General features: G+C 41.8%; 2 protein-coding genes across 12 annotated transcripts; one reads left to right on the forward strand and one right to left on the reverse strand.

Annotated features, from left to right (window-relative positions):
- The first annotated feature begins 21,885 nt into the window (after positions 1–21,885).
- On the forward strand, positions 21,886–111,026 carry B4GALT6 (beta-1,4-galactosyltransferase 6). 11 transcript variants are annotated; one of them, XR_012380057.1, is made up of 11 exons: positions 21,886–22,236; positions 44,076–44,192; positions 50,286–50,399; positions 68,121–68,245; positions 74,409–74,525; positions 80,235–80,422; positions 83,926–84,048; positions 84,329–84,430; positions 91,308–91,458; positions 105,763–108,315; positions 109,742–111,026. XR_012380057.1 is itself a non-coding variant. In XM_025886397.2 (9 exons), exons 1-9 carry the CDS (start codon positions 22,122–22,124, stop codon positions 85,078–85,080), a joined length of 1,149 nt encoding a protein of 382 aa, XP_025742182.1. In that variant the 5' UTR covers positions 21,899–22,121; the 3' UTR covers positions 85,081–88,421. The 11 variants fall into 11 exon arrangements, 2 of the variants coding, with proteins under 2 accessions (XP_025742182.1, XP_073754468.1); XR_012380056.1 differs by having other exon boundaries at positions 105,763–107,265; positions 108,141–111,026; XR_012380058.1 differs by having other exon boundaries at positions 105,763–107,265; positions 108,204–111,026.
- TTR (transthyretin) lies at positions 110,761–117,583 on the reverse strand. Its single transcript, XM_025886399.2, has 4 exons — positions 117,448–117,583; positions 116,211–116,341; positions 114,048–114,183; positions 110,761–111,025 (listed from the first exon to the last, which is right to left on the reverse strand). The coding sequence occupies exons 1-4, from the start codon at positions 117,514–117,516 to the stop codon at positions 110,918–110,920; spliced, it is 444 nt and encodes a 147-aa protein (XP_025742184.1). The 5' UTR covers positions 117,517–117,583; the 3' UTR covers positions 110,761–110,917.
- Positions 117,584–144,179: the final 26,596 nt, after the last annotated feature.

Genomic DNA, 144,179 nt, shown 5'->3' on the forward strand with positions numbered 1-144,179 from the left:
CTCCTTTCTTGTCATAGTTTCCTTTAACTTTATTTTTTTCAAAACTCCAATATTTTACTATTTTTCCTTCCATGGAGTAAGTGGGAAAGTCAGAGGCTGGGGTGAAATGAAGAAGAAAGGGTGGAAAGAATAAAGGGAGAGAGAGAAAAATAAGATTATTTCTTTCTTTCAAATTATTTTTTATTTCTTAAAAAAATTATTTTTCTTAAAAACTTTATTTGAGAGAGAGCAGAGCTAGAGAGAGAGAGAAAGCATGGGCTGGGGGAGGGGCAGAGGGAGAAGCAGACTCCCCGCTGAGCAGGGCGTCTGACACAAGGCTCCATCCCAGGACCCTGGGATCATGACCTGAGCCAAAGGCAGATGCTTAACCGACTGAGCCACCCAAGTGCCCCAGATTATTTCTTCCTAACTTTCTATTTCTTTTGTTTTCAGGTGTCAATACTTTTACAATGTTTTGCACACACAAAAAAACAGAACTAAATGTACATCAATAAGAAAATTGTTAACTAAGTGGTTCTCAAAATTTGGTCTGTATCAGAATCTCCTCTGAACCCTCTTAAAAATACAGATGTTTGAGACATTGGAGAGGGTATGTGCTATGGTGAGCGCTGTGAATAGTGTAAGACTGATGAATCATAGATCTGTACCTCTGAAACAAATAATACATTATATGTTAAAAAAAAAAAGAAGATAGTAGGAAGGGAAAAATGAAGGGGGAGAAATCGGAGGAGGAGACAAACCATGAGAGACTATGGACTCTGAGAAACAAACTGAGGGTTTTACAGGGCAGGGGGGTAGGGGGATGGGTTAGCCCGGTGATGGGTATTAAGGAGGGCATGTACTGAATGGAGCACTGAATGTTATATGCAAACAATGAATCATGGAACACTACATCAAAAACTAATGATGTAATGTATGGTGATTAACATAATATAATAAAATTAAATTAAGAAAAATATGGTAAGCATCTGTCTTTGGCTCAGGTCATGATCCTGGAGTCCTGGGATCGAGTCCTGCATCAGGCTCCCTGCTCCTTGGGAGCCTGCTTCTCGATCTGCCTCTCTCTCTCTCTCTGTCTCTCATGAATGAATGAATGAAATCTTAAAAAAATATATATATATGTTTGAGTCCCATGCTGGGCCTTCTGAATCTAAATATGTATAAGCTGGACATTGGCAGCAGGATAATTACTATACTTCACAAGAGTGTAAGTAATGTAAACTGAAATGGGCTAATTAATGCTCTAAACTACTTCCTGATGAACCTATGTGAAGGAATACTATATAGCTATCAAAAAGCATAGTAAGGTAGAGCAATATGAATTGACATTGATAAATGTCCATAATCTGTTGAGTGAAAGGTCAGGTTAAAGCATGATCAGGTTTAAGATGATCTCATTTATTTTTTAACATATATCATATATACAATGTAACATATAGCATATGTACTATGTAGCATACTTTGTTATGTGTATGCATGTAAGTATAATATCCAAAAGAACAGTGAGCAGCATCCTAAGTTGTGTTAGAGACTTCCACTTCCACTCAATATATTTCTGTTTTCAAATTTCTATAATGAGTCTATTATGAACTATGCATAATTGGGGGGAAATATTAAAATAAGAAACTGCCTAGGAGCTCCTGTCCTTAAATGACAATGACAGGGAAGCTTCTGAGGAGGCTTAACTTAATTAACACCATTTAAATAATTTACCACTGTGAAAAATGTTTTATTCATTCCTTTCCCGAGCTTACTCTTTTCAAACATTCTAAATTACAGGCAGAACATGTTTAACTTAGCTTGTAAATTAAACCTCTTCATCTAGAACAGGGAAGAATACAAAATTCTATGCCTACCTTTTTCATTGTGGTAAAAGCTGTAACTCTTAGTGAGGCCAGCTGATCAACATCTATGAATGAGAAAGAAAGAAAACGATCATCTTTCAAGCCAGATACCTTGTTTAGGTTACAGGTGCTAGTGAAATACATTGCTACGTTCTAACACTAGTGTCTTGGAACATGAGTGAATATTTTATTAAAGAGGGAAAAATAGGTTCTGGTTTTCTAAGCGGCATTAAATATAAAAAAAAGAAATATAAAAATCTATCAATTAACTATTTCTCACAGACAAGGGTGTGGTTAATCGATTTGAGTCCCTTAGTAAAAAGTTCAGAAAAAGTTGACTTTCATATTTTTATTTGCAAGGAAAACAGTTTCCTAGACACTATGCTGTGCAGCCACTCTTAGGAAGAGAGAAAAAATATAGACAAGCAGTGCCTGTTTATGTTTCTTTGCAGTTTCCTTCTTCCTTTGATCCATCTCCCTTGTATAGACCAGGGCACATGAAGAAATGTCCGCTCAAGACAGATGTTTGTTGATAAGCAATTCGTACAATTTAGGTATATCAACATGGCTAGTGTTTTAGAGTTCTCACGGAATACTCAGTAACCTTCTCTTCGCAAATTCTCCGAGTCACCTTTATGATGCTGCTGTTGTTTCTCATTCGGTCTGTTTACGTACTTTCAGCTTAGGGATACTAAGCCAAAAACAGGCTTGAGCATATTGTTACTGGTTATTAATATCAACATTTCTAGAAGACATTAATGTCAGTCATAGGAATAAGGAAGTATATGGAGATTCTCTTGAAGTTGCATAAGGTTCTTGATAGTAAATGTGTTGTGTATAAGATCTATACATCAATATTGTACATATATTATAATACATGTACGGATGTGTATATATACACAACTAATACATTTATATGCACATATGTATGTATTTCCTCTGAACAGTGTTATGTTTTTCTATGAAGTCGGAGGAATTAGGATATGAAACTTAATGAAACCTAATATTTATTGAGCATTTACTATGTTCTAGACTTGTCTGATTTAACCATCATGACTACCTGTCTAAATATAATTTTCGGGGTGCCTGGGTGGAGCAGCTGGTTGAGTGATCGACTCTTGGTTTCAGCTCAGGTCATGATCTCAGGGTCATGAGATTGAACCCTGTGTTGGCCTCTCTGCTCAGCCCAGCATCTGCTTAAGACTTTCTCTGCCCCTCCCCTCTGCGCACGTGCTCTCTCTCTCTCAAATAAATGCCTTTTAAACAAATAAATATAATTTTCAAGAAACTAAAAACATGATTCTCATTCCAATTTAGAATGAACATATGCTAAAGATTTATTAACTCATTAATGAACAAATTGGCAACATAATAAAGTGGTTCAAAAAGTATTTTGAGGAACTGGGTGTTTAGAGACACATAAGAGGAATGTTAGAATAAGACTGATCTTGAGGGCAGTAAAAGAATATCACCTTTGGGGCTATCTTTTCTACCTGACAGAAATTACTTGCTGTTCCACTGTATCTACCTTCAAGTTAACATGTAACTCCACAGAGCCTAAAATCTTAATTTATGTACAAATCATACACAAAGTTCTGTATGAAAATCCAACAAAGGAATGTTACCCCTGATAACGAAATAATCCGTGAATAGGCTGGTTAAATAATGCCCCAGTGTGACATTGAAAGTACACTGTGCACTTTCTCTGCCTTACAGCCAAGTGTTAGATACTATCTTTCAACGTACTCTATTGTATAAGTACTTTTACTATTCTCATTAATTTGTTAAAGTTAAGAAAAAATATCAGATTCATATATGCTAAGTCACATATATTTTATAAAGCAGTAAAAAGATCTGAGTTTGAGGTCAGCTCTACTCTATATTCCCATCTATAAACTGGGAATAGCTATATTCATTTAGCACCATATTTATTACTTGACTTTTGTCTTATTTATCTTATTTGACTGATTTGGCATTGTGTTGTATTTGTGATTTTTAAATGACAGTCTATGCCAAATTCTTTTGGGAGGTAAACAGAATATTAATATAGTTATAGTTATGAAGATTTAACTTTGAATGCCTATGTACATTTCTCTATACATCTCTTATATCTCTCTCAAATTGTATATTAATTACTAAACACGTGACTCTTTCCATATCTCCCAAACTCTGGGCTACTCAGCCCAATTGATTATTGTATGTATTGTACAAATGAGGTCTTTAGAGGTTGCTTAACTTTAATATGAAAAAACTCTTGAATGGCCATGGCCTGCATCCCTAAGCCAATTGGTTAATTCACAAATATGTATTATTGGTTAGGAAAGAGCAAAAAAACCTACATATATGTCTTCTAAAGATGTAATCCATCATCAGTCTCAGAAAAACAAATCCAGTGTGTTTGCATACATTTTGTCAGTTTTTGTAAATATCCTGAATCCACCTGAATATATGTTTGTTAATTTTTGCATTTATGTGGTCTATATACTTCAATAAATGCAATTCATTTTTTTAAAAGAAAGGAAAGAAAAGCAAATCCAAATGCCTATTTATGAGAGTTTATATATTTGGAAAAAACATAACAAAAACTAAACTAAGAATAGATAGAGGATTTTTTTGAAATGAAAAAGATGTCCTATGCTCTTTTGCGAAAGATCTTGGTTTTGCTTAACCAATTCTATTATTCCTATGTATCTTGAAGCCCTCTAGGTTCTTCATATTAGTAATTAATTGTAGAATTATTATGAATTATTATTATTATGTATACCTGATAGTCTGACATATCATTTACCACAAAACTTTTCTAGGACCAGTTTTCGATATTCAGTTTTTGTTGCTGTCATTAATGTTTTTGCTGGAAACAGAGATCACAAAGAAGAATTAAAATTCTGGGCCTGGATACATGATTTATTATGATAGAAAAAGTCTGAATGCCTCTTCTGAATCATAACGCACTGGCTATCAATTCCCAGAATAATAATTAAACCTCTTAACCCTGCTGATGTGGAAAAGAGCCAATGCAAAGCCGTTGAGCTCAAAGCTTTACATATTTCTCCATATGAATTCTTAGACATCTGCAGAATACCTGAGTCAGACCTGTCCTTGAATACATTTATTTGCTTCTCCTCGAGTTCTATATATATCACACAGCTCCCCAGGCATCCTTAGAGCTCTAGCTGTTTAGGCTCACTCGTTTCTTAAAACTGGCTCGGTCTCTGACCTCAAATATTGCAGAAATCAGCATCCCTCCTACATTACTGAAGACTTTCTAGGGGCTTATGTTTTCCCAAGTCAGATTCTGCCCCAATTTCTGGTTTAGGATGAAATGCGTTTTTTTGTGTGTGTCTGGCTAACTGTAATTCTTCTTTATTCTCAGTCCTAAAATAGCCCGAACAGGAAGCATCCTTTTAATCTCTCCCACCCGCCCTAACCACATATCATAAGTACAAGCAGTGAATATAGTTGGTTTTTCTGAAGGATTGAGGTAATACAAAACTGGGTATTAAGAGCTTGTTCTTAGAGTTCTGTGTCATTCTGGTCCTTTTTTTCTCCTTAGGTCTTAGCCATCCAGCATTTTCTGTGCCCCTTGTATCTCTCCTCAACTTCATCACTTCGTCACTGAGCCAGGCTCAGTCAGTAGAGCATGTACCCTTGATCTCAGGGTTGTGAGTTCGAGACCGACATTGCGGGTAGAGCTTACTTAAAAAAAAGTTCTTCCCACTTTCTACTCATTCCTGCATTCCCTTACCCTCTTCAAATTATTCTTAAGTTTCTTTTTCTCTTTTCTCTCTTTCTTCAGCCAGGATGACCTACCAAGATGCTTGCTAAACAAGAGTATTCTCCCTAAAAGAAATTCTGCCACCAGCTAGTTTTTAAATTGAGAGAATAATATATGCATAAGGTTACAAAACTGTCAACAGTAATATAAAGAATGCAGAAAAAATATGATTTTTTTCCACCTCATACTGCAAAGACCCCATTCCCATGGTTCTCTTTCTCAAAGAACCCTCATACCAGATTCTTGAGTATATAAGTACAAGTACAGTCCCACTTTTCAAAACATAGTGCTGCATATCTCCCATTTCCCTCTCCAGATCAATCTCTACCTTTCTTTCTCTGCTCGGAGCTCCATTATGGATTAATCCTCAGACTCGCTCACCTCTGGTTTTGTGTTGAAAGATCTAAGGGGAAGAGAGAGGTGGGGCCTTGGCCGGGCATCCTAGGTTCCCCTTGGTGGCTCTCTCCAACTACTTTCATTCCAGTTCTGCTAATTGTGACTTCCTTCCATCTCTTCAGGTCTATTTGTGGTTATAATGCCTTGCATTATCTCTAGAGGTTTCTCCACCACGCCCTCCCAAATTTATTAACAGTCTCCTTTGAGAACTCCTCAGGTTATCCAGTTTGAATGTGACCTGGTGGAATCCTAAAGATATAAATGGGACCACCATTTATGCAGTTTTCTGGAGCTTAGATATCAGGATGTATCAACTCACATGAAATCTACCTTAGGCCTTTATAAGCATAGTATTGAATCACACTGCTGTAATTTATTTACCTGTCCCTGAATGTTGGCAGTTAGGTTATTTCCTGTTTATGACACTGATGCAAACATATAACCTTGTGTTTATATTTTTGCACTTATGTACAAATAGAACAGCAGAATAATTTTTTTAGAAATAGTAACTGCTGTACCAAAGCCTATAGGCACTTAAAATATTAGTAAATGCCAACAATTGCCCCCTTAGAGATTTGTATTAGTTTTGTACTGCCTCTGATAGTATCTTGCCAATACAGTTAATTCTTTACCAAACCCATTAAGTGAAAGGTGGTATCTCATTGCCATTTTATTTTGCATCCTAAGAATTGTGAAAGTTTAACAACTTTATATTTAAAATTATTTTTTCCCAGAAAGCTCCTTTCCCCATCTCTTCTTGATATACAAGTGCTTTTATTATATATTAAGGAAAGTAATTCTTTGTCTCTTTCATGCATTTCAAATACTTGTTTTCAGATTATCATTGATTTTTAACTTTGCTTAGGGAACATTTCCAATGAAGAAAGTTATATTTGCTTAGTAACACTTCTCAACCATTTTTTAAAAAATGTCTTTGTTAGAAAGACCTTCCCCATCTTGAGACAATTGAAAGATTCTTCTTGTTTTCTTCAGTATTTTTATGGTTTTTACTTTCTATACTTCTATGTTTAAAACTTTGAACTCTGGAAATTTTTAGCATAAAAAATTAAGTAGATCTAGTTCCTTCCAGATGCTAGTATTATTCCTTCTCCATTTAATGGCTAATCTTGCCCATTTCCCATGACTTCAAAAATGCCACCCCAGGGCGCCTGGGTGGCTCAGTTGGTTAAGCGACTGCCTTCGGCTCGGGTCATGATCCTGGAGTCCCGGGATCGAGTCCCATATCGGGCTCCCTGCTCGGCAGGGAGTCTGCTTCTCCCTCTGACCCTCTCCCCTCTCATGTGCTCTCTCTCTCTCTCTCAGATAAATAAATAAAATCTTTAAAAAAAAATGCCACCCCAATGCCACTTTTTTAAAGATTTTATTTTTAAGAAATCTCTACACCCAGTGTGGGGCTTGAACTCACAACCCCAAAATCAAGAGTAGCATGTGCTACTGACTGAGCCAGCCAGGCACCCCCAAAATGCCACTTTTATATATATATATGAAATTTCCATATTCATTTGAATTTAATTCTGAATTTCTACTCTGCTTTATTGTTTTGGCAGCTGAGTTTATTAGTTGTAGTAGTCTGTATTGATTCAATGGTCATAGCATTCCTCCACCATCATTTCTTCATTCAGCTCTTTGCTAGCTGAAGTTCTCTATACAGCAGATTTTTCAAGAAGGGGCTCATGGGAAGTATACTTTTTGACTTCTTCCACATTTGAAAGTATCTGTTGCCTTTATGCTATGGGTATAACAGTTTCTATGGGTATAAAATTATTGCATGACATTTGTCCCCCCTGGTGATTTCTGAAAATTATTATAGAATTCAACAACTCGGTAGAGAAGTCTGGAGCCAGTTAATTTTTTCCCTGTTGTAATGACTTGACCTTTTTTGCTCGAATGTCCAGAGACTCTTTTTTGCTGTTTACTGAGTATACTGATCAATGTTGATTAGTTCGTATTAATTTTTCTTCTGGGACATGGCATGAACTTTGAACATGTTGACTTAAGTCTTCAACCTCCTATAAGATGGTAGACTGAGTTCACAAGACAGAGGCATCCCTTCCATTGTAAACACTTTGAAAAAATCAAAAAGAAGACTAGAAAGGCAATGTAATGGCTGAACTGAATATCAGCTGAGGCTGTAACTCAGAAGGAAGCAGACTCAAAGATGAAGAGATGGAAAACTGAAAGACAAATTAAAAGACAGGCAGGGGAAATGGGAAGATCCAACATATGCCAAACAGACTTCCTGAAGGAGCACATAGAAAGAATGGGGAAGTAGAATATTCAGGGAGCTAATGACTGCAAATTTTCCAGAACTTAAGAAGGACATCACATACTGAATCCCTAACAGTATAAATAAGAACATATTTCAAACACATAATAATGAAACCACAGAACGTCCCCAAAGAGAGAACATTCTAATAGTGATGGAGGGAAAATTATCTACTAAAGAATAATAATCAGTCAAATAGCAACCATAGATACCATAAGACAATAACCAATACCTTCAAAGGCTGAAGGAAGAATCACTGTCAACCTATAATTCTATGCCAAAGCTAGCAATCATTTAGCAAAATAAAGTCACATTTATACACACAATGATTGATAGCTTAATACCACAGACCCTTACTCTAAGGACTCTAAAGGATATACTTAAGCAAGAAGGAACATGGACGAAGATGAAACAGCTGATGCAAGAAGCCATGGTAAGAAGAGAAATGGGTAAAATATGTCAGAAAAAAATATGTATTAATCCTAAAAGCAGCAACAACAATTTCTTTAAAAAAGACATTTGATGGGTTTTAAAACAATGAAAATAAAATGGTAGGCATGGCATGTTATATGGAAAGTAGGCTGTTTGGGGAGAAGTTAAATTGCTCTTGATCTTTGAGAAAGAGACCTGATAATTTTAGAATTACTTAAAAATAATAAAAAATTTAATATTCATGTTGAAAATTTGAAGGTAATCAAGTTATAGAAACAGAATGTAGAAAACAGTAAAGGGGGAAACGTAATGAAATAAAACTTGATTAATCAAAATGCAAGATTTGATAGGAATAAAGCCAAAAAAAATCTATAATGAATAGAGATATTCTTTCTTTTTAGTTTGTTCATTTATATTTTTGAATTTTTTTCTGTCGCATTTATTCCATTTTCTTCTTCAGCAACACCGAATGTGCAGGTGATGAATTCTATTGCCTGTCTTTCATATCTACTTTTTCCTTTATTATTTCACTTTGCTCAGTTTTTTTTAAGCTTGTTATCTCACATTTTTGTGTTTTCAGCAATATCTGTTATTCTGTTATTTCTGCCCTCCATATGGATATGATTTTTGTGATGGTATTATTCTTCTCTTTCATTTTTATCCTGAGCTCTGCCAGATTATTTTGCATCTGCTTTCTTGAGCCCTTGTATCTCTCTCTCACTATATATATCCCAGATAAATGTGTGTGTATAAAAATTCTTTGGAATTAAAAAAAAATCTATCTTGACCTCATTTATGGTATAATCTTTCTGGTATGTGGTTGTATCTACCTTTCTTATATCATGTTCTTTTTTCTCTTGGTTTTCTTGTGTTTTCTTGTGGCCCCTTCTTGGCTATTTCTGTTTGGAATGGGGTTGTTCCCAGTCTGGTAGGAGGTAAGGGCCAGGGAATGCCCCCATGAGTCAGCTGCATTACAAGACATTGCGGATGAAAGCTGTTTTACCACTTTGCCCTGTGGCATAATTCTAATGCAAGTTAGGAGAAGTTGCACTGGTTTTTCATGAACTTCCATGTGATACAATTTTCCAGGATGTTTACCTTTGACTTAGCTTTCACAACCGTCAACGTATATAAATTGGCAGCTCAGGGCTGCAGGTCATCCAGGGTTTTGCCTCCACAGGATACATTGATAGCCTGCTTCTTAGAGAAATGGTGCGCCTGTGCTTTGCTGGTTGAATACTTCCCCTGCCACGTGGTCAACAGAGGGGAGAGAAGCTCCTTAGGCAGCCTAGACACCACCTCTCCTTCCAGAGGAGATGGTGACTGTTTTGCTGCTCAGGCGCCCCACCACCGAGGGAATTGGGCGCTCTGAGAGCTGTCCCAATGGACTGAGTAGGTCATTGGGTAGTCGCTTATAGCATTCTCCGTGACTGACAGACAACATTCCCAGGCTTTCTTCATATATCATTGTTCAGAATTTTAGGTATTTTCTTGCATCATTGAGGCTTTTTCTTGTATTCCTTGTTATTTTCAGTTGATTTCAGGGAGAAGAGGTGGCAGAGTTATTTTTACTTCATTGCTTTAAACTGGAAACCACCTTTTGCCAGACTCGCTTTTAATAACAAGTCACCTCCTGCTACATGTATACTTTTATCATTTTAGCCCCTTTCTCTGTGGGAGTGGAGAAGGGCTTACCAGAAAGATTTTTCCTAAAAATAGGAAAAAAGTCACTCCCATCTTACTTTAATGAGACTTCTATTTCATCAGATCAATATTCCCTCTCCACTGGATAGCCTGGGTTCTTAACACATGAGGAAGGCTCCCAAGAGACTTTAATGTTATCTTACAAGCAGACCCGGAACTCAATCAAGAATATTTAAATATCTTTATCAATCACAGTGCAATTCGTATTGGTAAAATTATTCTACTGATAACAGTTTAAAGACATATGGGGTCTGGGGATGACTGGTAAGTCACATGTGGAGGGGTCAAATTTATTTGTTATTCTGTATTATCAGTTTCACATTGAATGCTCATTGTTTTGATCAAGTGAGATTTTAGGTTAAGCTATTTTTATCATACAGCAAAAATAGGGAAGATTTTTACTGAAGTTATTCTAAGAAAACTTACAACAGGACCAGAAACAAAACCAACTAAGTAATAATTGCCAGTTGCTGCAAATGATCTGTGTGAACAGAAGTCCTATACATGCTTTTCATTTGACTAGGGGTATAGTGAAGGGCTCTAGCTGAAGTCACTTCACATCCTCTCCTTCGTACCTAGGCTCTCTCAACCCACAGTCGAGCCTGGAGAGACTTGAGCAATCAGTCCCCACCTAGTATACCATAGTCCTGAGGAGGATGGTGTGTTCAAAGTTGTCCAGTCTTCCCTGGACACATCTATGTTCTGGGTAAGCAAAGGAGTATTATGCTTAGTGCAAGCAATAATGCTTCCACCTAGGAAGGCAAGTCTTGTTTATGAGTGCTGACATTTTCTACCTCAGATGTTTTAGCGAACTAGTCTAGAAATACTTCCTGTTTACCTTACTGCTTCCTGAAGGAAAGACTTTCTTTATTTAAGGATAGATTAATCTGTTTTTCTCACCTTGACAGTAGCCATATTTTTCATGCCTTGTCAGATGAAGAATACTAGAAACATTAATCGGCAGTGATAATAAATATTATAGTTAGGGAGTTGTCTTTTGCTTTGGAAGCACATTTACTGCTGTGTGTCCTGTCTCAAACCATCTATTTTTGGAATAAGTGATTGTAACTCTCTAACCTGGTCATTCTCCAACATTCATGGTCACAGTCAGGGAGAATCCACATCTTTATAATACTGAATTCCTCTATCCTTTCCATTTCTTAAGTCTTCTTTTTGGTCTCCATTTTTCTGGAAGCAAATTTATTTTAATAAAACACTTGATTTTGAATAGGAGTTGCACTCATTTTCAAATTGGCCCTAATTTTAGAAGCTTTGCTTTTTTGTTTAATTAATTAATTTTTTGGTTTTAGTTTTTTGAGAGAGAGTGCGAGCAGGGAGGGGCAGAGGGAGAGACAGAATCCCAAGCAGGCTCCACACGCAGCGCAGAGCCCAAGGCGGCCCAAACTGAGGACGCTGGGATCATGACCTGAGCCAAAGTCAGAAGTCAGAAGCTTAACTGACTGAGCCACCCAGGTGCCCCTTTTGTTTATTTTTTTTAGAACAGTTTCAGGTTCACAGAAAAATTGAAGGGAAGGTACGGAGATTTCCCCACATACCCCTGCCCCCACCTGCATAGCCTCTCCCATTGTCAACATCCTCCACCACAGTGGTACATTTGTTACAAGTGATGCACCTACAATTGACACATCATTATCACCCAAAGTTCATAGTTTTTACATTAGGGTTTGCTCTTGGTGTTGCATATTCTATGAGTTTGGACAAATATATAATGACATATATCCATCATTGTAGCATCATATAGAGTATTTTCACTGCCCTAAAAACCCTCTGTGCTCTGCCTATTCATCCCCTTCCCCCTCCCAACCCCTCGCAACTACTGGTCTTTTTACTATTTTCACAGTTTGGCCTTTTCCAGAATGTCATATAATTGGAATCATACAGCCGGTAACCTTTTCAGATTGGCTCTTTCACTAGGTCATATTCATTTAGTAATGCATTAAGGTTTCTCTATGTCTTTTCATGGTTTGACTGCTCATTTCTTTTCAATCTGGGATAATATATTCCATTGTCTGTGGGCTGGTTTTTGTGTGGACCTGTTTTCAACTCCCTTGGATAAATACCAAGGAGGATGACTACTGGATTGTATGATAGGAGTATGTTTGGTTTTAGCTTTTGCTTTTTAGAGAGGGAGAGAGAGGGGGAGGGGGAGGAGCAGAGGGAGAGGAAGAGAGAGACTATTAAGCAGACTCCACTCCCAGTGCAGAGTCAGACATAGGGATCGACCTGAGTTAAAATCAAGAGTTGATGCTCAACCGACTAAGCCACCCAGGTGCCCCTGGATTTTGGCCATTTTGATAGGTGTGTGGTATCTTGTTTTAATTTGCATTTCCCTAATGACATATGCCGTGGAGCATTTTGTATATCTTTATTTGCTATTTGTATATCTTCTTTGGAGAGGTGTCTGCTAAGTTCTTCAGTACATTTTTTAATTGAGTTTTCTGTTTTCATATTATTGAGTTTCAGGAGTTCTTTGTATATTTTGGATAACAGTCCTTTATCAGATGTATCTTTTGCAAATATTTTCTCCCAGGCTGTGGCTTGTCTTCTCACTCTCTTGATATTGCCTTTCGCAGTGAAGAAGTTTTTAGATTTTAATGAAATACAGTTTATCCATTATTTCTTTCATGGATCATGCCCTTAGCGTTCTAAGAAGTCATCCCCCAGGGCATCTAGGTTTTCTATGTTATTTTGTAGGAGTTTTATAGTTTTGCCTTTTACATTGCCTTTTACATTTAGGTCTCACCCATTTTGAGTTAATTTTTGTGAAGAGTATAAGGTCTGTGTCTACTTTTTTTTTTTTTTTGCATGTGTATGTCCACTTGTTCCAGCACCATTTGTTAAAGACCATCTTTGCTCCATTTTATTGCCTTTTCTCCTTTGTCAAATATCAGTTGACCATATCTATGTGAGTCTATTTCTGAGCTCTTTATTCTGTTCCACTGATCCAGTTATCTATTCTTTTGCTAATATCAAACTGTCTTACTTATGGTAAGTCTTGAAGTTGGGTAGTGTGGGCTTTCCAACTTTCTTCTTCTCCTTTAACATTGTGTTGGCTCTTCTGGGTCTTTTTCCTCTTCATATAAAGTTTAGAATCAGTTTGCCAATATCCATAAAATAACCTGCTGGGATTTTGACTGGGATTGCACTGAATCTATAGATCAAGTCGGGAACTTGGTAGATCAACTGAGATCTTAGGCTGGATGTGGGTATTTCTCTTCTCCCACATGGAAGGCTAGAGCTGACTGGAGTTGAGAATTTCCTTTCCCCTAGGTCAATTAGGCTCTGATAATGCCCCAGCAAGTTGGGCTGCGGTTAACTCATAGGTTAATATTTGTGTGGGATAAGTTGATTGAATTTTTCCCATTTTGTAATATAATAAGGTACATTACATTTCCCACTTGCTATTTGTCTTTATATTTTCAAAGAAAGAATATGCTATGTGTATAACAATACATTTATATATTTAATAATCTATCATATTACCCTGTTAATAGGGCTTTTCTCTGGGTGCCATGTTAATAGGGTTATGCTCTGAGTGCCATCATATGTTTAGCCCATGAGGTACTAAGGGACTACACTGCTCCCAAATGTAACCAATGAGTGATATCCCAGTCATCTTGAGAGGAGTGGTTCTACAATGTACATTGTTTTCTCTGCTCTAGCTTCTCCTGCATTTTGAGTTCTGGTAAATAATTTTGACATAAATCGATTTCCAAAGTTATGGTGCCACAGTGCTTTCTTTACCTACTACAAAGGAACGAGGAGAGTCAGAAGCTAAGTTAGAAGACAGATTTTCTGGTCACTTGTGATGCTTTCAAGGAAATGCTTGAGGAAGCAGAGAATAAAGAAAATTAGGAGATTGGTAGAAGTCTTTTTTAACATTTTGAAGGATATCTTAAACATTGCTAAAAGCTGAGAGGATTGAGAAATTGCTTCAGTATGATACTGAAGGAACTAGAGGACCTCATATAACTAAGTTCAGTTAGAGCTCTGATTCCTAGGACTGTATCTCCAGGCTAAACTGGTTAAGTGCATGTATATTGTGTTCATTGGCTCTTTATTGATCTTCCCTATTAGATCTAACAGGTTTTCCAGTTAATGCTTTGTTTGGTGGTCACAAACCTATAAATAGCAATAATTTTTCTCACTTTATTTTCACTATTTTTACCTCTTCATAGTCTCATCCAAGTGCATTGCCTAATTCTTGCCTGTCCATGTCTTATTCATGATTTGAATGAGGATGATTCTACCTTAATCATAAGAATGCCTCCTGGTCTTTAAAAAACAAGAACAGGGGCACTTGGGTGGCTCAGCTGGTTAAATGTCCAATTGATTTCAGCTCTTGGGGTCCTGAGTTTAAGACTCATATTGGACTCCACAGTGGGCAAGGAGCCTACTTAAAAAAAACAAAAACAAAAAAACAACCATATCCTCTTATCTCTATTTTATGAGAAGTTTTAACATCAGAAATTGCTTGATTGTATCAAATGCTTTTCTAGCCTCTATAGGAGATATTGTATGCCAATACATTTTGAAAAATTGCTCGATTTTGTTGTTAGTCCTTAGGAAAGTGAAAATTAAAACCAAAATGAGACACCACTATATTCAACCTGAAATGCTAATATTAATAGGGTTGATTACACCAAGTGTTGGTGAAAACATAAGGAACTTGAACCCTCAAACACTACTGGTGGGAGTGTAAGCTGGTAAAACCATTTTGGAGAATTGGTTGCCGTTATATTATTTCTGAAATCTGAGCATGCCCATATCATGAAGCCAAGAATTTTGACTAGTAGGTATATAGCCAACATAAATGCACAAATTTTTGTTTATAATGTGTGCATTATACTAGCTTTATTTGTAACTGGATCAAATTGAAAAGCAATTTTCCTTAATAAATAACAGGATAGGTAATTAAATTGTAGTATATTTATACAATCACCTACTTGAAAATAAGATACTAAATTTTTTTCTTTGGCCTAATATGTTGGATTATGTTAATAATTTGCCTAATGTTGCTAGGTTCTTGCATTTCTGGGACATTTCTTATTGGTCATGGTGAATTGGTATTATTTGTACTTTTTAGGCTGAAAAGACTGGCTTCCATCTTTCTTTTGGTTAACTCTGACATATTTAAATTTATGCTTTTACGTCCCTTATTACAGTGACTTAAATCCTTCCGGTGACTATGAACTTGTGAATTTTAGTTTAAGTCAGGATGTCAACATTCCAAAATTCCCTTTTCAGACACAGAAGCACTGAAATCCTTTATCAAATTTACCTGAATTTTCTTTCTCACTTCAATATTTAGCCATTTAAACTCTAAAACTAGTTTCCTCCCCCCCCCCCCCCCCGCCCAGGGTGATTTAGTCACTAAAAGCATAGATGGAGAAAATCCTCTGGGCCTTGTGATATTAAACAGGATAAAAAAAAATGGATAGAAAATTACCTACTAATGTCCTCCATTAATGGTTATTCTGTATTTTAAATTCTATTTTTTTTATTGCTTTTGGCTGCCACAGGTATAAGATTCTTGATACGATAGAAGAACACTTTAATAGTACACTAGCTTTTATCTATTCATTTTATCTTCTACTTTTATGATTCATTCACCTATGAAGATGGCTCTTTTGATAAAATGCTCTGGGTAAGTTAAGGTGAACCAACTTGTACTCCTTGTCACACTACCCAGAGGAATATATGTAATTATGTAAAAAGTTAAAAGTGTGTTGATTTATTCATTCAATAATTATTTATTGCCTTGTTTTTATACAAGGTTCTGAGCTGCTACTGTATATCATCAAAATAGAGTAATGTTCAGGAAATGATTTTTTAAAAATTAAATGGCTGAGGACATGGGCTATTTTGACTACAAAAAGCAGAATCTTTTGAACTGTGTCAAGTAATAGGAGTGGTTTTCTTTTTTCCTTCTTTTTAACATGGATATGTGTGTCAGTAAGAAAGGTATCTCTCAGAGTTACTCAGGACTAACTGCTGTTTAGAATTCAAGGCAGCTCTGGGGATGTGGCTATTGTTTTGTCTGTTTAGTAGCCAGGTTTAAGGACTCTCTCAGGGGCTGGGTTGCTCAGCTGGTATGTACAAGGCCCACATGTCCTATGCATCTGGTTTATATGCGTGCTGATACTTGGATTTCCCTCAGCTTTCAGGGGTCTGCATGGGACCTGGGAGATGGAAGCCTCAAGCAGGAAGAGGAAGCCTCCTACAACTACTCTGATGGGTGCTGAAATCACATCCCTTTCCATGGAAGGCACCAGGCGCTACCTTGTATGTGACTCAGCTGCTCTTTCAATCTTCTGTCTTGGCTTTTCATTGTCGTTCCCCAACCTCTAATGTCCGGTTTTCCCGACAGAATCTAATTCCATCTGCCATGGGCAGAGGATTTTCTCCATCTATACTTAGCCTGGGGGCTAAGTCAGGGGCATGGCCTGGCAGCTCAGAGTCTCTTTAAGGCAAAACTAGCCATCTGTTGAATAAATCAACATTATGCTGAGAAAAAGAAGGGATAATGAAAAATTAATTTTTCATTGTGACTTATCAGTTGCTTGAGCCAGACAGAGGGGCCTTAACTTTATGTACCAGGTAGTACAATCAACATACCTCGTGACACAGATGTCGGAGACAAAATCAGTAAAGATAGTTTGAGAGATGGAGAGCACCTATTTATTTCTAGAAAACTTTGAAAAGTACACTAAATAAAACATTTGCCCTGATAGGCAAAGCAATCCCTGTGAAGACAGGAGCTGGTGTGGTTTGTGGAAAGGACACGGGAAGGCTGCTAACATCTCAGCTCTCCTCCCGGCTCTGCTGCTACCTCATTACCATGTGAACTCAGGCGACACATTGTACCTGACTGAGCTGTAGTTTCCTCATCGCAAGTGACATAATAATACTTGCTAAATGTATGCCAAAGGGATTTTGTGAAAATGATGGGAAGGTGGTTTGAATATGCTATAATGCATTCTTATGATGAGAAAGAATGATTTTGGATTTCAGATGCAAGGGCTATGCAATCTGAGAGGAGTATGAAATTGGGGCAACTGCTGAAGTAGGGATTCTTATCACTCCAGTGGTTTTCTTTTTAAATTTTAACCACAATAAAGTATTATTATAAAGATTGTATTATCTCATATATATAGGATTATTAAAGTCTGGCTTTAAAGTGATTGTTTGCTCTCAAATGTAAGACATTTATTTTAAAGTTTCTTTATTATAACCTAAATAAGATATAGGGACTAATGTTTTTTTCTCGGCAGAACTCTGACTATATTTATTATGGAAATCAGTGGGAAACGGGCTTTATTTAAGGGAAGTTTCTGGGGGTACCTGGGTGGCTCAGTCAGTTAAGCATCTTGATATTAGCTTGATATTAGCTCAGGTCTTGATATCAAGGAGGTGAATCCAAGCCCCTTGTTGGGCTCAAAGAAAAAAAAAGTTTCTGTGCCACAATATTTTGGAATATTTATTCCATTTTATAGCTCATGCCAATGTCTAACTCTTATACAATCTACATTTCAATTATGTAAGTAAAAAAAAATTCAACTGTCTAAGTAGAATTCATCAACCCAACAATTTTCTTTAACTGAATCTCAGGTGCTGAGACCCTGTGTTTAAATATATAAAATTACTATACTTAATCAGTGATTGTAATATGGAGGTCTGAACCCTAACTGATCATAAAAGTGAGGTTTAATGTGCTTTCTTTCATTCTTTCCCTCCCCCCAATACATAGGGAAAAAAACTTACTGATTTTTATACTACCAAGGTTGTGAGCAAATCCAAAACACTTCATGGATATTGTTTATCCTCACTCAGCACGGACCAAGTAAAATGTCATCCACCTCATCAAACAAGTACATTTTTCTTTTTTGTTGTAATCACAATCTCAGTAATATATTTCTGATTAATATAAATAGAAAACCATTAGTTAAAACTTAACTTACTCAGTTTGATACCGCAACATTTAAGAGCATGGGGGCTCTCGTAGACAGAAAACAGTAAAAGGAACACATGATAGTAATAAATATAGAACACAGCAATTAAATGAAATTCACTTGTGTCTTACTATTGTATGTTTTGTCTTATTATTATAAGTTTAAAGTCTTGTTGATATTATAAAACTAAACTTTGATGTTATAAAATGAAACTTTCTGCAAGGCCATTCCTCTGCTGTGGACTTTACCTGGCTCCTGAGGAAGTATCAGTTGATAATCTGGCTTGGAAAGATTTGGTTAGCGTTCCTTGAGCTCTGAGTATTCATGGATTTTGGCTTTACAAATGGGCTGAGACCGTGAGGTATCCTTCAGACGGCCAGAAACATCATGGGTGACTCAGTAGGAAATTTGTTTTTTAAACAGAAAAAGACCAGCATCACCCTTACTGTTGGCAGAGTGTGATCTAAAAGAGAGATTAAAAAAAAATTAGCAAATATTTGAATTGTGCTTACTAGGTACCAGGCTCCCCCAAACTCTTCAGAGGCATTAACTCATTTAATTTAACCCTTACAACAACCTTAATAGGTAGTATGATTATCTTTGAGGTCACTTGATCAGAGAGTGATTGGGATTCAACCTCAGGCTCCCTGGCACCGGAGGCTTGGCTGCCTCTGTGACTAGTGATAAGAGTGCTAATGGGTGTACCAACTGAGCTGGTTTTCTGGTACACTGCTGTACTCCAGGGGAGAGCCAACAAGTCTTTTCCTTTTTCTTTTTTTTTAATTTGAAATTTTTTTTCCATAATTGATTCTTTATTGAGGTAGAGTTGATATATAATCTTACATTAGTTTCAGGGGTACAGCACGATTCAATATTTGTATATGCTATGAAATGATGACCACAATAAATCTGGTTACCCTCTATCACCATGCATAGTTACAATTTTTTTTTCTTGTGATGTGACCTTTTAAGATTTACTCTCTTAGCAACCAATTAGTTTTAACAAGTACTGTGGTGAACTTGAAAGAGTAACCATGGCAGTTGTCTATGCCAGCCAGGCACATCTATACACAGATGTCAGATTTCTTACAATAAGATTAATAATCAATTTCTATGATGTTAATACTTCCCTCTTAGTTACATAGTAAACTTTCCTTATAAAAAGCCAACCTTGCCTGAGACCTAGCCATTGCTAAGCCAGCATGGTGGCTGAACTCATGGAATAGAGAGATGAAAAGTCAGCAGGGTCTGAGAGGGAAACTCTTTGCTTCTGGACCATTCATGGATTTCTTTCTTTTGTATAGGTTTTCTTTTTTAAAGTGTGGTTTATTTTCATTTAATATTGCTCCGTTTGTATTTCACATTCCCCTTAAGTATCTAAAAATGTTACAGAATAGTGTCATTTCCTTTCACATTAAATATCCAATCAGCCAGGGAATTCCAAAAAAACTAAATATTAAAAAAGGAATTTGAACTTGGCAATTCCATTCAGTCAACTGTCTAATGGGATATGAGGAAATCTCTTATGTGCCAGAGATAGTGCTTGGCATTTTACACAGTTACCCCATTTAACCCCACACACAGCCTTGCAAGGTGGTCTCACACCCATCATTTGAGGGCCACGGAGAGAGGCTTGCAGAGGGTAGTAGCTTGCCGTGAATTTCACACTTAGTAAAAGACCTTAGTGAATTATAAATCCAGGTGTTTCATCCTCCATGTAACATAGTAGTATTTAAGAGACGATCCAAGGTAGGGGTATCTTGCTAAGAAAGTGCCAGATTTGCTGGCAATCAGTGATGGGTCAACACCGCTGCATCTGGAAATACTGAGCAAATAATGGCGGTAGGGGGCATCCAGCCACTTCCTACATGATTAGTTGAACCACCTTCACACACACGTTGGCAAACTGTGAGATAGCTAAACTAAGGCTCCGGACTAATTTATTCAGCTAGCAGGAAGAAGCAGTTTTTGAACAAAGGGGAGACCAAGGCCTAGGAGGGGAATTAAAACAATTTGCCTATTGAAGCTGGTTGGTGCTGCAGTACTGAACGGCCAATTGGCTGCAAAGAAGTCTTTTCCGCCCCGCCTGAATGGATAGAGCTACTGTAGGACTACCCAGGGCTCACCTTCAGATGAGAAGGCGAGTCCCATTATAAGGGATATATGTAGATCCATAACACATCCTGGCAGTATGTTTCTGTAAGAAGTACGGGATGGAAGGTTGGAAGGTTTCATTAATCTGGGACGAAAAAAAAAATCTTGTTCCCGGAGCGTGTATTTTGGGAGGAAATTACACCATTGAAGTTCCCTCCTCGAGATACCCTTTTCCCTCCAGGTACATCATCCTTCTTTATCGATCCCTAGGAGGGAGTGCGTACCCGGGGCTCAAGACCCGTGCCTCGGCTCCGAGCAGCACGGCTGGCGCTGGGGTCCCGGGGCTGGCGGGGACGGCAGTGACGCAGGAGGCGGCCGCGGCCCAGGTCGAGGCGCGAGGAGGTGGGGGGGGAGGAGGGGGCAGGTTGCTCGGCGCGGTGCGGCGCCGGCCAATCAGGAGGCGCGGTGTTTGGGGCGAAGGGAGGGGAGAGGGCGGGTGGGGGCCTCCAGGTTTTCTCCGGTGCCCGGGCAGCGCCGCCTGCAGTTTCGAGCACAGGCGCGGAGCCCCGCGGGGGTCTCCGGGCGCGCCCGCCCGTCCCGGTTTTCCGCGGCTCCCCCGCCCTTTCAGGCCCGCCCCCTTCTGCGACCCAGACGCGGCTCCGACGGCGGCCGGCCTCCTCTTCTTTGGACTCCTCGGCTCTGCCCGCAGCGCGAGTCGCCCGGCTGCTCAACGCTTGGTGTCCGGGGGCGGAGTGGGGGCGGCGCCGGCGGGGGCGCCTCACCCTGGGCCGGCGGCGGTAATGTTGCTGCGGTTGCCGCCCTTGCGGCCGGGCGGGCAGCTGGCCGTGGCAGGAGCCGGAGTCGGGGCGCGCTCGCCGCTAGCCGGGACGCCGCCCTCGCCTGCGCTCTGCTCCCGCGGCCGCCGCGGGGCGCCGGGGCCCGGCGCGGCATGAGGAGGAGGCTGCGCGCCCGCGAGCGCTCAGCTCCTCGGCCCCCAGGGCCCCCGCGGGCCCCCGCGCGTCGCGCGCGCCGACTGCGGCCCCGGCGCCCACGCTAGCCCCGCGCAGGCACGAGACGCCGCGGCCCGGACGAGGCGGCGGCGCAGGCCTGCCGAGCGCGGGCGGGCCGCCTCCTGAGCGCGGGGGCTTCGCGTCCAGGACCCCGGCGGACGCGGGGAAGCCCGGGCGTGCTGCAGTTTGCTGCCCCTCTCCGCAGGGGCGCCGCGGCGCGCAGCCCGCGCCTCTCCCCACCTGCAGCCCCTCCTCCCGCCGCTGCCGGGCGGATAAAAGGCGCGTCCTTGCCCTTCCAGGGCCTCCTCAGGTCCTGCGGTCCCCGGTCCCCCCCACCCCCCCGCGCCTTGCCTCCCCTTTCCCTCCTCCACCCCTTCCTCTTTGCCTCCCGCGCCTCCCCTCCCCCGGCTCTCCGGCCTCCCATTCATTCCGTCTGCTCCCTCCCCATTCCTCCTTCCCGCTCTGGCCCTCTCCCCTAGGTCCTCCCCGCGCGGACCCCATTGCAGTCTCGGGGTTCTTAGCACATTCATGGAAGTTTAGGGCCTGGATGGTGCCCCCAAGTCCGGCCTGAGAGCGCAGCCTGAGCTGCTGGCCGGGAAGAGGAAGATGTCTGTGCTCAAGCGGATGATGCGGGTCTCCAATCGCTCCCTCCTCGCCTTCATCTTCTTCTTCTCGCTCTCCTCCTCCTGCCTCTACTTCGTCTATGTGGCTCCGGGCATCGGTAAGCACCGAGACACACCCTCCCTTCCCACGGCCACACCGAAGGAAATGCAGGGTCTTCCTTAGGGGATTTGGAAGGTGCATAAACAGGGGCCCCGCAGAAAGCATTTTATTTAAAATGTTATTTCAGACGTGTCAGATAAACTGCTCGGGGCATGGCTTTGGTACGTGAGTTTCGTTTGTGCCGGTTTAAATAACTTCAAAGACTGCATTAAAGGGACGTAGCAAAATTAGGTGTGGTGACCCCGGATGCCCTGGTCGCTTTCTTGAGTATTCATGACAGCTTTATTCATTTAATATCACGTCTTTAAGCCTAAACTCGATGCTTAGTCGTAGTTTTATTCAAACACCCTCAGATATAATAACTGGTTTAAAAATATGAAGGAGAAACCAACACCAGGGAATGTGACTGAGTTCAAGAATGTATGTATTCTTGTGTTCTAGGTCACTTTTTTAGAATGGGGTCAGTGAACATTTGTGCCACACTTCAGGAATTTTTAGGCGATGAGTTTTCTTGTGAAAACAATGCTCCGTTCTTCAGTCTGCTTTTCAAGGATAGGTAGACTCTGCTACCTGTTAGGATGATTTCTGAGATAATATAATGACTAAAATGACAGTTACACAGGATAGTTTGTAGTTTAACATTTTAACCTATTTATCATATTTTGGGCCAGATATACTTTTTAAATAATCTACTTGAATTGGCTTATTTAATATTCTAATTACTCAGTCCCCTTTGGTTGAAAAGGTGCCACTCTGGCATTCTAATGAATAAAAAATAAGAACTTCGTATGGATATTAAAACACATCGCATCTCCAAAACTTTTTCTGAGTTTTGCCTGGTTATTATGTGTTTAATGTTAAATATTTGTGGTATATATTTAATGTTAACGTATTTACTGTAAAGTGTAAGTTTAATGTTCCCTTAGTAGTAGTGTGTATCTCCTGTTACTTCTTTTTAGACACTAGTAGTCTTTTGAGCCAACCATTTCTCCCTGGGTCAGCCAAAAATGTATGGCCTCTTATACAGTGAAAACATGTGCAGAATTTTGAGATGGAATTAGTATCAGGGCATTGTCTTGTGTGATAATAGATTATCGTAATGAATTGCAGAGGAGAAGGAAGATGCAAACCTCGTGGAAACTGTTGCATTTCCTAGAACAGAATTACTATGTGACTTTTTCTTGATTAAATGTTTGGATTCAAGTAAGAAGTATAAACTAAGATAATGATGCTTGAGAAGACATAAATTGTTGAAGCCTTGATGTATTCCAAAATAGGAGTTTGATGTTAAAGTTCAAGCAAGTATGAATATTTTAAGATACTATTTTCCTTTAATGCAGATTTTTCTTTAGGCAAAATAAAAAGCCCTGGGAGCCTGTAGTAGAAATGACAGTGGTAGTTCAGTGGACTTGAGAGTAGTTAGCCAAATTATTTGGCTGGCTTTTCTTAAAGTCCTCTGCAATTTGGGCAGTCTTACAAATTAACTCTTCATTCTACAGCCGTTTTTACTTTGTCAGGTAGCTCTTTAAAGGTTGGAAATCTTTGGGTGACGTTAGTTAATCAGACATTCAACTTTGAAAGGTTTTGCAGAAAAAGGTTTTTTGCAGTTAGGTAACAGTGTTTTTACCCTCTTGGTATTTTGGGTAACTTGTGTTGAAGTTGTGTTACTCAAAAAGTTAACCAAAGGAAATCAGAATTCTGTTACTTGGTAGTCCTCCTTTTTTTTCCTTGGTGCCTCGATATATTAACTGTAGATTCTTAAAATTCAGTTGATACAAAATACTAATACATTTTTCTCACTTATGTATAAGTTTAGTGTTTGCCATAGAATAATCACTGATATGTCATAAAAATTTGGCAATTTTCTTATGGCAATTAGGTTGACACGGTTTAAGCTACTGTTTTTGTGGGTCTTAAAATTTATAACTTAAAAAAAATGATTAAAGCCAGTAAGGAGAATGAAAACCAAAACTTATAAAGTGCTATCAGTTTGTTAAGCTGTATCTATTTCCCAAAGCCAGTATTATTTAGCAGGAAAAAAAATTCCCCTTATTTCTCTTTTATTGGGAAGCAGTTTTCCAAAAATCACGTTTGCCTGAAAGCTCAAATTTTATCATTGGCAACAAATACTGTCAGGTTTTTGTTTTTTTTTTTTTTTTTGAAGTGCCTGGCTCACTTTGTTCATTTTTGGGAAAATGTAGATCAAATACAGGAATTCAAATAACCAAGTTTGTCAGTTCTTTAAAGTAAAAGTGATAGTTTATGAAAAATATGGCTAGTGCCGCTCATAATGCAAAATCAGTGCACAAGTTGATTTTTAGGATAACCATAGTACATTGGTATGCTACAGAAATGCTTTATGTACACTTCCCTTTTCATTACAGATTTCTGCTTAATGAGATATACCCCAAACTAACTAAATTCTTATAACTAATCTACATTAGATGTACAGAGAAACTTCTTGAAAGAATTCATGTTTCCATCTTGGGGCAAAACTTGTGACTAAAATATACGTGGTGTAAGAGAGCACTTTTTATTTATCCTAAATAAATGTTTCAAATGTCTTCTGTTAAAAAGTCCATATTATTCCATCCACATCAACCTGTTGTGTAGACATTAATTTTGTTTTCCTACATTTTCTGTCCAGAGACCTATTTTTGTCATGCACCTTCCCCCAAGCAGTCCTTTTCTCACTTTTAATCCCTCTTCCTTAGCCTTCTTCACCTGTGTTTCTCTCTCCCCCCTCTCTTCCCTCTGAGCAGGTAGTACCACACAGTTGTAAACAGCATAGTCTGTTTAGTTTTCAATGTTTTCTCATGTTCCACAGTTTTTTGTCTATTTGGGTGTTACTCTACAATGAGCCCCATCGAACTCAAAGCTTATTTTAAGAATTATTTTAAGAGTAATTTGAAACATTTTCCTTGAAATTTCTAATTCATGTAGGAAACGCAGGGATAGTCTTTATATTAGGAACTTTAATAACAAGGAAAACTGATCTGCAGACACCCACTCCCCCAGGAAGGCGGATTTTTCCCTAGCCTACCTGGTAGAGTTAGGAACCATTAGTTGTTTCTCGTTCTCTTTCACCTTTGTGCATGATTGCAAAAAATGAGTGCAGTTCCCCCGCCAAGGTCTAGACATGGCTGGATTGAGAGTGGAATTCCATTTAGTGTTTAGTTTCAGTGCTACTTCCAACACAATATAATTACATTTTCCTTCTAAGGCATCGTAGGAGAAGATGAACTTATGACTTTTCATTTTCACGTTTCATTCAGCAAACACAAGTGGAGTATCACAGATAGGCTAGACATTGAAGATAGATGACTAAGACACAGATACTTCCTTCATGCTACAATGGGAGGAGCACCAGGAAAGAGCTATAGCCAGTCCTTGGAACGCCTGCGTTGTGGAGTGAGGGCTGGTTAAGGATTTCCAGAGGGAGCGGGCCATTGAGGGTGAAGATTTATCTGGACTAAGCAATGGGACAGCATGACCAGCATGGTACTTAGAAAATAGGAGTATTTCCCTCTGGCTACCACTTAGGGTGTGGGGTGGCAGATCAGCCAGGTTGAGAAAAAGTCTTGGGACTCCCCTGCCCAGCCTAGTGTTTTGGTGTTGAGGTCCCTGAAATTCCTGGCAGAAGCTGGTCTTAACTCACAAAGGTTTATCAAAGCTGTCTACGATTAAGAAAAAAGTTGATGTGCCTATGATCAACGGGTTAGTATTGTGGAGAAGATTGCATAACTCCATTGGGAGTGGGGTTTCACATCTATGTGACTCACCAGAGGTTTTGACCTTTCCTAGATGTGCTGACAGACCGTTTTATTCTTTGAGTAGATGTGGAATCTGGTTGGGGCACTTTGGTCTGGATTCCTATGGGCCCTTTAAGGAATAACCTGGCAAGTGCTTTGTTATTTGGGCCTCTAGGCGGTTTGTGCTCTGCTGGTACTAGTGTAGCTAATGGGTGGTCAGGGTGTGTGGGAATGTGCAAGGGTAGGTGTTAGGGGAGAGGGTGGCTTAGTTAGGTCCTTGCTGAGAGTTCCCTGACATTTTGCCTGGGTTTCTCTTGGCTAGCTTAGAAGGTCCCTGCAGCTTTCTTATCATAGTCCTTCAGCCTCCTGGCCCTGGCTGGGTAAGCCTGGTTGTGTTCTTTTTGAGCTGTTACAGTTTGCTTTGTGTTTCAAAGGTCCTTTGGTTTTTTTCCTCACCAAGTTCTCTGACCTACATGGCTCCTTTCAGGGGTTCTTTTGATGTGGGTTTCTTTCCTCTGGGCCTTCCTTTGCTGGTCACTCATCCGATGCTCAGATTTTTGTCCTGGGAGTAGTAGGAAACATCAGAAGTTTTGAAAAGGGGAATGATGCAACCCTTTGTTTTACAGCATTTCTTTTAACATGGAGCATGGTGATAGAGGGCAGAACCAGTGGCAGGGAGACCAGGTAGGAAGTTATTTCAGTAGCTCAGAAGATTAGAACCTGATTAAGGTCATAGTTGGATCTGGGCAGAGTTGAGCGGATCGGAGTAGTGACATTGAAGGAATGGGAGAAGCTATAAGATGATGCTTGTATTCTAGCTTAGACAACCAGGTGGCTGGTCGTAGGGAATAGAGAAAGGCATGTGCTTGGAGGGAACTATTTTGGCTTTAGAGAAATTGAGTTAGGATGCCTGTGGGATATCCAGGAAGAACTTGTCAGTAGGTAGGAAGATGGACATAAGGACTTGGAGCCCAGGAGAAATGTCTGACAGGAGAGAGATTTGGCTGTTTTCAGCAGGTAGGTGAATGGCCCTTACTTATTTCTCTCCCAACACACCTGACTGATAAAACTGACTCTGCAAGCAGAAGTGACTCGCTGAGTCACTCTTAACGTGGGATGATAGGGGTTAAATCAAAGTATAGAGGAGCCCCAAGTATACTTTGAAAAGTTTCCCAGGAGACTCTCTTACCCTTTTCATTTACCAGTCCCAAATAGGAAGTCATTATGGTTGACACCATGGGAATTTTGGGTGGCCACTCAAGGAGAGCTTGTGGAAGTTGAAGAGAAGGTAGCCATGGATGCAATCTAACAGTTTAGGGCAAGTGGAGAGATAGGAACAGGAAAATGAAGGGAAAGAGAGATATGAGTGAAGTGAGGCCTTTGTGAATGAATGAATGAAAGAAAAATGATGATTAGCAAGACAAGTGTTGACATGGATTAATGCTTGGAAGGAGAATTACCAGTTTGGTAAGTAGGAGGTCCATGACAGCTACTCCAAGAGCAATTTTTGTTTTGACTGGTCAGATAGCCTTGAGTTGGGTAGTATATCAAAGGTCACATGAAAGTGCCTTATTTAGTGGGAAGTAGGGCTAAGCAGGATCTAAGGAGCCTTACAAGATGGGAAGACCTGAGCTTACAGAAAGGTTTAAGGCCTGAGGACAGGGTTTGAAGATGTGAGAAAGGGAACAGATTACGACATGTGATCTATCTAGGAAGACTTCATTTATTTTTTCATACATCCAATGTTTGTCTGCAGAAAGCACTGTGGTTCAGCATCGAACAGGATTCACATGGTCCCTGTCTTCATAGATCATATGGACAGTGAGAAATCCTCACAACTGAAGAATAATATTCTAGAGTAGAGTGAAATACCATTTGCTACACGGGTTGTGGGGTGGCACTAAACCGGTTTCGGTATTATGGAGAAGATGAAGATGAAGCTGAGGCCAGAAGCTTAAATTAGGTAATTAAAAGGCTTGAGGGAAAAATATTTTATGCAGGAATGGAAGATTTGAAGGTTAAGAGGTGAGGGAGAAATGGAAAATTAAACAAACAAACAAACGTAGGGGCTAAAGCATAGAGTGCAGAGGGGAGTGTGGGCTGAAGCCAGAGAGATGAATATGGGTCTAGTAATAGTGATCCTTGTGAACTGGGTGTGAGAACTTGGATATTAGCCCGAGGACAATGTCAAACCATTGAGCTTAAATTTTAAGAAGGAGAATGATGCGATCAGATTTTCATTTCAGAAATATTTAGGTGGTACTGGTATGAATGGATTAAAGGGAACAAGATTGGAATCAGAGCAGGTAGAGAGAGTGGGATCAAGTATATAGGTACATTGATTTTGGAGATGGGAGAAGAGGACATGAAGATGTTTGTGGTAGCAGGGCGCCTGGGTGGCTCAGTCGTTAAGCGTCTGCCTTTGGCTTGGGTCATGGTCCCAGGGTCCTGGGATCCAGCCCCACATCGGGCTCCCTGCTTGGCGGGAAGCCTGCTTCTCCCTCTCCCCCTGCTTGTGTTCCCTCTTTTGCTGTGTCTTTCAATGTCAAATAAATAAATAAAATCTTTAAAAAAAAAAAGATGTTTGCGGTAGATAAAATTAGATGAATATGGAGGAGGAGATTGAGGGAATTCATACTTGATTAGGTAGGTATCTGAGTTATCTGTTGAGAGTGAGGGGCTCAGTTTATTTGACCAAATCTTAGTATAGAGTGAACTATTTCCTAACCTAAGTTAAGAGATTTGGTTTCTGGGGCGCCTGGGTGGCTCGGTTCGTTGGGCGACTGCCTTCAGCTCAGGTCATGATCCTGGAGTCCTGGGATCGAGTCCCGCATCGGGCTCCCTGCTCAGCGGGTAGTCTGCTTCTCCCTCTGACCCTCTTCCCTCTCATACTCATTCTATCTCATTCTCTCTCTCAAATAAATAAATTAAAAAAAAAATCTAAAAAAAAAAAAAAGATTTGGTTTCTGCCTTGGTCCACAGAGTAAAGAATTGTTGAGTGGCTGAATGTTTCTGATTAAATCACTTCTCTTGGTATGGCAGCTCCTTTGTTCTCTTACCACCTGACTCATCAATACCATTGGGATGTTATATGTTAGATACCTTGGGAGAATATGGAGGGACGGGTTGGGAATTAGAAACTGGAGAAAATTGGATTGGTCAGTGTATTAGTTATCTGTAACTTTGTGAATTACCCCAAATGTAGGGGTTTAAAAGAACAAATATATTATTATCTCATAGATGTGGTGGGCCAGGAATCTGGACATGGTTTGGCTGCATGCCTCTGGTTCAAGGTCTCTCACTAGGTTACAGAGTGTTGATACACTTGAGTGTTGATACACTCCTCATACACTTGAGTGTTGATCAGGGTTGTGGTTCACCCATGTGGATTTGGGCAGGATTCAGTTCCTTGAGGGTTGTTGGACTGAGGGTCTCAGTTCTTTGCAGGTTGTTAGTTGGAGGCCTCCCTCCCTTCTTGCCACATGGGCCTCTCCATAGGGCAGCTCATGACTCCATCACTTTTGCCATCTTTTCTTTTTTTTTTTTTTTAAGATTTTATTTATTTGAGAGAGAGAATAGAGCAAGAAAGAGAGAGCACGAGCAAGGGTGAGGGGCAGAGGAAGAGGGAGAAACAGACTCTCCGCCGAGCAGGGAGCCTGATGCGGGCCTTGATCTCAGGACCCCAGGATCATGACCTGAGCCGGAAAGCAGATACTTTACCGACTGCGCCACCCAGGCATCCCTGCCCTATTTTCTTAGAAAAGAGTCTCTCAGTCTAGCCTACATTCAAGGGAATGGGAAGTATTCTTAGAGACTTCTGACCCTAGTCAGATTGCCATTCTTGAGCACCATATGTAACGCAAACTATATTGGTTCAGTATAAGTGAATCTAAATCCTGTGGACTTGTGGGAAATGCGGTATTTTTGGAGGGAAAATTGATTCATTGAAATCTTACAATGCTAAATACTATTCTTCATGTTATCCTTTCATGAATAAATTTGAGGTCTATTAAACAACATGGCAGAGGGGCGCCTGGGTGGCTCCGATGGTTAAGCATCTGCCTTCGGCTCAGGTCGTGATCTCCAGGTCCTGGGATCAAGCCCCACGTCGGGCTCCTGACTCGGCAGGGAGTCTACTCCCTCTGCCTCTCCCTCCTGCTTGTGCTCTCTTTCTCAAATGAATAAGTAAAAAATATCTTTAAAAAAAAAAACAACATGGCAGAATATGAAAAGTGATATATGTATTCTGTAGCAGTGTTTATCATACTGCCTTTTAATGTTTATGAAAGGCAAAAATAACCATGTCTGTGGATACTTTTAAAAGAGAAACCCTTAATCTAGGTTTGTAGTCTCTGTATGGTAGGTGTGGTAGGTATTCCAAATACTAGTTGGAATTTAGCTGGGAATGGAATCGGTTTTTCTGTTGAGACACTGTTATATAGGGTGGATTATTTCCTAACCCATCCCGTGGCCAGCCTGTTTATCACAGAATGTACTACAAAGCTTATCAGGCACTTGGGTTTGTAGACCTTCAGCTCTGGTAGTCAGAACTGTGGCCGCTGGTCTCCCCACCAGAGCCTCGAGGTTTGATCCTCTGTTCCAGGGCTCGGGGCCACAGGAACCCTGGACACAGAGGCCGTGGTGTCTCTGGAGCCAAAGCAAAGAAGTCCCAGGAGAAAGATTCCAAATGTAGTCCGCTGCTTTGTCCACTGTTGGAGCTTCATAGAGTTGTCCCTGCCACACCCCCAAACCCCATGCTCATGGAATAATAGCCTTGTTGTAAAGAGAGAGAAGGCAAGACAGCTTCCCAAAGATTGTCATTTGCCCCAGTCTCACATGTTGTTGTTGGAAGAGCTGAAGTAGACAATTTTGGGGAAGAGCTGAAATGTACACCTTGGGGTAGCTGACTCTTCCACTGTGCTGGAGCTGAAGGCCCTGGTCATTGTTGCCCTGGAAGATGATTTGGGGGAAACATGAGCTCTCTGCTCTTTAGGTTAAAGGAACACGTAGAAGAGAGATGCACCTTTCTTTGGATAGTGTCAGGTAGCAGTGAGGGTAGTTACAAAGAGGCAGATTTTAAGAAATCAAACCCTTCTAACTAAGCTATAAACAATGAAATAAGAGCCTCATAGGTGCCTCATCAGGCCGAGGGTAGATGACAACCTGTTAGCGCTGGAGAAGGTGCTCAGGAGACTGGATAGACATCTGATGGCCTCTTAAACTCAGTGAGGCTGTGTTCAGCTCTGCAGCACGCTTGCTCACCCAGCCTAGGGGCAGACCTGCTCCTCCACCTGTCTCTCCCACCCCCACCCCCACTGCCTTTTGTGACTCCCTTTCCCTTTCAAGCCTGCGTTTCATGTTTGTCTTAACCTCGGTAAGTGGGGAGGTGGGTGGGGAGGCTGCAGTGAGACAGTGGAAAGGTGCATTGCAGTAATTTGTCTAGAGCTTGGTTTTCGTGGGTCACGTTTGAGCGTTCCCAAGAGATTGATTTCTGCATTCACAGTATTCTCCTTCTGGTCAGTTTTCCTGCCGCCTTAGACCGCGCTGGCTCGTTAGCACTGCCCCCGACGGCAGTCCGCCGGGTTAACCAGAGCAGCCTGCCCCCGCCATCGCTGCCATCCTTTTCCACCCTCTTTTCCCTCTGATTGTTTTTCTTTTTTTTTTTCTTTTTAATTTCTGGAGGACGCGGTAATTTAGTATTTAAAAGACTGCTTCTTTCCATTTCTGCCTTTTGTCAGAATAACAACAAAGGCAATACTATACAGGTAATGTGATTTGAGTTGAAGATCAGGCCAGTTCAAGGTTGAAAGTACTTACAATGCCATTAACATGCCTTTGCAAAACTAAGAGTTTACTCCAGTTAGTATTAGATATTTTTACTTGGTGTCTTGGATTTACTAGAGAATTTCAGGTAACACCCCAATTTTGTTTTTCTCTGGTATGTGAATCCTGTGTCGGGCCACCTTGATTTGTTATGTTTCGTGAGCATACTTGTTTTTGGTCATACCAGAACTTGGCAAAGTTTGGTTTAAAGCTCCAGCAAAAACGCTCCTCAGTTAAAATAGGAAAGCTAGCTTCAAGGGTGTTCGTCAGCAGTTATATTTTTGGCTATGTGGCACAGCAAAATGTTTAGGAAAACATACTTAATAATTTTAAATCTGAAATTTATAATTAACTTTTTTTTCTCCAGAGGCATAATAAATATGGCTTTTTGCTTTCATCTTTGTTTTCATGATTAATTACTCGAGTTAGTAAAAGTCTTTGGCTCCACCAAATCATTGTGTGATACCATCATAATAGGAGGTAAATATAGATTCTGCTATGTCTGAATGAACTGTGCACAAATTAGAAAGCTGTGTAAAGAGGGTTTATTTAATATAAGTTAAACTAATATAAAAGGAAGATTCTACTTTTTTTGCTTGTTACAAATGTTATGTTTAAAGAATTACTGCAAGCAGTGTTTTTCAAAGATAAATGAGCTTAAGCCTTACTTAAGGTGGTTTGCATAAATAAACTTATTTCCTAGGTTTTATTACCAGAGATGCTAATTCTGATTTTGGTTCATTTTTAATACACATCCTAGGTAATTCTGGACCCTGGGAACTTTATTTCTGACAAATACCCCAACTGGTGGGTTAAAAAAAATCAAGTGCTAGATAGGTTTCTTTTTGGAAATCAATCATCTTAGATCATTTGCTCTTTCATAGAAGTAACCTTACTTTTTAAAAACCAGATTGACTTGTTTGTAGCATCATGTTTTACTGGAGCTAGAGATGGCTGTCATGGTGAAGAATTTTTTTCCTCCAGAATAGAAACGGACAGAATGGGCAAAACATCCTTTAAGACAACCAGGACCACGTGTTTCTTTGTGAGTGTGCAGTGACTCTGTGATTGAGTTAGAGGTTGATCAGAAACTTGTTAGTGTTTAGGGGCGCTTGGGTGGCTCAGATGGTTAAGCAACTGCCTTCGGCTCAGGTCATGATCCCAGAGTCCTGGGATCGAGTCCCACATCGCTTCTCCCTCTGACCCTCTTCCCTCTCATGCTCTCTATCTCTCATTCTCTCTCTCTCAAATAAATAAATAAATAAATAATCTAAAAAAAATAAAAAAAAACTTGTTAGTGTTTCTAATTATTAGAAAGACACATTGTAATTTACTTAATAAGATCAGTAAAAGTGATTAAAGCATATAGCCCTGCATCTTAGCCAACAATTTAAAAACATTTCCTATAGCATTTGGCTAGAAAAGTCCCTTTGTAATATTGTTAATAGGTAGGTAGATATATGAGATTTGTTACCGTAAACTGTCATCTTGATTGAAATATGTCTTATTATTATTATTATTTTTAAAGATTATTTGTTTATTTGACAGAGAGAGACACAGTGAGAGAGGGAACACAAGCAGGGGGAGTTGGAGAAGGAGAAGCAGGCAGGCTTCCCCTCCGAGCAGGGAGGGGAAGCCCGATGCGGGGCTCGATCCCAGCACCCCAGGATCATGACCTGAGCCGAAGGCAGACGCTTAACAACTGAGCTACCCAGGCACCCCGTCTTGTTTTATTTTTAAATATTTTTAGGCTTGCTGGTGTTAATGTGATTTTACTGAAACCATTATATATATATTGCCTTCCTGATAATTAATAGCTCAGAAATTATGACTTCTGCTATTTCCAGTTTGACTCAGAGGAAGAGAAATTGGACTTTATTTTTATTTGAATCAAGAGACCTAAGGCAGAGAATTATAAGGTGCCTTGTTTATTGATTTGAAAATATGCTCTGGCTTTGGAAGTCTTTTTTAAAAATTTTATTTGTTTGAGAGAGTGAGTGAGCTCGTGCCCACAGGGCGGGAGGGCAGAGGGAGAAGGAGAGAAAGGGAGAGAAAGTCTCAAGCCGACTCTGCACGGAGCCCATCGATCTCACAACCCTGAGATCACGACTGGAGCCAAAAGAGTCCAACGCTCAACTGACTGAGCCACCCAGGCACCCACTAGCTTTGGAAATCTTTGAAATTCATTTCCCACAGTGTCCCCTTCTCTCCTGCTTATTTGAGAGTCATTTTCCCTTCATAAAATAAATAAGTTGAAATTTCAAAAGGTATTTTAATTGTGAAACACAAGGAAATTGGGAATGATTGTAAAACATGTAGTTCATATACCACTTTTTTTCTCATGATAGAATTCTTAAGAGGATAGAGATTCATTTCACATTCACCTTATGTACTCTGAAATCATTAATTTTCAACAATTTTGTAATGTTTTCTGGGTATGTTTATTTATGGTTTAATCTTTTAGTCTGTAATTTCATTAAGTAAGTTTCCTTACTGACTGGCTTTAAAAAAATCTATTTAGTTGCCTGTATTCTTCTTCCTCGATTCCCTCATTTCCTCCTAATTTTACTTTTCTACCGTGAGGGGTGTAATGCTTAACTCTTTAAGCTCCTGTCCTGCTTTAAAGAAACAGGTGTTTATTTTAAGGGAATAAGAGTGAACTAACACATGACAGAGCAGATCGATATCTTGTGTTAAGATAGTGTTTTCATATTGGCAGGTTCGGGGTCTCTTTTTAGAATTATCAGCTAAGTGTAAACTAGCCTGAACTGACAATCTGATTGTTTCGAAAGTACTTCTGACGTTTTAGGCAGTTTGTGCTTCTTCAGGATTTTGGTTTTTACAGAGGAACACCCCGGACATCTTAGTTTCTGGTACTGCTCAGCAAACGGTAGGCATTCAGTAAATACCTGTTGAACAAACACATGTCTCCACCTTGAACGGCTTTAATAAGACTGTTGGAAAAGTCCAATTTTATTTAAAAATATTTAATTTTGATCAGTATTCAAACACAAATAATCTCCCAGAAATAACTTAAAACTGCTAAACTGCAGAGTGGAAATGGTGAAAGCACCAGTTGTAAAGAATTTCTTGTTAATTTTTAGTGTCTACATCAGCAAAGCTGTAGCTGTTGGCTAAGATCTGAAATAGATCTATACTGTATATAATCGTGGAATTCATTATTCCTTGATAAAATGGGATTCTGAAGGCAGAATTCTTTCATTCTCTTTATTCATCAGTCAGCCCATGACTCACTTGAAAGATGGGGGGGAGGTTATTATAGGTTGGTATTTATTTGCACTACAGATTGCTTTAAGCCCATACCTGGCTTTGAATTAATTGTCACCATGGTCAGATACTCTGCTTCAGTAGTACTTTGACATAAAGTGAATCGTTTGTTTTACAGCCTGGCACAGCCTAGACATTTGTTATTTTTTTGTTTTTAACCCAAGCAGTACTTTGGTCCTAGGCAAAGTATGAACAATATTTCATATATAGTCTGGCCTAATCCTGGGGTTTACAGCATTATTACTAGAGATAATACGTTTAGCTTTACCATCTTGGATGAGTCATTTCTGGGAATTAGTTGAACAAGGGCTAGATGTGAGTAGAAGAAAACCTTTAGGCATCTGAAACAGATCCGTAGAAGATTATTGTGAGTTTGAGAGATTCAGAGATACGAGATTCAGATATCTATGGTAATATCCAGGGGCATGTATAAGTGGTATTTTGCTTTTTTTCCACATTATTTCTTTATATGTTCTGTAGCTAATACGGGAGACTGCTTTCTGTCCTGTAACCTTTTAGTGCTCCTCCTGATTTCCTCCTGCTCTCACCGGTTGAGATCTGGCTTATCCCTCCTTTCTCACTACCTCATTACTTTTTACAGTGAAGATTTCTCTCTCTCTCTCTTTTTTTTGCCCCTCCCTCTCCTCTATGACTTTCAACTATTGCTTCTTCCACATTGCTGCCCCTCAGACATTCGGGCCTGTCCTTGAATCCGAGTATTTCTAAATTCTATCTATGCAACTCACTTCTGAGTTTGTTTTCTGATCTTTCAAATGGGGAAAAATTATACCCACACCATGTGGTGGTGTACTAGTTGCCTATGACTGCTATACACATTACCAAACACGGAGTGGCCTAAAACAATAGGCATTTATTATCTCGTAGTTCTGGAGGCCAAAGTCTGAAATCAGGTGTTGTCAGGACTTTGCTCCCTCTGGAGGCTCTCGAGGGGGATCCTTCCTTGCTGTTTCCAGCTTCAGGTGCTTTGGCATTCCTTGCCTTTCTAGGCTTGTGGTCACATCACTCCAGTCTCTGCCTCCACTTTAGATTGCTTTCCTGTGCGTGTGTGTGTGTGTGTGTGTGTGTGTGTGTGTGTGTGTGTAAAATATCCCTTGCCTTTTTCTTATCTGAGCATTTGTCATTGGATTTAGAGCCCACCTAGATAATCCGGGATGATCTCCTCATTTCAGGATCCTTAATTACATCTGCAAAGACTCCTTTTCCAAATAAGATAATGTTTTCACAGCTTCTGAGAATTAGGATTCACATATTTTTTGGGGGGTGGGCCCATTCAACCTGCTACATCCAGGTGGTTTAAGAATTAAATATATGTATGTATATTTACATATATTTATACAAGACCAATGTAGGTACTCAATAAATGTCAATTTATTTCCCTTCTCTTTATTTTTTTAAAAAAAGATTTTATTTATTTGTTAGCGCATGCACGCACACATGCGTACACACACTCAGGGAGGGGCGGAGGGGGAAGGAGAGGGAAAGAATCTCAAGTGGACTCTGTGCTGTGCACGGAGCAATGTACAGATGGAGGCAGAGACTGAAGTGATGTGACCATGAGCCCAGGAAGGCAAGAAATGCTAACAGGCACCTGTCCAATACAGGGACTCGATCTCATGACCCTGAGATCATGACTTGAGCTGAAACCAAGAGTCGGACGCTTAACTGACTGAGCCACCCAGGGGCCCCTCCCTTCTCTTTAGAAGCCTCTGCCCACCAACATTCTGCATCCTGGCATGATTTTGGCAGTTAGTACAGGCATATCTCATTTTATTGTGCTTCACTTTATTGTGCTTTGCCGATAATGAATTTTTTATAAATTGAAGTTTTGTGGCAATCTTCTATTAAGCAAGCCTATTACTGCCATTTTTCCAGCAATATCTGCTCACTTCACATCTCTGTCACATTTGATAATTGTTGTAATACTTCAAACCTTTTCATTATTATTATATTTGTTATGGTCATCTGTGTGCTTTGATGTTACTATTGTAATTGTTTTGGGTGTCATGAACTGTGCTCCTATAAGACAGCAAACTTAATCGGTAAAAGTGTGTGTTCTGACTGCTTCGCTGACCGGCCATTCCCCATCAGTCTCCCTCTCCTTGGGCCTCCCTATATTCCCTGAGACACAGCAATATTGAAATTAGGCTAATTAATAATCCTACAGTGGCCTCTAACTGGTCACCTGAAAGGAAGTGTCACATGTCTCTCACTTTAGATCAAAAGCTAGAAGTGATTATGCCTAATGAGGAAGGGATGTGAAAGCCGAGATGGGCAAAAGGCTGGGCGTCTTGCAAGATGTGAATGCAGAGGAATGGTCCTTTTTTTTTTTTTTTTTAACATTTTATTTATTTGAGGGAGAGAAAGACACAGAGCAGGAGCAGAGGGAAAGGGACAAGCAGACTCACTGCTGAGCAGGGAGACCTATCTGGGGCTCGATCCCAGGACCCTGGGATCATGACCTGAGCCGAAGGCAGACGCTTAACCGACTGAGCCACGCAGGCACCCCTACAGGAATGGTTCTGGAAGGAAATTAAAAGTGCTATTCCAGTGAAGAAAGTGAAAAAATCTTATTGCTGAGGTGGAAAATGTTTTAGTGGTTTGGTTAGAAGATCCAACCAGCCACAATATTCCCTGAAGCCAGAGCCTAATCCGGCCCTGGCTGAAGGCCCTAAATCTCTTCAATTCCATGAAGGCTGAGAGAGGTAAGGAACCTACAGGAGAAAACTCTGAAGCTAGCAGAGGATGGTTCATGAGGTTTAAAGAAAGAACATGACAGAGCAAGGTGGAAGCAGCAAGTTCTGATGTAGAAACTGTAACAAGTGATCCAGAAGGTCTAGTTAATTAATGAAGGTGGCTACACTAAACAACAGATTTCCAAAGTAGACAAAATAGTTTTCTGTTGGAAGAAGATGCCATCTAGGACTTTTATAGCTAGAGAAGAGGAGTCAGTGCCTGGTTTCAAAGCTTCAAAAGACAGGTGGACTCTCTTGTTAGGTAGGGCTAATGTAGCTGGTGACTTTAAGTTGAAGCCATTGCTCATTTGCCATTCCCCAATTCTTAGGACCCTGAAGAATTATGCTAAATCTACTCTAGAAATAGAACAACAAAGCCTCAGTGAGAGCACGTTTGTTTACAACATGGTTTACTGAATATTTTAAGCCTACTGTTGAGACCTACTGCTTAGAAAAAAAGGTTTCTTACAAGATATTACAGCTCATTGACAATGTACCTTGTCACTCAAGAGCTCTGATGGAGATATACAATGAGGTTGGTATTTTCATGCCTGCTAAAACCACATCCATTCTGGAGCTCATGGGCCAAGGAGTCATTTTGACTTTCAAGTCTTATTTAAGAATACATTTCATAAAGCTTTACCTGCCATACATAGTAATAATTCCTCTGATGGATCTGGGCAAGGTAAATTGAAAACTTTCTGGAAAGGATTCCCCCTTCTAGATCCCATTAAGAGCATTTATGATGGGAAGAGGTCCAACTATCAGCATTACCAAGAGTTTGGAAGAAGTTGATTCCAGCCCTCATGGATGACTTTGAGGGATTCAAGACTTCGTGGAGGAAGTCACTGCAGATGTCGTGGAAAGAGCAAGAGAACTAGAATTAGAAGTGGAGCCTGAAGATGTGACTGAATTGCTGTCGATCTCCTGAGAAAATTCGAACAGATGAGGAGCTGCTTGTTATGGATGAGTAAAGAACATGGTTTCTTGAGATGGCTTCCACTCCTGGTGCAGACGCTGTGAAGATTGTTGAAATGACAATAAAGGATTTCATAAGCTTAGTTGATAAAGCAGTGGCAGGGTTTGAGAGGATTGACTCCAGTTTTGAAAGAAGCTCTACTGTGGATAAAATGCTACAAACAGCATTAGCATGCTGCCGAGAAATCATTGATGAAAGGAAGACTCATTCGATGTGGCAAACTTCATTGTTGTCTTATTTTAAGAAATTGCCACAGCCACCCCACCATTAGCAATCACCACCCTGATTGGTCAACAGCCACCAGCACTCCCATCAAGAGGCAAGACCTTCCATCAGCAAAAAGATTATCACTTGCCGAAAGCTCAGGTCATGATTAAAATTTTTTTGGCAATAAAGTATTTTTAAATTAAGGTATGTACATTGCTTTTGAAGACATAATGCTGTTGCACACCTGATAGACTATAGCGTAAACTTTTATATGCACTGGGAAATTAAAACATTTATTTGACTTGACTTACTGCAATATGTGCTTTCTTGTGGTGGTCTGCAGCAGAACTGCAGTGTCTCTTAGGTAAGCCTGTGCTCAGTTCAGGACTTTCCCGCCCCACTTCGTCCTCCACGGATGTTCCTGTTGGTGGCTGTCAGGCAGTCTGGTCGTGTCTTCCATCCTCCCTTGTGTGGCCACGTCAGGTCCTCGTAGTTGTGATCCGCTCTCCCTTGCATCTCTCCAGACTATAGTCTTCTAACCTTATCCTTCTGGCACTTTCTCACTATTGTTGACATTGCCTCTCATCTTCACAATGACCTCAAGTCCTCTCCCCTCTTTTCTCCTGTTCTTTCACACCATCCATCCACTTAGACCTTTACAAATTATTTTTCACTGCTGCCAAACTCTACTCAAGTCAGATTGTTTACTCCTGGATGTGCTGTGCACCCGTGCACCCCAGAGCCTCTGCTTATGCTGTCCCCTTGTTGGAAGTGTTCTTTTCCATCCTTCCTCCTATTTCTTCCAGTGCCTTAAGTTTAAATTTACCCTTTCTTCCCTCTTCTTAGGCCACAGTCATGCTCAGATTTCTCCTGTCTAAAAAAAAAACTTCCTTGGCCTTGCTCTCACTTCTCTTAAAATTGCTTTTACTTTGTCACTATCCACTTTACTCTTTCCTACTTGCCTTTTGTTTCCATTGCTTTCCAAAAACTCTTCTTTTAAAGATTGACAGTCATCTCCTAACAGTATTTTTAAGAGGCTACATTGTATGGTCGTAAAAATCTTGACCGCTGGGGCGTTTGAATTCTGGCTCCACCACCAGCTAATAACTATGTGACCTTGAGCAAGCTACTTAACTCCATGTTCCAATTTCTTTATCTGTAAAATGGGAATAATATTAGTACCTACCATTATAGGGTTGCTTGTAAGGATTAATTAGGTTAGTATATGTAAAGCTCTTCTAAGGATGCCTGGCAAAGAGTATGCACCAAGTATTAGTGGTTTATTTTTTTAAGCTCTTATTTTTTAGCCTTTGTAGCCTCCATGGTGTTTGATATGGTTGACGACTTCCTCTTCTTCACTGTGTTCAAGCTCAGACTAATTCATCTTGGGGCCTTTTATCTTTGTGACCCTCTTTGTGGTCTCTTTTCATGTATTTGAACTTCACTTTCTTATACCTTTTCTGGATAATTTTTCCTTATGGTAATTCACCACCATAGTTCCCACTCTTATATGGATGTCACCCCAAATTGTATTTCTTGCCCTTCTTTCGTAGCTCCAGTCCTGCACTTCCAATGTACCTATCCAACATAATCTCCCTCTCAAAATCTCCTCACTGGATTACTTTTTGTTAACGGACCTGCGGCAGTGTATCATAGTATTGGGACCAGGGGCATGTTGTGTCTGAGGCCTTTGAAGCTCAGGAAAGCTTTCTAGATCAGTGCAGACTGTCACATTCTCCTTGCTGGGATACTTTTTTCACTGAACAAAGCTGGATGTGGAAAGGGATGGGGAGACACAGTACTAGCAAGTGCATTCCTTAGTTTTCTTAAGCGGAGAACAAGGCAAGTTCATAAATCGCTTACCTCACAAACCCAGGGTAGGATGCCTAGAAGCTGTTGTAAACTTGATTTTTGAGTTTTTTTTTTTTTTTTTAATAAGTTGTAGGTATCCCCCACCGCCCAGAAGCAGACCTAGGTAAATAAGTTAAATTTATGTCTCACAAAGCAGGGGCGTATAGCAAATTAACTAGATTAGAGAACAGGGCATGATTTTAATTAAGCAGTGGTAGTTTTTAGTGTATTTCTGCGTTGTCTCAGTACCAAAGGGCAAAGCTGAGAAAGATTTCCCTGTTTTCTGAAATGCAATTTCTTTTACTTGGAATAGAAATTTTAGACAAAGATTTCCTCTAACTTGCTGGCTTGCCAATAAGACGTTACATTTTATATTAATGGTAATTAGCGGTCATACAGTTATTTGAGTGTGGGTTAACAGTTTAGGGTGTTTAGAAATCAGACAGTTGGAACCATTCTCATGCTAGGTTAGTGTGCCTTGCAATACTTGGACACATTGCATTCTTCCTGTTAACAAGGACTTTATTTAAACAAAACAGCTTCATTCCCTAATGGGTTTTGATCTTTAGGGATTAAACCCATGAGGACCATTAACCTAAGGAATGTAACTCCGTTAGCTGTGAATGATTTAAAATAAACTAATAGATTCTCATTTTGGAGAGCTTAGTGTCTTGCATTCCTTAATTTTATCTCCATCCATCTAATGAATAGTAAATGCATTCTTTTGGTAAATGGTTCACCATTGTCACAGTTGCCATCAGTCATTTTTTTTTTCCTGTAACAGGTTTGTTACATGTTTTGGAAGTTTTTAGGATAATTTGACTTTGATGATTCTTTTCTATACCAGATCTTTTCTTTGCTGCTTAAATCTGACTTGGCTTCACGATGTCAGACAATATTCTTTATATGAGTAGGTGTGTTAAAAATTCCGTTTCCAGGACACATGGAAGTGCGCTGATATTCTTACCTAGCAGATCCTTGCTTGGACCAGTATTGTTTCCAGCTGCTTAGTTCTGCTGCCCCATGATAGGTCCTCTCTACGGTTTGGTGCAGAAAAAAATGTTACAAGATAATAGATCACTGAGAACAAATTTCATATATAACTTTAGGATTCAATGATCCAAGGTGTTGTAAACCAGTAGGCATTAGTTTTCTATTTGATGGTTTTCCCTGCATCATTTCAGTTGAATTTTATATCTTGGCTTTTGCTAATCTTAGTTGGCTTTTACTGAATGTTTTCCTACATTTTGGGTTGGCTGTTCTTTTTGTTTTCATTTTTCACTTTGTCTCTTTTCTTCTTTCTCTTAAAAGTCCACTCAAGAGCAAAAATGTAATAAAAGCTTGTATTTATTTGTAGCCCCATTGGTGTGATAAATTTAAACCTAAACAAGTTATATCTAATTATAGGACTGCTTTCTAGAGAGGATGTAGACATACTCTTAAAAATGATTGAGGTTAAAACTTATTTGAAGCTTGGATTTCTGTTGTTTTCTCTGTTATGGATTGACTGTAAAAGGGGAAGTGTTACTGTACTCTGCTTCTGTATTAGTTTTATTTATTCTGTCTTTTGTACTTTGAGTAAGTTAAAATTTACATAAAAATGGCAAAGGAGAGGGGTGCCTGAGTGGCTCGGTCAGTTAGGCGGTTAAGCAGTTAAGCATCTGCCTTCAGCTCAGGTTATAATCTTGGGGTTCTGGGGATGGAGCCCCTCATCAGGTTTTCTGCTCAGCGGGGGGCCTGCTTCTCCCTCTCCCTCTGCTCCGCCCCCAACTCGTGCCTGTGCACTCACTCTCTCTCTCTCTTTCACTCTCCCTTAAATAAGGAAATAAAATCTTTTAAAAAATGGGAAAGGTGGTAGTAAACATCACATTTTGCTTATCTCTCTGTAGCATCTCAAGGAAGTAGAGCAGGGCCCAGAAAATTAGTTGGCATTTGAGATTTTTTAATTTAACATTCATTTTTTGAGAGTGTCATTACAGTGTTCAGGGGCAGCTTATTTTAAAATTGAAAGTCCTTAACTGAGACTTGCAGTTTTTTGGTTTTGCCATGAAAATGATCTTCCTCCTCTTGAATGAGTGGAGTTTATGATTTTTTGGCTGTATGCTTGGAGAATTGAGAGTAGAAAGGCCGTTAGGGAACACCTAATGCAATACCGACTTCTTAGGTGAGGGAACTGAGATTCAGCAAGCTGTCCAGAGTTAGGCGTTGTGCTCGCAGGATCAGCACCGAGAAAGAAAGGATCTTTTGATTCCTCTGAGCTGCTTTGAGGAGTCCTAGCATCTCAAGAGGCAGAGATGTTTGTCGTCTTTGGCAATTTACCAGTTTCTCCCAAAGCAAGAAATTAGGGGCCTAGTTTTGAAGCACTTAGCACAAAGAATTAAATGTACCAACTTGAAAATACACATTGATTTTGATTTTGTCTGCTTTTACAATCCTGGTAGGTGGATTTGTGACTGAAAGGGAGTGTAAAACTTCTAAGTAATTAACTCAGCGGAGAGAAATTACCAAAATAGATAGTGATTCTAGGTCATTCTGCCCCCTAACTCTCCTTCCCCAAACACACTGAGAATTTACAAGATCATTGCAAGATTCATATTTATACTAGATATTAGGGTGATTTATGATATATTTACTATTAGATAAGGAATCCTTGCCCTTGTGGAGTTTTGGATTTGAGGGAGTTAATATGGAATTAGAGAAAGTATACTATATGATTGTATATTTGCAATAAAATGCCTTTTTGAAATTTGTAAGTATATTTTATGGTAGAAAATCACTTATGGATAAAGGAATTCATTATGATATTCATTTAGTCTCATTCTATTTGATGGATTTTACTACTTGAATTTTTCATTTTTATTGTTTTAAAAAAGTTTTACAAGTTTGTTTTTTTGGTTTCTTTTTTTTTTTTAGATTTTATTTTTTTTAGGAAATCTCTGCACCCAACATGAGGCTGAAACTTGCAACCCCAAGATCAAGAGTTGCATGCTCTTCTGCCTGAGCTCGCCAGGCACCCCTGTTTTTATAAGTTTTTGATAATGGGAAATAGTCATTTTATATTTCTGTTTTCCCTTTGGACATGCTAATTGAGTCAGTTTGGGTTTATTGGACAGTTACCCAGTCTGAATATTATTTTATTAAAGAAAAGCTTACTGAGTTATGATATTTTCTCTTTTCTTTGTAGCCAACACATATCTCTTCATGGTACAAGCTCGAGGAATAATGTTGAGAGAAAATGTGAAAACAATAGGGCATATGATCAGGCTCTACACAAATAAAAACACTACCCTCAATGGCACAGGTAAGATTGCTTGCTTCTTAAGCGTCCTTTGTTTCTACTCTTTACCTTTGTAGGCAAAAGTAAGCCCCCCCGTCTCTCAGGCCCTGGGTCTGCCTCTAAGACGCCTTCCTGTTAAAGGTATCCCCTCCTGAGCGTCCTGGGACATTCCTTTACTGCTTGAGCCAGGGCTTTCCATGTTTTAGGATATGTAAAGGTGTTCTCACCGAGGTGATGGGTGTTTTGTCCAAAGATACTTAAGTTAATTCTTTATTTTAAAGTTAATTCCTGCAAACATAAAATACAAAAAGCAGCTTGTGCTTTTTTCAATTCCCCTGTCATAGTTAAGAAAAATCAACCACAAAGAGAAAAATTTATCCATATTAGTCATTCTGCCATCTCTCTTTATGCCCATTCTAACTCCTAAAATGTTTTTCCAACTATGTTTAGGAAATACTTACTGTTTTTAATTATAGAAGATTCTTAATAATTTTATGGCCTTTTTAGGGGGCTTAAGGAGAAATTATATAAAAGTGGAAATCCGTAGCTGCTCTTGTCTTTTAAAAATATTATCTGGAAATATAGTGTCCATCAGAATCACGTGAGGTTAAAACCATATAATAGGCCAAAGTAGTGATTGAATGAAGGCAGAATTGATGCAGATAGATTGAACTACCATTTAAGAATGCTCAGCTTCCCATGGGGCAGTGTTTCTGCAGTGTCTCCTGAAGTGTTATTAGATGTTACTTAAAGGTTTCAGTAACTGGTTGTCACTTCTTGCATCCTCTCTATTCTCATTTTAAACAGTTAAAGATTTCATTCCTGTCAACATTTCGCCATTGTGCCACTGTAAATGACAGATACACACACAGACACACACACGCACACACACACACTACTAATGGGAAGCCCCTATCTGCCAACCATAGATATTTTTTCTTAAAATGTATGTTAAGGTAAGTAATAGTTTACCCTTCTAAAAATTCACGACTGTATCAAATTGATTCTTAATTTAATTTCGCACATGCTTCTGCAAAATCCATTCTGGTCATTTGCCTGATTTGTTTTATGATGCCACAAATCAAAACACTCTTGTTTTCTCCCTTTAAGTTGAAAAAAATTTCTTTTAGAAAGAATTTCATTGTACCTGATATTTTAATAGTATTGTAAAAATTTCATTAATTGGTCTTCTGCTTTAATTGGTCTTTGGAATAGTAGGTCGATGTTAGGAGCAGTTTAAACATTATAAAAGCTTCTTCAGGACTTGTCCTGGTTGAATAAGTTGATTGTGAAAGTGTTCATTAAAAGTTCACTCAACTGAACAGAAATACTCAGCATCCTTAGATTATTGTATTCGTATAAGGGAGTGTGGGACATCTGTGCATAATTGAGTTCCTTTCCTGGGGGATGAATAAGTTTTATGTGGGAACTCAGTTGAGCTTGATTAGGAGAATTGATTACTAGGTCAAGACAAACTCTCCCCCCGACCTATACCCCACAACTGGAAGACAAGAAAAAGGGAAATTCTCTTTTCCCCTTACCAACTCATAGTTTCAGTACTGACCAAACAACCACTACCTACTTTGATTAGAGTTGGCTTACTTTTATGAACCTTTGAAAACTTTTCTCATGGTTCCTTTACTGGTGGTAAAACTGTTCTCAGGAGATAGTCCATCAGCTAGGAATTAGGTTTGGTTGTAAGAGAGTCCTGGCTGCAGCAGCTTAAGCCCATGAGACTATGTGCTAATGTAAAAGAGAGCCGCAAGTTGGATGTCTGGGGCCGTGGTGGAGAAAGTCTCCACACGCCTTCCATCTTCTGCTCTGTCATGGAGTTTTATAGTCTTCGAAAGTTGTTGTGGGGCTCCAGTCTTTCTGTTTGTACTTGGGTTAGTAAGGAGGAGGAAAGGAAGAGAGAAGAACAGAGGGACCCTTTTAAGGAGACTTCCCAGAAGTTTCACATGGTATTTCTGCTTCCATTACATTGGCCAGGACTTTGTTGTAGGGACTGTAAATTACAGTCTTTGAGCTGGGTACACTGGTGCTTTGAATGAAATTGGGGTTCTGTTACCTAAGGAGAAAGGGAAAATGGAGTTTGAGTAGGCAACTGTGAGACTCTGCTGTGTTCATGTATATTGAACAATTTATGTAGTCAGTACTCTTACCTAGATACTTGGAGACACAGCATTAAGAAGAACATCCTCCCTTTGTATGAGGATCTCAAGGCTTTGAGAGAGTTGGAAGCATACATAGTTACTTATAATGCAGTTGTTTATTTCTGCACAGACTTATATAGGTATAATCTGTCAACAAGGAGATAATGGCCAATAAGGTACTAAGAGCTAATTGAACTCTAGGGGAGACTTGATTAACATGTACTGGCTCATTTAAAATTTAACACTTGATGGCAATAGGTTGTGATATTTCTAAGTACATTTGATTTCAAAAAGGGGTTTTTAATCTTGTACCTGACTTTCTGAAGCACCAAGTGTAAATAGATACTACATATAATATTTTTGCAAAGAAATCACATACTCTTATAATCAAATGATGCTTTGCCTTGTAGCTATGGAGTTAGTCAAATTAAGGAAACAAGATGTAATCAGTGAATAATTACCGAAGCAGATGATAAGGGTCATGCAGTGTTAGAACTGGTAGGTTGGTTAGAAGTAGCCGAGCACACTTCCTCGTTTGATGGCTGTGCGGTCCAAATCCTCAGACACTGCCAGACTGACACAGCAAGCCAGGGGTAAACAGAGTAGAATTCTCACTGAGTTTCTGGACCTGTTTTAAGCTGCCCTTTGCAGGAAGAACAAAGCCCTTGAGAGTCCAATTTGGTGCAATTCTCCTTTTCCTATAAGTGATATAAGTTCCAGTGAGAGCTGAGGAGGGGACCTGTCCAGCAGTTTTCATTCTGTGTTTCTCTTTTCTTCAGGTGTGGCTCTAGAAAAGAGGAAGAAGTTCTGGGGGCCCAGAACTCATTGTGTTTTCGTCCATCCATTCATTAGATGAAATAATGTCTACATTTTAAAGCAGTTGTGGCAGATCTGTCTCAAATGCATCTATCATGCATAACCTTTTAAAACTCCTGGTTTTGAAAGCAGTGGTTATACTTGATGGACCCAAGCACTTTTGTGGGAATAATGATTTTGTGGGTTTATTGTAGTGTAGTCTCCAAAAGCTTAAATTATTGTTGGCTGAATGATCAGTTGTGAAGTGTTCATTTACAGTAAGTTTTTACCATGTTGTAGATACTTTGTTAGATACTGGAAATCAAAGGCAATTTGATTTAAAAAAAGAGGTATTCAGACTAGTGGCAGGGGTGAATGGATAGACTTACACATAATACACTGGGATGACATAAGCACCACTGGACACAGTACCCAAGGAATGCAGAGACTTTTCTGTAAGTCTGGCAGTGAGTTGATTCTTACGATTATTTGTAATGATTTAGCCAAGAATAACACGTTTAGGTCCAAAACTTTGTATTTAAAGGAAGTGAATATACTGTTATTCCATGTCTTTGAGTTTTTTTTTTTTTTTAATTTAGTCCTTTAAAAACTGATCAAAGTGATACATGGATTCTCTTGTAAAAGACTCAGTCATTCTAGCACTAAAATAAAAAGTGAAACAGTCCTCTAGGTCTTCTGCTGCCACCAGCCTCCCCAGGGGGAACTTCTGTTAACAGTTTGTTTTGCAGAAATGTCTAGAGAGCTTACAATTTCTGTGAGTTGGATGTAGATTTGTAGAATCATAGCATATGCCTAAGAGAAGGGGCCCAAACATTTATTACAAGAAATAATAAATTATGTGAAATAAGAAAATACTCTTATCTAAAGTTATCTACATGACATTAAGAAATACTTGAGAATTTTGAGAATGTTAATATTTATCTGCCTCAGGATTATAAGAAAATGAACCTTCAGAATACATAAAGGCCAGGGACAACCTTATTTATCTTCTGTTTTTAGAGCCTACAAATGCATGGACTATACTGTCTACCTAATATAGTAGGAGTCCCCATAAATGCAGAAAAATTTTTTGAATATAACTTGAAATTTGATTTATATCTAGATATATTTTTAAAAAGCATCTTAAGGAAAGAATCAGAACTTTAATGGACTTACACTTATTTTATGTTCAGTATCTTTAAAAAATCTTTCAGATGTATATGGGGGCCATACAGAGTATGGACTACTAGAGGGGTCGCTATGCTCTTGGTGTGTCCCTGGGCTTACAAAACAATTACTGTCCACTGAACGCCCCCACCCCTTTGGCTTGGAGGATTTTCCTGTGAAGTGCTTTCTAGGGCTGCTCTGGAGAGAGCTCTTGGGAGAATTCTGTCCCTGGGGCTTTCCCACTTTCCCATTTCCTGGAATAGGCCTTAGCGGTTGTACATCATTTGGCCCTCCTTATCATCTTGGGGTTTCCTGGCAATAAATACACTTATCTTAAAACCTTCCCCATGCCCTGCCAAATTCATAACTGGGATTTCCATGCAGTCCTTTGGAATTGGACCTTCTCCTCCAGCTTCTGTCTCCTCATTGGTACCAGAACCCCTTACCATCTGCATAGCAGCCTCTGCAGGGTCCCTTCCAGCAGGCGTGCCTTCGCTTGGAAGTGCCGCCCTAGAGCCCAGGCTGCACCCCCTGTCAAGTCCATTTTGATGATAGTGAATATCTATGTCAGGCAGAAGGTTTGCAGGGTCAGTGTTTAGTGTTCTTTGACTCTTCTCATATACTTCATATTCAATTGCCAGGATTCTACCATCTTTCCCTAGGGAGAGGGTTTAGCTTTTACAGTGTAGTAAGGTGTGTGATTTTTACCTTTCGCCTTTCGCTTGCTGGTCACTGGCAGACAGGCCTCTCTTTCAAGTCATATGCCTGTTCTCTTTCTTATCTCTGCCTGCAGACCAGTTCAGATAGGAATAACTCCATCAACAGAGCAGATTACCGAGGTTGAAAGGATGCCTTTGCATTTTCCTAAAGTGTCTGCTAGAGCTTCATTTCCTGTGGGTACGTGGTTTATGATCCAGGACACAGACACTCGTTTAATCAGCTGTTTCCATGTCTTGTCTCTTACTGCACGTTGGTCTCATTCTCTTTGGCTTCCTCTGACATAGAGGAAACTGGCTGGTCATGGTTCTCAGACTTGCATCTCAGAACCTTGTTCCAGAAAGGGCTGAAACATGAGCTTTTTGGTTCCAAGTTCAAAATTTCTAAGGTTCTGAATGTCCTGGGTTAAGTCATGTGCACGGCTCTGAACCAGTCGCTCAGAGCTCCAGCCATTGAATAGGTATATGGGCCCGGGATTGTTCTAAGCAATTTGTGCATTTCTCTTATGGAAATCTGAAAATGGCTATATGCGGTAAGCAGAGAAGAGAAACTACATCGTCTTGCCCTGTGCCACAAAGCTCGTGCATGTCGGAGCAAGGATTTGAACTCCACGTTTGATTGTGGCGCTCTAACCAGTGCCCTCCATGCCGTAAAACTTGCAGTATCTAAAGATGAGGGACCTAATGTAATACACAGCTCAGGGCTCCCCAGGGACTGCAGCCTATGAGTTGGGAACTTAAAGATTTAAAACAGACTGCGTTACGGAAGTTGAGTGGGTAAATCTCGTTCTTAAGTGTAGGGTGGTGAGAAAACATTACTCCCACCCCTCAACCTGGTGCTTACTAGAAACATTGTGCTGTAGCTCTGTGGTCACCCAGGATACCCTTGGCCATTGATAGTGGAGGGGATTCCCTGGTGTACTTTCCCAGTCCCTTTTGATCTTGCTCAGCTGGGGGGAGGGATGGGAGCAGGTGTTCTCATAGGGTTGCAGATGAGCCTGCTCTGTATGTGTGCATAAACGAGTCCAGGCTGCTCTCTAGACTTGTCCCCGAGTTCCCTTGGGAAATCATGCTGAGAGGTCCTTTCCAGTAGCAGTGAAGGGTGAATGGGAGAGTAGCCTCTGCAGCTGCGTTTGCTTTTTTCTGGTTCTTTATAGATAATTGCTTTTAAGTACCTCTGTAGATTGCATATTGCAGGTCTTCTGACAGTGATAGTGACATATTTCATACTAGGAGCAAAGCAAAAGGCAGTTTTTTGGTTGTAACTTCTTTCCTCTCTCTCCAAGATTATCCTGAAGGCAATAATTCAAGTGATTATCTTGTTCAAACAACAACATATCTTCCGGAAAACTTCACATATTCACCATATCTACCCTGCCCAGAGAAACTGCCTTATATGCGTAAGTGTCATTTAATTTTGACTTAACTCTTTGCTTGTGTTATAATAAAATAATAAAAACCACATGGTTTGAGCACACCACGCTCAGATCATTACTGCTAATGTTCATGTTACGTAGCGTGTAACCTCTGTTGTGAGTTTGATATGTATTCTTACAGGTTATTTTAAAATTATTTTTTACATAAATAGATGGTTAGATAGAAAATTTTAATGCTGCAAAGGTTTTAAGAATTTATATAAATGGTCTTAAAATTATAATTCTTTTTATAAGTTGCTTGCTTTTTGATACACGGATCTATTTATTTTTTTTAGCTACTGTATAGTACATCTTTGAATAAATGTACCACATTTCAATTACCTTTTTCTCTACTGATGGAAATTTAGGTTATTTCAACTCTTTTGCTACCACAAAGTACTGTTATAGGGAGCAGCGGGGTACAGGGTTCTCTGCATGTGGTGCATATGTGTTTGGGGGTTCAGACTTAGAACTGGAGTTGCTATATAGGCTGGCTTGGTTTAGCACCAAAGCAGCTGGACCAGTTTATATCCCCAACAGCAAAGCTTGAATGTACCATGTTGATGTGGATGGACTTTAAAATTTTTGCTAATCTGATAAAAATATTTTTTCTAATCTGTTAGATAAAAAGTGATATCTCGTTGTTTGAATTTTCACCTTTCTTATTACTAGTGGGTTCAAATAGCTTTTTTTTTTTTTAAGATTTATTTATTTTAGAGAGAGAGTGAGCAGAGCACAAGTAGGGGGAGGGGTAGAGGGAGAGGGAGAGAGAATCTCCAGCAGACTCCCCACTGAGCGCTGAGCCAGATGCTACGCAGGGGCTCCATCTCATGACCCTGAGATCAGGACCTGAGCCAAAATCAAGAGTCAGACACTTAACCGACTGAACCAGCCAGGCACCCCTCCAGTAACTTTTGATGTGTTTGTGAGTAGTTTTGCATTTTCTCTCCTGTGACTCAGTCGTGTGCTTTATCAGTTCCATCTTAGTTAATTAGGTTTTCATATTAATTGATGGAAGTTCTTTACATATATTCCAACAGTGACCTATTGTCTGCTGTATGTGGTGTAACAGCTTTTCAAAGTCCCTGGCTTGTCTTTTCATTTTGTTTATGGAATCTTTTATAGAAGTTTAAGGTTATAGTGTTTCCAAGTGTATCAGTGATGTTATTTAAAGTTTTTGCTTTTTGGTCTTAAGAAAGCTTTCCTTATTACTTAAAGTCCATACAAATACTCTTATTTCCTTCTAACAATTTTACCATTTTTTTAAAGATTTTTTAAATTTATTTGAGAGAGAATGAGCACTAGAGAGAGAGCATGCACGAGTGGGGCAGAGGGAGAGGGAGAAGCAGGCTTTTCCAACATGGGGCTCCATCCCAGGACCCTGAGATCATGACCTGAGCCGAAGGCAGATGCTTACCCGACTGAGCCACCCAGGCGTCCCTGTATTTAACTTTTGTGTATAATATGGGATAGAGATCAAGATAGTGAATTTTAAATGTGTATTTTTTTCAAAATTATGAAGACAATGCGTCCTCATTGAAAAGCCCGCTGTAACTGCTTTGAAGCTGCAGGGCTTGCATTCTGGCATTTTGTCCTTTGTATATTCCCTCCCCTAATTTTAAGCACACGCTTTCTATATAAGCTTGCATGTTAATTTTTATATAATTAAAATTTAAATGAACATCCTTGTGAATTGCTTGTTTACCCTTGGGTTCTAAAGTAGTATCTGAATGTGTTTTTCATGTCTTTACACGAGTATTCTTTATTGAGGAAATTAGCCTTCACCTGTCACTTGTAGGATTTTTTTTCAGTTTATTGTTGGTAAGTTGTTGACATTCTATAGCTATAATCAAAAAGAGTCACCTTTCATTGTCATCCAAGTCCATGGTTCTCAAATTTTGGGGTACATCAGAATCAGCTGGGTAGTCTTTTAAAATACAGATTGTTATGCTCCATTGTCGGAGTTTCAGACTCTGTAGATCTCGAGGAGAGTCTGAGAATCTTCATTTCTAACGAGTTCCTAGGTGCTAGTCACCCTTAGGCCACACTTTGAGACCCGCTGATCTAGAATAGATCCTGGCTCTACTGAACCTGGGCAACTTTTATAATTCTTGGTCCCACCCCCTAAGTGATTTTATTAACCTGACGGGGCATGGGTATTTAAAAAAAATTCTCAGTGGCTTCTAATCTTGCTGTCTCTTTGCTGTCTTATAAGTAGAGAAGGAAGCTGTGATTTTTGTGGCTGTGTATGCCATTACTTTGTTATTGTAGCCTTGGTTTTCTAAAAATGAATGTTTTTGTCTGTGCAGGACTGAAACCACTAAGTAACGTTCTGTTGAAATATTGGTTACAATAATTTCATTTTCATAATTTCCATATTCAAGGATTTATAGTTTTAGGAAATCTTTCTGTTCTTGGTGTAGTTGCCATTTTCGTAATTACTGCTTTATGGGTACTAATTAAACTCTGTTTAAAAGCATCTGCCTGCCAGGCCTTCCTACTTGCCCTGTCCTCCTCCAGGCCCATAACTCGTAATTGCTCCTGTCCCAGTAGTGCTAGTCCTAGTGAGGTCGTGTCAGGGCTGCTGGGTGCTGCCTTTTCTCTGAATGTCCTGGGGCTACTCTTCCTTGTCACTGCTTCCATCAGTCTTGCGTTCTTCACCAGAGAGAACCATGCTGGTTTGGTGAGCCAGCTTGTCACATTGTCACAGAAGGCCTCCTCATGGGCTCCCGGCTTTGGGTCCGGCACCAACCCTGTGTCCAATTAGAAGACTGACCACATACCAATAACTGCTTAGAAAGGGGTTGTGGGTACAGCCAAAGTAATGAGACTTCTTCCATCCTGGAGAGCCCCTTCACTTAGTCGTGTGACCTCTGCAAAGTAGAGCCTCACTTTACCTATCTGTAAAATATGGGATTATAATATCAACTTCACAGTGTTGCAAGGATACAAGCTTGAAGCTTGACAGACATTAGTGTGATATTCCCTTTCTTTCTCACTGCCTTGAGGGAACCAGACTTTGTAATGATCAAGGGAATGAGAAACCTAGGAGAAATGGGTGGAGTTAAGGGGTTCTATACTTAGCCCTGCATCCCTAATTTATTTTTAATAGGATTATTTCCCATCCATAATAGAGAACAGCGTACTAAAATACCTAGTGTAAAATCTTATTATAATATCATACAAAATAGTTGAATACAATACTTTCCTAAATAATAGTTAAAGGAAGTCTGTGTAGGAAGAAGATCTCCTTCGATGAAAACTGTCCAAGTATGAATGATACTTAATTTTCCTATATTCACCAGAAGTGAAGTTAAGGCTTAGAATTGGTGTTTGATTATCTAGCTATAACTTTTTTTAAAAATTTTTCTCTAGTGTAACAATGGCACTAGTAGCACTGGATTGCCATAAAGTTGGAACTTTCCCAATTGGAATTCAGTTAAAATTGATTTCATGGATTTCAGCAATATTTTACATTCAATCAATTACACTCTAAAATCTATTTTAATGTGCGTTATTTATACAATATGAATGACTTCTTTGTCAGTGTTAGTATTTGTAGATTCTCCAGAGGGCTTAACCCACTTTCAGCTTTTTTAAAATTTATGTGAGACTGCATGCTAACAAAGTAAAGTAGAAATTTCACTTTATCTAGAGGTTAAAAATAGTAAGTGCTTAGCGTGGATGTTTTGATTTTTCTGTGTAAAGTAGAGCCAGAAAATGTCATTTGTATACTTGGCAGGATAAAGGTAGACTTACTTAGAGTTTTCCTATCTTTTAATTCTTAATTCAAATAGAATACATTTGCGGCAACTTTCATGTATTCTGTCCTTACTGTTTGTGGCATAGTTCTCTTTAGGGTTTAAACCTGATAATTGCAATAGTTGCTAGACTTAGGAACATAACAAAAGCTATAAGGACTTTTTGAGATGAGTTTAAATAATTCAAATGAAAATCAGCAAAGAGGGAGAAGGTAAATAAATACACTTAAAGAGAAGCTCAAAGACTGCTTAATGTGACAAAGCATCATGCATGTGTTTTTGTTAAACGAGAGATGGGAGCCATTTTGGAGTAAACCACATGTAGTGGCCCTGGGTTGTTCCCAGGGACAAGCAGAGGAGAAGCAAAGCTAACTATGATCCTGTGTCTACCAGCCAGAGCAGGTAACATGCTCAGAGAAAGGCAGTGTGCTCATTGCTATGAATGGTTTATTGTGTGATGGAAGGAGTCAGTGGTTCATTCTAGAAGGAGAAGGGAGATGTCATTGAGAGGGGTGTTGTAATTGGGTCTTGCGAGATCGTTCAGTAGGCAGCTGAGGTAGGTGTCAGAGCACGAAGGGTTCTGTGTTTTAAGACCAGAGGGTGGTCTGCTGTGACCAGAGTAGGTGCTTGGTGGGGTGTGTGGGAAGTGAGGCTGGACAGGGAGGTGAGGGGCCTTGAGGGCCGTGTGGGTTCCGTGAATCCCTGGGCATCCATGAGATAGGCCTCAGAGGGAGCAGAGCCCCTGAGCCTATATGCCAAGGGTTGGTTTATGGCCTCTGTGCATATCTGGAGGGTGAGGGTGCACAGTTTTCAAAGAGTTGGGGGCAAAGAAGGCTAAAACAAAAACAAAAACCACTGCTTTAAGCAGATGAATAATGTGCCTAAGATGGTATTCAGAAAGATTATTCTGATGAGAAGTTGAAAAATGGCTGAGAGTGGGGAAATACTAGAATCTGAAAGCCCAGTGAGGAGCTTTCTGAGGAGGCCAAGAGAAATGACAAGAGCATGTGCCGAAACCGTGGCATTGGAGGGAGGACGGGGCACCAAGGAGAAGCTCCAGGGCTGCCATTGGCCGGATATGGTGACCAACTAAGGGATCAGGGTTCATGAGCAGGTTTCTGGCTTGGCACCTGTCACTGAAACAAGTAATGCAGGATAAACATCACATTTGGAGAATGGGGAAGTTAATGTTGGGCCTGTTCTTTTTAGAGCTCAGGAGAGTTGATGTGGGGTCTGAATTTCATCAGAGAGATCCAGGCTGGAAATAGAGGAAGTGAGACAGAATGCTGAGAGTGGGTCCCTGGAGAACACCTGCACTTGCTGGGGGGACGGGGGCATCCGTCTGTAGAAGAAGGGGAACAGTCGGGCAGAGAGGAGTCAGAGAACAGTGTCCCAGAGGCTAACGAGAAGAGAGTTTCCAGGAGAGGGTGTTCTGTCTTGTGACATACCTCAAAGCAGGTGGAAGGAAGACCTGTGAAGAGCCATAGAATTTGGCATGAAGAAAGTGCGGGCCACAGCAAGCACAGTCTCAGTAGAGTAGGATAAGGTAGGGTAGGAGGCAACAGGTACTGTCTGGAGAAGTGACTCAAAGGTGTATAAAAACTAGTCGGTTTAAAAAAAAAGTCCGGTGGGAAAAGGAAGCAGAAGGGGGTGAGGTATCTGGAGGAGGTGAGGGCAAGGGAGGAACTCCTTGGGAAGATGGGGACTTGAGCGAGTTTTAGGCATTACAGAGAGACGAGATGGGAAGTATAAGGGAGCAGGAGGGAAGTATCCACGGAGCCAGATTGTGGAGACACGGACAGGAAACAGAAATATGCTGAGGTCGAGGAATTAGCCTTGGAAAGTAGGAACCGCCTCTCCCCTGAGGCAAGAGTACACTTCATCTGGAGAGGAGGTGGAGAAAGCTAAGGGGGTTCAAGCCTGTTGCTTCTGTGTCCTAATGAAGTGGGAGGCCACATACATATGAGAGATTGACCAAGAAGGACTGAGCAGCATGAAAGGGAGAAGTAGATATTTAAAAAGTTGTTGCAGGGGCGCCTGGGTGGCTCAGATGGTTGAGCGTCTGCCTTCAGCTCGGGTCATGATCCCAGAGTCCTGGGGTCGAGCCCCGCATCGGGCTCCCTGCTCAGCGGGGAACCTGCTTCTCCCTCTCCCTCTGCCTGCTTCTTCCCCTGCTTGTACACTCTCTCTCTGTCAAAAATAAATACAATCTTAAAAATAAATAAATAAATAAAAAGTTGTAGGGAATGAAGAGTGGAGTCAGCTAATCACAAGTTAAAGGTGACTAACTGGTTAGCCAAGAAAGCACCCCCCCACCCTGGGGGGTCAAAATGCACAAATATTGTGACACTTGTTTTTGTTGAGGGATTACTGTGTTCAAGGCAATGTATTAGGTAACTATCACTTATGATGACATTAGTGTATGTGCTTATGTGATTTTCTTTAGTGGTATTTATTGGGTAGAGGATTCAAGCATGGACAGTTATTGATCAGGTGTCAGGAAGGGAGGAGAAGTAAGAGTATTTGTGAGTGAACAGGTGTGGCTTAGTCCATTTGGGCTGCTAAAACAAAAATACCACAGACTGGATGGCTTAAACAGTACGTATCTCATAGTCATGGAGGCCGGAAGTGTAAAGATTAAAGTGCTATAGCAGATGCAGTGTCTGCTGAAGGGCCTGATTCTTGGTTCACAGATGGCCATCTTCTGACTGTGTCCCCACGTGGTGGAAAGGGCGAGGGGTCTCTCTGGAATCTCTTTTCTAAAGCTTCTAATCCTATTTATGAAGGCTTTGTCCTCATGACCTAATCACCTTCCAAAGGCCCTGCCTCCTAGTACCATCATATTGAGGGTTAGGATTTCGAGGGTAGGAATTTTAGAGGACACAAACATTCAGCCTCTTACAAGGGGCTGTGATTGGGTAGGGCTCATGGAGCTGTGTTTCTCTAAGTGTCGTCCGGGGATCATCTATACCAGAATCAGCTTGGGATACTGGTTAAAAAACGTCAGCCTCTAAGCCAAACCCCAGATCCATAGAGAAGGTCAGGTTTCCTGGCTGCAAACCCCAGAATACAATTAGGCTTGATGTAAGGGGAAAGGGAATCTGTGAAGAGATATCGGGCAGTCTTCAAAAAACCTGGGTGGCCCAGAGTTAGGGTTAGAGGCTGAGCAGCCACGATGAGGCCCAGACTCCTGTGAGGCATCTCTTTCACTCAGCAGAGGTCACAGTTTCCACCATGGTGCTCAGGTCTGGAGACCAGAGGTGCCCCTAAAGCTGGAAGCTTCTGCCACTGCTTTTACCAAAAGGTAGTTTTGTAAAGTGCCCACGTCCTCCTGGTGTTCTCTTCTGATTTAAATACTCCTGCTGGTGCAGGTGGTCCTGTGACTGCTCCTGTCTGCTAGAGAGGATGGGAGAGTAGATTCTAGCTTCTTCCTGTGGAAGGCAGGACTTCGTGGTGAGCAGTTCAAGCACTTGAAACGTGTTCCCATAAAGCTGGGTGGCTGCAAACATGATCCAGGGGTGTCTACTGATACAGCAGCTTTGAGAATGGGGCCAGTAACTTTCATTCTAAACAGCCATGCCTGCTGATTCTTAGCCATACCACCAAATTTAGTGAGCTGCTTGATTAGAGGCCAGATAGGTGGGGGAAAGGTGAGGATAGAGCAGAGAGAACTTGAAGCCAGAGCTGACTGGCTTTCAACTCTGACACTGCCCATCATTCTAGGTGACAGTGATGCTTAGGGGGTGAATACAGATCTGGGTTTGTAAGGATGATGGACCGGGAGGAGAGAGTGCCTCCCTGTCAGTAAACAAGGCTGGATATTAGAAGGTGGTATGATTGGGGCGCCTGAGTGGCTCAGTCGGTTAAGCGTCTGCCTCCGGTTCAGGTCGTGATCTCAGGGTCCTGGGATCGAGCCCCGCATCGAGCCCCACATCGGGCTCCCTGCTCCGCGGGAAGCCTGCTTCTCCCTCTCCCACTCCCCCTGTTGTGTTCCCTCTCTCGCTGTGTCTCTGTCAAATAAATAAAATCTTAAAAAAAAAAGGTGGTATGATTAAAAATCATAAACTTCAAAGGGGGTGAATTTATGAAAGAAGGAAGTAAACATTTTTTTGTAAAGTGTAGGTATAAGTCTGCGGAATACCTTCTTTTATCCCTGGCTCCAAGACTGTAGACCTAGGAAAGTGAGCACTTAACACAGTTTGAAAGGAAGAACGCTTATTCATTTGAGGAGTGGGGTGGTATTCTAGAAAAAACACTGAGGTGCGACATATGGAAATTTCTTGGTAATGAAATGGTTCCAGAAAACACATTTGCCATCACAAGAGGAGTATATGACATACCATATTTTCTTTTCTTTCTTTCTTCCTTTTTTTTGACATGCCGTATTTTCTTGATAAGACACACCATTAATTTTATAATGGCTTTTTGGGAACAAGGAAGAAGCAGTACATTAAATGCACACATTGTGGGGTATGTCCCTATGTCAGGATGCTAAAACATAAATGAGTGCATGTGTCAGAGTTGAGGAAATAAGTAATAGTTGTGGATGGTGACACTAGAGGTGGTTGTCAGCTTCTCAACACTTAGGGACTAGAAAAACCATTTGGAAGAGTGATAAAGGCTGTGAGACCTTCAGGGCTGGAACAAAGGCTCACTGGGTGGGTTAGAAGGCAAAGGTGGGGACAAAAAGCAGACTGTTACCTGCAGGTTTCAGTTAATCATTCAGAATCAAGCGGGAGAAAACCATAAGCAAGGGAGGAAATCGGGTGTTAACAACTGTGTGTTGGGGCAGGTTTAGGGGATGAGAACTTGGGCTGGCTGGGTGCTGTTATTTTGGGTCATCTACATGTGGGACACCTTTTGCACAAATGTCTTGTAGGCGCATTTTAGCACCTGATGGAGCCAGCGGGTGGGGACACAGGTAGAAAGGAAGCAGAAGAAAGAGAGGTGAGACAGAATTTGGACACGGCCAGCTTTGCCCCTCCTACCCATTCGTTCATCCATTCGTTCGTTCATTCATCCGTCCGGTGTCCAGGCATTGGTCATGCACGGCTAAAAACCACCCTGTGTTTAGAATACTTAGATTTGGGGGCGCCTGGGTGGCTCAGATGGTTAAGCGTCTGCCGTCGGCTCAGGTCATGATCCTAGGGTCCTGGGATCGAGTCCCGCATCGGGCTCCCTGCTCCTTGGGAGCCTGCTTCTCCCTTTGCTTCTCTCTCTCTCTGTCTCTCTCTCTCCCCCTCTGTCTCTCATGAATAAATAAATAAAATATTAAAAAATATATATGTAAATAAATAAATAAAATCTTTAAAAAAAAAGAATACTTAGATTTGGGGGCGCCTGGGCAGTGTTAAGTGTCTGACACTTGGTTTTAGGTCGTGATCTCAGGGTTGTGAGATTGAGCCCCGCCTCGGGCTCCATGGTCAGTGAGGAGTCTGCTTGAGAATCTCTCCTTCCCCCTCTGCCCCTCGCCTGCTTGCACGCTCTCTCTAAATAAATAAAAAAATTCCGGAAGTTGAGAAGCCTAAGTAATTCCCCATTAGGGGGATTTTTTTTTTTTTTTTTTTTTTTTTTTTTTTGCACCAAAGGCATATCCTAGCTTTATTAAAGGGCCGTGCCACAGAGTCAATATAAAAACACAAAAAGTCCCATCAGTTTAATAACAATAAAAAACCCCAAAAATGGAAAACTGAGGGGGCAGGGAAGAGGCCCCTGGGCCAGGGGCATGGGGAGCCCGGCTCACGGCACCAGGCCTGGCCGCAGGGCCCTCCGGTATTGCTGTTGCTACGAGGTCGGGAGGCAGCGATTGTCCTGTGGGAGCTACCGTTCACCTGGGTCCAGGACCCTTACTTCTTCTGGGGTGTGCTCAACTTCTGCATGCCCCGGATCTTGTCCAGCAGGCCAGAGATGAAGGCCTCAGTGGGTTTGTAACAGTCAACCAGCAGCTCCTTGACCCTGGCAGCCTGGGTATCATCACTCTCCATGTCCAGGAGTTCGTCCACATCAATCTCCAACTCCGGGATCTCCTCTTCCTGGCAGTCGTAGAGGCGAGTGAGCTGCTCCAGGATCCACTCCTCTAGGTTGAGGCGATTCCGTAGCTCCTTGCGGTCGTACTTGACCGTGACCTTCCCTTGGCACCTCACTGGGCCCTCGTCGTCCGCGCCGCCCGGGCCCTCGCCTGCAGCCCCAGGGGGTTTCTAGTGTTGGCTCCAAAGGGGGCAGTGGGGTGACTAGGGACAAGATGACTGATGTAACCAAATAGCCTCGAGCTGTGCAGCCCAGAGGGTCGGGGAGAGAATGTGCTCTCTTGTCATAAAAGTCACTTTTTGACTTTGGAGTGGAATTCATCCTATGGGATATTTCTTCAGGAAATTCAGGTCTTTCTCAACACTGTCATCAGATCGTTGGGCTGTGCCATTTGAAACCCTGAGGGTGAAGTGGTGATAAAAAGCCAGGGTATCCAGAATTAGGCTTTAGATACCAAAAAATAGATAATAGACCCTAAGCCAAGTGAAGTAGTCATGGAAAGCTGTTGATTTATAGGGAAAACAACTCTCTGGCTAGAGATAATATATGCCTTAAATTTTACTTGAAATGTAAGAAAAAATGTAAATATGGGTAATCCATATGTATTGACTATTCTTTTAAGAATTATATTTTAATAGAAAAAGTAATATCCTAAGTAATGTCATGCAATACCTTACAGTGCACACTACCAATTGCCCGTGGTTTGGGCCTGCACACACCTAACGGTCCCCAGGCCCATTTAGGTTTCCAAACTGTGTGGCATTATTGCATGTTTTGCTAATTCAGCATTAAGAGGTTGTAGTGAATGTCGGGTATAACCAATGGTGCAACTAAGTTTTTCTCGCACATAAAGAGTTTGGCGTGCAGGCTTTGTTGCCAGGACTAATGGACTGCTTACACTTGACTTTCATTCTCCACTTGACCCCAGGTGAGGCCCTGCTTTTTTCTTTCTAATCTCAGTTCCGCCTTCCGAACGGTGAAAATCAAGATTTGATGGCACTACTAGATACATTGATATCAGCAAATATATTTATTTTTTGAGCTTTTAATTTCTAATTGGGGAACGAGCACACGTTCTCATTGGAAGAGCTCTGATTAGCACAGGTGCGGTGTGAAGATTGGGGGTTCTCTGTGGAGCTCAGTGGGTCCTTCCTCCCCAGTTGCCCTTGAAATCTCAGCAAATGAAATAAAGGGGGCTAGCCTGGCTGATTGCTTACTTCTCTACAAGGAAAGAGAGATGTGTCCTCTCCTGGTTTCAAAGCACTGGAATTCTTCTTTGAGTGGGACCTGAAGGGGACTTCCAGTATGTAGAGGAGGTGAAAGTAGCTTCAGTGGGTGCAGTGGGGGGAGGACCCCCTGTCCTCCCTGACCACAGACTCACCTTGAGAGGTTTTCTCTCCTGAGGTTTGTTTGGAAACCACATCACCAGTAGCTCATCTGCTCAGTGCCTCTTCCTGGCCATTCTCTGTAATATGCCCCTTTCTCTTCACTTCCTGTGCCTGGGATCTTTGCCCCAGTACTATGTGTTGAGAAGGGGGAGCTGGTGTTTTAAGAATATGCAGATTATGACCTGCTGAATGAGGAGGCACCAGCCACCCACATGGGATTGGCAGGTAACTCCCTCAGCATCCGAGCTCCCACTTTGGGAAAGTGAAACCCAAACCCATGGGGTCGTTTTGACTGAAGTTACAGTTTTAGTACAGCCCCACAAAGGCAGTCGAGTCACAAGATGTGATTACTTACAGATCCCAGAAGCAAGGGGGTGCAGTGAGCTGGGGGAAGGGCAGTCCTGTGTTCCAGGCGGAGTGAGCAGGAGACAGAGCAGGGGAGCCGGCACCTGTCACTTACAGGGTGGTTGGGGCAGAGGTTGCTTCACTTTTTTGTGGGCTTCATTCTAAGTGGTTATTTTAAAAAGTGCCCTGGCAAAAGCAAAGCAGGAATTTATGGCGGAAATCCTAAACTCATGTCCTTATCTAAGTGTCCAGATTCTGGGTGTGAGCAGGGTTATCATACTTTTAAATGCCTAGGAAACAATTCAGAAAAACAGAGTTGTTTTTTCAGAAGAACAATAGTTGTTTTTCTCATCACAATTGACCCTGTGATGCCTAGGCATTAATCTTTAGGGAAAATCATAGGCACTATCTGGACAGTGACGATATTAACCACTGGCAGGGTTTTGGTCACCCAGTGCATGAAATACTTGAGCAAAGCAAAAATCCAGTCAACAATATCAATAGACAAAGAACAATTTGAAATGCTGTCCGTGACCGCCCTCACCATTTGTTGGGGGGGTCCAACCAAGAAAATAAACCAAAGCCTCTGGATAAGGTTAAAGTAGGTATTTGATGAAACACTTGGATGAGATTATGGAATACTTGTACCTGTTGGGCCATCTTTTGTAAATTTGTCTGAAGTTTTCCAGAATTATTAATATACTTGTAGCAGGTGGGGCCCTTTCCAGCACATACAGCTCCTTCCCTGGTCAGTAGGTAACCTAAAATGGAATGGTTATCCGTTATCCGAACTGTCTGTGCTAGAGAATCATGTTGTTGTATCAGGGCTAGTCTTTGGTGTCACAGCCCTGTGTGTTCGGCAGGGCGGCTGACAGGTTGATATTTGTCTTTACTGATTTGTTGTGTGCCCCGTGCAGTGGCACCTAGCCCAGTTCCAGTGAGGGATAGCAGCAGACCTCAGCTCAGGGGCTGGATTCTGCATGGTTTTGACGTGAGGGAGCAGAGAGATGGTTGCGGGGTGTTGTGTTCAGTGATTTGTAAGACTAAAGTACATTGGTATGACTAGACAGGACTCTGGGGGCTGGCATGGAGGCAAATGCCCCGGAGGTTGAGTGAAGAAGTGCACATAGAGAGAGCTATGTATGTGTGACGGCCCCAGCGCACTGTACCCACAGTGGACATGAACTGCTTAATCAGGGAAGCCAAGATAAGTTGGAGGTTCCTCCTGGATGGTTGGGTCTTAAGGCCCAAGACCGTGGGGGTTGTTCTCCTTGGGACAAGGTGGAGATCATACTCATCCATGTGGTGTTGGTGCTTGGGCACATGGAAGATTGCAAAGGGAACTGGGGGGGCTCCTGCCAAGTATCACGTAGTGTGCTGCAAAATGTCCTGCATGAGAGCACTTGAGCAGCATAGAGAGGGGCCAGGCAAAGCCATAGGGGTGCATGGGGGCGGGCCCTTCTGCTAGTCAAATGGGGACAGGGTCGGTAAATGAGCTTGGTAGGGCACTAACTCAGGAAACAGCCTTTGTTGAGCCTGGTAACATGCCTAGCAATTATATTGGCCCTCAAAATGAGCTCCAGTTTCTGCCTATTGTATAAAAATATGAAGACTGTTGGAAGGCTTGAATGGAGGACTATTATGTGTGTCCTAGTGGATAATTAGAGAAATATATGGGTGATTGTCCCCCAGAAGAGAGACAAGCTCTGGGGAACTGCTGGGTCCCTCGGGCAGTGGCCTTAGCAGCTTCCACTTTTAGAGGTCAGAGTATGGGACCCCAGATCCTGCCACCAGGGCTGGGACATTCTAAGTGGTGATGGCGTTTGCCCTCATGGTGGGTTGGCAGTCTTTTGAAGAGCTCACAGCACCTGAGCAAAGGCTTCTGACTTGTATTTGAGTTGTCTCAAGAGTAGAGACCCCTGATCTCCAGAGTTGCCCATACAGAGGGGCCTGCTGGTCATCGTATGTGGGAGGGAGCTTAGTTGAGGAGCCACTCCTCAAGGGAGAGTAAGAGGCTTGGAAGCCTTTATAACTCCTAGGGCCCTCTGTTGGGTTCCTAGCTGAAGGGGCAGAGGGGCCGTTTGCCTTTATTGGCGAACAAGATTTTTGGCCTTCGGGAAAATTATCTTTTTCATGTCTAGCTACAGCATTGATGTGGTCTAATGCCTATAATGCTGCAGTGAATTATAACAATACAGCCTTATAATTGAGGCACGGAGGGGAGCTTTAAGAAGAAACCCAAGCTAGGAGAGGCAGAGCTGCTTTCTCCTTATCCCTGTGGACTCTGGAGGCTTGTGGGGGAGGTCTTTTCCTGAGAATCTCTTCCCTTTTTTGTCTTCATCTCCTGCCTTGGTAGCCCAATTCATTTGGGAGTGCTGTCGCTGTGGTGACAAGTCCGGAGTCTTCTCTAGGGTGTCTCTAATAAAATAGGACTTCAGTACCTTGGGTGGTTTGTTTCGTTTTTTGTACAAATTGTGAATTTGGGGGTCTTTGGCCAATCTGGCCAGGTCAGACATCTCAACTGCTGAAATCAACAGCTCGGAGCCGGTTCCAAAGACCTGTAAGAGCCAATTAGCATCCTTCTCCCCCTCCCCATGGGCAGATTTTTCTAGAAAACCTTGGCATTTCTACCCTGTATAGTTACTTGTCTCTTTCTTTTCACACTGGTGGTTGGACGTTCTGGTTGGAAGGATAGTAATAGGGAGCACCTGGGACGGAGGTTGCCTCTTCCCTGACTCATATGCTGCTACCCCTGTTCTAGGTTATCCCGACCGACCCTCCAGGTGGTCGGGGTTCACCTCCACCAGTGCGACATTAGCTGGTGTGTCCCAAACCTCAAGAAGGGAGCAGCCGCGATGAGGCATATGATATGCCCCACAAGCCATTTGAGCAGGGGTCCTGCAAGTGTCTGGTAGTTTTTCCAGCCTCCTCTGGGAACTGGGGATGAGCTGCTGCCATGTGTTCAGGGGCCCGCCCTTAGTGAGAATTCGTTTTGCTGTACCACGCCACAAGTGGGCTCCTGATACCCCATGCGGCTGGGGGTCCGTTGGCCATAGCAGCCAGGAATGAGGCAGTGTGGGAGGTGTGGCATGACGCCCCATGCAGCGCTGCCTCTGTTGTGTGTCGGGGCTGGCTTTCCAGGCTCCACACCCCAGTCCCGACCATGAACGCCGTAGGCCCAGCAGCCAGCCTCCCCTTGTGGCACTAACCTGAGGGAACTCCCCTTGCTCCTAGGATCTGATAGCCCGCGTCCCCTGTCCCTGCCTGGAGGAAGGAGGCAGAGCCCTGGTGTTCGTGGGTATTAACTCACCTTGGCCCAGTGCTGGGACTTCGCATACCAGTATTGCCAGTTACCTCCAGACCTGACACACAGCAGGGACTTGTTTGGAGACTCATGGGAAATACACCTACCTCAGGTGGGGCCTGCTGGGGGTCGGTTTTGCAGGGGAGTCTGACTTCTACAGCAGCGACAATTCAGGGTGGGGATTTGCGGCAATACCTGGCCGCCGCGGTGCACAGCAGTGCCACAGACTGCCAGCAAGCGGGGGCTCCTTCCAGGGAGATGAGTGGTCTGGGAGAGGAAGTTAGTAAGCCATTTGCAGCTCCGGGGCCTTGTATGGGGATACGCACTGCACCCACAGTCTCGTCCTCATTGCCAGTTACCCAGATTGTGACTTGCTGCCACATGGGGTTGGCAGATAGCTCCCTCGGCATTCGAGCTCCCACTTTGGGGAAGTGAAACCCAAACCCATGGGGTAGTTTTGACTGAAGTTAGTTTCAGTACAGCCCCACAAAGGAAGTCAAGTCACAAGATGTAATTACTTACAGATCCCAGAAGCAAGGGGTGCAGTGAGCTGGAGGAAGGGCAGTCCCGTGTTCCAGGCGGAGTGAGCAGGAGACAGAGCAGGGGAGCCGGCACCTGTCACTTACAGGGTGGCTGGGACAGAGGTCGCTTCACTTTTTTGTGGCCTTAACTGTAAGTGATTATTTAAAAAGGTGCCATGGGAAAAGCAAAGCAGGAACTTATGGCAGGAATCCTAAAGTCACGTCCTTGTCTAAATGTTGGGACTCTGGGTAGGTGTGAGTAGGATTATCATACTTTGAAATGCCTTGGTAGCAACTCCGAAAAACAGAGTTGTTTGTCCCATCACACTCCGCCCCACCCCACTAAATTCATGTTTCTTTTTCTTCTCTCTCTGATCACACTTTCAGTGTTCCCAGTGTGGCAGTCCTGTCTTGGAGACCTGTCCCCTCCCCCCACAAAAGTAATGTTGCTGTGACCCCTGGCATGACAATGTCATGCCACTGGGTCGTCTTTGGCCTTCAGCCAGTAAGAGATTGGGATTTCAGAGGAAAGAGCAATTAAAAAAAAAAAAAGCCACATGGGAAGGCTGCTGAGGGACTCGGAGGAATGTGCGTGGTGGGGCAGTTGGAAGGGAAGTGAACTCTGGGTGCCTCGAGCATTAGAGAAAGTGGTGGCCACTGGAGGCCCTCCCCAGCGAGGAGAGAGAGAGAAGGCTTGCCTAATTTGCCAGTGCATGCGTGTTTGAGATGAGAGCTAACCTAAATGAGACTGGAGAGAGCTGCTGACCATGATGATTGCCGCTGGACCAGGTCCTGTCAAGCTGGAAAATAGGCAAAGAAATCGGTGTCATGGTGCATGAAAAATCCCAGCTTCGGTGACTTCTGTAAACTGCCTATAATTTAGCCTAATGACTATCATTTTAGCAATCACACATACCATTAAGTTCATCAGATTTATTTGTGTGAATTTTATTTGATTACAGTGGTAGATTCTGTTTTTGTCAGCGGAGTCCGTACTTAGGCTGATCAGTCTCACGTCGTGACCTGCCCTTTCTCTGCAAGTTCATAGGTTACTCTTTCCTTTAGGTGAATCTTGTCATAAGAAAGGTTGGGTATTTGGTTGTAAAAGACCACAGACATTGTCAGGAGAACTGGCAGACATGAGAAGATTGCACATTTTTTCCCAACTTACCCTTTGAAATGTAGACATTTGTATTTTGAAATACTTCTCTCTGGCATGCCTCAGTGCTTAGTGGAAGCTGGTGGTATTCCGGCCTACTTGGGAAGAAGGGAGGGTTGGAAGGAGAGGCAGCTGTGAAGCCTTAGAATATAGAACAACAGGAGGAAGGGAAAAGGCTCTCTCCAAGAGGAGCTGAGGATTTTATATGTGGAATCAGGGCCACAATCAGGCTCAGAGGACTTGAAGTGGGAAACCTCATTTCTTGGTACATATTTCATGAGATGAAGAGTAAGACAGAACTTAGTTCTGTTAACTTCTTAGTTCTGTTTTTGATTGAGTGAATGGGAATGCCTTTCCATCCAAGCGTCATTCCTATTCAGTGGTATACAACAGAGAAGCTACTAGTAAAAACACCTCCAGGAATATATTTGTTAATTCAGAGAGCGAATGCCTAGTAGACCAGGAATATCTTAAAAGCCTATAGTTTTCTAGTTTTGCATATCAAGGGGATACTGGGTAGGTGCTAAAAATATAAATTTATTGAGTTGTGTTTGCAAATTCTCTCAAGAAATGTGAGTGAAGTAGAGGAGAGTAATAATAGCTAAGGTCTGTTGAGTGCGTACCTTTGTGGCTGGCGCTGTGCTTGATCCTTCACATGTGCTATTTCATCTGGTGGATGTCACCACATGGGAGGCGGGTATCACCATTTGCTTTTACAGAGAAGGAGGCTGAGGCACAGAGTTCAGTCATGTCCCTAGTGCACAGGACGTAGGATTCGGTGGCTCCCTGCCAGTCTCACTGCTTAATTAACTCCTACGTGCTGTGCTCTCGTGCTGCCTATGTTGATTATGTTGAAATTAAGAGTAGTTTTAAAAGACTTGAATAAGTTGTAAAATTACAATAATAAGCTAATTTGTAATGACATGCAAACATTTCCCAAAGAATAGTAAAATATTCACTGTAGTACTCAGAGCAAAAGATTTCAACAATTTGATTTACTTTGGCTGATTTACCAAAGAGAGTGGAGTGATGGTATAATGTATCATCCAGACTACAACCAAAAGGGGGTGATACTAACAATTACGTGGTGATAAGAGGAATAAACTGTACTGTCCTGGCAGCTAAGTTATGCCATCACCCTACTGACTGCTGTTTGTCTTGCTTCATATTAAAACAGTTCTTCACGTGTTTGACCTTCTAGGGGGATTCCTCAATGTCAATGTAAGTGAAATCAGTTTTGATGAAATTCATCAACTCTTCTCCAAGGATTTAGATATTGAGCCAGGAGGTCACTGGAGGCCTAAAGACTGTAAACCCAGATGGAAGGTGAGGTAAATTTTTTCATAAGTAATGTAATTGTTACTATGCGTCTGAGTGAGGAAAAGTGTGCTTGATTCAGAATATACAGTGAAATGTATTTGTCTCTTGAAAATGTAAGACCTCAGAAGTTTTGTGTTTAATGTGTAGGTATTCACAGTTCAAGTATGATTTAATAGTGTTACTTGTGAAGACTTTAAGCATACCTATGTGTTTACAAAATATGCGTTCATGTGCTGTCTCTTGGAGATCCTGCTAATAAATAACCTCATTTGAGATTGGCTTGGAAAACAGATTTTTTTCCCCCTGTTTTCCCGTTTCCCTCTTTCTCTGTTCGTGCTGCTATCCCTAATGATTACTGTCACCCGCCGGCCTAGCCCCACCAAGTCCTGGAACCATGATTTCCAGGTGGGGCTCACATTGGCTTTCCTCAAAGCCCCAGAATCTTAAAAGAGGTGGCTCAGAGTTCCCTGTGGGACACAAAAAGGAAAACTTTGGGTCCTTCTCCTCTGTTTCAGAAGGCAGAGCACTAGCTTTTTATCTTTTTGACACATGTCAGAGTTTTAATTAATGTTTTGTTTGAAAAACTAGAATGGAATGGGTCTGCCTCTGCTGCTTAAAATAAATTGAAAACCATGATTTAAATCAGAGTTGCTCACAGTACTGTGAAATTGGCTAGTGAGTGCATATTCCTGTAAGGTGGTTATGTTTGAGGAGGAAGTAGCATTCACATAATTCAAGTGAAAAGTACATACGATTAAATCAAACGTTCTGTCCTCAAGGATTGTGATATAGCCTTAATTTGGGAAGAGTTTTCAATTCCTCTCTTCAGTATTAGTATTTTTCTAAAATATTTGTCTTTTCCTACACAAAAATCACTGCTGAGAAGAATTTAGATAAAAGCCCTCTGACTTAATTGGCCTTGAACTCTTTGTGTTTGGGGGAGTGTGTTATTTGTATCTGCATCCCTAACGCAGAGCATATTATCTTGTCTAAAGTAAGCACTAAACCCAGTTTTGTTTAACTGAGGTTATGAGGTAAATAAATGCCTTGTGACAAATTATTAAATAAATGTGGGGTTTTTTTGCCTCAAACAAGTTGTAAGGCTGCTTAAATGGATTCCAGTACAAATTTTGGCAAATACATTTATTTTACAGTTGTCTGGTCTGATTCTATTAATAAGTGAATCTTCATATTTCATGATTGATTTTTCTCACACTTGTAGATAAAATAGGGCCTAATTTACACAGTTCTACCTTTAAAAAATGTCCTAGGCAAATAAATGATTTTTCTTACTTGGGTGATGAGTGTGTATATTGAATGCTAATGGGAGAATAAAAGCATAATCCATCACAACAGCTGTGGGGTAGCGTTGGAGCCTGGCCCTCAGAAGTATTTACGTGGGGTACAGTATACTGCTCAGGTGCGCACGGTGTGGTAATATGAAATAATTCGGGATTGAAAAAATTAAGTATTCTTGTTCTTTCTTAATTGGTCTATATCAGACACTGGATTTTAAGTTTTATGGTTTGTTTTCTTCTTCTCATTTTCTGGGAGAAAGGTGTATCACACACAGAAGTAGTTCCTGTTTAAAGATTTTAGTAGACCGTAAACTGCATGTGAATGACTAAGTAACAGTATTGGAAGTGGAGTTCCCAGGAGAAAGCTAATTCAAGGATCTAAAAATAAGCTTATTTTATTTAGGAACCATATGGTAATGCTGCTCTTATTGCAACTTGACACAAGCCCTTCTCAGAATACAGTTTCTAGTTCTGAGCTATGCAGCTAAAGGTAGGAGAGGAAATTTGGACATCATTCAGAGGTGACTTGAACTTGCCATATTTAACTCATTAAGTAAGGACTCTTCCCCTCCTCCCCCTGCCCCCAGCCTGTTTACATTCTCCTAATGTCCCATTCCAGTCTTGGAACAGAGCTGAGTGAGAGGGAGAGAAACATGTTATGTTAAACATGTGCTACCCACTTGATTCTTATTATTTGAGGTTCTTTTTTTTTAAAAAAAAAAATACCACTGAGTTCACTGATGGCCAATTAATTGGAATTGAGATCTTCTAAATCTAGTGATTTCAGCAATTCTCAGGTATTTTTCAAACTGGAGGTTCAAGTGGAAAATTCAGCCCACCTTGGAGGCCTTATGGAGGTTGGAAAGGGGGGTTGGAAGGGGAAGATGGTGATGCTTTTCCTACCAGTAAAAGTGAAGTGTTCACCTGTGACATTGCCTTTCCATTCTGGGGGTTGGGGTGGGGAGGGTCTGAACCTCTTCTGTCTAAAACCTAAAGGCTTAAAGAACCAGGCAGCCACCCGTGGCGCGTGTCTGCTCAGAGGTGGGGGGGTTCTGTTTCTCATCCGCGATGGCTCAGAGATGAGTCTTAGCTACCTGTGCAGAACCACCCAGGGTGTTTGGTAAAAATGACGATTCTTGAACGTAGTGCTCAGACATTCCGATGCTATTGGTGGGAAGGGACAAGAACCTGCCTTTTTTATCAAGTGCCTCCTGTTTGAGAAGCTTCCGTAGACACTGGAAGTGGGGTGGCTGAGGAAGAGGGAGCTGGGAACCCTGCAGGAGGATGAGAGCACAGCGGCTTCTGCTGTGTACGTCCTTGGCAGTGGCAGAGACCAGTGCGCCCTGGCTGGAGGCAGAGTGTGACGTCGGGTCGCTTAGGGACACCGGAGCTGCTGGTGTGCTTGAAGTTTGAAAGTAGGACACATACTTGCTGGGGAAAATGTATGTAGTAAACACTTCTTGCTCATCTCCTCATGGTGAGTATAAGAGAAAATAAGCAAGTGAGAAAAATAGGTGCATAAATTCAGTAAGATTAGTGGTTTAAAGTGAGTACAAATTGAATGGGATAATTTTGCTTGAATAGGAGGTGGTGAGGAGAGATTCATGAAGATGAAGTGTTATTTTGCAAAAGATAATGACCAGATGTTGTGTGTCTCCCCTGGAAGTGCATCAACAAGAGAGTGGCTCAAACAGCAAATTAGGGTACACATAAGAAATGTCCTGAAATAGAGGTTATTAACCCTCGAAATAGATTATTGCAGAACACTGAGATCTTCATTTTATAGATAATAAATTGTAAACTGTTAAGAATGTCATTCCACAGCCACAAGAAGGGACATGCCAGATGAATTTTTACAATACTGTTGAGCTTTATTTTAATAAAAACTTTGCTTTAGGCATAGTCAAAATATTTGATAGCCGTTTCATTAAAATATGGACATTTATTTGCTATTAAGACAACAGTTTAGTTTATTTTCAATTTGCCAAGACACTGGTAATTTCTTTTCTAATATTCTCAGTTTCTTTATAAGATTAAGAAAGAAAACCAGCTCTTGATATTTTAAATGCTTCATTGAACAAATGACTGAATTAGGGACTATGACTTTGTCTTTGTTTATTCTTATATGTTCAACTCATCACTCACCGTAATTGTATTTAATTAATATGGACTCAGCAGCCGTTTAATAGCTTCTTTCCTTAAATATCTATAATTCTCCTTAACTGCTTTTATGGCCCATTTACATTATGTCCTAGGTGGCTAACTTGTGGCCAAATTCAAAATGAGGAAGGGCAAGCTTGATGCTTATTCCTGCAGAAGTTATCACGTTGTTCGCTTCAGATAAGGCCGGTGGTAGGAATCTGTTCTCGCCATCTGACTCCCTTCTCTCCTTTGACTTTTTGTAGCAGTTTGCTCTCCTAAGAGTGAACCTAGGGGTCCCTAATGGGTTTGGGAGTGGTATTGATTTGGGGATAGTATGGCTGCATCAGCAGTGGACACTGACTCCCACCAGCAGGTCCCCAGTCACTGGGAGGGTGGAAGCGGCTCTTAGATGTGGGGTAGCTGTGCTCTGGGAGCCTCTCAGTTCAAGAGGTGCCTTATGGGAGAGTCAGACGGGAATGGGATCCAGAGTGGGGCTGGCAGAGGCACCAGAGCCAGCCTCTGAGTTCCTACCAACAGACTGAATATGAAACAGCGTGACCGTGAGGAGAACAGTGTCGTAGGGGCCCTTGTGCCTTCCTGCTACCTCATCAACATTTAAGGGAAAATTAGGGGTGGCGTTTCTAGATTAGACATTCTCAGTTTTGCTAAACTATCTTTTGTGGGGTTTTTAAAATAAAACTATTTTAATAACTGAAAAATTTCTCTCATTTATGATCCTGGTAATGTAAAATACACAAGTAAATGCTACTGTTTTCTGTTGACTATATCTAATGTCATGTCCTGATTTTACAAAGAGGATTAGGTCCTAAACCTACGCCCTTTCAATTATTTGCACTTATTCACTGGTAAAAATTATTTGATTAAGTGAAATTTCAGGAAGTCCCAGATTTAATGTTCCTACAAGATTTTCTGTTATGACCAGGTTGACTGTATTTTAAAATTGGAATATAGAGTGACACATTGACATTGTAATTTAAGTATATTTTGACTGTTCTTTGAAAATCCAGTGATTTGGGGATTTATAATCTGTATAAAACATTTAATTTCAACTTGTATTAGAAAACTCACAATTACAATAAACCCAGCTTAGCTCAGAAATTGCTAAGAAAAGTCATGTTTAGAAAACATTTCATCTTTTTAAAGGGCAAAATCTAAATTGTAGGGCAACTTAGCTTGTATGACGAAGTTTGGATCCAGGAAATAGAGGATTTGAATATGTGGTGACTGATAATATTCATTTATTCTTAATTTATATGAACACATTTTACATAGATGTGTTTTAATCTTGGTTTTCAGAGTCCCAATACATTTTTTTTCCTATTAGAAGAAATATTGATTTACTGAGAAACCATTTAATGTCCATATATGTGTTTTTTCTTTTGTTCTTTAGATTATGTAAGAAACACATTTCTTTGGCTGTTTATAAAGGATAAATTTCTCTTTTTGCTGATGCTTACAGTACTTTTTTTGTTAAGCTTAACATTTTAATGTAATTTTATTATCAATTTCATTTTAAACTCAGTATTATCCTACCACTGAAATAAACATATATCAAAAATTTAATTGTGCATTTTGATTAAATGAAAGATGTTAATATAATTATGAAACTTCTATGATATAGCCCTTATATTTCTCAAATATAACTCTAGGGCAGATAAGCCACATGTAGGATAATAGATATTCAATTGGAATCTCTTTTAAATTCAGTTGAAAAACCATGAATTTATTATTTATGATCTACTTTAAGACCTAGAAGTTACTCTTGACACATCCCTTCCCCTGATTTCTATCCAATTCACAAACCAGTGCTGTTAATTTACTTCTTAAATGTTTCAAAAATTCATGTCCGGGCGCCTGGGTGGCTCAGTTGGTTGGGCGACTGCCTTCGGCTCAGGTCATGATCCTGGAGTCCCAGGATCAAGTCCCGCATCGGGCTCCCTGCTCGGCGGGGAGTCTGCTTCTCCCTCTGACCCTCCCCCCTCTCATGCTCTCTCTCCCAATTCTCTCTCTCTCTCTCAAATAAATAAATAAAATCTTAAAAAAAAAAAATCATGTACCTCTCTTCTTCTCCACCCTCCCCTCAGTTCTAACTACCATTGCCTCTTGACTAATTGCGTTAATGTCCTAACCAGCTCCTTGAATCTGTTTTGGGGTTTCTCCAGTCTACTCTCCATGGTAGTCTTTGCCCATCCCCAAATGGGATTTTATCACTCTTAATGAATCTTTCCAAGATTTCCCATGGTATTGCTAGAATAAAGACCGTAATCTAAGGAGTGGCCCTCAGAGCCCACATATACCTCCCCAGGTTCACAAGACCCTAAGTGGCACAAAGGCAAGGGCCATGTCTGTGTTTTCTCACTGTTGATCTCTGGTGAGAAAAATCCATAAAGGTAGGACTTTTAGAAAGCCTTCAGAAATTTTTTTTTTTAAAGATTTTATTTATTTATTTGACAGAGACACAGCAAGAGAGGGAACACAAGCAGGGGGAGTGGGAGAGGGAGAAGCAGGCTTCCCGCGGAGCAGGGAGCCCGATGTGGGGCTCGAACCCAGGACCCTGGGATCATGACCTGAGCCGAAGGCAGATGTTCAACAACTGAGCCACCCAGGCACCCTTAAACCTTCAGAAATTTTTAAGGATCAGTTTTTATCTTTACCCCTAGGGCTTGCTGCTCTATTTATTTACATATGTGACTATTTTGTTTTTAAAGGTGGCAGTTCTCATTCCTTTCCGTAATCGCCATGAACATCTTCCAATTTTTTTCTTGCATCTGATTCCAATGCTCCAGAAGCAGAGGCTTGAATTTGCCTTTTATGTCATTGAACAGGTGAGAATATTTTTCTTTTTAATTAAAAAAATTTTTTTTTAATTTTATCTTTTTTAGAGCGAGAGAGCATGTGCATGAGTGGGGGGGAGGGGCAGAGATCGAGGGAGAGAGAGAGAATCTCATGTGGGCTCCATGCTCAGCGCAGAGCCTGATGTGGAGCTTGATCTCACGACCGTGAGATCATGACCTGGGCCGAAATCAAGAGTTGGACGCTTAACTGACTGAACCACCCAGGCGTCTCTAGGTGAGAATATTTTTCAAAATGGTAACTGAGTATACTGGAACTTAATAAACTCTTAGATATGGTGGGATTAAAAATGTTTAGCTTAAGGTGAATCTTTGGTTTTATATTTGGGCAAATTCTCATTTGGGATTGGGCATGTTACATATACCACATTTTGTTAATCCATTTATCAGTTGATGTGCTCCTGTAATTTTTAATCATCATGTCTTACCTACTAAAATGAAGCATTATTTTTGAATTATTCTTTATATTATCAGCTGATTTTTTTCTCTATAATTATTATTCATGTCTCAGTATTCCATATATACAATTTCATTCAGTCTTACTTGAGACCTTTGAGGATATTTACCATACTTTTGGTTTTTTCCACTTCTGTCATTACCTAGTTTTATACTTAAAGTATCATCTTGGATTTCTTTCCTCATCTTTCCACTACCCCACCTCCCAAGCACTAGGGTACTTGCTGAATTTTATCAGTGATTTTTAGGTAGCATTTCTAAAATGGTGCATTTTGTTTGTGTTTCAAATATATTGTAATTTGGGTACTTTTGGTTTTGACATTGATAACCTCATTTTATCCTGATATTCCTTCTTTTTACTCACACTAAACCTGACTAAAAATGGATTTCCTTACTTATCAGTATGCAGAAAGTGACCAGGCTTGTATCATTAGATGCTTCTGTGTTTTTGTTTTCTTTTTGTGGAACATACTCAAATTTTGGTCCTAAGATTATTATATATGATATGTTTTCCCAGTTCCTTTGTGGCTTATTCTAGATCGGCTCTTAGCTTTTTGCCTCTATTTTTCCCCCTGGAAATACTCGGTATTTATTACAACATATACTTCTCTGTATATAGATCACCCTTTTAAGGTAATTTGTTCCTGCACAATGATACATACAATGCATATGTACCTTTTAATATAACAACCTATACTATGAAAATTGATTTTTTTTTACCTGATAATCAAAATTTTTAGCCTCTTTCATGTAGCCATAGTTAAAAAACCTCTAAGTCAGAGTCACCAACTGCTAGCCTCCTTTTCTGAAACTTCAGTCTCCTCATGTGTTGGGAGGTCAGCTGTCTGCGTCTGTTTTTACAGTCCTCCGCTCTACCAACTGAGCTATGGAAGAGGGCACTGTGTTTGTGTTTTTGAGGGCATATTCTTCTGAGAGTCCAACATCACTGAATTATTTTGTGTATGTGATGAAGCAACCTTTACAAAGCAACTAAGATCCATATTTTACAAACCTCTTAAGTCTAAATCTCAGCCTTGATCAATACTAATTCAGGCCCATGTATTTAATAGTGGGTGGTTTTGAGGTAGTAACGTTTTTACCACATACGAAATAGGAGAGTGATTTTTCTGCTGGACTGGTGCCCAGAAGTGCTAAGCAATTGAAGAAAGGCTTGGAACTCCTAGTTAAATATAGAAGATTGTACACATATTTACCACTTCTCCTTTTCAAACTCCTAAAAACGAGAGTGAAAGAAAAAACTTAAAAAAAAAAAAGTTTTTAAACCAGAAGGACAAAGAGATGGTCGTTGAGGGAGTTCAGCACATTTCTGGAAGCCAGGAAGCAGATGGGGCACTAATGGGTCCCTTCATAGAGCAGAGGGTGTTCAAACCCATGTGCTCGTTGAGGGTAACTGTGACAAACATTGTGTCAGTTTGCTGGACAAAGTCCTGTGGATCCTAGCAGTTGAAAGATGTCACAGATGGACTGAATTACTGGGCTAAAGTAACAGGATTGTTTAAAAGTTTGATTACAAAACAAATTCCCAGTTCCTCATCTTTGCTTATGTTGCCAGGTGATTACTCCATTGTGTCTTGTAAAAAATGAAAGTTTAAGTTTATCCTCTGGAGAAACCACACCAGAGGAAGTCCTGACTGTGCTGGTCCAGCTCAGCTGGAGGGCCTCAGAACAGAGAGGTTAAGTAAGTTTGCACACTGACCCTAGGGACCCTCGGACCTTTTCTCTCTCTGGTTTTTTGAAGCCAGCAGTTAGGTATGAATCCCCCCAGCCCCTCCAACTGAGGCAGGGCATGAGTAGTGTCTTTGTTAGAGAAACAGATTAGCCCCAGGGAAAAGGTGCCTAATCTAATATTTAGAAATTTCCAAAGGAAGAGGCCAGCTCATTGCTTTATCACCTCCGTAAAGCCCTTTCCTTCTTTCAACATTGGGGATACAGCAGTGAACACAACAAGACAAGGCCCCTTGTTCTCGTGAGGAGAGATGAGATAATCAGTATCCACAGAGAGTAAAGATAATGAATCTGCAAAAATAGGACATCATAAAGGAAGAGTGGTCAGAATAAGGATGTTATTGTAAAAGAAAATGCCCTAACTAAAACAAAACTTTGAATAGAATGGCTGGAAGATAAACTTAAGAAAATAACTCCTAAAATAAAGCCAAAACATAAGAAATTAAGAAGATCAGTCAGTACCAGTATGTCACGGGGTAATCACTTCCAAGATGGCCTGCAAGGATTTTTGCCACTGTGTAACCAGGCCCCTGTGTGGTCTCTTCCTGCAATGAATATGGGCTGACTTGCAGGGGCAACCAAACTGGAAGAACAACAGCATGTGACTTTGAGGGCAGGTCATGAAAGACCTTGCTGCTTCTGCCTTGGTCTCTTGGATCCCTTGCTGTCAGGGAAGCCAGCTCCCAGGTCATGAGGACATTCAGGCAGCCCTGTGGAGGGGAAACCAGCTTGGCAGCATCATCTTGCTGGCTGTGTGAGCGAGCACCCTTGGGAGCGGATCCTCCAGCTGAGGCCCTGATGTCCCGGAGCAGAGAGAAGGCTTCTGTGCGGTGCTGTCACAATTCCCTGCTCACAATTAGCAGTAGACTTGCTACTCCGAGTTCTGGAAAAGTAGAGCAGAAAAAAACTGAGGAGGGATGGGGGGGAGAAATGACCAAAGAAATAATACAAGGAAATTTACCAGAAGGAAAGACATGTCTTCAGATAGAAGGAACTCACATGTATACATGAATAAAATATAGATCCACTGTGAAGCATGTTATTTTGAAATTTTAGAATACAAATTAGGAAGAGAAGGTATCAAGAAGGTTCTGTAGGAAGAATTTCCAGTGATTATATATCAGGATCATAGGAACCTTCTTAGTAATGCTGATAGCTAGAAGATTGTGGAGCCATGCCTTTATAATTCTAGGGGAGGGGCGCCTGGGTGGCTCAGTCGCTTAAGTGTCTGCCTTCAGCTCAGGTCATTATCCCAGGGTCCTGGGGTCGAGTCCCACCTTGGGCTCCTTGCTCAGCAGGGAGCCTACTTTTCTCTCTGCCTCTGTCTGCAGAGGCTTATGTACTCTCTCTCTGACAAATAAATAAATAAAATAAAATAAATTAATTCTAGGGGAAAGTGATTTTTAATCTAGAAATTTTTACCCAGCCAAAATGTCCATCAGGTATGAGGGTAGACTGATTGCATTTTCCAGCATTCATTGACTAAAAATATACATATATTTTTTTCCATGGACCCTTACTTAGGAAGTTGCTGAAGGACATGCCTCAGCAAATGGGAGAAAGCCAAGTCAGGGACAGGGGTGATGCTAGGGAACGAAGAAGTCCTAGGATGAGAGGTGTCCACAGTCAGACCAGTCCAGACTGGAGCAAGAATCCGGGGCAGTGGGACTTGGGATTGGGCTTGGGGGGGTGGAAAAAGAATTGATAAATGATGCGATGTGTTTGAGTTACATCAATTATTAATAAGAAGGTATATCTATTGGAGCTTTTATACAGAGTAATAACAGTTAGAAAACTAAGAAAACGGAAGCTGGTTATTAATCCCAGCTTGAAAAAGAAAACAGAATCATAATTCACTTGGCACTCAAGAAAAATATATATATATTTTAAAGATTTTATTTATTTATTTGAGAGGGAGAGAGAGGGAGAACAGAAAGGGAGAGTGAGAGGGAGAAGCAGACTCCCTCTTGGCGCGGAGAACCCGATGCGGGGCTCGGTCCCAGGACCCTGAGATGATGACCCGAGCCGAAGGCAGACGCCCAACCAACTGAGCCACCCAGGCGCCCCTGTACTCAAGAAATATTTATGCAGTCCTAATGATGTAAATACTATTGGTTTAGCCAAAAATTATGGTATAACTATATTGGGAAAATGGATGGGGGGGCAGTGAGTGTGGTGGTGGGAATCCTCTGACCATGGTACGAAGTCAGTAGACAATGTCTAATGTTAAACCAGGAAATGTCTGAACTCTCAATACCTTGCAATATGGAGAGAAGTACTGGAATAAACTACTAGAGGAGATGAGATGCTCTGCTTTGGGAAGATGAAGATGGGTTAAACATGGAACTTACTATGTTGATTATAAGCCATAAAATATTATGTCCACATTTAATAAAAAACGATTTTTAAAACCTTAAAGGGAAGGAGTTTGTTCACACTGATGTTGATGTGCCAGTACGACACATGACACTATAATTTAACTCCCTTTCTTTTTTATTCTCTTTTTCATTGGTGAAGAAGGAAGCTGTAAAAAGTAAAGTGACTTCTGTTACCTCAAGTTAGTGCAGGACTCGGGACTAAAAATTAGTCATTTCTCAATCCTGAGGCAGCCCTCTGGTGATGACTGTGTTGTGTATCTCATTTGCTTCTGTCGTCGTCCTGTTTTGTTGTCTAGTTTGGAAATGATTTTGAGAAATACTGCCAAGGCGTGGGTAATTGTTCTTTAATTTCCTTCAGATATAGAATGAAGCGATTTAATTGCCAGTGCACCTTCATATAATTTCCCTCATAAATAAAGGGAAGTGGACATTCCATAGGAAGTTGGGTTCCGTGTAATAAGTTCCCATCTTCTTGTCCTTTAAAGTGCTCTTGGTCTGTATCATAAGCAAGGATAATAAAAATAGGAAGTGTTTGTTGCCTGGGCACTTTACTAGATTTTTCTTAATAATAGAGGAAAATGGTTGTAATAAAGGAAGTGGGTTTTGTGTAATAAGTTCCACTTGTTTTTGTCTCTAAAAATGTTTTTATTGTAAGCATTAACAGTAGAGTTTGCTCTCGCTGGCCTTGTTCCGTAAGCGGAGGCCCTACCGCTTGTTCAGTCCCAGTGAACTTCATGCTTCTCTTAGCCTTGACACATAGGGAAAGCTTCACTAAAAAATACAACCTATATTATTTTTAATGGTTTTATTTTTTTCTCCCGGTCATAAATGATCTGTATTCAGATGTATTTGAAGTAAAACAGAAACGTTCTATGAATACACTAGATAACAGTGTTTTCTTATATGTAACCAAAGTACAAAAGAATGGAGTAAGTAAATCTAAACAGTATATTTGAAGATCATGATGTATGTTTTTTTATGTTATCTAGTTGATTTGGATGTATTTACTATTATTATTTGACCATGCTTCAACAAGTTTAGAAAACCGTAGAGAAAAGTCAGATGACAAAGCCTGACTACATTTCTGTTTTCCTTTGTGAAGACTGGCACACAGCCTTTTAACCGTGCAATGCTCTTCAATGTGGGCTTCAAAGAGGCCATGAAAGACAGTGTCTGGGACTGCGTCATCTTCCATGATGTGGATCATCTACCCGAAAATGACCGTAACTATTATGGTTGTGGAGAAATGCCACGTCATTTTGCAGCAAAACTGGATAAATACATGTATATGTGAGTAATATGCATTCCTCCTGATAGCAGACAGTATACTTACAAAATCATGTTGTTGAAGTGGTAGCTCTCTTAATGTGGCCGGATCTGAGAGGGCCTAAAAGCCTAAGAGTATCTTTCACTCCACTTGGTCCTCACAGGGAGCCAGGATATAGAGTCACTTGTCCACCATCTAGGTGCTTCCTCATGCAGAGGTTTGCATGTGGGTTGATGGGAAAGAGAACCTGGGTTCCGTGTCAAGCAAATGTAGACTTAACTTTCTGGTTCCACAACTTACCAGTGATAGGACTTGGTTAGTTCCTTCTGTCTCTGCGTGTTGGTTTTCTTGTTCGTCCATCGGAGTAATAGAGTCTGTCCCTAGGGCTGTAGGAGATCACACACACTGGGCCTGCCCTGCGTAGGTGCACGTAGCACATGGTGGCTCCCTTCTTTTTTTTTTTTTTTTTTTTTAAGATTTTATTTATTCATTTGAGAGAGACAGAGATAGCAACAGAGAGCATGAGCAGGGAGCCTGAGCAGAGAGGGAGAAGCAGGTTCCTGGCTGAGCAGGGAGCCCCATGCGGGGCTCGATCCCAGGACCCTGGGATCATGACCTGTGCCGAAGGCAGACGCTTAACGACTGAGCCACCCAGGTGCCCTGTGGCAGCTCCCTTCTGCTTCTCCTTCTCCAGTGACTTGTTTTAGTGCAAAGGAGGCCCTTTCTCTGCAGTGTGTCTTCTTTCTAAGTTATAGGTTCTTGTCTTGCCTTTAATAATAAGAGGCAGATCTTTCTTGCTCTCTGACTGCACATACCTTGAAACATAAACAGTCATTGGAGCTCTAATGGTAACTTAAGTTGACATTGAAGCATGCATGTCATCACAGTTCTCATTGGCTATTGGAAGTGGAGAGAAGACAGAACAGCCTGGAGCAGGGGAGATGTTACCTACGTCACAGTTTTGTCTGCTGCCCGACCTACAGAGTAGGGGGAGGCCAAAAGTCTCAAGGACATGACCAGGTGAATCAGCACTAGAACAGGAAAGGAATGCTTTTTCTTCTTCTTCTTCTTCTTCTTTTTTTTTGCTGGTCATTATAATGAGAAAACCTTTTCTTAATTATTACAGTATCTGAACTCCCAAGTCCAGTGTTACCATGGGCTTGGGGAAGATCATCCAAGTTCAGAATCTGGGTTTTAGTCCTGGTTCTTGGAAACTCAGTTTTAGTTAGCCCCTACTAGAGTTAAATTAGATTCAGAGTAACTGATTTTCACTAAAAAGCATCAATATAGGTCATATAAACTAAGAATTCGAAATTAATTTCTCTTACTTAAAAACATTAAGTATTACTGTATATGATACTTCTGTCTACCTAGACTGATCCCAGAGTTAGTAGGGTATCTTGGAAGTTTGAGTAGAAATCAGAATGTAGCTGAGGGAGAATGTCAGCAGATCAAGGAGTAGGGCTGGTAGTGGGTAGCCTTTGGGCCGTGGGTGAAGCCTGATGGAGCATCGCTGCCCCATAATGGCACCCACACTATGGTGGCTGCAGACCAGAAAGCTCCGGTCCCCAGATTGGTGACTCCCTCCCCTGGGTCAGTGTGAGAGAAATCCTCCTGGATTTTTTGTTGAGCTTCTGTTTTCTCTTCTTTAGTTTATTTGTTATGCTTTCCTTTTACCTACTCTTTCTTCATTCTGGATATAGTGCAATCGATTGTTTGCACTTAAGCAAAACAATAAGTGGAATTAATGTGCTTGCCAATTTATACACGTTAATGAAAACACACACACACATACACACACACACACACACATACACACATTTATCCATATCTTCCTATCTACTAATCTCAGGTTTCTCCCAAACCACTAGCCTAGGGAAGAATAATCTAACTGGCATGGGAAACCCAACAGTGCCATGAATGCTTATCAGCCCTACTGAACCCCAACTGGTGCCATAACTAGAATCCTTACTTCCCAAATGTAAGCCTCGTGCATCTCCTGGGACACTGCGATTGTCTTTGGGTGCCTTTGGCCAGTGGGGCCAAGATCGCTTTCTTGTGCACCCAGTGAGTTCCATGCAGGAGCTGCTTCTCCCGTCTTCTGTGATCACACCGGACCTCAGCTGACACCCAGCACTTCTTCCCTACAGGGAGTGAGAGGAGAGTCCTCCCACAAAAACAGTGAGATCTGTTCTCTCCCCTTCCCTGAGGCAGCTCTGCTATTGTCCTGGCCAGGATTCCCTTAGCTTGGTTTCTGGATGCTGTGCATGGTCATGTTTTCCCTGTTGGCCTCCCACATTGACTTGGCCTCTGTAGGAGCCCTGGCTTGCTGCTTCCCATTAGCACGTTTGGGGGCACAGGAATTTATTCAGAACTAAGTGTAGGGATGCTATCTTGAGATCAGAAAACCAATCTATATCTAAAGGAACAACTTAGTTTGACAAATTCCTTGGAGTATGAGTTAGGGAAAGGTAAGGAAAATAAATCCAGATTTGAAAATGTAGTAGTCATTTCTCAAAGAGAGACAAGTACTGTATGATCTCACTTATATGTAGAATCTAAAACAAACAAACAAACAAACTCATAGATGCAGAGGACAGATTGGTGGTTGCCAAAAGTGGTGGGTGGGGGTGGGGAGGGTGGCTGAAGGGGGTTCAAAGGTACACAGTTCACTTGTAAGATAAATAAGCCCTGGGGATGTAATGTACAGCATGGTGACTAGAGTTAATGATACTCCACTATATATTTGAAAGTTGCTAAGAGAGTAGGTCTTAAAAGCTCTCATCACAAGAAAACGAAGACTTTTGTAACTGTGTATGGTGATGGATATTAACTAGATTATTGTAATCATTTTGCAATATATACGGGTGTGAAATCATTATGTTGTACACCTAAAATAAATACAATGTTGTAAGTTTATTATATCTCAATCAAAAAGTCATTTATTTAAATATTAGTACATCAAAAATAATATATTTGTAAACATCCATGAGTATTATGGTATCATACCAAACAGGTATGATTATTACAGGAACAGGCAGCTAGTCATTTCAAAATTAAATGCTAGAGCTGTATTTACTAATTTATATTTATCCTGGTGTACATAATAAATTACATTTATAATTCAATCAATTTAGAACACTTTATTAGCTTAACAGCATCTAACATTGCATTGACAACTATTGGTGTATTTAATCAAGTTTACTTTGATGTGGAAGTCTTATCAATTTTTGAACACTGGGTTGTGAGTCTTACAAAGTAACAATACTGAATATTAAATTTCATTTATCACAAGTGTTTTACTTTGTGTTTTACCTAACACATTTAGAAGTTTTGCTAGACTGTGAAAATGTTTTCTTTTTTGGTGTACTTCACATTTCCCAGAAAATGATTTAATCAGAACAATTGTTTCTATGGAAAATAAGAATATATTTTGCAAAGCGCACATTAAGACTGAAAACTTGATTTCAGATGGCAAACGGTTTTGATTTCATTTTTAGAATGCTGTCTTCTGCTTTCTTTTTAGTCTTCCATATAAAGAGTTTTTTGGTGGTGTAAGTGGACTGACAGTGGAACAATTTAGAAAGATCAATGGTTTTCCGAATGCCTTCTGGGGATGGGGAGGAGAAGATGATGACCTTTGGAACAGGTATGTTGAGGTATAAATTGCTTAATAATAGAATTTGTATAAATTTCCTTTCTATTAGTTAGATTGCACTTTGCTATTCCAAGAAAAGATTTTTTGGGATGGAAAATTTTTGAGGTTTCTAAATCCTACTTTGTGTTTCTGCCTTTCTTCATTAAGAGTGCCTTCTGAAATTCTTGACCTCTTTCTAATGATAGCATTCTTTTGCATTTCAAGTTGAACTCATGTAATCAATTTTTAGTCACAGTTTATTCCTTTATATTTTTATTTCTATGTATTGTAGAGTTCACTATGCTGGATATAATGTAACAAGACCAGAGGGAGACTTGGGAAAATACAAGTCTATTCCTCATCACCATCGAGGTGAAGTCCAGTTTTTAGGACGGTAAGTTTACTATCACCTTCAGATAACAAGGTTTCAGAATTACTTGATGTATGAAAGATTTGTTAAAAAAAACATTGCAGCCCCCAGAAAATCTTCTGCAGGGACTTTTCTGTTGATCTTATTTTTCTTTATAGAAGTAAAATATTTTTGTGCTTGTTTTGAAGAGCTATACATATGTATTGATGTTATATTAAAGAGCCTGGTTAGCTATTCACATAAAAAGTGTTTCCTTAACATAAGATATATTATTTCATAAAACATTTTATTTCTTAAGGATGTCTAAGTTGTAAGTGCACAAAATAATTTTTTCAGGAGGCATTTTAAGACTAGTAAAAATGCTAATTTAGATAATGGTTTAAAAGATTTTTAATTATGTTATGAAAAGTAAAAATTGAAAAAGCTTTAAATGCTTTAAATAAGAACAACCTTGAGCATATTTGTTGTCAGTTTTTCTTTTTGAACGTGTTGCTGTTATTTTTCATTTTTTTCTCTAACACCATAGGTATAAATTACTAAGATATTCAAAAGAACGTCAGTACATTGATGGGTTGAACAATTTAATATATACGCCAAAAGTACTGGTTGATAGGTTGTATACAAATATCTCTGTAAACCTCATGCCAGAGTTAGCTCCAATTGAAGACTACTAAAAGAAGTAGCTCTCATGGCAAAATAGACTGCAATGCTGGATCATCAAGTGGGAGTCTGCTCTTACTGGAGGTCAGGGAATGGATGTGTCATGGTGCCCTGCTACGTGAGAAGAGCCAGCAGCCCTTGTTTACAGTGTGAGGTTAGAGACCATCACCCATCCTCTTCTGTGAGACACACCCCCACGGCGAGCCCTGCAGACACCCGATGCCCTTGCTGAAATATGGAAGTTAAGAGCGCTCCCTACAAAGAGAAAATTTTTATACTAAAATATATAATTTAATTCAAGAGAATGCTTTATTTCTGTTTAAACAAATTCTGTTTTGTATATATGTGATGTAAATTAACGTGTTCAAATTGTTGAAAAAGAAGATGTGTTACAGTTTTGCATGTAATTGGTTATGCCTTTATCGGACTTTTATAGACATTTTTTATTTGCATGGAAGAAAACAATGCAAATTTATGTCACTAAACAAAGGTTAACCCTTGTGTGAAATGAAGGAACTGTCAATAATTGACAGCCAACTCCTACAGTAAACTGTTATACTAGTTTTGAGCTTTAGACCTTCAGCCTTTGGTGTGGAAGAAGTCATCGCTTTCGTAGGGTTTTACAGGGTAAGAAGAAAGGACTTAGACCACTTTCCTTCCTACCAGGATTACCTGTTTTTTTCCTTGCTTGCAATCCCATCAGATTTTGCTAAATCACAACCATATTGTTTATGCACATTGCATGAGTATTACCAAGAGAATCTTAAACGTTGTGACGTAACATGATATAAAGGACCTCTTTATATTAATTAACTGTCTTTCATGTATCTTTGGTGTAATTGTCAGGAATTTTGTGCCTCAAAAAATCTTCCTGAGGTTGTGTGTGTTTGTACACTCTATTTTTTTTTTAATTTATAGTGAACAGCACTTTCATTATTTCTAGTTCAGAAGAGCCAAAAAACAATTTTCATTTAAAAAAATCAAAACAATTTTTTTAAAAGAATGAGCTATGGAAAACCCAGTAGTACTTACAATATACAAATGAATTATAATATTAGATAAGAAATTAAATGTTCTATTTTTATGAAGATAAATGCTTAGTAGATAAAAACAAATTTTAAGTTTAATTCTCAGACTCATAGAATTTCAAGTTTTTGAAGGGAACCTTTAATGTTGGCCAGGTTTATTAGAACTATTTTTTTTTCCACATTTAAGAAATTACATTTCTGGTATTTTTAAAATTGCCTCACTGAAATGATTTAATAGAATTATATTAAAATATGTAATCAGTTATTTAAATGCATTGATGTTCTAGGACACTTCTCTGAGAACAGGTCTCACTACCTGACATCCAATATATTACTTGATCTTAAATTTGGATGAAGTTTTCATGGCAAAACCAAACAATATCCTTACTTTGAAAATTATCAACTATAGTTAACCAAAGATTCTGAAAATATCTTAATATTTTCACAAATTTAAAACAAAAAATTATTGAAGTGAATCTTCAAAAACAATGAAGAACAATAGAAATCTATGAGGGATGTTGGGATAATATTTGCCTCATGGTTTGTTCACCTAAAACAGAAATATGGTTATTTATCTCAGGTTTAAGTTTAATTTTGAAGTATCATCTTTTATGGCAATATTAGTAGTACAGATGACCACAAACAAAATCATAACGTAATTGAAATTCTTATACTTTGAAAAAACTGATCACTCTCCCTTATGATAGCAAACAGAATTTTCCATATTTATTTCTCTAGCAATATTTCCAAAATATTTATCTTCCATTTTTTTTGTGGTACTCAAAATCACAAAAAAATCAAACCTTCTGAAAAGTAAGAGATTTGTTCTGAATGTGTATATCTGTTCATTTTGGTCTCATAGCCAATGCAGTTTTTTTAATTTGGTGAAATGAAAGTTGGTTGGGAATGTTAACATTTGTGATCACTAACAAGACAGTAGGGGCATAAGAGCGTAATTAACCCAATAATACTTAAATATTTTTTTAATACTTACATATTTTAACTGTGGGGAAAATTAGGGCTGTTTCTGAGTCTTACTCGTAAAACGTATTTTTTGCTTTTTAATGTGGAGCTGCCCACATTTGGAATCCTCATTTTGATACACATTTTACAGTTTCAGGAGAACTCAGTTCTACTAGAATCTGCCTTATTTTCTTAGATTAAGTCTAATAGCCATTTTTGTTTTATGAGTGAGCAATGTTATTTTGCTCTCTTCAGTTTTGAATATGGTATGTCATCCTGTGAAAATCATCTCATTAGTTTGTTTTTTTCCCCCCTTTTTTGGTTTTGTTTTGCTTTTTAAGTGCATACCTAGAATCGATTTTTTGCCTATAGAAGAATGACTTATATGTTTCCAGAAGAGTGATAGTTTTGCTCATTTATCTTCATTTTATGAAAATAAATCTGTTCCATAAAAATTAACAAATACATTGCAAATGGAAATTCTTTTTATCATTATGTTTGGTAGATTTCTTAGGGAACATGTATTGATTGCCTATTCTGTATCAAGTGCAATGCGAGGTATGCCAACAGAAAAAGTATTTTATTTCTGAACAAATCAAATCAAGCAAGCTGAAACCTTTCTAAAATTATAAAGACATCCTCTGATAACTTATCTGTTGTATTTCTTAGTTTCAAAGTCAAGAAACACATATATGTGGACATGGAGCTATTGTGAGGTCCCTATGGCACTAACTGGGAAAGTTACGTCGTGCCTTTCACCTCGAGAAAGAAGTAATGATTAATGGGCCTGTTTGTAGAAAAGAGAGGGAAAAGTGTACACATGAGTAGTTTTTTAAAATCTGCATTTAAATTTGCTCATATTTTGTGAAAACCTGTTCGATCAGAAAGCTTATTTACAGTATTATGCAAATACATAATTATGTGTTAAAAACTTGCTTAGACTCCTTTTCCAACCAAAATATTGATATCCATTTTAAAGCAAAATGGAAAAACAACCAATACGATATTGTCCTTCTTTTGGAGGCTTCCTACAAGTGAAAGCAGATTTTGTGTCATTTTATCTGGCCTCTGCTTGTATCTGTTATATTTCTCTGTGTACTTTTCAGACAAATATTAGTACTCTAGATTTGTTGCCTTGTATTTACAAGTATGCCAATTGAGAGATCTAAAATGGCCATACTGTTTATCAGAAAGAGGAAGTGTACTTAAGATTATTTTATTTATTAGATCTGAAAGGCTTCTACATAAATGCACTGAAATAAATGCTAGTAATTTCTTGTACTCATTTTTTTTTTTTTTTGCTCCTCATGGAAATGTTTGTACTTTTTTATCATTGTCTTTTATGAAATATAATGTTCTAAAGACTCTGTGTGACACTGTAATTATTTTTGCTCAGGAACTTTTTGGGGGTTACCTGGGTTTTTTGTTGTGTTCGTTTTCCTAATTTTGAGGCAAACTGTTCATGAATACCTTGGTCGCAGGAGAATGGCAACAGAAGCATAAAGCCACCACTGCATCTGCCTTTGCAACAGTTTAAATACATTTAGTGATCTCATAGTTTTTAACTCAGAAAAGACACAGTAATATTTAAATATTTTTCATCAGTACAATTAGTAAACTACTGTATCAAGAAGAATATTTAAGGAGTTTTTTTTGTTTGTTTTAAGATTTATTTATTTATTTGACAGAGAGCGAGTGAGAGAGGGAACACAAGCAGGGGGAGTGGGAGAGGGAGAGGCAGGCTTCCCGCCAAGCAGGGAGCCCGATGCGGGGCTCGATCCCAGGACCCCGGGATCATGACCTGAGCCGAAGGCAGATGCTTAACGACTGAGCCACCCAGGTGCCCCGGGAGTCGTTTTTAACATTTCTTCTGCCTACAAACTTGAGTAAACTAAGCTGGTGTGTTGGTGGTCAATCCCCTTCTTGTTTTCTAGGTATCAAGTAGTATTGAAGATCTTTAAGGCAGATAATATCTAGGGACTAGATTTGTATCTGGGCCTGGAATGTGAGATCATAAATTTTGTCAAATCATTTGTGTAATGAATTATTATTAATTTTTATGCATAGTATGAGCTACCAGGATATTGACACTGTATGTCACAAAGCCAATCGTGAAATCATAATCACTTAGTCATTTAAATCATGCAGAGCCGTAAAATTGAGTTGGCTTAGTCTGGCTCAGTTTCCTACCTATGGTACTAATGTGTCCTCTGATGAAACATGCCAACTCAGTTTAATCTTATATATGTATTTTTTTTTTTTTTGTCCTGTCTTAAACACATGGGTTTTAGGTTTTGGAGATTTTAGTGGACCCAAACTGTTTTTTTTAAAGAAGGGTTTTTTTTTTTTTTTTTTTTTTTTTTAATTATTTATTTATTTGACAGAGAGAGACACAGCGAGAGAGGGAACACAAGCAGGGGAAGCGGGAGAGGGAGAAGCAGGCTTCCCGAGGAGCAGGGAGCCCGATGCGGGGCTCGATCCCAGGACCCTGGGATCATGACCTGAGCCGAAGGCAGACGCTTAACGACTGAGCCACCCAGGCGCCCCTAGAGAAGGCTATTCTTGAGGAGCATGTACTGTATTGCTCTTAATTTAAGGTCCTTCAGAGAACATAGTGCTATGTCACTCAAAATTATACTACAATTAAAAGAAAAATATATAGGTTGTAAAAATAAAACTTGTATCTTTCTCAACACATTCGTATAACATATTTTGGTGGACCTGAATTCTGTTGCTAATTTCGTCCTCCTAACTCCATCAGTTGAAGTCTTTGATCTCCGAGAAGTATCAGACATTACCTACACTAGTGGAATTTACTGTCTTCTGTGAGTAAAACAGACATGGAAACAACTGAAAAACCTATGTACTATGAAATGAGGTGCTCAATTGTGTCCTCTGCAAACACTGGTTTTATATTTTACTAAGTCAGTATTAGGCCAATAGAGCATCTTTATAGGAGAAGCTTTTCCCAAGGCACAGAATGTTTCTTAGCTGTATACCCTATGCATCAGAAGGATACTTGAGATCATTGTTTGTCTACAATGAATCTTGAGGATTTACAGTTAACTTTTAATAGGACTGTGTGGAAGGCAGTGGTTATAAGCAAAGACTCTGGAATCAGACTGACCTGAGTTTGAATTCAGAGATCCCCCATTGTTCACTATGACATTTTAGCAAAATTTTAAACCCCCGTGGTCTTCAGTTTCCTGATCTTACAGTTGAGGATGATAGGAACTACCTGAGGATTGCTGAAGAACTTAAATAAGCTAATCCTAACAGAGAACTGAGCCCAGTGTCTGACATGCTGAGCAAAAACTTTGCTTATAATTAAGTCAGTTTTCAGCTCAAGAGTAACAAGCTTTTCTTTCATGCAGGTTATCTTGGATCATATTTTAAAAATAATATTGCATTCTTTGTTTCCATTAGGAAATGAAGTTAGTGATTACCCTGTCTATACATGATAGTGCATGTAAATAATTAGTAAAACTGGCAGAAGTGCAAAATTAAATTTTAGCAGTAATAGTCATGAGGAGAAATGTAGCAAGTGGGAATCAGGCTCCGTTTGCTCAGAGGCTTGTGTGATTTTAGGTAGACAGTGTGGCAAGCACCTGTTATACTTTGCTTATGGAAGGCATTCAGTAACGTGTAGCTTCTCTCAGTATTGTGACTGAAAAAAATTAAGTGCCATGTGGGCCTCTACTGCTTTTTTTATCCTACCTTGGCTTTTGGGCTTGGCTTTTTCACCTATTTCTTCCCAGTTTCCTTGGAAGACCCTTCCTCCTCTGCTTTCCATTCTTTCTCCCTTCTCTTCTCTCTGATCAGTAACTCAGTTTCTAGGACCACTGGCTAACACTGTCCGGTGGAATGTTTTAGAATGATGGAAATGTTCTGGGACTGTGCTGTCCAGTGTGGTAGCCTCTAGCCACATGTGGCTGTTGGGCACATGAAATGTGGCTGGCATGAGCCAGGAACTGGATTTTTTAAACTCTTAGATAAATGTAAACAGCCACATATAGCAGGAGATATCTCATACTCACAGAACTTTAACCTCGTGGTGTCCCTAAGTATAAGCAGGAGGCTCTCAAGCCAAATGTCCAGCTGAGAATTCTTAGCTCCTGACCCACATTATCAACTTATGGGTCATCTCGACCTGCTTGTTCACAGAAACTCAAAACTCAGTATGTCCTAAGCTGAATTTATCATATCCATCTTCAAAACCTGGTCTTCCTCTTGTTTTACCATCCACTTAGGAACTCAAGGCCAAATCTGTGAGTCACCCTCGCCTTTCTCCTCCGTACAATCAACGTGTTATCTCCACCTCTGAAGTCCCTCTTCAATCTGTAGGGTGTTTTGTGTCTGCAACAACTGCATGGATCCTCCCAGTCTTGTCTTACTGCAAAGGTATGCCTTCTGTTTTGAATCTGTCTTCCATCTTGACACACAAAATTCTGTCTTTTGAAATACTACCGTGCTTTAAATCTTTCAGTGGCTCCCCATTGCCTACTTCTAGAAAAAGATCCAAATATTTCTGCTGCTCAGACCAGGGCCTGAATGATCTGGCTTCTGCTGGCCTCAGCAGGACCAACCCCTCCCTGCCCATCCCTCTCGCACCCTCTTTCATTCTCCAGTTGCCCGTGAACTACTCCCATTGACCTTTTCTACCCTCATCCACCAGAGGGTCTCCTACCTATCTCTTAAAGACTCAAGCTCTTGGGGCACCTGGGTGGCTCAGTTGGTTGGGTGTCCAACTCTTGATTTTGGCTTGGGTCTTGATCTCAGAGCCGTGAGTTCAAGCCCCACTTTGGGCTCCATGCTGGGTTTGGAGCCTGCTTAAAAAAAAAGACTCAAGCTCCTCTGGAAGCTGTCTCTGGCCGACCCAAGTAAAATTTGCCACTCCCTCTCTTGCATTCCTGCCCTACGGTACTGCACTATTAAAGCGTGTCTTATGCTATTAAATTTGTTTATGCGTTTTCTTTTTCTCTCAAAGACTGTTAGGTCTTTGAGGGCAGTGGTCGGTGCCGTTTGGTTTTGTTGTATACCTGGCATCCTGCACAGCGCTCAGTGAATGACCATCCCGTCAGGGCAACACTGTTGGCCATCTGTTAGGGCAGAACACTCCATAGCATTCTAAATTACGCTATTACTCCATATGTCCTACCTACTCAGAGCTGTGTTCAGCAGGATCAGTGCCTTAATTAGGACTATTAAGTGCCATCATCAAGATGCATTTCGACCTACCTATGAATAGGAAGCCAGGCCCATCTTTTTACTCAACACATTTTTAAAATTTAAAAGTACTAAGCTTTAGAAAATTAATGTAGGGGTGCCTGGGGAGCTCAGTTGGTTAAGTGTCAGACTCTTGATTTTGGCTCAGGTCATGATCTCAGGGTCATGAGATGAGTTCCACATCATCGGGCTCCAGCTCAGCGGGGAGTCCACTTGACATTCTCTGCCTCTGCCTCTGCCTCTCCCCCCTCCACTCTTTCTCTCTCAAATAATAAATAAATCTTTATTTTTTTAAATTTTACTTAACATAGTATATTAATTTGAGGTAGAGAATAAATCTTTTTAAAAAATTATAGATTAGTGTATAAAAGAAATAGAATAGTGAAGAATTCACTGCTAAAATTTTTATTAAATTAAAAAAAAAACCTGGAAAGTGAAAGTCATCCTTCCCATAAAATAAATGTCACAAGACACTATACTGTGTTAAAGAATGAGAGTAGATGCTAGAAACACCTGTTTGACTTCATACCAGAGAGAAGGTGTTAATTTACCTGTGGAACATAATTTCTATCTGAGGCACTTTTTAAAAATGCATTTAGTTGATTTCCAAGGGCTTTATTTTACACAGTTATCCCTCCTCCTCCCTTTCTTCACCTGTTTTTCCTTCTTTCTTCTCTTCCACCACCACTGTTGTGAGAATCAGGAAAAAATCATGGCAGCGATTTGTTTCCCTGGAGTCCTTATGAAATCCTGTGAATGCTTTTGTTCAGGCAGAACAGGGTCACCATGGTAACCAGACTTCCCCTTCATTATTCTCTTATCCCTTGACCTTGTATAAATGTCATTTTGCATAGAGTAATTAACCAGTCTTTTAACCTGCTTGGCAACTTCTGGCAGCCTTGTTCCTGGTCTCTCCAACCCCAGTACGCCTGGGCAGTTACTAAGCACCTGCTGTTATGTCAGGCACTGTGCTGTGCTGAGGACATGAGAGCGAATAAGGCAGTTCCTTCCCCCATGTAGGCCACAGCCAAACAAGGGAAAGGCTTGCCAAGGGCTTCTCACGGAGGCCACCCTTTTGCCTCTAAAGAATTTTACAACCTTCTTGGAAACCCAGTAGAAAAAGGGAGAAAGTCTTGGACAGGTCATATAGAAGGGGGGAGTTCCCAAAGAGTTGCATCCACAGGCTCTGTGAGGGAGAGCCTCACCTCTACCGTGGAGAAGGGGGAGGTGGGGAGTGGAGGGGACATGATTGCCAGTTTAGGGGGAGATGGCCCTGGCTTTTGTGGAGTGCTTTCTGGAGAATGGACAGGTATGTTGGAAAGGTGTCTGCCTGATGGCCTGTGCTCTTCTAGGCTCCTGGGCTACAGACAGAGAACAGGCTTTGCTTGGCGGGGGAGGGGGGTGGGGGGGCTGCTATCAGCATCTCTGCGCTGCAGACCTATCTAGCGCCCAGGCTGGGATACTGAGGGAGCAAGAAAAAAAAACACAAAACAGAACTCCCAGAACTCACACCTGGGTTTTTTCTCGTCAAGCCCCCGTGTCCCCTGGGAGTTTGCCTCCTTTACTCCACCTTTCAGTCTTCTGGTGGGGTTTGGTTGTTGTTTGGTAATTAGTGGGGGAAGTCAGTGGAATGCATTCACCCCATCTTGTCCAACTCCTAGCAATGTCCCCTACAAAGAAAGGTCAGGAACGGTTCTGTGTCTTGACTGTGGGTCACTATGGTAGCTGTGACATGGCATTATGACTGCATGCAGGATGGGGAAAGGGTCCAGGGATCTTTCTGCGTCATTTCTTACAACTACATGTGAGTCTCCGATGACCTCAAAGTTAAGAATTTCATTACCAGAGAGGTAAAGTGCCCTATATGAAAGATGATCGACTCCACTCACAGTAAGAGAGATGCAAATGAAAATTACGTGGAAGTACCAGTTCTGACCTATCCGATTGGCAAAAATCCAGAAGTTCTCACCAACACGATTGGTGAGGCTGTGGCGAGCCAAGTGCTCTCATACATCGGATGCAAACTGTCACAACCCCTGTGGAGGGGAATTCAGCAATATCCAGCAAAATTACTAAAGCCTTTACCCTTTGTCCCAGAAAGCTTCTTTTAGGCATCTATTCTAAAGATACATCTCTACAGATGTGAAATAACGTGTACAAGTTTATTCGTGGAGGTGTTATTTAGAATAGCAAAAGATGGAAGCTAAGCAGTTAAGCCACCCACACACTGAAGCACTTTGCAGCCAGAAAAGAGGGGGCCTAAATTCTATGTTCTGATTGTACTGGTTTCCAGCCCGATAGTGTCCTGTGGGGGGGAAAAAATAAGGTTCACACACTATATAAAATGCTGCCTTTTGTGAATGAAAGAAGGGGAGCTAAAAATATATGTGTATGCTTGCTTCTCTTTTACGAAAGAGTCACTGGCAGGCTAACAAAAATGGTGGTCTGTGTAGGGGAGGGGAACGGTGGGGTGAAGGCCACGGGGTTGACAGTGAGACTGATTCTTCCAGTGTGATTTTATATAGTTAGGAACCGGCATTGTGTCAATATTTTTGCAAAATAAAAAAATGAATTTACAGCAAACCCTAAAATCGATTTTCAACAGAAACAAATTTAATGTATTGGGGCAGGGGCGCCTGGGTGGCTCAGTCGTTAAGCATCTGCCCTCGGCTCAGGTCATGGTCCCAGGGTCCTGGGATCGAGCCCCGCATCAGACTCCCTGCTCCGCAGGGATTCTGCTTCTCCCTCTCCCTGCCGCTCCCCCGCTTGTGCTCTCTCTCTCTCTCTCTCTCTGTCAAATAAATAAAATCTTTTAAAAAACTGTATTGGGGCAAAGCAGAGCAAATGTTGTCTAGTGAGTTTGTTCTTCATTAGCTAATGATTAACTTTAGCAAGTATAAAGAAAACAATTCTTGTTTGATCATGGCTACATTATGTAAGTGTCGCTAATACAGTGTTTGCATGTTTTATAGGCTTAACTTTTATTCTTCCCATTTTTACCGTGCATTTTTCTTTTTTGTAGACAGTTTAGTTTGTATTGTTAATGCGACAAATATGATAACTTCTCCTCTGTGGCCATATCAGCGGGTTTAGCAGCCCCGCTCATGGTCCTTGCCCAGAAAACCGCCTCAACCACCTCCTCAAGAGGGGAGTTCCTCACCCCCTCTAGCTTTGCTCGCCACTGCTCACTGGACAAAGGGTGGATAGAGCCTTGCCCAGAGAAAGCACAATAATACACAACCCAAGCCAACCAGATTCTCAGAAATGTGAAGGGACACAGGGACTGAGGCAGTTAATTTGGGGATGGGGACTGAGTCCAAATTTCCTTCCATGTGGTTAGGTGAGCAGGGAAGCTGGTCTGCATCAAGAAGGAAGAAGACCTATGTTGGGAATCATGCACGTCAAAAATAGATAAAAAGGTAGTTACTTTAGTTCCTGTTGGCTTTCCAGACCCAGTCCCTGGTGAGGCCCAGCTGTGTCCATTCCATTTGTGCTCCACGAGATACATATGAATCCTTAAATAAATCCCTCGTCATTCAAGATAGCTGGGCTGAGTTTGTGTTTCTTAAATGAACCCCTTGTTGAGACACTTCATTTCTCTTTTAGAAAGGGTTTTGACCTCGTTAAAATCAAGTTTGATTACCTTGATCAGAGTGACAAGCTCTTCATAATCAAGGGTATTCAAACCTACATAAAAATAGCCCCACTGGAGTGAGATGTCTTTGAAGACAAAGAACCATTTCTTTTTCATCTTTACCTGGCACTCCTCATGGGAGTTCAATAAATACGTGCTAAGTGACACTTTTTTCAGTTACGGCCCTTAGAGCATGGATTCAGTTTGTTTGGTTTTTTTCCAAACAACTTTTCCCAAGACAACAGAATGTAGAATCTTTCAAGTACAGCTTCGGTTTGAGTTGGATTTCAGGAGCTATGGATATTCTGGAACAATCACCCAGATATCTGGCCCCCATAGGTCCTTTTCTCGGGAGTCCTGGGAAGCTGAGGCAGGGATTTCCCACGGTTTGGGAACTGTTTACATGGACGATACTCTCAGCTGGTGGGTCTCAAAGCCGACTGACATTAGAGTTGATTGGGGAGTTTTTTAAACTGTAATCACACTTGGGCACCACCTCCAGAGAATTGATTTAATTGGTCTGGGTTGGGGCCTGGGTATGGGAATGCTTCAAAATATTCCCAAGTGACTCAAAAATGCAGCTGGGATTGAAAACCATGGCGGTAAATCCTAAGTCATCGATGGGACCTTGCTGTTGATGTACTCACGGGACTTTTCACACCGATGTAGACCTTGGTCCAAGCTGATGGGTACTGAAGTTTGGGAACCACTGCTTGAGGCCAGAACAGGCTCAGGTAGAACCTGTGGGGGTGCCTTAGCTCATGGCCCTCCCTCTCTCCTTTTGGGCCATAAATTATTATTATTTCTGAAGAAAGATGCTGGAGACTTATGACAGATTATTTATTTTAAAGAGAGAGAGAGGGGCGCCTGGGTGGCTCAGTCATTGAGTGGCTGCCGTCGGCTCAGGTCCTGATCCCAGGTCCTCGAGCCCCGCATCGGGCTCCCTGCTCCGTGGGAGGCCTGCTTCTCCCTCTGCCACTCCCCCTGCTTGTGTGCCCTCTCTCGCTGTGTCTCTCTCTGTCAAATAAATAAAATCTTTAAAAAGAGAGAGAGAGAGAAAGCATGTCCGTGAGCAGGAGGAGGGGCAGAGGAGAGGGAGAGGGAGAATCCCAAGGAGACTGCCCTGAGCGTGGAGCCCAACAACACAGAGCTCGATCCCACGATTCTCAGATCATGACCTGAGCCAAATCAACAGTCATGCACTCAACCAACTGAGCCACCCAGGTGCTCCATTATGATAGACTATTTAATTAAAGACCATTATCTTGACAAGTTTTTGACTATTTCATAGGATAATGTGCTCAGTTTCCACAGAGATCATGTAGATATTTCACGCACTACATGTTTATGATGCCCAGGTACTTTCTAAGCCTGTTTCAGGTCATACCTCATTACTGGTCCTCACAACCACCCTGAAGGAGTCAAAGTAGGGATCTGTTGAGAAGTCACAGGAAAGAGATTCAGTGGCAGAAGAGCAAAAGTTAAGTGCTGCTCTTCCGAGATATATCAGAACATGGAAGTGGTTAAAGGAAATTGGAGGGTCTAAAGACGTGGAATAAGAAGTGGATGAGAAATTTTACAAACCCCAGAAATTTATATGCCTTATGAAAACCTTTGTAGAAATTAATTCATGACTCTAGAAATCAACCTTAAAGTCCAACAATTTATTAAAATTAAGAAAAAAAAGAACAACAAACATTGTTTTTCTGAGTCTGTGGTCTGAAGGGTTTTGATGCTTTTAGGTTATAAGGAATATGGTATTGCTTTTATAGTGTGCTTTTGTAAGGAAATAAAATCTATCCAAAGGCTTTGGAGTATACATCGGGTGAAATAATTGAGTAATTTTTTAATAACACTTTTTAGTAGCTACTTATCTAAAAACTTATTTTGTAAGTCCTGGGAGTAAGGGTAGTTTTTTTTTACTCTATACCTAGTAGCTAAAGTATTGTAATTACCAGTCCCACGGGGAGAACCAATTGAATAGGGATTGTGATGCCACAGAACTTTAGGTCAGGAAGGAACTTTAACATTATCCAGTTCATTTCTTTTCCTTTCTAGTTATTGTATTAGGTGCCCATTAAAACAAAAAGAAAGATAAATGGAATTTACCACTCTTCCACCAGGCCAGTGTAAGGTTCCCGTCATTCAGTCTATCCCAGCCGCGGACGGATTGAAGCACTGATCAGATCAGTTCGTTGCCTGTTTTTACCTTGACAACAGCTTCCCCTTTACCCACAGGTTCTTTAACGTCTTAGCATAGGCCATCTGTCCTCTGCTACTTGGTATGAAATAGCCTGCCTCGAATGAAACCAAGTTGCTTGCCTTTGTCGGACTGTTTAATGTTCTCACACATCTCTGTCCCTCTGCAGTTCAGTCTCCTCCCCAGGAATGGCTTTTCCCTTATTTGTTTGGTGCCTCCTACTTGGTTTCTAAGGACAAGCTCAGTTGTCCCCTCTTCTGTGACGCCTCTGGGCCCCCAGGAATCCGGGCAGGTTTTTCTGTTAGGCTGCCATAGCATTTCAGTCTTTTTACTGCAGTGCTGACTCTCTTTCCCTCTCTCTACTTTCCTTCCTCCCTCCCTCCCTCCTTCCTCCCCTCTTTCTCTCTTTCTCTCAGTTCTTTCATGCCCATCTCCACTGGTAATAACATGAGTTCCCTGCAAACAGACTTGGTGTCTTATTTCATCCCTCTGGCTCCAGCACCCAGCACAGGTGCTCAGCACACACACACACACACACACACACGTGTGTGTGTGTGTGTGTGTAAGAACCAATACATGTGGGTTGTCATAGATTGAATAATGCACCCCACCTGCCCCCCAAAGATATCCACGTGCTAGTTCCCAGAATCTGTGCAAGGAACTTTGCAGATGTGATTAAATTTAGGATCTTGAGATGGAGAAATTATCCTGGATTATCTGAGTGACCCAATATAATCACAAGGCTCCTTGTAAGAAAGGGCCATGAGCCAAGGATGCAAGTGGTCTCTAGAAGCTTAAAAAGGCAAGGAGAACCACTCTTTGAGGCCAAGCATCCAGAAGGAACACAGCTCTGCCAACACCTTGATTTTAGACTTCTGGCTTCTGGAACTGTAAGAGAATAAATCTGGATTGTTTTAAGCCACTGAATTTCTGGTAATTTGTTCCAGCGACAATACATTAATAGACTAATACACATGCCTAAAATGAATCAATGAGTCAGACCTTTCAGACTATTAGACATATTTTTAAAAAATGGCTTATTAAATGGAATAGATAATACACATTAAAAATAAAATAAATATAGGGGTGCCTGGGTGGTGGAGTCGGGTAAGTGTCTGACTCTTGATTTCGGCTCGGGACACGATCTCAGGGTCATGAGATTGAGCCCAGTGTTGGGCTTCGAGGTGGGTGTGGAATATGCTTGACATTCTCTGACCTTCTCCCCTCTGCCCCTCCTGCTTGTGCTCTCTCTCTTTAAAATAAATAAACAAGTCTTTAAAAAAAATAAATACAAGAAAATGTTCATCCTTTGTAGTCAAAAAATAAAAATTCAAGCAATCATGAGACATAATGATCTATCTGCTAAAGTGGTAAAATATTTCTAATAAGGAGAAATGGTAAGGCTTCAGTGTTATAGAATTTTTTACATTAATATGTTCGTACTCCAATATTACTCCAAATAATATATCATAGTTCTTGAGAACTTAATATGTTCTGTGGATTGGTTTAAACCTTTTCACATGTATTATGACAATTGGTCTTTAAAATAACTCTTTGGAAGTGGTGCTGTGGTTATTCCCATTTTACAAATGAAAAAAACCAAGGCCTAAAAAGCTGGTATAATCTGTTCAAGATCAAACAGCTTGTAATGGTGAAGCCAAGACTACTTCCCAGGCAGTTTGATGCCCAAGGCTCCACGCCATCTAAGAGTTAGATACTTCTAGAAAATGTTAGGTCACTCAATTCAACAGAAGCAAAAAGCTGTATGCTTCATGAAGATGTTCATTGTAGCACTAACTACAAGTCCTCAAAATTGAGACTAAGTATATTACATTTTGAAGGTGGTGTAAATTTTTCAAAAATAAAAATTATAAAGATTATATGGAAATATGGGAAATTGTTCATGATAACATAATTAAAGCATGAAAATAAAATGGGGCGCCTGGGTGGCTCAGTCGGTTAAGCAGCTGGCTTCAGCTCAGGTCATGATCCTGGGGTCCTGGGATCAAGCCCCACGTCTAGCTCCCTGCTCAGCAGAGAGCTTGCTTCTCCCTCTCCCTCTGCCTGCCATTCTGCCTACTTGTGCTCTCTATTCTCTCTGTCAAACAAATAAATAAAATCTTAAAAAAAAAGAAAATTTTACATTGATTGCAATTTTATATAAATATGTTTATAGCATTCTATTAATAAGAACATTCTATTGTGGTACAACTATGTGTTGCTATAATTTTAGTTTCTTGAACATTAAATTCTTTTCATAAAGTATAATAAAATAATTATCTTTAAAAAAACTCTGCTAACTTTCTTCTCAAATCATGGGATTGAATCTTTCAACTTAATAATATGTATGAGAAAGCCTATTTTGGAACCATTACTGATTTTTTTGGTACATGTTTTTCTCTTACCAAGAGACAATGGGTATTTCTACAGCTGTATCATTTGAGACATTCTTTTAAAAAAAAAGATTTTATTTATTTGAGAGAGAGAGCATGAGCGGGGGAAGGACAGAGGGAGAGGGAGAAGCAGACTCCCCACTGAGCAGGGAGCCATACATGGGGCTCGATCCCAGGGCCCTGAGATCATGACCTGAGCCAAAGGCAGATACCTAACTGACTGAGCCACCCAGGCGCCCCTTGAGACATTCTTGGTCACAAGTAGCAAAATAAATAAATCAGTAAATCCAAAATTGTTCTAAAATTCAAAGTTTATTAAAAAAAACTTTTTAAAAAGTATATATAATTTTTAAAAAGCTATTTTTATAAATAAAGAAAAATTGATTTAAAAAACCCTGATTCAAACACAATTAAAAAATAAAGTATTGGTTAATGCCAGTGAAAATTCAAGAAATATTAAATGCTTCAGCTGTGCTTTCTGCCTTTTTGGAACTGGCTCCCTCCTGAAGATCACCCCTCATAGGACGCCTACCAGCACCTCCCGGGCTCTTCCAGGGGAGACGTCACATTCTTATTTCACCGTGAAAGAGAAGTCCCAGGTTTCCCTCTGATCAGACTATGTTAGGTCCCTGAGCACCCCTAAACTAAACATGGGGGCAAAGATGATGAGACTGATTTAGACAGATAAACTCCTTGCACCCACTCCTTTCTCCAGGAGCATTTCCATTGCTCTTCAAAGGAAGCAGAATGGATGGAATGGATGTTGGAATATTCATTATAGATCTTTCATGGACTTTCCTGTGTATTTGCCCCTGCATTCATTATAGGTCTTTCATGGACTTTCCTGTGTATTTGCCCTAAGCAGGAAGGGCCTTTACTCCTGATGCCAAATTCTTATGCAGGATCCTGACTCTTGATTTCGGCTCAGGTCCTGATCTCAGGCTCATGAGCGCGAGCTCTGCGTCGGGCTCACCCCCTGTGCAGGGCCCTGACCCCCCACGATGCAGGGCTCCCACCCCATGATGCCTCTCTGTGGGCTGGCCTGGAACGGCTGTGGGTCTCTGCCTTTCAGGATGCTGAAGCAAAACCCACCCAATAATAGTCTTTAGTGATAATTTGAATGAAGGGACACTTTTGTTCTTTTGGCCCGGACCCTAGGCAGAAGAACATTTTAAATAGATTGTTTTCTATTTTTAAACGTTCCCAGTGACTAAGTTCTTGAAATCAGTTCAAGGAGGCAGAATCTTGGCACTCAGGTTTTGAACCAGGATCTGGTAGTCTTTCAGTGTTTCCCAACAAACTGGTCCGTTTCTTGTAGATTGATAGGTCATGGTGCCATTTCTCACGTGTCCATATGAGAGGAAAAAACATCTGGGTAAAACCCCAAGACCTTGTAGGGGCTCACAGGAGAACTGTTTGCCTGCTCAGAGTCAAGCCGTTCACTTATCCTGCAGCAAATATTTACTGAGCACTGACTATGTGCTGGACCCTGCTCGGCAGATACTTCAAAATATGTTCCAATGTCTTTTCCGAAAACACTTTGCCAGGGAAGGCTGTGGAGCAGTGTTCATTCAGCTCAGCGTGGGTCATCTAGAAGCTGCCTGGGGCTCTGAGGCCAGCCTCAGGGTTCTCCCCCTCAGCCCACCCCTGCTTTCCACAGCAGTCTTGACACCCGGTTGCACAGCCTCTGGCCTCCTGGGGAGTGACCTTAATGGCAGGGCCAGCAGGTGGGGGACTGCTGAGCCTGGAGGGAAGCGCTGCATGTCCCGCGTTTATGTAAGCAGGCTACATGGAGCCCCTCTCCCCCTGCTAGCTGCAGGCAGTTCCGGAACAGACCTTCAGCATTTGCATTGATTGCCAAAGATGAATTGCCATCTGCCTTGGCTTTAAATTAACTGGGGCCGTTCTAACCCACAGTGAATGGGAAGCTGGGAAATGGAATTGATTGGGAGCTTATTTCCATTTTGAGAGGCAATAAGAAGGAATGGGGCTAAGGGAGGGGTGTGTTCTACAAACTGGGAAGTAGAAGGAAGGAATGGCTGTAAAAACTGAGGGTTTTAAACAGACTGTGGGTTCTGGGGGGGGTGGGGGGATGGGTTAGCCTGGTGATGGGTATTAAGGAGGGCACGTTCTGCATGGAGCCCTGGGTGTTATGCACAAACAATGAATCATGGAACACTACATCAAAAACTAATGATGTAATGTATGGTGATTAACATAACATAATAAAATAAAATTTAAAAAAAATGAGGGTTTGGATGAGGTACAGAATTCCTAGGAAGCACTGTCTCTGCAGACAAAATGTAGTTTAAGGCATAAATACTCTAAATGTCCCTGTTGGACAGGTGCTATCTGAATGTTTCTGGAGTTATTTTAATATTGGCGATTTTTGTTTTCTGCCTATATGTGTGCCCACAATGCCAACTCCCAAGGTATGAGATTAAAAAGTGGCTTGGTTACTTCAGGCTCAGCAGGGTTGAAATTGAACTCACCATTTCTGCCTACGAATCTGCTCTTCTGCCCATATTCCTGAGCTCAGTTGCTGGCTCATCCACTCAATCTGCTAGCCATTGATGGGTGCCCGAGACGTCACAGGCTCCTCTAATTCTCCCCATTCCCACAATGAAGCCAGCATTGCTACCTGCTGATTTTCTATTCTAAATACCTCTATAGACATGGAGGTAAAGGGGGGGGTGGGGAAGCAGCTCACGCATGGGGGAACTGGCCTCAGTGTTATCCCAAGCTAGTTTGGTGCTCACCATAGGGCGGTGGTCCGTTGGACGTGATAATATCACAGAGCATCAACATCATCAAGGTTGCTCTGAGACCATGACGAAGACAAAAACCAAAATCACTGTGAAACCCACAAAGCACCAAACCTCACCTCTATTGAAAGGAGTCACTGCTTCTGCTTTATTACCAGTTACAGTTCTTTCTCTTCTCTGGTCTGCCCTCCCTACAGATAAACCTCTGTGACACCCATAGAGCTGCCCTCACTTTCAGACAGCGTCCAATCTCGATGAAGTCCTACTTCCTTAGACTCTTTCTCAACTCATCCAATTAAAGCCCCAATCCTATAATAGTTCTTTCCAACACTCTCAGTGAGACACTCTATGGTTCCCCATGGTGCGTGTTCTCTCTGGCTGGAAGGAGTAATAAACACAAGGGGTTCAACTACATCAAAGTGCTCCTGGTGGATTTGGGCAGGAGGCAGAGACTGGAGACACACCGCTGCAAGCCAAGGACCCCAGAGATTACCAGCAAGTCACCAGAAGCTAGAGGGGAGGCAAGGAAGGATCCTATCCTTCAGATTTCAGAAGGCACGGGGCCCTACCAATGTCTTGATTTTGGACTTCTCAGCCCCAGAACTGTGAGACAATAAATTTCTGTTGTTTTAAGCCCCCTGGTTTATGGTACTTTACAGCAGCTCCAGGAATCTAATACAGCAAGGAAAGACTGAGAAACTTACAGATTGGATGCCACTAGCAAGCCTTATATCAATGTTGTTTTCCCAGTTTTGATAATTGTACTATGATCATGTATGACGTTAGCATTAGAATTTGGGTAAGGAGCTCTATATACTGTTTTTCCAACTTCTCTTCTCTGAGGCGAAAATTAATTCAAAATGAGAAGTTAAAACAACAGGGCATACATAGCGATGTTTTTCTAGGTATGTCTCCTGAGGCAAGGAAAACAAAAGCAAAAATAAACTATTGAGACTACATCAAAATAAAAAGCTTCTGCATAGCAGAGGAAACAATCAACAAAACTAAAAGACAACCTATAGAATGGGAGAAGATATTTACAAATGACATATCTGATAAAGGGTTATTATCTAAAATATAGAAAGAACTTATACAACTCAAAAAACCCCAACTAACATAATTAAAAAATGGGCAGAAGACATGAACAGACATTTCTCCAAAGAAGAATCCAGATGGCAAAGAGACCCATGAAAAGATGCTCAACATCACTCATCCTCAGGGAAATGCAAATCAAAACCACAATGAGATATCACCTCATACTTGTCACACTGACTGAAATCAAAAACACAAGAAACCAACAAGTGTTGGCGAGGGGGTGGACCAAAAGGAACCCTCATGCCCTGTAGATGGGAATGCAAACTGGTGCAGCCACTGTGGAAAACAGTATGGAGGTTCCTCGAAAATTTACAAATAGAATTACCACATGATTCAGCAAGTCCATTACTGGGTATTTACCCAACGAATATGAAACACTAATTTGAAAAGATATATACACCCCTATGTTTATTGCAGCTTTATTTACAATAGTCAAATTATTGTCCACTGATAGATGAATAGATAAAGAAAAAATGGTACACACACACACACACACACACACACACACACACGTCACAAATGGAATATTATTCAGCCATAAAGAAGAATGAAATCTTGCCATTTGCAACAACATAGATGGACCTAGAGGTGATAATCCTAAGTGAAATAAGTGAGTCAGAGAAAGACAAATACCGTATGATTTTAATCATATGTGGAATTTAAGAAACAAAAACAAAAAAAGAGACAAATTAAAAAATAGACTCTTAGATGCCTGGATGGCTCAGGTCATGATCTCAGTGTCCTGGGGTCGAGCCCCAGCATCGGACTCCCTGCTCAGCGGTGCTTCTCCCTCTCCCTCGGCATCTCCCCCGCAGCTCGTGCTTTCTCTCTCTTTCATAAATAAATAAAATCTTTACAAAAAAACCAAACAGACTCTTAACTATGGAGAACAAGCAGATGGTTAGCAGAGGGGAGGGGGGCGGGGGATGGGTGAAACGGGATGGAGATGAAGAGTACACTTACCGTGAGGAGCACTGAGCTCAGTTACGGAAGTGTTGAATCACTGTGTTGTACACCTGAATCTCATGTAACACTTCATGTTAACTATACTGGAATTAAACACACACACACAGTAGGGCATAGATTTTTTTTTCTTAAATGAGAAACAATAATCTGGCATTCCAATTTAATCATGCCACTTCTCTGCTTCACACCCTGCATTGGGATGAGAGGAACAAGTCCTCTATGCTTGTTTGCACTGAAGATCACTTGGGGTGGCACAGAAGGAGCCTCGCACGCCGGCTGCTGTCCATCAGGCTGGCCTCCCTGCTCTGGTCTTTGTTCTCCAGCGATACTAACCTCACTGGGCTCATGTCCACAGCTTTCGCCTTCCCACTGTGGGAAGTTATACAACCCCATTCATTCGTTATCTCTTGTCCTTCTTGTCCTCAGGCTGCATCAATCCCCAACCACGTCCTCGTGATGCAGAGCATGGCCCTGAGCCCCGAGGAGAAGAGGATGCCGAGAGACACAAACATGTGTTGAGGGAGCGCAGTGAATATTCCGTTTCTCTTCTTGGTTTATATTGGAAACCACTGGAAAAGTATGCCTTTTCTCCTATGCTACTCAAAGTGCCAAGTGGCTGGTTTTACCCTAGAGATGAGTCTCCTGGCTTTAGCAGTGTAGCATCCTGAAACACCAGAAAGGTTAAATGGTGGGTGGAAATGTACTAATCAGTTCGTCTATATGTGACCAGATTAATAATTTTTACCTGTGAAGTCTGGCTTCAAAGGCTCAGGACGTCTCTTTGATTTTAATGGTAATCTCTGGTTCCCTGAAGTTATGATACACGGCTCAGGGAAGTCTTTAAACAGAGCTAATCTTGAAATAGATCGTTGCACATAAATGTCTCATTCAAACTATGTTCATCTGAATATGCTTTATGTGGAGAGCATAGCAGTATTTTTTTCTATTTTTAAAAAGGGCAGGGACATTTTATGAGAATGAATATCTTGCCTTTAAATGACACTGTTGTTTACATTTACCCTCCACCCATTCACACACATCGACTTCTAACACACTTATATTTAATATAAAATTCCATTATATTTATATTTAAATACACATATATATCTAGAGAGAAAATGATTCACTTTAAGGAATTGGCTCATGTGATTGTGGGAGCTGGCAAGTCTGAAATTTGCAAGGCAGGCCAGCAGGCTAGAGGTCCAGGGAAGAGTTGATGTTGCCATCTTGAGTCTAAAGGCAGTCTGCAGGCAGAGTTCCTTCTTCCTCTAGGGGCCTTTTTTTTAAAGACCATCAACTGATTGGACGAGGCCCACCCACATTATGGAGGACTATCTGCTTTGCTCAGAATCCACTGAGTTAAATGTTAATCACGTCTAAGGTAGTCAAAGGGTACAAACTTCCCATTATGAGATGAGTAAGTTCTGGGGGTGTAATGTACAGCATGGTAACTAGAGTTAATAATACTGTATCATATACTTGAAAGTCGTTAAGAGAGTACATCTTAAAAGTTCTCACCACACACGTGCACACAAGAGATCACCATGTGAAGTGAGGAATGTGTTAACTAACCTCCTGGTGGTAATCTTTTCGCAGGACCTATGTTTATCAATCCTTATGTTTTACATTTAAACTTATACGATGTTATATGTCAATTATATCCCAATGAAGCTGGAGGGGAAAAAAATGTTAATCATGTCAAAAAATACCTTCACAGCAACATCTAGAATGGTGTTTGACCAAAAACTGGGTACCGTAGCCTAACCGAGTTGACACATAAAGTTAATCACCATGGTGCTCCTCCTCTACTTTATCCATCCTAGGGTGGAATCTTTGGCCACATCCTTATTTCTGAGGCTATTGGGAAATTGATACAACATGATGAAGATCCTTCTGGTTTTAGGGAAGTGAGAGATGCGTGTGTTTCTGGTGAGTGGGAAAGGCCATGAGTGGAATTAATTAAGATACTCTAATCTCTTGGGTAATTTTATGGGAAAGAGAGTAGGGCTGATGGGAGTCCACCAAGGTTGATATGTTAGAAGCACATATTGTTGCTTTTGTGGATTTTGGCAGAATTTTCTTATTAGCATTCTCTGCTATTTCAAGAGTTTGGATGAGCAGCTCCTCACGGTCGGAATTAATCAGGAACCCATGGACTCCTGTGACAAATCTCCCTCTCTGCCTTGCAGGGCTTTCCAAAGCTCTCTGCATGGTTTTGGGCAACTTACTTAACCTTCCGTAGCTCAGCTTTCTTGTCCCGAAAAGACTTCTAAAACCTAGCATTCAGTGATTCTATAACTTGAACTTACCCACCCAATGATCCCCCACGATTTTTCATCTCTCTGCTTGTGATGACCCAGTTCCCACCCTCCTCTTTGCAATTATCACACCAACTTCCAACAAGGTATCTCAGCTCATGTGGTTTTCTATAACTTAGATAACTATTCCTCTGTGTGTCACACTACTTTTCAAATACAGCTTGTAATGTCTTTCAAATATAGTGTGCTTTTATAAATCAATACTGACTAAACAGACCCCCTGCATAATATGGTAAACGATGTGGACATGCAGTTCGCAAGAGGTTTGAATGGCCAATAAGCACAAGACAATATGTTCAGCATCACTAAACAAAAAAAGAAATCTAAAGAAATATTAAGTATAGATTTTGACTTTCAGAATGACATAGTTCACTGATTACAAACCCAGGATAAAATTTGGAAGAATACCCTACATAGGAGGCTATATTAGTTTCCCAGGGTTGTAAAGTGAGTGGCTTAAAATAACAGGAATTTGTTGTCTCACAGTTCTGGAGGTCAGAAGTCCAAAATCAAGGTGTCAACTTGACACACTCCTTCTGAAACCTGTAGGGGAGAAGACTTCTGTCAATGGCTATCAATCCTTGGTGTCCTTGGCTTACGGCTGGTTGTGACTCCATTCTCTGCCTCTGTACTCTATTTCCAAATAAGGTCACATTCACAGGTACTGGGTGTTAGGACTTCAACATATCTTTTTAAGGGGGCACAATTCAACCCATAACTGTGGCCGTGAAAGATACTAACACATAACAAAGAGCAAAGGAAGAAAGTATCATTTCAGTGGATGCAGCTGGGACAGAGGACTCTCAGGGACCAGACAACACACTCCACTTTGTGCCAAGATGCTACATAGCTTCCAGAAGATAGATAACATTCAGAAAGGAAGGAGAAGGCTGAACGTTAAACTGGAAGTCAAATTGAGTTGATTTCATTGGGCAAGATTCAATTTGTTGATGCCAAGAAGAAATGAGGCAGGAACATTAAAAAGTTAAATTCAATTCAGAGATATATATATGACAGATTCATATTTTCAATCTGCTTGGGCTATAAAAATCCATAGCTATTTAACAGCGGCCAAATTGAAATGTAGCATTTTATTAAATAACAGGCAGGTCAGTGACCAATACAATCACTTTAAGTATTAGATTGAATCTTATAAAATTGCTAATATTTGACCATTTATTTTTTTATTTTTTTTAAAGATTTTATTTATTTATTTGAGAGAGAGAATGAGAGATAGAGAGCACGAGAGGGAAGAGGGTCAGAGGGAGAAGCAGACTCCCAGCCGAGAAGGGACCCCGATGTGGGACTCGATCCAGGGACTCCAGGATCATGACCTGAGCTGAAGGCAGTCGCTTAACCAACTGAGCCACCCAGGCGCCCCAATATTTGACCATTTAATCTATAAAAATGGCAATTTGATGTGGATTAGCCTAATATACATAGAAAAAGGATTTGCTAATCTCATTAACAGAATTAGGGGCATTGATTTTACCACATGGATTTGGGGCAAAGCTTAATGAATCCATGTTAAAAAGTCCAAGCCTACACTCCACTTTCTTCAAATCTCTTCCTCCTTCTACCCAGCCAGCTAGAGCACGGCAAGATTTTAGGTTTGAATTTGACAGAAAACGGAATGGCTGCTTAGGTATGTTTAGGCCTAAACCTTGGGTCAGACCCAGGTTGTCCTGGGGAACCCTGGTTGGAGATTGTGCCCCAGAAGTAACTATCTCTGCCCCAGCCACACGGGGTACACCTGGTGCCAAGTTTCCCAGCTTGGATCCATATTGTCTGGAAGATGAATTTGCAGCTCTAGCAGGTGGCATCTAAAGCCTGCTTTCGCTCCAGTCTCCTTTCCCTCTCGTCCTAACCTTACTGTGGCAGGGATGATTCTTGACCAACACAGATTAGTGCTTTTCTCCAGAATGCAGTTATTCTGGGACATGACTCCCAATCAGGAACTGAACTAGATCGCTCGGTGTGTCTAAGTGAGACCATGTGACAAATTCCGGCCAGGGAAATGTCAATGAGAATCCTGTGCGTCACTGCAACATGGGAGGATGAAGACCATACTTTCTCTCTTCCTCCAGTCAGCCGACTGCGTGTCCCTTGAAGCCACAAGATAAGCAAACCTGGGCCCTGAGTCACCATTTGGAGGAAAGCCACCCTGGAGGTCAGCAGACGAAGAACTCCCTCATCGGACTTGGTGTGAGTGAGAAATAAACCGTGGTTTTGCGGAGTCCCGGAGATTGGGATTGTTATTAAGACAGCACAGCCTCGCGCATCTTACTACCTCCTACCCGTCAACATCCTCAACCTCCGTCTGCTCCCTCCACTCACCGCGTTGTTTCACTCTGTCTGGGCCTTGCAATCTCTGCTCTCTCGACCTAGAATAACCCCTCCCTCTCCTGGCTGGTAAACCGCCAAGATCCAGAAGTGAAATTTATTCCGTGTCCTCGTCTGACTTCTCCTGGCTGTTTGCTACACCCTCTTTCCTCCTCTCGCGGAGCCTTGTACCCGAGCCTCGGTGAAATCACGTTGACATCGTCATCTTCTCCAAAGTCTGTGAGCTCTTGAAATGCGGGCACTAGATCTCTTTCTTTATGTTCAGGGCACCTAAAATAGCAATTGGCATGTAGGGTTTCTCGGTACATGAATTTTGGATGAGTCTGAGTGAATTGGGGGTGTGAGGGTTCTCTGATTACATCTTCTAGTCACTTGACTGCGGGCTGCTGTTGGTCAGAACCGGATCGGAGAGCGTGAGTCACTGCAGGTCTGGCCCTGTACAGCTGGGCGCTGCCCTCAAAATCAGTGAAGCACTTAAAGGGAATGCACAGAATAAAGAAGTGGGTCCTGAGAATTTGTCTTTTGCTATTCACTGAATGTTAGAGGACACAAAAGCTTTCTCCTTTTCAGAATGTGTTTTTTTAATGGCTGCTGACCATGTCGAATACATGCTTAGCTTGAAAGACATTGAGAACTGGGACTTCCCTCCAGAATTCAGCCAGAGACTTTTTTGAGTTCCTTTGCTTCTCTCTTAAATTTAAAAAAAAAAAAAAAATTTTTTTTTTTTGAGAGGACAACATGGGAATAAAAAAGCGAGTTCAAATGAAATGAGAAGTGCTTTAATAGGAATGTTTTATTGTCTCTGCCCGAGTTTCTAGCATAGCTTATAAAGTGAAAACACTGCTTTAATAAAAATGGAATACTACTGGTTACACAAAATCCTGTCCTTTCTCCTTCAGATCCACCCAAGGCGGGGTCCCTCACTCTTTGGGGTTGCTGACGAGGGCTGTGGTGGAGTAGGAATAGGGGCTGAGCAGGGCCGCAATGGTGTAGTGGCGGAAGCCAGAGTCGTTTGCTGTGAACACCACCTACGAGAGAGCACAGACAGGGTCCGTTTCTATCAGAGCCTAGAAATGTGAGTCACCGAGAGGGAGACCACTGGAAGTCCAGTGCCAAGTTAATTCATTTTATCTTAGGGTTTCTTTTTCTGGAACCGATTGAACAAAAGGCAAAAGTCCAAATATGCTGGGAAGACTCCATGGGAGACTGGTGCAACCCCTGGAACAAGATTTCTTTTCTACAGCCTGTATAATCAGGTCTCTCTCTGTCTCTCTCTCTGTCTCTCTCTCATTTTTGTTTGTTTTTGCCAATTCACGCTAAAAATCTGGGTGGCGCTAGCCTGACTGAGGGGAATCACAGAGAGCCAAATGCTCTTGTCGACTTTCTTGGTAGAAAAAGGAGGAGGGAGGTAGTAACCCGCATTCGGTGGCCTGAAGACCGAAGAACAGTGACTGCAACTCTCACCACACATCAGAGACCTGGAATTGTAGAGCTGGCAGGAACATTCTTCCCATTTTACAGGCAAGTCAACCAGACCTCTGAGTTAGTGTTTGGCCCAAGTTTATACAGGACAGAGCCAGGTTAGAAGTTAAGGCTTCTGTCTCCAAACCCAGAGGTTTTCCTCCCTCTACTCCTTTGCATTTTCTAACACGAAGAACAAGAATGTGTTTGTATGTGTAACAAGCAATGAAATATGGAATTAAAGCAGTGTCGGGTTCTAGTTACGATAGCAGACTGTGGAAGATCACGTGGGAATTCTGAAATACACGCATGGGTTGGAGCTCGTTTGAGCTTCCTAATTGGACAAATTGTTGACCAAAGTGTTGTTCCAGTTAGTCATGTACTTCAGGCAGGTTTAGTAGAGCTTCTGAGGCTCAGGGCCTGCAATAGTCTAGGCACCAGAGTGAGACAAGTAGGAGGAATTTGGTTCAGGAGAGAGATGGGGGATGGTGAGGAGGTTTTTAATTTTACTTATTTTGTATATAGGCTTGGATTGAGCTTTGGACACATCCTGGGTAAATGTGTTTTGTTCCTAATATGGCAAAAGGAAGCCTTGGTTGTTTGGGGACAGGAGAAAAAAAAATCTGATTGAACCATAGTGAAAATAAAAATAGCATTGAGGGCAAGAAGGGGTAACAATCACCTAAGAATCTCTGAAGGAGAAAAAGCATTCCTTAAAGGCCAAGCGTCTGGCATCACCCAGGAAAAGCTTCTTCCCTCTAATACTGACATTGGCCTCCAGCTCCCCTTGATTCTTCCTCAAAACTGTAAATGGCATAATCGGTGCTCAAAATCCCATGAAGTGAAAAGGACGACTAGTTCCACAGGTAATTTCCTAGCTCTCTCGGTGAGTGTAACAGGGCCACCTGGGTCCCCGGCGAGGGAGGAGGTGGCTGATGCGGAAGAACAGCATTTGTCTGGGGGTCTTGGTCAGAAGAAGTTGGCAGGGGAGGGACTCATGGCTGGACCCGTCAGCACCAACCACCGAGGGGAGGCCCTGGGACTCGCGCTTGCTTACCTGCTCTCTCTAACTTCCCATATCCACTGGGCTGATGGTCCTACTTAGTATGCCTGACATCAGTCCCTCTCCTTCCACCCCCAGAGCGGGCGTGTGTTTTCGCTTACGAATTTCTAGCATTTAGCAGAATGTTGGACACATAGAAAGCTTTTATTTTCCAAATGTTGGTTGAATGAACACTAACACTAAGAACAGACAAGGAAGCTAACATCTAATGACTAGTAGCAACGCATCGTGGGCCCTACGGCCGTGAATCTTCTCATTAGGCTGAGCCCAGGGCAGACAAGGGTTCCGAGGGGCCTGATCCTGTGTTCTAGGGTAGAGGCTGAGAGTCTAGGCGCAAATGATTTGTGGTGGGTACCTCTAAGCCCTGCACCATCTAAACTAGGCTCTTTGTCTTGCTACCCCACTTAGGAGGAGCAGCCAAAGGCAAGCTTCTTGGTAGATGGGGAGCCCCAGAAGTCAGGCCCCTATGGTTTTTCTGGCAACACTGTCGCCCCAAAGAACCATCTGATGTCAACTGAAGCAGAGAGGATGCTTCCCTTTAATGCTGAGCTATTTTTGATGCAATTACTTGATCTTTAACTCTGACCAGAGTTCTGGATTCTCTTTCCATGTCAACCATCTGTTTTAAATGACTTCAGGAATTACGGAGAAGGAGGAGGCACCGAGACTGGGCCCGTGGATCACTTGGAGGTTCCTACTGCCTCATAAGCAAAACTTAGAGTGTGAACCAAGGGTTACAAAGGTGGCTTTATTATTATTGTTTTTAGCCCGACTTCTTACAGGAAGAAAGCTGAGGCACCCCTGAGGCTAAGACCAGTCTGGGCCCTGTTGGTCATTATTTCTCTTCATCCCTTTACTAGACATTGGGTGAGTTATTTCACTGCCCGGTGCCTCAAGTTCTTCCTCTGTAAAATGAGGATAATAATAACAACTCCAATGGGCTGTGGAGGAGGACTGAATCGGTTAAATATAGAAAAGACAGCAGTCTGGCATGTGGTGTATGCCCGACCGGTGTTATCTATTATGTTGCCATTATTATCTTGAATTTGCTGTCTGTATATGCATTAGCCCCAAACACTTCTCCAGACCTCTGGGAGCCATGTGTTTTGGAATGAAGTGGGTTTTTTTTTTTTTTTTCAGATTTTAGAGAAGTAAAATGGTGCATCTCTGTTTCATTACAGGGCACCCTAGGTAGGGTCTGGAGGGCTGCTAGTCATCCAACATATTAACAGTTCTTTGGCAAGCAACCATTCCTAGTCAGGGGGAACTGAAGAAGATAATAAGGAGCCTCATGTCAATTCAGGTCATGTTACTAAATGAGTTGCCACCAAACTTAGAAATAAACTTTGCTTTTCAGAGTTCTATAGCTTTCTGGCTGTAGAAATAGGAAAGGGAATCTGTGCTAGTTCGGTGCTTTCCTTATGACATTTCCATGGCGTGTGACTGCAGACTGGGCATTGCCTGGGATCAACGACAACAACAAAACAAAATACTAAAAAGCAACTCGAGTGTCTCTACGCTCTCACCTCTGCATATTCGTGGAACGGGGAAATGCCGAGTGACTTCCAGTACGACTTGGTGTCTAATTCCACCTTGTATACCCCTTCTACAAACTTCTCAGCAGTTGTGAGCCCATGGAGCTCTCCAAATTCACTGGTTTTCCTAGAAGGTAAAAGTTACAGGTTAAGTTAGACATTAGGGGAATGAATACCATGGCAAGGTGATACCACACACACACACACACACACACACACACACACACACACACACTACACATGTGCAGTGTGTATGTGGGGGGAAATACATTTATATAAGTATACATATTCAGGAAAAGGAGAAGGAAGGGAAGGTGAAATTCTAGTAACTGAAATTGACAGGAAATTTGTCAGAAAGATTTCAAAAAGCTTATTCTAGATTTTTCTTAGGAGAACAGAAGGTATAGGTATGTTTCAACTCAAAAACGGTCGTTTCAATTCAGGGTTGGTGTTTGGGTGAAGGTTCGTAACTACCCCTTGGAAGTGGCCATGGCCTCTTGGACTCTGTGGTCCCCATGACACCAGGGTCTTACCCCTTTCCCTCCTAGTGTGAGGGTGTCTTTCAGAGGCCATATCACTTGAACACACAGGGGGAATCCCAAAGTATAATAAGGAGCCTGTACCTGAAATTATTTATATATTTAATGTCTTTCATAACCCTTTGGTAACAACAAATACAAGGCAACTCCTTTTAAAAAAAAAATAACTAGGTAACTTCTGTTTCTATAGAGGTACCAGCTCCATTGCTGGTGTTAGAAATTGCCCTCCATTAGACCTCAAAAACTGACAGATAAAAATGGAAATTGTCTTTACTAACTCTGATCATTGCCTTTCCACCTGTCTTCTTTTCTAGGAAGAAAATATTTCATTTTTTTAAATTTATCTTGTCAGAAGAAAAAAAGATTCACGGGCGCCTGGGTGGCTCAGTTGGTTGAGCGACTGCTTTCTGCTCAGGTCATGATCCTGGAGTCCCGGGATCAAGTCCCGCATTGGGCTCCCTGCTCAGCGGGGAGTCTGCTTCTCCCTCTGACCCTCTTCCCTCTCGCGCTCTCTGTCTCTCATTCTCTCTCTCTCAAATAAACAAATAAAATCTTAAAAAAAAAAGATTCACATGAACATCTGAATATGTTTGGTGTTCATTCTATCTCTTGCTGAGAATATTCTCTTAAGTACTTTCCACATCGTGCTTGGCATTTTAGATAAACATAAATGAATTCACAAATAAAAACTCAATTGAAACCACACCAACGAAAATGGTCTTCCCAGCGATGGGTGACGAATCCCAGTGTGGTTCTTGGGATTCAGTTAAAACCCACAGAAATTTTCTTTCCTGAAGACAGAAGCACTTAGCAGTATCGTTTGGTGCTGAGGGTTTCTTGGCTGCTCATTCATTCCGTGAGTTGGTTTAGGTTTACTAATGCGCATTTTCTTTGAAATTCTTGCTAAGGGAGGTGGGTAAACACTATGAAAATTGTACAGTGCCCGAGGAAGGTGAGAATCACTGCTGCACCTGGTGTTGGGTGATTGGTCCGTGGCGGTGCTCTGCTTATGTATCTTTCTCGTCTGTGTCCTTTTGTTACTGAGTGCCCCAGGCTCCAGCCTGGCACGGACTGGGTGTTCCATGAGTGGTTAGGCACAAGTACTAGGTTCTGGAGGATCTGGATAAACTAGACGCGTGCCTTGTCAGGGCTGTCCCTCAATTCCTTTCTTTTCATTAATAAAGTAACACAAATTGTACATCTTGCCTAAAATTCCAAGCCAAGGACACTCAGCCTGAATGTTTTGCAAGGGCACCGGGGAATCTGTGATACTCTTGAAATTGTATATACGTGTGTGTGTGTGTGTGTGTGTGTGTGTGTGAGATCTGGGCATGGAGAACATAGTTTTCCTTACCTTCTTAAAGTGGTCTGTGACCTGAGAAGGCAGTGGATCACTGCTCCTTCTTTTCCCTGTATGGTCTGTCCCTTCTGGGCACTCCCGGTGAAGCAAAGCAAGAGGAGGGCCTCCTCCCCACGGCCTACTTGACCCCTACCTGCATTCTCAATCTACTCGAAGATTCTTCCCGTGAATGGTGTGAGGCAATCTCTCTAACAAATGGCGGGAGAATGAGCAGCTAGACTGAGGTCCCGGGTCTGGGCTTGTTGGGCAGCTTACCCGGAGGCGAAGGGCTCCCAGCTCTCGTCAGCAGCCTTTTTGAACACTTTCACGGCCACGTTGACAGCAGGGCTGCCTCGGACGGCGTCTAGGACCTTGACCATCAGAGGGCACTTGGATCCGCCAGTGCCCTGGGCATAGAGAAGGCCAGTGAGAGGTCAACAAAACTGGTAAGAGTGAAAGAATCTATTCTTTTTCTTATTTTAAGATTTTCTTTATTTGAGAGAGAGAGAGCACAAGCACAGGGAGCAGCAGGGAGAGGGAGAAGCAGGTTCCCTCCTGAGCCAGGAGCCCAATGTGGGCCTCGATCCCAGGGCCCTGGGATCATGACCTGAGCCAAAGGCAGACGCTTTACCGACTGAGCCCCCCAGGCGCCCCTGAAAGGATCTATCCTTGATGGTGCTTGAAATCTGGAACAAGGCAAGACGTACACGCCAATTCCATTTCCAGCAATATAAGCGTTGAGAGGGAATGAGCTCCCCTTCTCAGTGTAGCCCGGACTCGATTGCTCCCAAAGCCAGGCTGGCTTCTGCCTCCGGACGTGCTGCGATCGACCGGGGACGGGGCTAATGAGTTTTAAGGGAGAAAATAAGCCCTCTGGGAACAGTTGCTTTGTGAAGCCTCGCTACTGGAGTGGAATTACTGAAAAGACGTAATGTGCCACAGGCCCAAAGAGTTAGTTTCTCTCCGAGAGCACTTGAGTCCGCTGTTGCTGTAGTCATTCCCTCTTACTAGTCGTAAAATCACGTCAGACTGTATCATGACCCATTTAATAGCATTAGTCAATTCTTCCAGAGGACTTAAGAATTTGGTATTTGACTAGAATGTTGTCTGCCAAGCCTTTCAAAAATTAATCAATGAAGACATTTTGATTAGTAGAAGGGAAATAAACCTTATAAAAGGACGCATTTCTGAAAATGTGATATTGGTTGCTTCGCGAATATCACGTCTTTATTTCTACCATCTCTCTGAGGAAATTGAGCGGAGGAACCAGGCCCTGTAACCCCCAGTGCACCAAAGCAATAGCGGGGCGCACCCAGGGTCCCAGCTCCGGTTCCGTGAGCTCTGCTGAACTTGACTCATTTTGAAGTTTGAATCAATGACATTTAAAAGTCGATGCGGGGTGCCCTTGTCCTAGGAACAAAAGGCGGCGGGCAGAGCTGAAAGAAGTCACTTCTACTTCATCTAGTGGACCTAAGGGTCTGCATAAAAGGACTTGGCAGAATCAAACACTCACCGCGGGGCCGGCCTCAGACACAAGTACCAGTCCGCAGAGGCAAAGCAGGAGCAGATGATGAGAAGCCATCCTGCCGAGAACGCAAGGGCCTGTGTGGGGGCCGCCCTCCTCTTGGGGCTTTTATACTCACTTCTCCCAAGCCATGCTGCTGATCCCTGCCAACTGACTCCAAACCTGCTGATTCTGATTATTGACTTAGTCAACAAAGAGAGAATAAGTAACTCGCACAAATATGAACCTTGCCTAGAGAGATTAGAGTATAGGAACATTAGCTCTATGAAATATTCTTATGCTTAGCAGGTCACTGACCAGCTAAATCACCAAAACAAAACACACAAAACCAAACAAATATATTCTTCTCCCTGCTTGGCGGGAGGCAGCAACATTCTTGGAATTTTTTTTTTTTCTCTCCCTTACAGATTTCTCTGCATGGTTTTTTTTTTTTTTTTCACTTTCTATACATTTTGTCTTTCGTTTTAGATGCTAGATGCAAGTTGTAATAATTTATTTCACATGGAATGATGTTCGGCCTCAGGGGGTTAAATACAGTGCATTAGAAAACATCAGTGCCCCTGTTATATGTCCAGGAGTCAAGAGGAAAAACCCTTTGCAGTGCTTATATTTTAAAAAGCCTACGTTTTAGGGGTGCCTGGGTGGCTCAGCCTTTAGGCGTCTGCCTTCGCCTCAGGTCATGATCCTGGGGTCCTGGGATCGAGCCCCGCATCGGGCTCCCTGCTCGGCAGGAAGCCTGCTTCTCCCTCTCCCACTCCTCCTGCTTGTGTTCCCTCTCTCACTGTCTCCCTCTGTCAAATAAATAATCTTTAAAAAAATAAAAATAAAAAGCCTACATTTTAGCCAAACTAAGTCATCTGGAAGCTTTGCTTACTCAGCAATTTCTCCACTGGTTTTTGTGTTCTTCCCAGACTAGGTTCATCTCAACCCAAGAAATAATGATATATTTCAAACTAGCATTAAAAAGCCTGAAATACAGAGAACAAGATATTCTTTTTTTTAAATATTTATTTATTTATTTATCTATTTATTTATTTTAGAGAGCGAGAACAGCATAAGTGGAAGGGGCAAAGGGAGAGAGAGAGAGAGAGAGAATCTCAAGTAGACTCTCCACTGAGCAGGGAGCCCAACACTGGGCTCGATCTCACGACCTTCAGATCATGACCTGAGCTGAAACCAAGAGTCAGTTGCCTCACCGACTGCATCACCCAGGCACCCAGAGAACCAGATATTTTTACTGCTCCTCCTGCATTGATGTGTAGAAACAAGGCTACCCAGCTGGCTTTTAAATCTCAAGAATCATAATCCAGGGCACCTGACTGACTCGGTGAAGCATGCGACTCTTGATCTTTTGGTTGTGAGTTTGGACCCTATGTTGGGCTTAGAGCTTATTTAAAAAAAAGAATCACAATCGAATTTCTTGAAGGGAGTAGAGAAGACTGTAAGAACTAGAAGTTGTGGTCGATAGCATAATCTCTTCCTCCTCCCAATTTACACACCCAGAAATTATCACTCTTCGATGATTCATTGATCAAGTATCAACTCGGGTATATGAATGCACATATATGTGTTTGTGGCTTTGTTCATTGATTCATTAGGATGGGTTTGTCCTTACAGAGACATGGAGAAGATAGACAATTTTGGACAAATACATGTCAAGGATAGGTCCAGTTTGGAGCAGCGGGGGCTGGGAGAGCATTCCCATAGCTGACAGAATTCAAGCTGAAAGGAAGGTGACAAGTGATCATGAAGGACAATGGCTTTCAGGGAATAGTGGAAGGACAGGGAGGCATTTCAGGAATATGGAAATGCGCAAAAGACCTGGGGAGGGTGGGGTGATCACAGGAAAGCACCGATGAGCAAATCTGTTTCTGAGCACAGCTAGAAATGGAATCTTTTTTTTTTTTTTTTTTTTTTTTAGAAATGGAATCTTTAGAGCCTTAGAGTCTGACTCCGAAGTGGTGCTGGAAAGAGTTTTGAGTTTGGGGAAAGAAAACCTGAATCATCCAATTCCTACTTCTACAACCCCATTTCCAGGATGACCTTCTCTGAGTTATTTAATACTTCGGATACTCAGCTTATGCATTTGTAAAATGGAAATATGTAATATTTTACTTCAAAAGACCTTTCTAGTAATTTTTAATATGAGATTATATAAAAGCTCTTTGTAAACTGTAAACCACTGCTCTGGGGTCAAGGATAGTTATAACAATTTGGTTCAACATTTCTGCTAAGGAGAAGTCCCTTTCTCTAACATCTCTTATATATTGTCATCCAATTTTCTCTTCACTTGTTCCTGTTGCTCAGAACTTAGATGGAGGGCCTGTTTCCTGACTATGAACATATTTGAAAATTCTCTCGTATCCCAAGTCCATCTTGTATCTCAGCACTACGTTCTGTTGAAACCTAGAACTGTCTCCTGCAGACACTGTGAACTGGCCATCCTGGGCTGTCAGCCGCCCATAAGACATGGTATGGATGGGCTGTGCAATGTTGCTTTAAATATTTTGAAATAGTTGCTAAAATTAAAAGTTGAGACGTGTTGCATAAAAATTTGTGTTTCTGGCTTCTTTTGAAAAATCAGAAAAGATGGCAGCTTTAGGCCCCCATTCACACATGACAGTGGGCTCTCCCTCTCAGACATCACAGCTCCCTCGGGCTCCCTCCAGCTCCGAGGCTAGGTGACACTTCCTGTGGCACTATCGGGCTCAAGCTTAGTTCTTTCCTTACACATGCCCTTGTTTGTCTCATCTATGTTCCCACCTGGCCTCTTGGTAACTTGGGTTAGTCATTGCTGGTCTTCCAACAGCCATTTAGATAGTGAATCACAGCTCGTTTTTTTGTTTTTGTTTTTGTCTTTTGTTTTGCCAAACAGATATTCTTACTTCTTTGAATGATTCCTCTTCAGACACAGTTTCTGGAACCCGTATCACCCAGAACTTCCCCCTCTGACATACTCCCACTGGCCACTGTTTCTCTTCAAATGGGATGCTCTGATGGGGACACATGACCCGGATGGGATCAGGCCAACACATGGGTCATTGAGACCCTTATTTGCCTTGGCAAAGGTGCTCCACTGCCAAGGGGGAACCCTGAGAGCATTTGTACCGTAGTAGCTATGACTGCCCCCCTCATCATAACGCTACCCATTGTGACCTGTTCGTCACAATGATCTAAAATCACCATATATTATCCATTGCCTTATGCTTTTATCATGTATAAATTTTATTTTATTTGTTTTTCAGCTTTATGGAGATATACTTGACAAGTTGTAAGGTATTTAAAGTGTACGCTGTGGTGATTTGATACTTGCACACATTGTGGAAGGATTTCCCACCATCTAGTTAATTATTACATCCATCCCTCACATATTTACATTTTTTAAAAAAGATTTTATTTATTTATTTGAGAGAAAGAGAGAGTGAGCACATAAGTGGGGGCAGGGGCAGAGGGAGAAGCAGACTCCCCGCTGAGCGTGGAGCGGAACGCGGGGCTTGACGAGGGGCTCCACCCCAGGACCCCGAGATCATGACCTGCGCCAAAGTCAGATGCCTAACAGACTGAGCCACCCAGGCGCCCTTTATCTTTTTTATGGGTGAGAACATTTAAGTTCTACTGTCTTAGCAAATTTCAGTTACATAGCACACTGTTATCAACTCAAGTTCCCATGTTTTACATGAGGTCCTTAGACTTTATTCATCTTATAGCTGCAATTTGTACTTTATCAACCTCTTATTTCCCCCACCTCCCAGCCCTGGCAACCACTTTTCTACATTCTGTTTCTGAGTTTGACTTTTTTTTTCTTTTCTTTTTAATTTAGATTCCACATATAAGAAATACAATGTAGTGTTTGTCTTTCTCTGTCTGGCTTATTTCGCTTAGCATAATGCCCTCAAGGTCCATCCATGCTGTTACAAAAGGCAGGATTTCCTTCTTTCTCCTGGCAGAATAACAATCCCGTGTATTTACATACCAATCTTACTCATCCATTCATTTGTCATCTGGCACCTGTGTTGTGTCTATATGTTGGCTATTGTGAATAATGCGGCAGTGAACATGGAAATGCAGATATCTCTTTGAGATCAGATTTTCATTTCCTTCAGATATGTATCCAAAAATGGAATTGCTGGATCATATGGTAATTCTATTTTTAAATTTTTGCGAAACCTCCGTACTATTTCCTCTAGTAGCCGAACCAATTTACATTCCCACTAACAGTGTACAAGGGTTCTCTTTTCTCCACATTGTGGCTCACACTATGTTTCTTTTTGGTGACCGTCATTCTAGCAGGTATGAGGCGCTATCCAATTGTGGTTATCATTTATAACTTTTAACCTAAATATGGGAACCTATATTTATGTCTTATCATCTCATCCTGTTCTATCTTCCACTCCATCCTATTGACACCATTTAATAGTCGATTCTGTCATTCACTGCATTAGTGAGCCCTCCAATCTTGTCCTTGGCCACATGGACTTGCTTGCCTTCTGAACTGTCATTGATCTGGAAATCATGAATAAAATTCGAATTTGAACGAGACAAGGAGGTGGAGGGAAAGTGGAGTCATGCAGAGTACAAGGAGCAGCCTGCATTTGATTGTTGAACCATCGGTAAACTTACAGAGATGGAGGTTATTTTTAACATAAAAAGAAAAATGTTGGCAGAGACCTACACATCAAAGGAAGATGGTCTAAAGGAAACGTAAGAGAGTTCAGGAGAAGGAGCTTACGGTGCCTCTTAGGTGAGAGAAGAGCAAGGAGGAAGGAAAACAGAGAAGAAGAGTGGAAATGCATTTTCAGTCAAAGGAGCGCTTGTCGGAACAAGTGGCAATGACAAATACAAGAAAAATCCAGTGTTTCCTGCCTGAGAGGCAATCTGTGAGGATGACTGAGGGTCACATGGTTAAACACAGGCGCCCTACGATAAGAGGGCTTGTCTTTCCCGTGTTAGTTTGAGTTTGTGAAAGCTCTTTTAGAAAGGTGGTTACAGGCAATCCACCAAAAGGGATGAGTTAAGGTCGAAGGTCACCACATTCCTGGAGTGCTAAGTGGTTGCTGCAGAAACTGTGCTCTAGGGCGAATATTAGCAGCAATAAGGATCCATTGCCAGAAAACAAAAGGTGCATTATTGAGACATTTATTCTTCATTTGTGTCTTTTCTTAGCCATATACGGTTTTTCCTCACATTCTGACCGTGGGACTATGGCGTAGATGTTTAATTGAGGTAAAATAGACTAATTTGATGACAACAGCCCTCCTCCTACTATAGAATACGCAGTGGTTAATAGACAACTCAGGCCTGCTCTTAATTTAAGGTTCTTCTGCTCTCTCCCTTATAATGAACAAACTTATTTATTAATATTTTTAAAGTACGATAGATTAACTCTTTTTTTCTTCATTGAGTTTCTAAGGGTGCCTGTGAACTGCTAGCCAGGAATCTGTTGACCCTGAAATACTTATTAATATTATTGCAAGTAAGCTGATTACCCAGAGTGGAGAGTTGCCCGGCCAAGTACTTGGACTGGGTCTCAGGGGAAGGAGTGGGCGTGGGGCGGGGCCCTGGATCTTTGCCGGGGTAGAGAATTCAATTCTGTTAGCTCCTTTCAAGGTGAATAAGCCCTGTGGGTTTGATTAAAGGTAAGCAAACCATAAAAGACTCATTTTAAAACCATAATACCAATTTAATTAATAGTCAGATGGTTGCTGAGTAAGCAAGGAATTACAGCAAAGGAACTTGACTAATTTTTTTGAAAACATTTTATCCAAACTACAGACGAGCCTAGAAAAGTTTCCTTACTTCACCATAGAGTATAGTTTTCTGGTGCTCAAACTGCTTGTGTCTACCTTACCTGCCATGTCTTTCCACTAAAAAGCCTTTTCATCTTCCCTTCTTTCATTGTCCATGTGGACAGTCATGCAGGTCAAAGCAAACATTAGCTAGGTTACATGAATTAGACCACATTTTACTTTTTATTAATTGTAATTTTAGTTTCATGGTTGAATCTCAGTGCCTAACCTAGTTGGGAAAAACAGTTGGGAACTCCCCAGTATAAGAATCTTATACAGCTCTTATCCTGCATGCTGCCGTATTTCAGGACTGTATCATCGAAAGCAGCACCCGCAGCCCCACACCAAGTTCGAGAACTGACCCCGTCTCTCTCTGGGGGACTTTAATTTACCTTATGTCAGTAGCTCTGATGATTAGAAGTCAAGACACCCATGCCTGGGTCCAAGTTCATATCTGCCTCAGCAATCACACATTTGTTAAGGATTTTACCCATAGGCAGTTATTAGATGAAGTTAGAGTTTAGGTTTCTAGAGCCACTCAAAGTTCACCCAACCCTACTTATGATGGAGAGAGGTATAGACAGGAGAGATTCCAGGCTCTGATCTGGCTGGCAGTTCTCTTGGTGTTTCTCTGTTTTTTCTCTGCAGCTCTCATGCAGCTGGTGTAGCAAAACAGGTGTGAGGTTGCATGCCCCGTGGATGGGCCTATGCGGCCATATCCTGTGAAAGAGAAGCAAGAATCAGGGTTTGGCTTGTTGGAAAGATAGTATGGAAGAGACTACTTTGTTCTCCAAACATGTCTTTGTGATTTCCTGATAGCTTAGCTCAGTTCACCAAGAGACTGCCCTGCGGTTTGGGTCCATTGTACCAGCTAGAATTAATAAAGATTTATTCAACTGATTTTATCTCTTTACCCATATCACCTTTAGAATCAGCTTTGAGCCATCATCCAGGATCCATGGCTCAGGATCCATATTTTGGTGACTTTTATGTATCTTTCAATTTTGGAAATATGAGTAATATAGGGATATTTTATGTTCATCAACTGATTAAAAAACAAGCAACTATTGGGCATCTTCTGAATGTGTGCCATGTGCTAGTCATCACCATGAGAAATATCAAGATTTGTTCATATGTTTCAAAGTTGCTTATAATTTATTTTTATTTTTTAATTTTTTAAAGATGTTATTTATTTGAGAGAGAGAGAGACAGTACTGGGGGGAGAGGGGCAGAGAGACAGACTCCCCACTGAGTGAGGAACTGGATGTGACATGAGACTCCATCCCAGGACCGTAAGATCACCACTTGAGCTCAAGCCAGATGCTTAACTGACTGAACCACCCAAGCACCCCCTCAAAGTTGCTTATAATTTAATTATTAAGAAAATATATTTCCCATTCAATGGAAAACAGTTGATGAGGTAGGTACTTATTCAGAGAAGGAGGAAGTCACTTTCAGGCTCATGGAAAGCTTCTGTAAGAAGTGAGATTTAAGCTTACCATCAAAGATAAATATAATCTAGGTAAGAGAAAAGGAGCAGTGTGTGTGATTTCTTTCCCATACAAGTAAGGAAGCATTTGAGGGGCAGATGCTGGATGGGGCAGAAGGAGAAGTTAGTGGCATACATACTGTGGTACATGGAATAGAGGAAAATTTGAAATCCAGGATTAGGGACTGGGCATAGAATTTGAGGGAAGCATCAGTTTTAAAGGGCTAGACAGAAAGGTTAAGACCAGGAAAGAGACAATGAAATAGCAAAGGAGACAACAGAGCAAGCAGGTCAGGAGGGGTAGGAAGAATTCCAGAGCCTGAAGTCTGATGGAGTCCGGACTGGAGAGGATTCTGATGCTGTGCTTCTGCCAATTTTCCACTCCTGTAAGAATGATAAGAACTGTAACAGCATTTAGGGTAAATGGAAAAGTCTGCTCCATTTGGAGGTGATGATCTAGTGAATCCAGCTCCCCAGGCCCTACCTGGCAACTCGAAGGACAGAGGGGACCATCCCTATGCATTCTGTATACTCCATTTGTTACACATGGATTGGGAATTTCAGCCATGACATATTGAAACCTAGTTATAAGTGTTTGGTTATATTTGTTGTTGCTATTATCGATTCTATTGGGCCCCTGGAGCCTACTTTGTGAAGGAAAAGGGAGCTGGTCTGAGCACTGAGCTGTTAGGACTAAGCTCCATGGAAACCAGAGTGAGCCAAAGTGCAGAAGTGGAAGAGTATCAGGTATGGACTGAGAACGAAGAGTAGAGCAGTGTCTAATGTATGGATGATGGATTATAGAAGCCTAAGCAGATGAGCCAGAAACACAGTTCGGAGTTAGATTGTGCAAGCTCTTCAGTGCTTTCCTGAGAAGTTTGAGTTTTACTTACAAGCAAGAACGTAAACCTTCCTGATAATTTTTGAAAATCTTTATAATGATGCTGCTTCCCATCAAATGGGTAAATATATATATATATATATATATATATATATATATTAAGATTATTTATTTATTTATTTGAGAGAGACAGAGATAGCGACAGAGATAGCATGAGAGAGCACAGGTGGGGAGGAGAGGGAGAAGCAAGCTCCCTGCGGAGCAGGGAGCCCGATGTGGGGCTCGATCCCAGGACCCTGGGATCATGACCTGAGCCGAAGGCAGACACTTAACAGACTGAGCCACCCGGGCGCCCCACATATATTTTTTTAGTAACTAAATTATAAGCAACTTTAAGGTATATGATTTAGATACCTCCCTCTGTGATGGGACCCGTTGGCTCACCTTCAGAAGATGTTCGATTATAGTGAGCTTGGAGCACTCTGCCTCATGAGGTCAGGGGGCTCATTGCCACTAGGAGGTCCATGTGAAAACTCACTGGTCATTGGTCACGAGTATCATTTCGATGTTATTGACTTCCTCTATATGTAATTTTATGCACAATGAGGTCAAGAACCCGAGCAAAGAGACAGAATGAGTCCCAGTCCAGCACCGCTTGGCTGTAATCTAATGGAGTCCACTGGCATACGTGGAGAAAGAGAATGGCAGTCATCCCTCGGATTGGTTAGTTGTGGAAGGAAATTGTAATGTTGGCTGTTTGGATGGAATATTTGTAGTTTTATGGACAGGACTTACCCTGGGGTAAAGAATAGTGCTCTGGAGACTCCCCATGAAGATAGAAGACATGTTAGTCATCCTGACCTGTGTGACTATGGTTTGTTATGGAATATCACTACACTGAAATGTTTATTTATAGTTCAGCATTTGTGAACTTGGTCACCAAAAGTCCCACCTCTGAGATTTTATTTATTTATTTATTTATTTTTTAAAAGATTTTATTTATTTATTTGAGAGACAGAGAGAATGAGAGAGAGAGAGAGCACATGAGATGGGGGGAGGGTCAGAGGGAGAAGCAGACTCCCTGCTGAGCAGGGAGCCCGATGCGGGACTCGATCCAGGGACTCCAGGATCATGACCTGAGCCTAAGGCAGTCGCTTAACCAACTGAGCCACCCAGGCGCCCCTCACCTCTGAGATTTTAGATGAAACAGTGTTTCCGAGCTTACACAGTTGACTTTGGACGTTGGTTGGCCCACGTGAACTGGCAAATCCACCCAGGTAATGCCCTTGAGGGAGAAGGCCAGCTGGGCTTCAAGTGGAGAACTGACCTCCTACAATGCTATAGTAGTAATCAGGCTGGTGTGGTGTCACTGGTTTAGAAGGAAGGGACACTGTTCAACAGATAGAGTTAAGCAGGAAGATACCAGAGGGACAGGGTGTTGAGGAAGATGGAGGGGTATGATTTTCCATTTTAGAACTTAAGAAGATAAGAGAGTGTCTCTCTGACAGAAAAGACATAGGGCAGTGAATAAAAATAACAGTGTAGTAAACCGAAGGTCTTACTTAGGGAACAAGAGCATTTGCATATCTAAAGGCAGAGAGCAAAGAGACAGTTCAAGTTGAACCCTACTAAGATGGCTCTGCAGCAACATCACTGCTCATCCATTTTCCATGGAAGCTTTTCTATAAGCTCCTGCCAAACTAATCTTCTTAATGCATACCTCTGATTACATCAATCTCTTCAAAAGCTTTCTCTCACTCCCCATGGCCAGCCAAATAAAGTCCAAATGTCCTTTGCGTGGCATTCAGAGATGGCCAAGTCTTAGCTCTTCTCCATTTTCATTTATTGCTGTGGTTCTTCAAACACCAGCTGAGCACCGGATAGTTCCTGTGACCTGTCACCCTGTGCCCTTCTACCCCTCCTTGTCCATTCTCCTGCAGACTGCTAACTGCCTGAGGGGGCAAACAAAGCTCCCAGAGGCTTTTTAGTGTGTGAAAGACAACCCTATATGGAGGGTGAGGCTTGAGGCAGAAGTTTTCAGAGAAGAGGGAGCTTTGGGAACCTAGCAAAGTGCTGGTGAAGGCCATGGTCATAGAGAGAAAAAGCCAGATGAAAGACAGTTATGAAGGTAGAAATAAGAGATTCTGGTGCCATTAAGAATGGAAAATGAATGGGAAGGAAGAGTCAAGGATGACTGGAGTACTTTAGCTTGGGAGGCTATTTAGATGATCAAATTCTTCACTATTACAGCTAGAAATATGAAAGAAAGTGAATCTAGTTTGGGGCATATTGAGTTTTAGGGGTTGAGAGCCAGATGTCCATGTCCAGATGGTGGTTGGGAATAGCCTGGGAGATGGGGCTTGGTGAGGGTGGGAATCAGGCTGGTGCTGGAGATTCAGAGTCATGAGCATTTGGGTTGGATTTCAGCATTTGGAGGTCACTGATAGCCATTAACAATGAGAGGTTCGAGAATGGAACTCTGGGGTCAACTAACATTCAGTCAGTGATAAAAGGAAGAAAAGCCGGAAAGAGAGGTTTTTCCCAGGCAGAAGTTTACTTCTGTCCTGGGAAGTGCTTTCTACCTCTCTTGAACATTTATGACGTTTGTCAGACTTGGTACTCAGTTTCTCCGGCCAGAAACAACGGAGAAGAAACAACATCCAGAAACACCGTCCAGAAACAACGGTGCCTTGAAAGAAGAGGCAATGCCTTCTTACTCTTTGCATCCACAGTCCCTCGTGCGGGACGTGCCCATGGGAAATGCCTAATAAATGCTTCTCAAATGATTCCATAAACGGACGAGGTCACTTCCAGCTGCAGCCAGGTTTTGCTTTCTCTCTCAGTGAATCAACACTTGCATTGCCTTCTATAACTGACCTTTGCCATTTCTGATCTTGGCCAAACAATCTAACTGCCATTTCCCTATGTTCTTGGCTGCACGCGCCAGACGGAGCCAGGCTGCGTTTGAGCTCCCGTGCATCCCCTGACCTGTACCTTTGTTTCCCTGCCTGCTTGCCTGGGCCCATCTTCACCCAGAGGTCATCCGTGGACCTCTAACTAGCTTCTGTATTTGCCTGAGGATTCATTTCTTCATCTTTGATGATGGACTCAAATCCAAAACTTCTTTACTATGGTTCAGCAGGACAGGCTGCTCCCTTGAGATTGGATTGCTTCTAGAACACGCACTCTAGAAGACAGTTTCACCTCACTTTTTACTTACCTCAGAACAGATTTGGAAATGGGAGCAAACTGCTTTATTCTGAGTTGTTAGAGAAATCTTTTGTGTCTTTGGGGTCAGAGGAGAAACTTCTTCCCTACCACACGTCCTGGATCAGTGTTTCCTGAAGTGTTGGGCCTCAGACCAAGAGTGTCAGCATTCCCTGGGAACTTGTTAAAATGTAAATTTTAGAGAGTCACCCCAAACATACTGAATCGGAAACTCTGGGGGTGGGGCCCAACCATCTGTTCTAACAAGATCTCCAGGTGGTTATGCTGTATTCTGAAGTTTCATGTTCAGGAGTGAGGTTGGGCCTTGGAGTCCAGAGTCCGCTTTCTTTAACAGATCTGCCACCCTCTAGGTGGGTAACCTTGGCCAAGTCCCTTAATCTTTCCAGACTTCAGGGTTTTTTCCTTTATAAGATAAAATTTTTGAGTCAGTTGATCACACATTGGAGTCATAGTACTCTATGGCTCTTTGAACACCACAAAGACACCACCACAAATTCTCACAGTGTCAGTTAACAGGGGAAAGCTTCAGGGCTGGCTAGGCACATTAAAAGGGCTAGGCTGGGTGGTGACCTGCTGTCTTTGATGACCTCCAACCTTGTTCAGAAACAAATCCATTTAGCCAGGTGTCGATGAGGCAAACGAGAACCTCTTTGCCAAAGTTTTGTGTTGATAGAGGTTAAGCAAATAATCTATGACATATGCGTTCTACTGAGTCAGGGTGTCTTAACACCGGTACAGAAAGAATTATTTGCAGATATTAGCAGCTTAGGGAGACTGATGCATGAACCATGATCAACCCACATTTCAGCAGGCAGAAGAATTACCCAGATAGTGGCTTAGTGCTGCTTTGCTGTTGTGTTTTAGTTACTTGTGAATTCAGCAGAGGAGCTTGTTCATTGTGTTCTCAATTTAAAGAGTTTAAACTACAAGGTCACTCTGAAAATGAGTGCTGATTCTTCTAGAGAAGTAAACCATGTCATTAGCTGCCTGTATAGTCAATACAATTCCCTTGGAACACAGCTCAGCTTCTATTCTTTTAATGCATATTCATGCCAACACTATAATTCTTCAGTTGGGACAAATGTCTGCATAGAAAAACAAAATGAATATATCCATAGCTTTATTGGAGTCAGGTATAACTGCAGTTGGCCTACTTCCCACTGTTTAGTTCTGAGACCCGCTCCGAAGTCCTGATGAAGATAAGTCGGCTGTGGCTGGTGGTGTTGGATTAGCAGTTTTCCCAACAACACAGTTGCAACCGGCCCCCAGCATCTGCAATCTCTTATCCCCATTCCTGCAGGTGCTGTGGCGCTGAAACCGGCTCCTGAGACAGGTAAGCCACCCCATCTGGCATCATGCCCATCCCCCAGAGTCCCTCACTCACTTAGCTTCCACCTGGAGACTTCAAGGCCTGTCCACATGGCATCTGTGAACTCACTGCTCATTTTTCAAGACGGTTACAAATATGAAGAAGTGAGACATGCCTGCTCCTGGTTGATTTTTGAAACCTTTTTGTTGGCCATGCCAGCTGAGGGGATATTGATGAAAAAACTTAGCAGGGGCTCTTGTACAAAGGAGACAGCTTGAATTTTTGGTGCTACCACTTTTTTTAAGCCGTCCAGGTATCTCCCCACTTCTCTATGCTAGGGTCATCCTCAACTCTGTCCAGACCCCCCGTGGCTGTGAGGGCTGCTAAGCAAAGAAGTATTTCTCTTGAGAGGCAGCAGAGTTATGGGCACACAGTAATTCACGATGTTGGCCTAGTTGGTAGAGGTGGATGGGCAGACTGGCATGTTTGCCTTATCTTTTGTTTAAGCAATTCAATCTTTGGCTCGGTTTGTTGTGAATACTCTAAGAGGAAGTTGCAAACCCGTGGCTGTTTCCAGGTCCAGGTCCCAGCTTTTTGGGTAGGAATCACTCTATTGCAACTCAGTTTAAGACCCATTTCACTTTTGTCCCGAATGCCATCCCTGTCATCATCAAATATGGAAGTCCTATCAGAACTTGGAATTTTAGTTACCTTGGTAGTTGCCTCTTGGGTTACGACACATGTAGAAGTGTAAGTAGGTATCAGGGCATTCAAGTGGTGTCCGTTTATTTCAGTGGGGCTCACTATGCTGCATGGCTATCATTCCCCTGTGCTCACTTCGGCAGCACATATACTAAAAGTGGCTATCATTCCCCATGGTCTGTGGAAATAAAGAGAGTGAATCAAGGAAGGAGAGGAGCCCTACTGTTTCTGTTAATGGCGGGAAATACGATGAAGCTTGATGGTTTCCTGCCAGCCATGCAAGGAGGGGCCTCTGAATAATCAGCATTGTGGAGGGACAGCGATTGGAACTGCACCTTGCTGTTTATTGTAAGCTAAAATAGAGCTGTTAAATTGTATTGCTTAAGATCACACTGCTCCCAGCAAATGGGTCAAGGGTGACAGTTGCATCAGAGCATTTAAACTTTGTCCTGGGCTTTGAGCTTCTGTGATTTCAGAAGCTTCTGTTTGGCAACTCAAAAATATCCATTCAAAGGAACTGACTCTGCAGCAGGTTGAGCTCAGAAATGGGGAATCTGGACTCTGGGCTCTAGTTAGGAGAATGTTGCCCGACTGAATGGGGAGAAATGCAGCATTTGGCTTGTGGTTCAGTGATCAGAACTTTTCTAATATGACATAGAAATTCTTTTTTTTTTTTTTTTGAGGTAAAAAAATTTCTTGCACCTGGACCTCTATTTAGAAAAAAAAAAAATCTATGACAAAAGGTTAGTAAAAAGGCAGCATTGCCTCGAAAAGACTTTGTATTTTATAAATCAAATGTGCATGTGTTTTTGTGACAAACGGTAACCCATTTCTAGATGACATAACAACTTCAATCACCTTTAGTAGTTTGTGCCAAGGATTGGCAGGTCCTTTGCCCGATCTATGAGGCCCACAGTGGGTGGTCTTAAGGGGGGAAGTCTTGAGGTATCTTCTGCTAATGCCCGCCCCCCTCCGTCTAGGGCAGACTGCGGGTGGAGGGAGTTCAGTGAACGATGTAGATCTTGTGGTGAAGCTGCAGACGAAGTTTCAAACATAACCTTGCTCTCAAGCATCTAAAACCTCTTGCCGGCAAAGTGTGTTAGGAACCAGGTCCACACACTAGAAACCGGAAGCAGGTATAAAGAACTCGGCTGGGAGTTCACAGTAAAATTGCCCAATATGTTTGGGAAAAGGAGAGGTGCCGATGTTGGGTTGTGGGTTTGAAGAAGACTCTGTGGAGGAAAGCTTTTTGGTGGGGGGCTGGAGTAAAAGAGAAGATCTGAAGATCCAGAAAAGACCAAGGACTGAGAGGGGATTTTCCATGAATCTTTGCCTCTCTAGACCCCATCTTCACCTTCTCAACGTTTCCCTCCTGGCTCTCCCCTCTTCCCTTATGCCCCCATTTCATCCATCCTGCTAGTTTGGTGTCTCTTGTTCTGTGGCTTGCTAGTATTCTGGCGGAAAATGAGGAGGGTCACTCTTCTACAAAAGGGTATACTGAGTCAGCCCCAATATGCCCCCCACCCTTAGCTGGGAGGCCGATCAAGATGGGATTCTAGGGGCGCCTGGGTGGCTCAGTTGGTTAAGCGACTGCCTTCGGCTCAGGTCGTGATCCTGGAGTCCCGGGATCGGGTCCCGCATCGGGCTCCCTGCTCGGCGGGGAGTCTGCTTCTCCCTCTGACCCTCCCCCCTCTCCTGCTCTCTGTCTCATTCTTTCTCTCTAAATAAATAAAATCTTAAAAAAAAAAAAAAAGATGGGATCCTAGGAAGAAGGGGTCTAAAGTCCCCAGGCTCACTGTGCAGGATTTAGGACCCTCAGGCACAGTTGCTCTGAACGCGCTCTGGCTTTCTCTTGCTGCTTATTTCCTGATTTTGCCCCACAGTTGTGCTAAGATGCTCCCCCCGCCCCACCCCAGGTGCAGCTTTTAGAACCGGGTCAGAGATTAAGACCCAAACCTCAGAGGCGGCCAGTCTGCTCTGAGCTGGGCTCACGGGAGGGGGCGGCTCCTGCTCAAAAGTGGCTTCCTTGCTCCTTCTGGGAGGCCCATGACTTTCTGAAGAGGAATGGGCTCGGCGGTTGGGAGCAGCTGGGAGCTGGGAAGCAGGGGACATCCTTGGAGCCCTGGTACAACGTTTGGTTGGATTCTTGGCTGAGATTTGATATTCAAAGCCATCAACTTTACTTTGCTTTTTCTTTCAATTTAGAGCTTGAACTTTCAGGGAAAGCAGTATAAAAAAATGGTTTATCTGGGGATTTTGACAATGGTTGATTTCCTTTGAGAAGGATAATCTGGATGTGAATGTGTAAGGGTTGCAATTTCAAGTCCACAGGGGGCCAACTAGATGAGTGAAAGTGCGGGGTCGGGGGCTACGAGGAAAATGATGTATGTACAAAAGGAGGCACGTCTTACCATTCGAGTTCAGGAAGATTGGTCTTCTCCTCCCAGCTTCCTCCTGCCTCTAGGGCTGGAACCGCTGGATCAGCAGGGAATGGGGAGTGAGAGGTGCTCAGAAAACACTCCTCAGAAAAGACAGAGCAGACGCTCATTCAGTGCTGTCTTGCTGGGGCATCACTGTGGCTGTGAACTCTGGTTATTTGTATCTCTATTTACCTTAGGGATTGCTCTTATTCGCGAGCAGGATTCATTATGCTCTGTTCTTGCAGAGAACATCTTGGTAGGCAGTCACATGTTATTGTGAAGTCGTTCCCAGGACCTCCATGCCTCTTCTTGCCGCAAGTGGAAGACAAGCTGGGGTCTCCCCGAAGTAGATAAGGGTAGCATGGTGTAGAGGAAAGAACATGAGCCTTGGGTCAGACAGCCCTGTGTTCAAACCCTGCCCTTACGACCTCCTCTGGTGAGTGCAGAAGTTTCCAGTTCCTCCTCAGGGAAAGAGAGTTAATAGGGGATTGGTAAGGATTGGAGGAAGCAAGATGTGGAAAGTACCAGTTTAACAAAGAACCAGCTCTCAGTAAATATCTATCCCTTCCTCCCCGCCCCCCACTTGAATGGCTGCTCATAATACCTAGTTTCAGTGTGTTGCCTTCATTCAGCCAGGCCTTGTTCTTCAGCTGCTCCATTATGGAAACCTAGAATGGCTGGCCTGGAAGGTACCTCAATAATCTCCCTTACAACTTCCCACTTTACAGATTCGAAAACTGAGGTCCAGAGAGTGCAGCAGCTTGCACAGGGTAGTACCCAGGGAGCATCAGTGGAAGGCTTGCTGGGTGCTAGGCATTGTGCCCTTTATCCTTACAATAGTCTTGTTTTTTAATCTACATTTTACAGATGACAAGTGGAGAAAGATTTGGGCAATTAACCTGCCCTCTACCAGTCAAGGCCACACAAACCTTCAGTGAGGAAACCAGAGCTGTGAATGAAACAGATTCCCTGGACTCCACCTTCTTCTACTCAAGGATGCCTTTCCAACACCTGAATGGGACGGTCTACATCAAGGTTTTTATGTGTTCTCTGAGTTCAGGAAAGGTCCCTAATTAAATCTATGAGAGGATCAACCACAGAGAAAAATCTAGAAATTAAAAAAAAATTTTTTAAATGAATAGACTCTATTTTTTTATTAAAGATTTTTTTTTTTTTTTTTTTTTGTAATTGACAGAGAGATAGAGAGCACAAGTAGGCAGAACGGCAGGCAGAGGGAAAGGGAGAAGCAGGCTCCCTGCTGAGCATGGAGCCCGATGCGGGGCTTAATCCCAGGACTCTGGGATCATGACCTGAGCCGAAGGCAGCCACTTAACCGACTGAGCTACCCAGGCACCCCTAGACTCTATTTTTTTTAGAGCAGTTTCAAGTTAATAGAAAAATGAGTGGAGAGTATAGAGAATTTCCATATACTCCCTCAAATACCCCACCCCACAACTCATGAGTGGGTACATTTATTACAATTGATGAGCCAACACTGATACATTATTATTAACTAAAACCCATAGTTTACATTAGGGTTTGTTCTTTGTGTTGTATATTTTGTGGTTTTGATGAAGGTATAATGACATGTATCCACCATTGTAGTGTCACACAGAAAGAATTTACTGCCCTAAAAATCCTCCATGCTCCTCCTATTCATCCATCTCTCTCCTGCAACCCTAGCTACATTGATCCTTTACTATTTCCATAGTGTTGCCTTTTCTAGAATGGCATACAGTCAGAATGATACTATATGTAGTCTTTTCAGATTGCATTCTTTTCCTTAGCAATAGGCATTTCAAGTTCCTCCATGTCTTTTTGTGACTTGATAGCTCATTTCCATTTATGGCTAAATGATATTCCATTGTCTGGATGTGTTACAGTTTGTTTATCCATTCACCTACTGAAGGACATCTTGGTTGCTTCCGAGTTGTTGCAGATTTTTGTATAATAGAAACGGTTTTCGATTTGGCAGCTAGAATGACTAGCCTAGCTTTAAGAATAATCTCAACTTCTCCAATTACATTTATTTATTTCAATCTGTTTTGCTTCCCTCCTCACACACAAGGATTCCTCATTTCTCTGAGCACATGCCCCTTTATTGAAAGAGGAACAATCTGTATCATATAACTGGCAGAACTCTGGGTTTTGGGAACCTCTCAGGACCGAGGTTCACACAATGTCCCCTTGGACCCTCGGGCTTGATTAGATTTAGGGGAACTTAGACTCAGAAACAGTCAGCAGCCCTGGAGTCTTAACCCCAAAAAAATCTCACATGGAAGATTCTGACACATTGCTGGCCATTCAGGGTGCTTTGGGCATAGGCAAGATTCTTAGTAACTTTGAATCTCATTGTTCCTTCTCCTAAAGTTGGCTCAGGAAAAAACAATTTCTCAACAGCTGATGCTCTCCAGAGCACAATGGGGGGAGCAAATGAAGAATGTGAGGCAACTTTGTGTGTGTGTGTGTGTGTGTGTGTGTGTGTGTGTAAGTGTGGGGGGTGTGGCCGGAGGTAGGTAGGTAGAGGGACATACTCCACATGTAGACCAGGTGGAATAAATTTTGAATTTTAATGTTTTGTTGCTATTTTGGCCATGGGGCTGTGGAAACCGTCACGTTTCCCAATCAGCCTGGGGGCTCAGTGGTCCCTTTCTTTTACTGAAGAACTGAGACTTGCGTGCTTCCTGGGTTCTACTTGCTCCTATTTTTACGCAGACATTTCTCTTCTCACCAAAGATTTAACTTCTCTTCACCTCCGTAAGAAAGAACCCTGCTCGGAAGAACTGCCCTGGACAGCCAGGCTGGTGAGGGCAATATGTTGGGTTTCAGACTTTGTTTCGTTAGGCTTCTCATTTTATTATGATTTGACAATCTTTCCAATAATCTAGTCAACTTTAGATGAAAATAAAAATATATTCCTGTGGCCTTTTGGAAATGATTTCCTTGGGCGATCAAATCAAAATACCCCTTTCTTTAGTTGTTAATATTGGAAATAAGGGAAGGAATTGAAAGAAGGCAGAAATAAAAGGAGGCAGACATTTTTTTCTAGTGTCTTCGGTGAAAGAGCCCTGCACACCTATTTGAGTAAGCTGTGTGTAAAAATACACTCATATATGTGTCTACATTGAGAAGCCTGGGTGGCTTGTCATACTTGGAAATGACCCAATCAGAGATGGGGTGGTGGGTGGGTCTGAGGGTTCTCTGGAAGGTGTGGGGGTGGGCCTGCGGGCTGGGGTCACACTGACAGCGGCTGGATGTGGATACCTGGGTCAGAGAGGTGAAACTGTACACCTTGGCAGACCTACCTGTCCAGGCTGCCACCATGCATGAAGGCCAAGTTCAGGAGCCTAGGTAAGGCTGTCAGGATGATTGGCGTGCAATGTATTTGATGCCAGGCTGAAGCCAAGACTGAAATCCCCAACCAAGAAAGATGATTTACACAATTCATGCACCAAGGTCCTGCTTACTTCTTATGGTGAAGTATATTTATGCATAACTCAAGGCCATTTGGATACCTTAATTATAACTCAGAAATATTTTTATTTTTTTTTAAAGATTTTATTTATTTATTTGAGAGAGAGAATGAGATAGAGAGAGAGCATGAGAGGGGGTAGGGTCCGAGGGAGAAGCAGACTCCCCGCTGAGCAGGGAGTCCGATGTAGGACTCGATCCTGGGACTCCAGGATCATGACCTGAGCCGAAGGCAGTTGCTTAACCAACTGAGCCACTCAGGCGCCCTACTCAGAAATATTTTTAAAAATAATGACTGAATTAGTGTTTATCTTTGAAAAAGATGGCGGTAAAATTCTGACCTGTGCCCACAGTGGAAATTCAATTATATTCTCCATGTTGATAATGGCAGTCTCTGGCACGTAGTGGGATAAAAATAATTTTGTTGGATGCATTATCCATTGACAGGTGTAAGTACTGCTGTAATGATTACTGCAGAAGACCTCCATGCAAACACATACAAAACTACAATTGATAGAAGAATGTCTAGGACTCTGAAGAGTTTGGTATTATTCCTTCTCTGGGCCTTGATTTCTTCTTAGTACTGTATCTGATTTTCAGAGTTCCCCCTTTTATGGTGTATAGACATTCAGCTCTAAGGAATCACATAGGGGACAGCATGCCATAAATCAAGAACAGTTCCCATGAGGCTGTACGACATATAATCTGGACAAAACCCCATGTGTGCCCATTTATCTGCTTTCTGCCCAGAGGAGGAGTGAGTGGGCCAGGTTTGGACAGCATGGGATGGGCCCAGCCTGGCAGTATCAGGCCTCGGGCATGAGCTTATCTAGGGTGCAGGCTGAGCTGAACAGGAGATGGAAGTCATATTCTGAAGGAGAACAAAGGTCAAAGTTGTGTTAATACATCCAAGGCCTGATGATCGATGTAAAATCTAGGTGGCTAGCACAAGCCAACTCTTCGGCAAGGTCAAGCAGCCAACCCGGAGCAGGCAGACTCTGACAGGGAGAATGAGAGTCTGGGGCCTGAGGAAATCCAGGAGGTCGCGTGCAGACCATCCAGGTTCTTGTGTGTGGCCGTTGGGTAGGCTTGCTCACATAAGGGGGCTGTGAAGGGGCAGTGAATTCCTTGCAAAACTGGGAATGTGAATATCGTACCGAGCTTAAGTGTAAGTCAGCGTGTAACAGAACACCTAGGCAAGAGTGGCTTGAGCAACAGGTGCTTGAGGGGTGTCACAGCTGTGGGTCCAGCTTCTCTGTGATTCTCTTGGCTTTCCCCATAGGCTTTCAAGGAAGCCATAATACCTGTCCCCATCATGTCTTTCTACAGAAGCAGCCTGAGGCCCAAGGGCATCTCTGCTTCTCAGGGAGAAAAATCTTTGCTCAACTTTTCCCTCTGAGCCTGTTAGCCAGGATTGGGCCACAAACCCTGGTCCTGGCTACAAGGGAGGGGAATATAAAGCCAGTGTCTGGTATTTTTCACGTTTTAATGTCCTGGGATCTTTAAGGTCTTGTTCAGAAAATATAAACTTCAACCTCATTGCTGTTTCACATCTCAGCCCCCCTTTTGGATTGGTCTTTGTCCTGGTGGAAAGAACAGTTATGGATGCACCAGAACTACTCCTGAAAACGCTAAATGTGAGACAAACAGGAAGCTGGTGTTTCCTAGCCTGTCGTTGCCCATATCCTGTTACTGTTGGTGACGTAACTGCAGATGGCAGGTTGTGACTGAGAACTCCGCACTAAGGAAGAAGGAAGGTTTGGGGGGAAATGTTGGTATCAGTAATGGAATGGGTAGGTCATAAACTGTATTGCTCATCAAAGAATCTGTCACATGCCAGCTACCGTATGACAAATATACAAGCTATGGAGTGAATTTTAAGATCAGATCCCACTCTCAGATTCAACTTTTCCCATGGCTTTCTCTGAATTCAGCTGACTTTATTTGGCACTGCTATGTGTGCACGTGTCTAATAATAATCCTGTAGCAGGATCACAATTTATATGCAATGTGCTGGATTGTTCTATATCCGGCTTGGTTACTTGAAGAACTCTGTGTTCCAGTACCCCCTGATCCCTCTGTGGTTCAGATTTAGAGGTGGCCAACAGAGACACTGGCATGAGATTTGAGAGGCAGAGGGAGTGGTGGCCATTTTTCTCTGAAGCTCTTTGCAGGCTGATATGGTGGTAGCAGGATGGGTGGTGCCCGGCAGGTTCCAGCTGGTCCTTGTGGCTCCTCCACTGTCCGGCTCTTCTTTCCCTCCATTCCTTCCTTCCTTCCTTCCTTCCTTCCTTCCTTCCTTCCTTCCTTCCAGGGAGTAAGAGCGTGAGGAGGGAGGGTGGGCAGAGGAAAGGGAGAGGAAGAGAATCTCAAGCAGACTCCCTGCTGAGCACAGAGCCCGACATGGGGCTCGATCTCAGGACCCTGAGATCATGACCTGAGCTGAAATCAAGAGTCGACCGCTTAAGTGACTGAGCCACCCAGGCGCCCCTTTCCCTCTCTTCCTTCTGATTGTTGGTGCAGCAGACACACAGTTCCACCGCCAGCTGCCAGCCTCATGGTTGTGGCTCTGCAGTGGCTAATGCCCCCTCCCTTCCTCCCCTCCCTCACCAAAAAGCGACCCTATTGTCATCGGCCTCAGGGAGGGAACAGCACCGGGCTTTCCTGTTTCCCAGCTAGCTCTGACTAGTTCACGTGGCTAGTGCTTCAAGAGGACTAGACCATGAGTATTCTCTGATTCTCTCACTTCCCCTTCCAGATTTTGCCTTTCCAGACTCCTCCCAGCACTGTGTCAGGTCTAAGCCCACACTAAATCTCATCCCATGGTACTCACGAGAGCTCTCCTCTCCTGAGCACAACCTGAGAGATATGGCTCCTCATACATACATAAAGCTAGCCTTCAGTTATTTTCTCTAACCCATGTTTAAAACCCCTATTTCTACCAGTGATAAGATGCAGTAGGATGTGATCTACACCTGCCAAAGTAAGGAAATTCTGCCTCTTGTAGTTCAAAGCAATCATTTCTGGGTTAACTTACACTGTTTGGCATTTCCCTCCCTCCTCTTCTTTCTAGGGGCAGTGTTCCTGGGTGTAAGGGGAAACGTGCCCATGCCCCTCATGGGACCGTACTCCCCTGGCTCCACTGTGGTGTGGCTGGGTGATCCCTGGATGCCCTGCACGGCTCTCTCTTGAGATGTGGGGACTTCCACATGGTTCTTTGGGCCAGTGTGCTGGGACCTGCTGCTGAAGTCTAAGGCCCCTGACATTTGCCTCCACTGACCAGGTGGCCTTCCGCTCTGGCCTCATCTCCTGACCCCACATCTCCACCGGCTCACCTGTCCTCCCAGCATCTCCACATCCCTCCACTGGGGCACTCCTGGGTTCCTAAATTCCATCGCAAGGCTGCACGCAAGGCAGGGTGCCATGTCAGAACCATTTTGGAGGCTTATACAAGGTTAGGGGAAGCCACAAGCAGGGAGGAAAAGGTTCCTAGGAGTCTCCAGAAGGTTGAAGAGAAGATGTTGTGGGAATGGAGACATGCCCTGGGAAAGCAGGGAATCGAGGTCGAGGTTTCCGAGGTGGAACAGTGCCAGGAACTGCCAGGCTCAGGGGTGTTCCCCAGGAGCGGGAGCATGACAGGGCAGAAATGGAGTTCAGGGGAAGTCACCTTCCTTAGTACAATCTGACCTTGTTGAGTGTGCTTGGGAGCAGGTTCAAGGAGAGCAGCCTGGAAGCCCTAGGATTTGGGGAAAAGCAGAAGGAAGCCCAGGAGAATAAAACAATCATGGATTTTGTTAGCCAACCTCCTGAGTTTAAACCTGCATATCTAAGGGTGCAAGATTGATCCTTTCTTTGAGCTTTGCTTTCCTCAGGGGCTAAATGGGGACAGTGATAACCATTCTGCAGGATGATTGTGAAATATTCAGTATACAGCAGGTGCATGGTGCACAGTAATCTGGCATTAAGCACATTTGTTACTCGTCATTAGCTGTCAGTTGCTAGAAAGTGAAATAGTTAAAAACGCATCACTGTATTTCCTCAAGATGCCCTGTACTTCCTCTTAGATGTACTTCCTCTTGAATAGATATATACATATATATATATATATATATATATATATATATATCCTACTTTTTGGCCTTTTTGTTCTCTTATCGAAGCAATGGTGCATCTTATAATTTATGGTACCTTAAATCCAGGAAATCCATTATTTGCTTCCACTCCAAAGGGCCAACGTTCAGTGTTCTTGCTTTTACCTCATTTTGCCACTAGATGGCGTGTCCATTCTGCTCTTGCTTCCCCCTACCTCCTGCCACTTAGTGATAAAGATAGAGCTAACACTTTGAAATGGAAAAATTAAGGTAGTTTTGAATGGACAATCATCAAAACACCAAGTTTCAAAAACAGAGAAGTCCTGAACTTCACACATCATACTCTGCTGCCATTATTTCTTTAAATATCGGCTTCACCCTACGAGACTGTGAGTTCCTTGCCAGCAAGGAATGTGTCATAATGATCTTTGTATGCCCAGGACTTTGTCTAGTGTCAGGCCCAGTAAACATTCTAGTGAGTGATTTAAAAGCTGAACCTGGAGAAGAGAAGGGTTCACATGAATTCCTGATGCATGTGAAGTTAATGAAAGATTAAGAGAAATCTGAAGAAAGATAGATGCTTCTGTTATGAAGGGTACAAGAAGAGAGTAGCTTGGAACAGTAGCATGCGGTATTCCAGTGAGACTCAAGGAAGAACTTTCTGACACAGAAGCTGTGAATGGGAATAACAAAGAATTATAGTGGCTCCCCTCTTTTCAAAGGTCGGTAGGTACCCCTGAATGGGAGGATAGAGCTAGCTGACCTTCCAAGCTTGATTCAGCCCTGAGACTGTTTTTTTTTTTTTTTTTTTTAGTAGTTTTTCTCATTTTTTGCTAATCATTGCCGTTTTCTCCACTCGTGAAAGCTAGCCTTGGCAATATTTTTGTAGTCTTCAGAACATTTCGCAGCTGATCTTCAGGATGCTGGGCTGGTGTGGATATCTGCAGGGGTTCAGAGACTGAGTGAGCTGAGACCCCTCCCCCCCCATGCAACAGTCCAGAGTCTGGTCTCTTTCAAAGATCTACATGAGTTTTAGAAACCAAACAAAGAAAACTTGTTTGGCGCTGAAGGAAAATACCAAACCAAAGCAATAACAACTTTTCCCGACCTTTAAAACCCCTGTAAGCCTGAGGGCAGTTGGCTGTACCTTGTAAAAACTCTGATCTTTTGACTAAAAAAGAATGCTAATCAGCCTGGCTTTGCCAACCTCCATTTGTTGCCCGTTGCTAAGTGATTAGCTAAAGGAGATTAGCGATCATAGATCATAGGTGAATGGAAATTTCTGCCCTGGGCTTTTGTTTGCAGTGATGAAAAATAGTTTAGGGTATTTGAAGGGAAAAACCCTCTTCTACGTCTTTGGCTTTTGAATTGTTTTTAAAGAGTCCCTTTCTGTCCCAACAGACTCAAAGACCGGAAGAAGCAATATATGGTTTTCTGCGTCCCTGAGCACCCCTCGCTCTTGGCTTTTCTCCTGCCTGTTATCATTTCTTTAGCTCCATGTCTGATGATGGAGAAGGCACGAGATAGATCATCCAGCGGGCCATATTACATACCTGCTCTCACCCTTAGCTTACCACCGCCATAAAATGGGAGAAAATAATATGATGTATCTCTAAGATTGCTGTGAGGAGAAAAATCAGACAATAGTAGGAGAAATGCTCAGCTAGTCTAGTGCCTGCCAATTGAAAGTGCCCCGTACATAATGCTTAATATTCTTATTACCACCACTGTTTTTTTTTTTTTTAAGATTTTATTTATTTAATTGACACAGAGAGAGAGACACACACATACAGCGAGAGCAGGAACACAAGCAGTGGGAGCGGGAGAGGGGGAAGCAGGCCTCCCGCCGAGCAGGGAGCCCGATGTGGGGCTCGATCCCAGGACCCCGGGATCATGACCTGAGCCAAAGGCAGTCGCTTAACCGACTGAGACACCCAGGCGCCCCTTATTACCACCACTGTTATCACATGTCAGTGTCTCTGTGGGGCTCCGGAGTAGTATTGGTCCAAAGTGAAATGCACATTTATTTTCCCCTCTTAAAGACTGCCTGCAGTTACAATTTTTGACCGAAGTGAGAACTACTGAGTAATGAAAGGCCTGGTGGATCTGAAAGCTTTACCTTCCGGGTGAGCCCAGTAGCTGCACTCCCAGGAGCTCCACCTTCGGTTGCTTGTCTGGAAAGTGGGCCATTAAGCCTCCTGTAGCTGATAGATGCAGTGAGGAAGGGCTGCAGAGTGGTAAAGACCTGTCCCAGGCTCCCTTGTATCCTTGCATTACTGAAAGTAAATTAGGAGCGTCTCTCTCCTGTCGCTTTAAATTACAATTTTTATGCGATAAACAGCACTGTGTTGAACATCCTTATACATACATCTTGTCATAATTGGAAGATCATCTCTTGAGGTAAAATTGTAGAAGCCGAGCTGCAGAATCTGATTACCTTTTGATGGGTTGTTAGAATTATTAGAGGATGCATCTGGTAGCAGATGTTCCTCATCTCCCATTACCAGGGCCATGTGAGAGTTGGGGAAAAAGCTAGAGAATTTGTTTGCCTCCATGTTCAGAAAGAACACTAATTTTAACTTTCTGATTTTTACTTATAGCCAAATATTATTGGAGAAAGAGAGGGAGAATATTCTTTTTAATCATTACCTAACTTCATTTCTATTTCATCCTTGCTTTTGACTGTGAACTGGGTAGATAGGTTGCTAAGCCATCTTTCTAATTTTTAAGACTAAATCCTGCACTAATAACAACATAGTGGATTACACTACCCTTCCTGAGGATGGTCCAGGTTGTGTGGGAATTTTATTTCTCTTCACTTGCAAGGGAAGCTCCTGGATGGACAAGCTCATCCCTTGGAAAAGCAAGAATCCCCATGTATCTCTTTAACCACCAATTTAGGGGCTCTCAAAGAAATCTGAAGAGAGAATTCTTTGTTTGTGTGTCTTTTTCCTTCTGCATTCACCTCTAACTAAAAGCCCCTTTCTAGTGTCTCCATTTCAATTCTCAGAGAAAGGAATTAACTGGACCAGGTATTCACCATCATTCTGTTGTGGGCAGATCTTTGAACTTGTCTATCTCTTGGGCTTCTAGGCACCCTATAAATGACTACTCTTGGGTCAAGCATCCCTCTCTCTAATCAGTTTGTGAGTGTGTGTGTATGTGTGTGTTGTCTTAGTCCATTTGGGCTGCTGCTTCGCCCTCCTAAGCTAATCACCTTCCAAAGGCCCCTACCTCCTAACATAATCTTGAGCTCTAGTTAAAGATATGGACATGACATGTTTAGAGCAAAGTGTAATTATGGCATTAGGTAATTTGAAATTCATAAAAAATAAGATGGATTGATGGATGGATAGAGAAATAGATAGGTGGATAGATATGTG

The sequence above is a fragment of the Callorhinus ursinus genome, unplaced genomic scaffold, assembly GCF_003265705.2.
Source record: "Callorhinus ursinus isolate GAN/ISIS: 27379988/994484 unplaced genomic scaffold, GSC_fseal_2.0 scaffold11, whole genome shotgun sequence".
NCBI lineage: Eukaryota > Metazoa > Chordata > Mammalia > Carnivora > Otariidae > Callorhinus > Callorhinus ursinus.

Coding starts and splice junctions, on each gene's coding strand:
- B4GALT6 (XM_025886397.2), top strand. CDS start 22,122: ATGTCTGTGCTCAAGCGGATGATGCGGGTCTCCAATCGCTCCCTCCTC. Junction 50,400..68,120: donor AGAGAAACTGCCTTATATGC/GTAAGTGTCATT, acceptor TTGACCTTCTAG/GGGGATTCCTCAATGTCAAT. Junction 84,049..84,328: donor GATGATGACCTTTGGAACAG/GTATGTTGAGGT, acceptor TATGTATTGTAG/AGTTCACTATGCTGGATATA.
- TTR (XM_025886399.2), bottom strand. CDS start 117,516: ATGGCTTCTCATCATCTGCTCCTGCTTTGCCTCTGCGGACTGGTACTT. Junction 114,184..116,210: donor TGGGAGCCCTTCGCCTCCGG/GTAAGCTGCCCA, acceptor TTTACCTTCTAG/GAAAACCAGTGAATTTGGAG. Junction 111,026..114,047: donor CGTTCCACGAATATGCAGAG/GTGAGAGCGTAG, acceptor GCTCTCTCGTAG/GTGGTGTTCACAGCAAACGA.